General features: G+C 42.0%; 2 protein-coding genes across 8 annotated transcripts; one reads left to right on the plus strand and one right to left on the minus strand.

Moving 5' to 3' along the window:
• Positions 1 to 1,405: 1,405 nt before the first annotated feature.
• Positions 1,406 to 3,388, plus strand: POU3F2 (POU class 3 homeobox 2). The gene is given in 2 exon segments (XM_040553647.1): positions 1,406 to 1,709; positions 1,712 to 3,388. Coding segments are annotated over 2 exon segments (1,383 nt in total). The 5' UTR covers positions 1,406 to 1,508; the 3' UTR covers positions 2,894 to 3,388.
• Positions 3,389 to 25,495: 22,107 nt separating this feature from the next.
• FBXL4 (F-box and leucine rich repeat protein 4) lies at positions 25,496 to 77,695 on the minus strand. Of its 7 annotated transcripts, none has more exons than XM_040551582.1 (10): positions 77,634 to 77,695; positions 72,451 to 72,622; positions 71,050 to 71,639; positions 62,729 to 63,074; positions 55,421 to 55,665; positions 48,867 to 49,080; positions 35,529 to 35,600; positions 34,075 to 34,387; positions 26,509 to 26,519; positions 25,496 to 25,746 (listed from the first exon to the last, which is right to left on the minus strand). In XM_040551582.1, the coding sequence occupies exons 3-10, from the start codon at positions 71,556 to 71,558 to the stop codon at positions 25,741 to 25,743; spliced, it is 1,716 nt and encodes a 571-aa protein (XP_040407516.1). In that variant the 5' UTR covers positions 71,559 to 71,639; positions 72,451 to 72,622; positions 77,634 to 77,695; the 3' UTR covers positions 25,496 to 25,740. The 7 variants fall into 7 exon arrangements, with proteins under 7 accessions (XP_040407516.1, XP_040407513.1, XP_040407512.1 ...); XM_040551579.1 differs by having other exon boundaries at positions 25,496 to 26,430; XM_040551578.1 differs by having other exon boundaries at positions 25,496 to 26,519; positions 71,050 to 71,636.
• Positions 77,696 to 144,179: the final 66,484 nt, after the last annotated feature.

A 144,179-nucleotide genomic window follows, 5' to 3' on the forward strand; every position in this document is an offset into this window, starting at 1 on the left:
TAGTTAAATGTGTTTGCTATATCTACCCCGAGGAGAAGCAACTTGAAAGTGTAGCTTTTGAGTCATCTTATAAATACATCCCTGAGGCTGCGGTTCTTGCAGCTTTAAGCAGTTTTCATTAAAGCAGCCAGCTGCCTCTTTGTGTAGATTGGATTTTTTTTTTTTTTTTTTTTAAAGCAATCACTTGTGAAGCCCCGGCCTCAGTTTTGTCTCTCCGCAGGCCCTTAAAGTTGAAGTTTCATTCATGCCTTGGGTCTCGCCACCGAATCAGCCTCCTCGGAGCAGCGCTGGCGAGAGCCACACGAAAAGTGCGGGCTTGAATACTTCACAGGGAAAGGTTAAAAAGGAAGCAGAGATCAAAACAACCCCATCTCACAAAAGGTGCATTAAACGCGCCCCGGCAATGAGCACGGAGCTGCCGAGCCGGCCTTCGCAGGCAGCGCCTGGGAGCCTCGCGTTGGTTGCGCCCAGCCGTTCTCCCGGAGAGGCTCGGGCGTTTTTTTTTCTCCCCCCTTTTTTCCTCTCCTCGTCGCTTTTGCCCCCGGGGGGTCGCCGGGGACCCCCGTGAGGTGCTCGCAGCCCCGTGCTGCGGAGCGAGGCTGCCGGAGGAGGAGGAGCGGCGCGGCGGTGAAGGAGATATCAAGGAGGGCTGTCAGTTCAAAGCTTGCGGGGCCGTTTGAAAACCTTCCTCCCGTCAAAGTACAGCAGCCCGGGTGTTTGAACAGCTGCTTTGAACGGCGAGCGAGGGGCTGAGCCGAACCGCAACACCGCAGCGCCCGCCCGAGACGCCGCGCCACCGCCGGCCCGCTTTTGTGCGGGAGGAGAAAAGGGGAATAAAGCCTCGGGGGACCGCGGGTCCCGCGGGTCAGCCCCGCACGGCGGGCGGGGGGCGCACGGCTGCCTCCCTCACAACCCCGGCGCCCGGCGGGTCCCGCGGCCGAGGCTGCGGCCGGCACCGGGACGGGACCGGGACCGGGACCGGGACCGGGACCGGGACCGGGACCGGGGACGGGGACGGGGAATGGGGACCGGGACCGGGGGCTCGCTCCCCTCGCTCCGCCTCGTCAGGGGCTCCCCGCGCCGGGCCGAGCAACAGGAGCCGTTAACGGGCGGGCCCCGGGGCGGGGCGGGGCGGGGCGGGGGCGCGGAGCTCCTCACCCCTCGCCCCCCCCCCGGGCCCGGGCCCGGCCCCGCCGCCGCCCCCGTTCCCCCTCAGAGCCGGGCGTCGGGGGGCGGGCGGGGGGCGGGCGGGGGGCGGGCCCTCTCGGCGCGGCTCGCCCAATGGGCTTGCGCGGCGGCGGCGGTTGCCAGGGGCGCCCGCGTCCGTCAGGCGCCGCGCGTCCAATGGGCGGCGGCGGCGGGGCGGGGCGGCCGCGCGTGCCTTCGCAGTGGGCCCCGCCGCCGCGCGGGCCGGGGGGGCGCGGGCGCCGCGCGGCGCCCGAGGCGCAAAAGTAGCTGTCAAATGCGCGGCGCCTTTCCCCGGCGCGCTCAGTGCGGCGCGGCGAGTCATGGCGACCGCAGCCTCCAACCACTACAGCCTGCTCGCCTCCGGCTCGCCCATGGTGCACGCCGAGCCGCCCGGCGGCATGCAGCCCGGCGGCGGCTACCGCGACGCGGGCGCGCTGGTGCAGGCGGACTACGCGCTGCAGAGCAACGGGCACCCGCTGAGCCACGCTCACCAGTGGATCGCCGCGCTGTCCCACGGCGGCCCCGGCGGGCCGGCGGCGGGGGAGGCGGCGGCGGCGGCGGCGGCGGCGGCGGAGGCGGCGGCGGCGGCGGCGAGGCGCCGTGGGCGGCGGGCGCGCTGGGCCAGCCCGACATCAAGCCGGCCGTGGTGCAGCCGGGCGGGCGCGGCGACGAGCTGCCGCCGCCGCCGCAGCACCCGCCGCCGGGCCGGGCGCCGCACCTGGTGCACCACGGCGGCGGCGGCGGAGGCGGCGGCGGGCACCACGCGGCGGCCGCGGCGGCGGCGGCGGCGGCGGCGGCGGCGGCGGCGGCGTGGCGAGCGGGCGGCGCGGCGCACCTGCCGCCCGGCATGGCCGCGGCCAACGGCGGGCAGGCGGCGGGGCTGCTGTACTCGCAGCCGCCCGGCTTCACCGTCAACGGAATGCTGGGCGCCGCGCAGCCCGCCCTGCACCACCACGGCCTGCGCGACGCGCACGACGAGCCGCCCGGCCCCCCCGGGCCGCCCCCCGGGCCCCCCGGGCCGCCGCACCACGGCGCCGAGCACGGCGGGCCGCCGCCGCCGCCGCCTCACGGCCCGCACCCGGGAGCGGCCGGGCCGCCGCCGCCGCCGCCCTCCGCCGCGCCCCCCGGGGCGCCGCACCACGAGGCGCACTCGGACGAGGACACGCCGACGTCGGACGACCTGGAGCAGTTCGCCAAGCAGTTCAAGCAGCGGCGGATAAAGCTGGGATTTACCCAAGCGGACGTGGGGCTGGCGCTGGGCACCCTGTACGGCAACGTCTTCTCGCAGACCACCATCTGCCGCTTCGAGGCCCTGCAGCTGAGCTTCAAGAACATGTGCAAGCTGAAGCCTTTGTTGAACAAGTGGTTGGAGGAGGCGGACTCCTCCTCGGGCAGCCCCACCAGCATAGACAAGATCGCGGCGCAGGGCCGCAAGCGGAAAAAGCGCACCTCCATCGAGGTGAGCGTCAAGGGCGCGCTGGAGAGCCACTTCCTCAAGTGCCCCAAGCCCTCGGCCCAGGAGATCACCTCGCTGGCGGACAGCCTACAGCTGGAGAAGGAGGTGGTGAGAGTGTGGTTTTGTAACAGGAGACAGAAAGAGAAGCGCATGACGCCCCCGGGAGGGACGCTGCCGGGCGCCGAGGACGTGTACGGGGCCAGCAGGGACACGCCGCCGCACCACGGGGTGCAGACCCCCGTGCAGTGAACTCGCGGCGGGGGCGCCCGGCCCCGCCTGCTCCTCCTCCTCCTCCTCTCCTCCTCTTCCTCCTCCTCCTCTTCCTCTCCTCCTCCTCTTCATCCTCCCCCCGACTTTCGATCGTCCTCCTTATCTTATCGTTATTATTTTTTTTTAATTTTCTCCCGTCTTTCAAAAAAAAAAAAAAAAAAAAAAGAAAAGAAAAACCGCGCAAAAAAAAAAGAAAAAAAAATAACAAAACGAAACAAAACAAAAAAAAAATAAGCGAGAGAGAAAGAGAGAGAGAGAGAGAGAGAGAGAATCAAAGCAGACAAAGCACCTGCACCGGACTGTCCCTTAGACGGCAGCAGGTGCGGGGCGGTATTTTGACCTTCCCGTGCGCTGCAGCGCAGTGAGTATCGCGCCCAGGCCGGCAGGGCAGGGGCGAGCGGGGGGCTCCGCTCCGCGCCGGCCCAAAATTTGCGCCCTGCCCTGGCCCTGGGGGTGGCGAGGACGGGGGTGGGGTGCGGGGGACACGGGGGTGTGGGGGGGGGGGGGCGCTGCCACCTCGCCGGCCCCACGGAGCCCCCCCCCCCCCCCCGACACAAAAGGCAGGTGGCATCGCGGACCGTCGCTCGGGGTTGGCACATGCTGCTGTGTTTATTTTCTGTGGATCCCCCGTAGGAATGAGTATGTGAAAAGGAAGAGAAAAGCGAAGCTATCCCTTTTGATGTAGGCAGTATTTAACCGTACCGATTTGCACTGCAAGGAAATCGAAGTTTACATAAACAGATTCATTTTGTTTTCTTCCTTTCCCACCTTAGTTTTGAAAATGACTTGCATTTTCCACGGTGAGCGTTAGTCGACCAGTGACCGGTCCACGATATGTTACTGTGTTCTAGCCTTTGCTTTATGTGTATATGTGAACTTTTTGTTATAAACGAGTCTTCTTAAATATGTGTAATGCTTATTTTCTCCTTTTGCTGCAGCAGGAAGAGCGCATATATCTGTATGTATGCCTACGTACGCACGCCTGCCTGTACGTACATGCAGACACATATATGTATAATATATAATATATATAATATATATATATATATATCTGCGCACCGCCAGCTTCCTCTCTCCAGAGGCTTGGCTCTCCCAAACGCTCGCTCAGAGGCGACTTTGGAGAAGGGAGAAGGGAGGGAGTCGACAAAGTAAACTTCATTTTCAGGCAGTGTTTGCGGGGGTCGAGGCTCAGTGGAGGGGGGGGGGGGGAAGAGCTGCTCGGCCCTCCCAGCTTGTTGCGGCAGGGGCGAGCAGGGCCCATTGTGGCGGAGCTCCGGGAGGTGAAACCACACAGTTCATTTCCAGAGTTTTCCCGGAGAAAGTGGCGCTCCCTGGAGAGGGAAGGGGGGGTCCTTTAGGCCTCCCCCGGTGGCAGGGTGCCGCCAGCCCCCCAAACTTGCCGCCGCAATGGGGGTGCGGTGCTGGGGGGCCCACGCAGCGTGGCTGGGTCCCACCCGCGTGGGAACACGGCCCTGTCCCCACGGCCCCTCGCCCGTCTTTTTGCTGCGCTGCCCCTTCTCTACTTTTCTGTTCATCCCCAGCCCCCCCTCACCTCCACCACCGCCACCTCCTCCGGTCGGGTTGCGGAGTAATTTATTGGACGAAAAGACGAGTTTAACTCGGGCAGCCTTGTGTCTTTCACTGGGGAATGAAGTGAAGTGGAAAGAAATGCCATTTTCAATTCGTCTTCCCCCCACCCTTCCCACCCACCCACCCCCCTCCCCGGTAACAGTTTTAAAGTGCATTTCGTGGCATTGCCCTGATGGGAAACGGTTAACTTTCCAAAAAGAAGAAAGGAAAAAAAAAAAGGAAAAAAAAAAGAAAAGAGAGGGAGAGAGAGAGGGGGAAACCCACGGGGAAAGCAAAACAAAACAAACAAAACAAAAAGCTCTGAAGAGAAGCATAGGAGCGGGAACTCGGAGCAGCGTATGTATGTGTGCGCGTGTGCCTCTGTGTTTATGTACTTATGCACACGCACAGCCATACATATACATTAGAGGAACTTTAAACTATGATAGTTATAAATTCAGAAAGGGATCATTTAGTCAGCACGAATGGGTGCTATATAGGCAAAACATTTTTATAAGCTAAAAGTTTACTTAGGTGAGTGTTGGACAATTATGGAGCAAAAACAAGGAAGCGTTCTCTTGCAGAGAATCATATAAATATTGCATTCAGTAGCTAAGGCTTTAGACTACGTTTCTCATTGTCTTTTAAAGCGCCTGTGACATTTGGTTTTCTTTCTTTCTTTCTTTCTTTCTTTCTTTCTTTCTTTCTTTCTTTCTTTCTTTCTTTCTTTCTTTCTTTCTTTTCTTCTTGGTAAGACAGATGATGATTTCTAAGAGGCACATGCAGTAGCCTTTTTCCTAGTTTTCCAACAACTGTTACAAAGATACGGGCACCGAGCTTTTCTCTTTTCTTTTCTTTTTTTTTTTTTTTTTTTTTTTTTTTGGGTGTATTGAGCTGCTTGTTATTTAAAGTGTTGAGGACTAGCGCTTAGTGAAGTGAATCAGATCAGGGCAGATCCAGTGGTAAAGGGAGGAAATGAACTTTCAGACGCTTATTAATATGTGTGTAAGGTCAGAAAACGGAGTCTAGAGGAGGTTTGAGAAACGCCTCAAACTCCAAATAGGTTTACTAAAAAAAAAAAAAAAAAAAAAAAAAAGTTACCACGCAAACCTTACCACTATGTATATATGTTTAATATTTGTCCTTTGAAATGCAGAAATAGTTTCAATGTTTTCTTTGTCTATTTTTCTTTTTCTTTTTTTTTTTCTTTCTTTTTTTTTTTAAATGCTACCCAGGGAAATATTTTCATATCATTTTTAAGTGGCCTGCCTCAATGTATATTTATTTCTTTCAAAGCAAACAGGTTCTGGAAACTGTTTTTCTGTAGCTTTAAATGAGTAGGTGAACAAAATCTATATGGGATGTAATTTTTTTTGGTTCAGTCTCTTTAAAAAAATACTTTGTTTTGGTACATTTGGATGTGCTTGTGGGGAAAAATAAAAACGCAGAGATCCTTATATATTTATGTTAAAGTAATATTTTATTATCTACATAAAACAGAAATGCACAATACCTTCATAGTTTGTTCTAATTATTGAAATATCTTTATTTTATTTTTAAAGATAGCACAGATTTGCATAGCTCTTAAAATTTGGAGGGAGAACGCCCCAGTACTTATACACTGAGCTGAGTTCTGTGTAAAGCGCCGCCGTTCCTTTATATCTCCTGGAATTTTGGAATAAATTTTATGCCTATACCGAGAGGTTCCACGTCCCTGACTTCCCGGGCTTTGACGGAGGGCAGCGGGGGCTGTGCTCGCTGCGTGTCCCCGCGGATGACCGCAGCAGCGGGGCTCCAGGCGTTTGGTTTTTGGGGCGCGCAGGGGGGCCCTGCCCCTGGTGCTGGCACCGAGCCCCGCTCCGCAGCTTGGTCGCAGCCCCGTGCTGTGCCTGGAGGCTCGGCCCAGGAGAGAGCCCGCTCTCCTCTGCTCCTTGCCTTTTGACAATTTAAGATCGGGCTCCTAAAAAATAATAATTAAAAAAAAAAAAATTACAAAAGAGGGGAAGAAAAGAGGGGAAAGGCGGAGCTTCCCTACGGGGGAGCGCTGTCGAAAGCCGGGGAGCGGGGCCGGCGGCCCAGGCTGCGGCGGGCGGGCGGTGCTGTGGCTGTACCTAGGGAGAACTGTGCTGCCGGGCCGTGCCTTGCCGAGCCATACCGAGCCGTGCCGGGCCGTGCCGGGCCGTGCCGGGCCGTGCAGGGCCGTCTGCGAGCGGCCGGAGCCGGGCGTTGCGCCGCGGGGGTGCCGGCGTCGGGGCGGGCGCGGCGGGGTGCGGAGCGGGGTCCTGAGCGGGGAGAGTCGGGGTGCGGAGAGCCTCCGGGGCTCGCTCGGTGTGTGGAGGACGGTGTCCCGCTGCCCCCTCCCCGGCGGTTTCCGCGATAGTTTCGAGGCTTATTAGATTTAATCATCTTTCCTAACTCCTAGTCAATATCACGCTCATCCCGAACAGATTCAGCTAAATGATCTTATCAATAGTTTCGAGGAGAAGTGACAGAAAGAAGAAGTGTTTTGCGACCGCAGACGTGCTGACGGGTAAAATGTTTAAGCTGGCTATGGATTTGAAGCCCTCGGTCAATATCCCGCCGGATTGCCTGCGGAACGCGAGCAGCCTCTGCCCTCTGCAGGACACTTCGGGGGGCCCGGAGGGAGCCTTGCGCCTGTGACAGCAGGGCCCTGCTGGCTGCGAGCAGGGGCTGGCCGGGACGGGAAGAGCCTCTCCCGGTGGGGTAGCCCCTTGCCATGAGCCGGGGGCAGGCCCGAGGCCGCGGGGATGGGCGCCGGGGTGGCCGCGGGGCAGCGCCCGCAGGGATGCTCCTGCCCCGGGGAGCGGAGGGCAGCGGCTGGCTCGTGTGTGCTGCCCGGGAGGGGAGGCCGGCCGGGCTGTGTGTGTGTGTGCGGGAGATGCTTTTGTCTCCTCTCGTTGTATTTTTTTTTTCCCCTTCTTTCTAAGAGAAAGGGAAAAAAAAAAAAAAATTGGAGCGGCCGCGGGGCGCACTTTCTGCAGGTGGATGTCGGGGTGCGCGGCAGCGAGCGGGGCTCGGGCACGGCCGCTCCTCCCAGCGGTGCCTCCCTTCTTTCTGCAGCTCCGCTGCCGACAACAAAAGCACGGCGCCCTCGGCTCGCTCCCTCCGACGAGGGCCGAAGCCGGGAGGCGGCTGCGTGTCCCCAGGGCCGTGCATCGCGGCTCCGGCTCGGCAGACATTGGCTATGTACAGCCGTACATAGCCAATAACGAACCCCCCCCCCCCCCCCCCCCCCCCCCCCCCCCCCCCCCCCAAAGGCTGCTGCCTCCCCCGGTTAAACTTTGCAGAGCCCGGCGGTGAAAAAGCGGCCCCGGTCGCCCCCCGCCGCCTTTCCCTCGCCCTCGGGTTTTGCTGGAGGATGCTCAGGGGCCGGGTGTCCCCCCCCCCCCCGGCTCTCGGCCTGGGATGGGGCCTGGCTGCTCCCGCAGCCCCCAGACCCAGCCTGTCGCCGTCCCCATCCCTCCTCCGGCTCCCCGTGTGGGGCACGAAGCCCCCCGAGGTCTGCCCGAGCCACGTCGGTGGGGCTGCTGCGGCTCTTTGTTCTGGTGCTGGCTGCGCGGGGCTGCTCCTCCTGTGGGAGGGAGGAGAGGGGAGGAGAGGAGCAAGACCCCCAGGGCGAGAGGAGGTCGGGAGGGGGGCTTTTACCCGAGGCTTTTGGTCCCCATCGTGGGAAAGGGCGGCGGGAGCGAAGGGGGGAAAGTTGTCGGAAAGCTGGGCTCTGCCGTGCCCTCCCCGCCGTCGGGGGCTGCTTGTTTAGCCTGTACTTCGGGAGGGGACAGGGGGGTGACTACGGGGGTGTTGGTGCCTCTCCGGCCTTAATCCGCAAAGGGAATTGGGTTTCTGGGGAGCTGCGGGCGCTCACCCGGTGCCTTGCGGCGAGGTTTTGCCGTCGGGGCTGCGGTGCTCCTCAGAGGGCGGCTGGAAGCCTGCCCCGGCTGTAGGCGCTCGGCTGCACTTCCAAGGGCACGGACCTTTTGGGGGAAATGAGTTAGAGCCTAAAACAAGCGTGCTTCGGCGGAGCGGCTGAAATAAACCCGAGAACTTCCCCAAGGCGCCTTCCCTGCGGGGTGCGGGACAAGCACGGGGCCGCCCGGCCGTGCGCGGCTTCCCACGCTCCCAGCCTTGTCCCCAGCCCCAAAAAGGGCCCTGTCCGGGGGCAGCCCCGCTCTCCCCCCCCAGTACAGCCCCGGCCCGCAGCCGGGCCCGGGTCCCCCGCAGCGCCCCACAGCCGGGGGCCGGATCCTGCCCCCCTGCCCCGCTCTCCGCCGGCCGTCCCAGGGAGCATCTCCCAGCGGGTCGGGGCAGCGTGAACAGGGCCCCGGGCCGGACCGCTCCTCGCCCGGAGTTTCTCTTCCTCCTCCTCCTCTTCCTCCTCTTCCTCCGGGCACGAAGATGCGGGCGGAGGGGCCGCTTTTTTTCCACCACCCCCCCCCTCCCCCCCCCTTTTACCCCTGCCCGGCCGTCCGGAGCCGTCCCGGGAGCTGTAAGAGGCTCTCGTCTAAAAGTTCGGGGCTGTTTTCAGCCCGCCCGCCTCATTCATTAATTCCCTTTTCCCTCCTTGATTCATTCATGTCTGCAGTCATTCATTGCCAAGTCCATGGAGGCATCAGCTCCTTGGTCAGTAGGGGAGACGCACAAACAAGGATGGTGCTATTTATTTCCCTCTGCCTGTGGATTTCCAAGACATTCAAGCAGGCACAATCATTAAACTAATTTGTATTTGATTGTTTGGGCGGACGGGGGTGAATTTTATTGCACTAAGCATTCAAGCACGCACGCATCGCTGATTACCAGTATACATTAAATAAAGTTGTTTGTACACATTGTCTTACCACATATAGGCAGTCTTATTATTCTAATTACTCTAATTAGTGCATTGAAATGTTTTCTACTTGATTTGAGGAGACAGTGATTAGTTCTATTACTTCTTTTAACTCTTATTTCATGGAAAACTGTTGGTGCATGTTCCAATTACCTTATTTTTCTCTTTAATATCGTGCGGGCCAAAAATATGATGAAATAATAGCGTTGGCGGGCAGAAACTTTCATCTATTTTCCCCATTAAAAGAGCTTCCATTTTTTATAGTTTCCCCAGCAGATATGCACATATATTTTATTTTATTTATTTTTTTTTTCCCAGGCGATGGCAAATAATTATTTCTAGCCAAAGCAGCACGTTTCTTCTTCACATTTTCTTCTGTTAATGCTCGGACACGCTCTGCTTGGAGCATCCCCTTTTTACTTTCCTTTTTTTTATTTTTATTTTTTTTATTTTTTTTTCTCCAAAAAGGGAGTCGGAGGTGTATTTCACGCGGGCCCTCTTTCATAAAATTTAAATTAATGCCGCTATTAATTGATAAGATCAGTTCCTCAAACACGTTCCTTCGGCAGGGAATTGTAATTAAAGCCTTAATCCCGTTTGAGGCTTCTCCTTTCCCAAACCCTTTCTGGAGGGGTTTTTGTCGCCGTGCCCGGTGCCGGTCCCGGAGCGGCCGGACCCCGGCGGGGCGGGGAGGTCACCCGGTTATCGGGGCAAGCATCGGCACTATTGGGCCAATAGAGGTTTTGTGTCGGGTTTTGGTGTGTGTGTGCGCGGTTTTGCCTTTTGTGTCGATGTGCGAGGCACTTAAAACGAGACGGGTACAAAGCCGGCGGTGGGGCCGGAATCTCGCCTCCCTCTCACGTTACAGCCGGGGAGAGCGGCTGCTGCTCGGTCATACAGACACTGCTTTTGTTGTTGCTGCCTCCCCCTCCCCTTCCCGCTGTTTTGTTAAATAAATACGAAGGGGTGGGAAAAAAATACGAAAAAAAAAAAAAAAAGGGGGGGGGGAAAAAGTCCCGTAAAATTCTTAGAAGTCCAGGTCTGGAGGGAAATCTATGGAGTTACATAGGTAAATACTCGGCCTAGGCTGCTTATACTTTTAATATTTAACCTGGGATTACCCGGGATCTGAAGACGTGCTCCTAACCTTTGCCAATTGCCTATGCAGAAGAAATCCCGCAAGATGCACAAAGGGGAGAGGCGGCTGCCAATTGCCGCTGCCGAGCGGCTCCGAGCCGCTGCCGCTGCCGCTGCCGGAGCCCCCCCGGCCCTGCGCAGCCCGGCACCGGGACCGGGACCCAAAACGGGACCGGGACCGGTTTTTGGGGTCGGGACCGGGGTCGTGCTGGCGCGGCCTCGGGGCCGCCTTTGTCGGGATCCGGGGCGGGTGGGGGCTCGGCGGGGGCTCCCCCTGCCCCGCAGCTCGCCCCCCCGGACCCCGTTTTCTCCGCATTGCCCGAGGGTCCCGGCGGGGGGGTGCCGGTGTTGCGGGGCGGGGGTGAGTGCGGGGTGAAGCCTCCCGGCTCTTCCCCTTCCTGCAGAGCCCCGCCGCACATGGGGCGGGCCGGGCAGGAGCCTTGCATTGCCCCGATCGTGTGCAGCCCCCCGCAGCCCCCCGCAGCCCCCCGCAGCCCCCAGCCCCGTCCCGGTCCCGGTCCCGGTCCCGGTCCCCGCGGGGGCAGCGCCCGGAGCCGGGCGTGGAGCTCGGGCTCCCCCCAGCGGCCGCCGGGAGCCCCGGGCCGGGGTCGGGGGTCGGGGGTCGGGGGGTGTGGGCGCCCTGTGCCCCCCCCCCGCTGCCTCTCCCCCCTGCCCGGCTCGGCCCCGGTTCCCCCCCGTGAGGACCCGCCGGAGGGGTGCTGAGGGCGGGTGAGCGACATGTCGCGATAGCAGAGCATCCCGCTAGCTCGGCAAGCAAAAGGAGCCGAAACAAACCAGACCAACGCCGGCAAAGATTTAAGTTTCGGAGGACAGAGGCCGTCACGCCACAGGCAGCAAGCACTGCGGCACCGAGCAGGCGTGGGGAAACGGCCCGTTTTCCTGCTGAGCACCAGCCGAGGACCCGTCGGGAGGAGAGAAGCAAGGCCCCGTGCCCACGGCTGCACCAGAGGAGGTAAGAGGCAGCTGCAGCCCCCGACAGCTCGGCCCGATGCAGGGAGCCCAGCTCAGGGCAGGCAGAAAGCCGGAGAAGCCGCCTTTGTTCCGGGGACCCTTTGGAAACTGGAAGATAAGCGAGGCTTGGGTTGCTTGTCCATGGGTTTGGGGAACTGGATAACGCCATCCTCTTGTGCACCAGTTTCACTGAGCACCCTCGGCGCGTAACTCCCGTCCCAAACCCAGCAGCGATAAATCAGGGCAGAATCGGGGTGCTCACATGGAGCAGCCCCTCATTAAAATCCCAAATGCCTGTCCTTTAGCCGCAGGCACCCCCACACCATGGGCTGGGACACTTTGAGCTACATCCCGTGGCGAGGGGTCAGATCTCACTTCTCTCCCAGCCAAGCTTCCCGCCTGCCCCAGCCCCATAACACCTGCATGTCTCTGGGGGGTTGTCCCGGGTCAGGAACTGTCAGAAGCCAGAGTCAGAGCACCTGGAGAAAACGTGAAATAATTCTCTTTCACAGAGGTAGTTTGTCAGCTTACACTCTGGCTTAGCAAAGCAGGCATCTGCCTACATCCTACCAGCCACCTGAGCAATCACAGTGAGCTAACAAACTGCAAAATTACAGCGAGATTTAGCAAAGCACTTCTCTGCAGCTTCCGTGGTCGGAGCCCTGACCTGGGGCTGGGACTGCTGTTCCACCAAGTGCCCCTGGTTTGCAGGTGCGGTTTTGCACCAACGTGCGGGTCCCAAACACCCAGCCTGAGCATCCTGCCAGGGACTACCACATGCAGGGAGAAGTGCTTGCACTTAGGTGTCCCAAATGCTTTCTGTTGGAGATCGGAAGTGTTCAGGTGATGAAGCAGCTCAGTGGAATTGCTAGGAGGCAGCGCAGGCACCGGCTGGGACAGCAGTGAACATTGTAAAACACGAGTAACAGTCCCACCCCAGAATCCCAACCTGCCCGCCTATACAGAGGAGTATCCCTAGCAGACACGGCCTGTTTTCTCATTTCTGTTAGCAGTTTCAAGACAAAATCTAGCATTTATTGACTAAAAGGCATGGCCTTTCTGCCTTTGTGAGACATGCTGCTGGTCTGTGAGGGTGAGGCCGCAACAGGTACTGACCGCCTGGGAGACTGAAGGATGCAAGGAGGAGCTGGAGTCCCCTTACTCTCCCAAATTTAAACCCACCATCCACAGGAGACCTCTGGGAAAAATAAATAAATAAATAAATGTTTTTATGAGACAGTGTTGTTCTGAAGAGAAAAACAAATATGGCAAGGTGTGAGGTAGTACACTGGCTTTCCTGCAAAGGGCAGAGTGCACATTTTCACTTAGTCTCTTACAGCGTTGAAGGAAAGAAGTGCTTTTATCAATGACACGGCATTCAGCAATTTTAGATGGCAAATCGGGGTAACATGGGAGCGACGGGATGACATTTGCCACGGGTCAGCGTTGTGCTCACGGACAGGACGTTACTGGTGTGCGGCTCCACTCTGGAGCCATGGTCTGATGGTGCAGCTCCAAGGGCCAGTGCTCAGGCTCAGTTCCTGCTGGCTGAAAGACACTAAACGTGCCTAAGGGAAACGAAAAAGGTGGGTTGTCATCCCCACCCCCTGCAACTGACCCCTTGTTACCGGTGACAGGCAGCCCCTGGTCATTAGCTGGAGATCATTAATCCCGATCTATGGCTTCTTTCTGAAGATGTGCCATCTTGGGCAGTGGAGATGCAGATGTGAGAGCGTCTGCACCTTCTGGAGAGCAGCAGAACACCAATGGATCAATACCTTAACTTGAAAGCTGCTGTCATTCTCTGAAGAGACTGAATTATTTAAAAGTAAAAAAAAAAAAATTATCAGAGCTGCACTGTAGATCTCTAGGTTGGATCAGTACCCACTCTATTTTGCTCATTGAAATCCCATCTTTTAGCTAATTCAAAGATAAGTATTGAGTCTTGCATAACCCTCCAGCTCTCCGTGGATGTCATTAGTATGCAAGGCAGTCAGCGATCACAGAGGTGGAAAGGGAATTGCGAGTTTAGTCACTTGTCCCCGGGTCAGTTGGCAGGCACTGCACAGCCAGCAGCGCAGCCCAGGGCTTCCATCTCATGTCTCTGCACCCACCCACTGATGTTAGCCCTCACCCACTGCCTGAAAACGAGTGCCTCGTGCTCAGCACGAGGTAGTGGCTGCAGACCTTACAGAAAAGGTGTACAGAAAAGAAAAGTTGCTCCGAATCACCCTACCAGATCCACTGTATGGAAAAAAAAAATACAAATACTGAAAATAGCGTGCCATCGCCTTCAGTGAACCTCCGTCGGGGCAGGTAATTTTGCACGCAAACACCTTGCAATTCCTACACAGAGGTGATTGCAGAAATGCGATGAAAACGTCCAAACAGATATTGTATATATAGTAAGTTCTCTGAAGTTCATCTCAAAACGCTATTGTGTCAGACATTTTCAAAGTGCCCAATGAAGCAGTTTAGCACTGACTCTTTGCTGTAGTCAGAACAGCTGCTTCCAGCAAGAGATCCCCAAGAGCAGGTGTTGGAAAGTGATAGCAGACACCAGACTAAACCATTTTCAACAGCATCTTGAAGCAAGAATGAGAATTGCTCACATCAATCACACCTTCTTAGATGTAACACCACTTTCTTTTTATTCCTATTCCAGTTTTCATTAGCTCAGAGCTGCCTTTGATAATTTGTAGCGACTGTTAATAAGACTAATTTAGACAAGGTGCTCTCCATCCTTCTATGCAAGGCCTCCCGTGTTAAAATAACACCTGCCCAAGTTGTCATGTTTACTATTGGATACAAGTATCAGAAACAAAAACCTAAGTCATTTAAACTTAAATCACATCTTTCTATTGCATTCGGTGTAATTTTTGGACTATTTAATGTTTATCATCTTTTTTTTTTTTGTCTGTAGTGGACTTTGGTTGAAGCCCGTGAACAAAGCTAATTCTAAACACGATTTATCCTTCTTACTAAGGAACCACACAGACCATCAGTGGTCCCAAACAGGACTTGGAGACCTGGAAATGTTTAGGTATGCCGTTTCTTTTTCAGGTGGAGAGCACCTCCTGAGCCTGCTCAGGCACACCTAAACACGGGTGCTTCTCTTTCCTCCCAGCACTTCAACACCGTGAGGTATCCCGCACCATGTTACCTCAATATGACCGAAGAAAGGGGTCTGCAAATCCTTGCTATGGCTCCTGAGATTTTTTTTAAAGAAAAATACCCCCCCCCAGTGAAATATAATAATATGTATGAAGGAGAGGGATACATCCTTGTTGCAAAAATGCAGTTGCAATTGTTTTAGCTCCCACAGAAATCTGGCAGCTCGAAACTGCATGGCCACTGTGTCAGAGCATTTTGATTTCTACCTCTTCAAGACCACGATGGGAAACATTACATTAAAATCTGCTTATCATAACGAATGTCTGCGTTGTATGTGACAACACTTGATACTACCAGAGAATAAACATTTGCAGCATGCATGGTATCAGACCTACATTGTTTTACTTATATTCAATTAAGATTGCCAATTGCATCTTAAGGTAACAGAGACGCAGTGACACTTTTTGAACATTTTCACAGAACATTAAACATTCCTCAGTCCCTGCGGACTGATAACATGTAAAACTATGTAAGTATTGAGAACATGTAATTGCTTTCGCTTCCCCAAATAATAATGCACTTCTGCCAAACAATGATGTGATAAAGCGTACTACAGCCTCTCAGGCATTAAAACCTGGAAATCCTGAAATATTTTAAAATCTGGATTTACCTTTTTTTTTTTTTTTTTTTTAAACAGTTTGCATTAACAGAAGTGCCACACAGAAATGAAAAGCCACCTGATATGCCCACTTACGTGTGTACGAGCTATCAAAACTGCAGAAGCAGCACTAAGAAACTGGTATCTGCCAAGAACAGGACAAACAGACACCAAGTCTGAAACTGTACTTTGCCTGTATCAAAAGTCAGCTGTGCTTTGTCCACAATGCACAGAACTAGGGTCCAGCTTCGTCCTTTCTCTTCTCAGTAATCAGAAGCTACGAGCACCAGCATTCAGCTGCTGAAGACAGTTTCAGCACGTTTGAGGCGCTGCTGGCCTGAGGCAAAGTTGTGATACAAAAGCACGCAAGTGAAGCTGGACGCTCCTGCAAGTGCTGGAGATTAAAAGGAGCCTTAAGTAAAGTTTCCTTAGAGACACAAGAACACAACTCAAAGCGTAGTATTTGTTCTAGCAGTTTTTGCTGGAGAGTTGCCTTGAACAATTAAGCAGGCAAATCCAGCCGAACACTCTTAATATAAACTTTGTCTAGAAGAAAATGGTCACTGATTAGACCAACACCAATTTGGTAAGTAATTCTAGATCAGTAAACAAACTTTCTAGACAAATCATGAAAATAAATAAATAAATAAATAAATAAATAAAAAAGGAGGACAAAATCTACCCTAGCAGTTACTTCCAGTTCAGTACTCAGTTGTTCTGGACAAACTGAGTCCAGTTGAGAACCTGTCACCTTCTGCTTCCCATTTGCAAACCTACAGAAGTCTGCGAAAGCTTTGCTGAACTATTATCATCTTTTTGGAGTTCCACAGCACTTAGACACAAGTATATAACTACCTAACTACCCAACTAAAAGTATTAAAAATACTTTATGGTAATACCATTTGTGTTTGAGTAGGAAATTATTCCTGAAAGAAATTCAACTTTTTTTTTTTTTCTTGGAGGCCTCTTTTGGTACATTGTAATCTCCGTATTTTGCTTTATATCCCATCTGTCTATATCTGTCTGTTGCCTCTTGCTCTGTACCTAAATCAGAAGCTGTTTCAGGCAGCGAAACATTTACTGTTTGTTTAAAGCACCGAGATCTATATGCTTTAATAGGGCTACAATAATCTAAAAATTAAACAATAATACACTTTAAAAAAAATCTCACAACTTTGTATCTAAAAACATTCAGGAATAATATTTCAAAACGAACAAGGATCAAAATATGTTCAACCTGTTCTTCTAATGCATCATATTTTGTGATTTCACCATTTTTTCTTTTAAATGAGTGTACAAAAGGCCAATGAATGTAAACAAAATTTTATTTTTTGTCTTATTTATTATTTTATGTACACTTGGTATTTGGCAACACAGTCAAGGGGATACAAACTAAGTTTGCAAAGCAAGATAAATACTATAGGTTGGATATATATTCACATCTCTGTCACACAACATATTTCTGTCATCTTGGAATTAGCAGACACTGACGACTCAGCGAGGACATTGATTCCAACTTCTTTACACTGGCAGTAACAGAATAAAACTGCACAACACTGTTATGACATTTTAAATGATGCAGCGTATCAGAATAAAACAGGCCTAATTTACTAAATAGGATTAATCGGTATGTAAATAGTAATTCAATTTTTAAAATAAAAAGAAACCATCTTTGAACAAGTAATATAAGGCATTAGACTTCTCCATAATAAATACAGAGCTAACTTCTCTGTTTTGTATAGGTGTGCAGGTAAAACCCCTTCGCCACGTGACACCTTATATCACAAATATATGTCAAGTGGTATGTGCAAAGGTATTCAAACAAGGAGGAGCCAGGTGTCTGAGCCTGACCTGTGCCTGCATACGCACAGAGACCTTTGGGTTTTACATAGAGAAGATGCAGTGGTCAAATCTCTACAAAAATTCTACATTAATAACATACCTTCAGTTCACTATTGGTCAAGCAGAATACTGAGAGGAGAAAAAACGTCGTTTTGAAATGTAATCAAGTAAAACCAAAAAAGCCTCAGAGGAGAATACTAAGAGGAAATATAGAGATCACTCCAGGGTAAACACTGCTAGTACAAACTAACAGGAGCACAAAGCGAAAAATGAGGTGAATGTTGGGTGTGTATGACTTACAGAATGCCAGCACAGAGAACAAATTTGGTATCTAACAGTGTACATCCAGACACAGCTCTGGGCATACTCTCTATGCTTAGGACTGCAGCTCTGCAAAATAAGTGGATGTTACCTTCGTGGGTCCACAGCCCCTGAGCTCAACATCGGGAAACAGCCATGAAAAAAACATCCACGTACTGCTCCCCCCACCTCCTGCTTTTGATCTTGCGAACCAGTCTTCCACATGCCTTAAATATGTCCTCACTAGCTTTCGTAAACTAAACTTTCCAGTGTCTGCTTCTCAATAGACCTTAGCTAGGAACATTACTGATGCCGAGTAGGACGCGCATATGTTCTCATAGGCTGACAGAAGCATTAGGGCTTGAACCACCGTTATGAGGGAAAAGCAAACAACCTCGTTTTGGACGCAGTAGTGAGAGGAAGTATGTAAAATTATGGAGTTTTAAAACACAACCAAAAGTGGCTTTATGCTAATTCAAAACAAGACATTTGCACAACCAACATGCTCTCACCTTCTTCTTGTAACACTCACTGAAGTTTTTTGCCTGTTCCCTTCTGCTCATTTTAATACCCAAGTTGGGAGGCCAAAAGGCTTTAAACACTTAAATAGTAGAAAACAAAAGTCTTTTTAGTTTAAGCTGAGACATTTTGTAGGAAGGCATCATATACAGTTCAATCAACAAGCAAGGAAAGCTGTGGCCTTTGGTGGAAGCAAGAGAAGCTAGGGAGCTAACAAGAAGCATCAAGGGATAAGCAGCCTCTATCCAGAGCAAAGGGATCCTAAGAGACTAATTTCCTGACTTTGGTACCTACCCTAGATATTTAAAATTAGATGATACAAATATCCGCCAACTTTCGAAAATGTACTTAGAGGCAATTATCCCTTTTCCTTCTAATTTGTAATTAAAAAAGAAAAAAGAAGAAAAAACGTAACTTCCTTGTGGTGCTTTGGTGCTTGCACATGTAGCAGAACTATTTACAGATACTGTCCAGGACTGTTCCCTCTATTGCTGCTCTTCTACCTATTAAATAAATTAGTCCCTTTAAAAGGTAACACAGTAGCAGCTTGTTGTTTGTCAAACTCCCCTTGTGGCAGCAGAAAATGGAGAAAAATATCAAGTCAAACACCGTGCAAGTATTTTGTTGCTGGTTACTTGAGGGGCAACAAGGAGAGAGAAATCCTTTTTAAATAAATTCAGGTGCTGTGTTTGGGTATTTAAGTTTGAAGGCCTGGAAATGCCATTCCTTCTCACTCACACAAATAAACATGGGCAGTAAATGTCCCCAGGCAATTCACACACACCACTTGTGGAGATCAGGCCAGCCTCAACACACCCCAGCTGTACTATAAGCCTGTTGAGAAGACAAATGCAAAAAGCCACAAGATGCTAAAGAGTTGTGGTGGCTTTATGCTCACTAGGAAGAACTAGAATGAGACTATCAAATCAATTTCACTAAGATGGCTCAAGGGACAGCTGATAATTAGGACTTGTCTGTAAGTGAAAGTTAAATCTGGAAGTGCAAGGTCCCCTTGCAAACACACTAATTCCTGAATATTTAAATTCATTTTTGGTAACGATTCCAAAATAACTCCAAGCATAGACTAGCCATTAGTTTCCAAACCACAACCAAACAGCTATTTATTAATTTCCCTCTGTTCAATGCAGAGTAGTGTGTATCGTGCAGAAGTCTTTGGTGCAGCCATAAGGAAAGTAAGCCTAAATAGACCAATGTTCAGTAGAGGGAACCCATCTCCTGAGAGTGAGCAGAGGACCGGACTGACAGTAAAAACTGTCCTTAGCCAACAGCTCTTGACAATGGTACGATGGTAAATAATCACACAAGGGATGGTAAGTTCATCACATCATACACAGTACCTCCCTGAAACGCTCTGACAGCTCAGTGTTTCATAAACTGTCCTCTTTTTCATCTGCATTCGAATTTTCATGGTTTGACACTACAAATAGTTAATCACCATACTCAGTTTACAACAGAGTAAGCAGGAAAAAAGATGGCACTCAAGACATGGTGATCCCAATTTAGTATTTCCTAAAGTAGTATAGTTTCTAAACAGAAGCTAGCCTAAGTTTTGCCAGTACCCCAAAACAGAGACATTTATCTTAGCCCTTGGTGTAACTTTCAGACTTTAGAGTCAGAATAATACTACCATAAAAAAGTTGGGTGCTTTTTCTTTGTGCTTACCAAAAATTTGTTACATTTACACTTTTCCACTAACATAAACCAAAATATTACATCTCTTAAAAAAAGAAAAAAAAAAAAGATTTTTGCACCTACTTGTGACATTACAATTTTTAAGGTACTTGTGTGGCCAGCAGGACTAAGGAAGTGATTGTCCCCCTGTACTCAGCTCTGGTGAGGCCACGCCTTGAGTAAAGCTTTCAGTCTTGGGCCCCGTACAACAAGAAGGACATCAAGGTGCTGGAGTGTCCAAAGAAGGGCAACAAGGCTGGTGAAGGGTCTAGAGAACAAGTCCTATGAGGAGCATCTGAGGGAGCTGGGGCTGTTTGTTCTGGAGAAAAGGAGGCATTATGGATGGGGCCTTATCGCTCTCTACAACTACATGAAAAGAGGCTGTAGCAAGGTTGGGACTGGGCTCTTCTCCCAAGCGCCAAGTGATAAGACCAGAGGAAATGGTCTTAAGTTGCACCAGGGTTGCACTTAGGTTGGATATTAGGAAAAAATTCTTCACTGAAAGGGATGTGAAGTACTGGATCACAGGCTGCCCAGGGAAGTGGTTGAATCACCATCCCTGGAGGTCTTCAAAAAATGTGTAGATGTAGTGCTTAATGACATGGTTTAATGGTGGATTTAGCAGTGCTAGATTAAAGGTTGGACTAGATGACCTCAGAGGCCTTTTCCAATCTAAATGCATCTATGATTCTGTGATTTCTTCCTTTCCCTCCCTTCCACCACTTTCACCAATCAGTACCCTGACACAAACAGAACAACCAGAGTGCATGTCTCAGATTACAAAGTCACTGAGGGGCTGAGGTAGGAAGGGACCTCTGGAGGCCATCAGGTCCAACCCCTGCTCAAGCAGGGCCATCTACTTGACCAGGGCCATGTCCAGGTAGCTTAAGATCTCTGAAGAGGAAGACTCCACAACTACTCTGTGCCAGTGCTCAGTCAACTGAGTCAACAGGAGTTCCTGATGCTTAGACAGAACCTCTCGTGGGCCTGTTTGTGCCCACTGCCTCTTGTCCTGGCACTGGGCACCACTGTAAAGAGCCTAGCTCCCTTGACTTATTCCCCTCCATCAGATTTTCCTATCACCCAAGCCTTCTCTTCTCCAGAGCCTCCTTTTTGTTTTTACCTCAAAAGTACAGTCTGTATGGCCTCAGAAAGGACAAACTGCAAAAATCCTAAGCAACTAAATTTTGCATGCGTCTGCATGTGCATGTGCCTTTAAAAAAATAATGCAGGTGGGCAGTGGTAGGTGAAGAAAAGAATATTTTTTATGTAGTTCATAAAAAAGAAACAAAATTGTAAGAGACATTAGGAACTACTGCACAAGCATGTATATAAAACTGTGATATCAGTGTCTTAATGCTGAGTCTTGACCTAGAAATGTAAGTATGTGACATTTTACAGGAAACTAAATTTCTGGGAAAGGTAACTGCTTATCTAGAACAATGAATGCACCTTCTTCATGTCCATAAATAGGTCTGGCCACCTTTCCATGAATTTTCATACCAACCGTCTCAAAAGTCCCATTTGCTTCTTTTTCTCAACTTTCTTGGTATTTGGTATTTCTTTAGTATCCAAGGAAAAGTGTTTTTTTTTTTTTTTAATTTATATTATTTGCTTGTTTTTAGAAAAACGGAATAAAACATGCAAGAGAAAAACTTCATTCTTCACAAAGGATCCTTTCAAACTTAGGATGTCTTATGACAACCATCATTCTTAAATCAAATCAAGCTAGAGCTACACAACTCAAACAAAAACAACAATACTTTATCCATCAGCTAAGAAGATAAATACCACACCACTGTCTGCTATTACTGAGGCTGAATCTTCTTAAAAAGAGACATCTTGCCAAGACCCTTCTTTGAAGATCATGAGGCCCTTCACACACAAGACTCATGACTCGACCCTTCCTGATGTCAGCTATCACAACTTGTCCCATGCGTGGTAGTATTTAATTAAAAGCCCTTCTTGGACTTCATTGTCAAGTAAGAAATCTGAAATCACAGAAATTAACATCTCAGTGAAAGACAAACTTTTATTTTGGAAAAATGTTGACCATGTCTAACATAGCACATACAAATGCATTAAACCAGGAATCTTTCGCTTAGTAATATCAAAAGCTACAACTTACGGAATCATTGCAAGAGAGTAATAATGAACATGTAAATCAATACATAAAGCCACCCCCAAGTTCCATATAATAAAAATGCTACATTTTATCTAGTTTTTGTAAATTTAGTAGTCCTGCAGATGCAATATGGGAAACATATCCCATAAGATGCAATAAGTACACACAGTAAGAACCAGGACTGAACACACAATTTTTTCAAATGCACAGTGGGTAACATTGCTGATGACAGGAGAACAGTTAAAGTAGTCATAGGCTTAATTATAGCAACATGAAAGATTATCAAAATAAATGCAATACATTAATTCTGTTTTCCAGTTAATTTCATGCATTCACAGAACCATACACATAGCCAGTTAGGTACATGAAATTTTAAAATAGAGAAAGTGGATGCATTTCAATTTAATAAAAAAAGACACACTACAGGCATTGGCAAGGGACTCGGGGCAGAAGCAGATCCTGGAATTAAAAAAAATATATATATTTTTTAAGTTGTCAACATCTCTGATTTAATTCTTTCTGAATAGATTTTAGATGGTTTTGACATTTGGGGATGGATGTTGTTCCAGCCTTGTTTTTTGCTATTCCAAGGCAGGTAGTACAACCCTGGATGGAATTAATCTCCGTTTGGTATTCTAAAGAAAAGTATCTAACCTGAGCTAAAAATCACAGCTTCTGCAGTCTCCATAGGGGCTCTCCAGAAAATCATTCATTCTACTTTCCTTAAATATCTATCTTAGGAGAAGATTAATAGCTCTCTAGAGGTGCCCGGATTCCTCCCGTAAACCAAATGTCTAACTCTCAGACAGCCAGCACTCAGCGAGATGAATTCCACTCAGTGTACCATGATCGCTGGACATCTTACATCTGGAAAAGTTAGCGTGATAGCCATAAGGAAAGAAATGGGCAATAAATAGAATGGCTTTCCCGTTTTTTTTTGTTTTGTTTTTGTTTTTGTTTTTTTTTTTTGGTCTGAAATTTGGATATCTAAATACATGGATATTAAAAGGTTCTTAAAAGGTTCAAACTGCTATGTGAACTGTTCTTGTAAAGTCAAGCTCAGTAATGTACTTAATTGAGTGCATAATTTAAACAAAAGCAGCCCATCCATGTCCAGAGAGCTATGAAGTCTAGTCAGACAATTTGGGATTATGAATACAAGTACGTACACTATTGAATTAAAACCTTTGAGAGTTGGGAAGATGTTTTGACTGCTAAAGTTTTCATATTAACTTTTTAAATGACCAGAAGAATGAATGACATATCTCCCTACGTGACAGCCCATGCCAACTTCATACATATAGTACAGAAATCCCCCTTAAGTAGAAGAACAGGAGAACTTCAGAACAAGACACTTTTTTCCCCCCCAGGCATTTTAGCAATGTAATTTATTTTTTTTTAACACGTCACCAAAGCACATCTATTATCATGCTTCAGAAAGATAGATGAGATCAAAGGACAAGATAAGAAAAATAGAATATCCTTAAAAGCAGGATTTAGATAATGTAACAGAGGGATAGTCGACGGTTGGAGATGACGACCCAATTCCAGAATAATTAAATTCCTCTGACTGATTTGGCATCATTCATTTTGGATTAAGTGAAATTAGAACAAGTTTCCCTCTATATGACTGCTTCACATGGAGAGAGTCCACAGTAGTTATCGGACTTTGCATTCGCACTCTACCATACCCTGTAATATCTTTCATGTGTAGACAAACAAAAGGCACTGTGGCAAAGCAACACAGGAAATACTGGGCACCTAATGGCCAGGCTTTTCATGTTGCACAGATGGAGAGGGACTCAGTTTCTGTGTACAGTAGAACAATGTTTTAAAAACACAACTGCTACAAAACACCTTTGCTATTATGATTACTTCACAAAAGTAACTGATGCATGAAAACCTTTGAGATTTATACATAGAATGTATATATACACACACAACGTGTATATACATACATATATGTATAAATGGTATATATGCACATCTAAGTATAAAATAACTAAAAATACAGTGACCTATTCTTGCTTCATTGTGACATATAAGGAAGGTCTAAAACTATGTTATTTTCTTTTCTTAGAAATATCAGAAATGTAAAATCTGGTCTTTCCTCGCTTTGCTGGAAGACTTCTTGCCTGTATAAAGCCATAGCTAAAAGAGCTTTTAACTCACTGATTGAAGGTTAAGGTGTACAAGTATAGATGAAAGTATTCCCCAATTATTTCTCAGCTATTTGACTTTATTACATTATCAATAGCTAAGTTTTAAATGGTCCAAATAAAGAACAGACTTCAATTTATCTTTCAAGATAAAATAGAACATTTCTGACAAAACCAGCTTCAAAAAGAAGGCGCAACATAAAGAAAAAAATAGTATGAAAAAAATGTCAATTTAAACCTCCTTTATACTACCTAAAATGCAATAGAGAACAAAATCCTTTACACATACATGATTACAAAAACACTTAACTTGATTCGCTGATGCTGTAGTAGTGAGACTCTACTATTTACCTAGTTTACCAGTATGAAGGCACAACGGATATAACTTCATCCACATCCCATTCTATTTACATCGGAAAACAAGGAAGATCTCTAAGAAAAAAAGGAAATAAACACAGATGCACCCTGAGAAGTAAAATTTCTCAACAAAAACATTTGTTTTAAAATACTGTTCTTTGTAAACTCCTGTTATCTGAACCTGTGTTTTCCTACAATGCTTAATAATGCTTAATATTCAGTTACAATGAAAAATATTACTTGTAGATAAAAAACCATTAAAAGTTAAGTTCCCAGAAAAATAAATCAACCCAAACCTGATTGAAACAAATAAAGCCACAACACAGAATCATGCTAAAGCTGACATCTGTCAGTGGGGAAAAAAATATCAGAATTTAAAGATCTCTAACAATGTCCAGTTTAATAAAAAATGGAATGGCATAATATAGCTGGAAATCCCATAGTGCCATCTGTGTAGAGGAAAAAAATAAAATCAAAAAGCCAACTGTGTATGCCCATCTTCAGATCTGGAATTCCCAAAAGATTCTGTAAAATTAAAAAAAAACAGAAGAAAAAGGTCTTTTTATAAAATCAGATAGATGTTTTGTACCTGTTTCATGACATGGTTTATAAAGTATTGGCACCAGCACAAAATGTTCATAGTGTTCATTCAGGAGTCAGAGATTGTCAAATCTATAACATTTTGTAGCAGTCCTCTACTAGTGGATGGGTTTTTACTGCATAAATTGAAGTATTCTTTGCCAGGGATCTTCAGTGCAATAACGCATTTCTGCCAGACAAAATATTTTCCCTCTTCTTCCAGTAGGTAATAAGTGCCGTCGTGACAGTAATGGTGGAGCCAATATCAAATGACAGGCTGTACTTCATGGTCCATATTCATCAACAATAGCTAGAAAAGGTAAAACACTAAACTCTCTCTGTACATAGCAACATACTCTAGCCATGGTATTAAAGAAGAAAGAAAAGCTTCATCCAAGTAAGTACAAAAAGGAGGAATCTTTATAATTTGTCCATCAACACAGTTTTCCTTCTCCAGCAGCTAAACAGCATTAAAGAGAGAGTGCAACAGTACTTGGAGCTATCGCCTCTTGGAAAAAAAAACAAACAAAACAAATACCTTATATTAGTAAGTCACTAAATCATATTTGCCCTTGTTTCAAAACCACTGTATTTTCATTGCTGTTTTACTGAACAAAGATGCTTGTTCTTATACTTGATAGCAGATTTGATTCCAGCGCAAGAGACAGTTGCTAACACATTATCTCAAGTATTATTGGTGTTTTTTTTTTTTAAATGGTACTTGACATGATAAACAGATGTATCACAAACCAACAGTCTTCACCATGACAGAAATTTGAAAAGAAAATTGCTGTGGAGTTTTCTACACACCATCAGTTATGACACTAAGTACCTGGCTCAAACTTTATATCCAATACCAAGAAGCAGCTGGCAATTTTCTCTCTCGTTTCTGCTATAAGTTCAGGTGGAAGGTTCTTGCTTTTATCTGTTGTGTCGCTTAGGCTGGACTGTAAAACATCACTACATCTATTTCAGATGGAGGAAGGGAGAAAAATGTATCAGATACAGTTCATTGCCAAAAAAAAGGAAGAAGACAAAGTGTCTCTTCAATCCATTCTTACAGAAGCTTACGCAGTTTTTCAAATAAAAAAATTCTAGGCCTGATCATAAGATCTTACACTGCAGAACAAACTAAAACGCTACAGTATGTGTGTATGTATATCTGTAAACATTTATATATACATACACACACACATATACATAAAAGGAAGCACCCATCTTTTTCTTACTGCTAAATATTCAACATTTTCTTTTGTCTAGATATTAACATAGTCTACTGTCTATAACGCCCTATAAAGGGATATTTAAGATGTTTTTCATTTTCTTGTCATTAAAACCACATATATGGCAAGTATTTAAACACATGCAGTGCCACAAGTTAACAGAATAAACAATTATTAGGTACAATATCAACTCTAAGAAATGCATAATATACTTAAATGTATTTTACCCATTTGTGCAGATAATTAATACTCTCCACTATTTCATAGGGAATTTATACTCTTCTTAAAAAAGTCAGCACAAATTCACAGGAAATAACTGTCAAACGAATTCCATAGCAGCATATGTAGTGAGTCACTGGGTGAAACTCTTTTTTATGAACACGTTAGGAAAGTTGGCATTCAGTTCTAGGACAACTCTATTATCAATCTGTGAACAGAAGGACACATCGAGTAAAGAAAGATCTTTACAAGACTCCAGCAATTTTCTTAAAGATGCAGGGCTTACCATCCTTGTCCCTGTTTGAAAACAAAAAAGAACAAACAAATAGCAAAGTTAGTATCTTTTCTTAAAGCTGCTAATACTGCATCATCAAAAAAATTTAAACAAATATTATGCTATACAAGATTTTTTTTCCAATTAGATTTCAAATGAAAAACTTCTCAGGAAAAATCTTTGCAGATTTCCCCCCCCCCCCCAACTCAGCTGCTTAAGTCCACTACTTTCTCCTTCGGAGAAATGTTGCAACTTCAAGAGCAATTCCTAATTATAGAAGCTGACCAAAAGTACCCAAAGCCACAAGATCCAGGATCTAGATGCTAGGCTTTGGCCGCAAGCAAAATTGTATGCTACACTCGTGTCCTTGATTCATCATCAACTGCTCATGATTCTTCTGGTGATTCCAATGACTGGCACAGTACGCACTATTATTGGCTATTCCCATTATAAATAAGTCAGCAAGGCTTCTAGGACTCTAGATTGAGTATTATACCCAGAAGCATGCAAGAGCAATTCAAGTACTATCAGTCTTTCCTGTATATAGGATAACTGTAACAGAAAACACACTATTTCCCCCACTAAAAACATGACCATAGTGACCAACTATTAAGTTTCACATTGGGTCAAGTCAAGCATCGGATTCAGTCAGAAATAAAAAATATAGAAAAACACATCCATAAGCATGGATCCACTGCAGTTGATGGAAATCTAGTCAGCATAGTCAATGTAGCACATGATTCAGTTGACTGGGGTATGACTCAGTTGCCTGAAGTGAAATGCCTGGTGCCACCTGGGATTCCTTAAACCATGCAGGACATCCACACAGAGCTGGCAGACAAGCCACAGGACTGACAGGAGATCCACGCCTCACTGGAACAGCTGACAGCCAGGCAGGTTACTCTGGGCAAGTAAATCAAGCCTAGATGTTTACGGTGGGCTACATTGCTCATAAAGGTCATCCAACATGACTGTAGACATCTATTGGTAGATAAGTCAATTTACACACAGCTCTGTCTTGAACTGAATTTCACCTCAAAAAGCTATCTAGTCTAGTATCTTGTCTTTGGCAGGGCCAATAATGCTTAAAGCAGAACCAACAAAAATAGATGCAACAACAGATTTTTAAAGTAGCCGTTCACTGGTAGATACTCTCAACTGACAGAAACTATTGATTTAGAGATTTCTGAAGCTACCTTTCATGAATGCTACTACTACTTTTCTGAACTCATGTATATTTATGGCCCCTCTCCTAGTTCTACAGTTTAACCGTATTTGGTGTTCAAAAAGGAAGTCAGCTTTAAACCCACCGTGTATGAATTACAATAATTAAGGGACAATGAAATAAAGAAGCAGTGAGAGCATTCCCATTTCGCTTTTTCTAAGTCTTTCATAAGCTTGATGGAACTGTTTTCCTTTTCCTTCATTATCAAGCTTACTAAGTATCATAGCATCACTTTGCAAATCTTCGGTCTCAAATTCTTCAGCTTTAGATTATTCTACCCTGTATGCCTGTGCATTATCGACAAGCTCTGGTACAGCGTTATTCATCCCTTTGCCTGAACTACTCAAACAGATCAGACAGAGATCAGACAACACCTACCACAGTACAGACCCTGGGTGAACACAGTAGTGATTGAACTTCAATGTGCAAAAAGACAAAGCATCCTTAGCCTCTGTTGTCCGTCCCTGAAGCACCTACTCTAAGAGGGAAGACTGCTAAGTTTAAAAACCAAACAAACTTGGTAAAGGTTTTTGAAAGTCCAATCCTATATGGACTGGATCAGCATTCACCACAAACTCCAAGGAATTCTAGGTTTGCAAGACATAACCATGCTTATAGGGATGGAACTCTCTTTCAAAATATCGTAACATTCCTCATGGCCACTGATTCTCTTCAGTATGGCTGGTTGCAACCAGCTTACACAAAAGATAAACCCTACTGTTTTGTAGCTTCTAACCTACGCAAAAGATAGTGCCATGTTTGTAAACCTTCACTCCTCTAGTGAAGAGGCTGATTAATATGACAAATCACGCACCATAAGAAAGATCTCAACAGTCTTGTATGTGAGCTCATTTAGAACTGCTGCATAAATACCATTTAGTCCTAACAATTTATTATTGTTCAATGTATTGATTTGTTCAAAAGCTTCCTCTATTGGCATTCCAATTTAAGACAGTTTTCCAGGCGAATCCCCTGGAAAGAATGACTCTGATGGCAGCCTACTTGATCCCCCTTGCAGCAACTGGAGGCAACAACAGTTTTCCTGGAAAGGCCTTCTCCTGAGTGGCCACATCAAATCTTGATCATCTACCAGTCTCCGCAATTTTCCTGTAAACTTCTTGTAACACATGTGAAATACATTTTCAGCATTTACCTTTAGCCATTGGTTCCTTAATACCTCATTTCTGCCTTACTGTGATGTTGTTTTACTCCCTAGAATTCATTTTCCTGTTTTCCTTCTTTGAACAGGCCCCATTTCCAGAAAGATGCCTCATTTTTTAGTTATCTCCTGTACTCCTCTGCATAAACAAGGGGATGTCTAATTGTGCTTTTCACTTCTTCTATGATAGGTTCTCAGATTAGATGTTTTGGGACATCCTTTGATGTTATCTGTAAACAGGCTTTGCTATCATGCCCCCATACTTTACCTCACCTACATAGAGGTAATCAAAACATTATTATTGTAATTTTTAACTCCCTTGTCATCACACCATCTGTCACCACAATGGTCAACTGGTTGATGTAACAATCCCTATTGCCACACACAAATTCTGTGATATGCTTTAGCTACATATTGACTTGACCGTAATTTTACCATAGTACCACGGCACTATCAGAAGGATCTGCTCTAACACTCCAACTGAAACTCTGAGCATTATGCTATTCATCTTTCCACCAAGCCTTAAAATTGATACTGCAATTATCTGAACTTTGACAGCTGTCCTGTGGTTTCATTTAAGACCAAGACTTTTTAATGTATTTGTAACTGAAATAGGTCATCTTAAATTACATGCTTTACTGCACCTCTTCCTTTTTTCCTCCTCAGACTTAAAATTTTGTCTTAGGAAAGACCTTTCCCAAAGCTAAAAAGGCCAATCCGGTTGGTGTTTGTATATTCACACCACAGGATTAGCAAACGTCATCCACAGTATTACTCTGATTATACAATGTACAAGTAATGATACATACATTTCTCTAAAGCACATCCAAAAGCATTGCAGAAGTGTGAATAATATGGCACTTTTTTTGTCTTTCAAAAATTGACAACATATCATGCTAGTTACCTACGTAACACATTTTGGTTTAGTTTGGAGGCTTTTGGACCTTTGCTATTTACTAAAGTATTTCCTACATGGACTAATTGCCCATTTCTCAAAGTAAATACATAACCAGTGTATTAAAATCCACTACTGGGTTTTGTTGTTCAGTTTATTCTCAAGAAAAAAGTCTTCTGGTATCCTCTTCATTAAAGACACTGACTAATGATTTGTTTGCTAGAGCAGTTATATTTATTAGCTGTAAATTATTTAGTTTATCATATATAAGGTCCTCAAATTCTAGAGCTGTAAAGGAGACTTGTGTATAACAGCTTTAGAAGTACCACCTTTGGAAACTGTCAGAGTCCCAGTTTCTAGGGCAAAGGGTACTGCTACACAAATTATAATTAAGAAGAACATTTAAGTAAAAAAAAAAAAAGATGTGCCTCGAGTAATTTCATTAAAAAATACACTCATAATAAGCTTTCAACAGGGTACACGTGAAAAAAAGCTTCCAACTGTTACTGAAAAAGAATACATGTTTCTTGGCTAAAGTAGAGATCTTGAAAATAACTATCACTATTCCCCCAAACACTCTTACTTTTCCTTTTCTTACCTAGACCAGCCAGATTAGCCTTTTATTCTTTACTTTTTATTCAATTTATTGCAAACCCTTTGAATTCTAAACTTCAACATACTGCACATTTTCATGTTTGAATTGACTAACTATGTGTTGATGCTCTCAAGAGAAAGCTGAAGATTTCGACAGCTGGCAAGGGGGCAGTTGGGTTTTCTGTTGCTCAGGAAGGTGTGGGAGGTGTTGGTATGTAGATAGGAGTACATAAATTCTGCAGTAACAAGGGTGTCTACTTTTTATTACTCTTTTTGTGCAGGACAGACAGTTAAGACTTCTGGGGAGCAAGGTTAGTATGACTTATTCTCCATCCTTGACAGCAGCCAGTAGCCCCACAGCAACATAACTAACTGAGCAGCTAATACAGCATACAATAAAAGCTTTTGGCATTGCCAGTTCCGGTTGTCTCCTGTACTGTCATGAGATTTCCACTTCAAGATCTATAGCACTGGACAACATACTGCATCACTACAAAGCTGTCAGATGATCATAGCTGGAACATTCTACTGCTGAGTGGACATCCTCAAGCAAACAAAAAATAGGGGAATATTTCCTGTATAACCCGCTGTGTCAGTCCATGGAAAAGATACGTGCATAGAAGGAAATGCTATTTGTAAGCAGGCAGCTCAGTACGTAATGGGTAAAAAAAACCCTCAGAACTTAAAAACTGAAGAAGCACACCCTCATGTACTTAGTGACACACTTATATCATACTTGCCCTTCCAAGCTGTACTATAAATACTGCAGATATGGATCCAAACCATGATTTTTAACAGAAGTTTACTTTCTCAAGTATGCTTTACACACCATTTAAACACAGCTACCCATCAAATAACACTTCTTACAGGCCAATAATTTTATGCAGCCCTCAGAAACTGGCAAATTGCATCTTCTATGAAGTCCACTGATTCAGGAACAAGGGAATTACCAAGCAATATTGGAAGACTAAGGAAAGGACAGATGGTTAGCAAGCTGCAGGACCTGCCACCTGAAAACAGCATCCAGTGCACATACAACATTGATTTTGTAATACCACAATATAAGATATACAGTTCAACAAACTTTCCTTCAGAGCCTTAGATTTTCTTCAGTCCTGAAAATATTGTGGTTGTAAATATTGTGTAACTGAAACAAGAAGTTTTCCCTGCCAAGTTTGCAAGTTCTACCAACTGCAGAGAAATACCAACAAAGTATCGTCTGTGATGGTGACTATACTACAGGGTAAGGCATTTTGATCCTTACTTAGATAAGTCCCTGTTTTACACAGTGTTATTGGGGAAAAAAAATAAGCTCCCTCACCACATGCACTGCTAACCTAGCAGCAATAGTTCTATGCCCTTCACAATGCAGGTATAAGCCAGCCATTTCTTTACTTGGGAATGACAAAGGATATAAAAGAGTACCTCACGTTCTTTCACATCATAGAGAAGACCTGCTGTTCAAGGTTAGTCTTGCAAAGTTGAGAACTGACCTCAGGCTTCTAACAGCTTAAGACCTGTTGTCACACTTCTTTAAAAGGACAAAATCATACGAAGCATTTATATAGCTTATAGTAGAAGGCTCATCTGACATCAGCAGCCAAAAGTTAGAGCACGGAGATTTATTTTCTCAGTGCTCCTGCACTTTAAGAGGCTAGGTCTTGGGTTCAGACAGAGACTTCTGCATTTGTATTTGAACACCTGGCGATTCTACTTCCAGATGACTCAAGCAAGGTTGCGATTCTACTTGGCAACTCCTTTGAACCACAGACTGTAGTGGGTCCCATATTCAAAGACATAAAGATGGTTTCCTTACTGTTGCCAAAATAACTGGGTCACTCCACATATACTGTATCACCTTGTACTGACTTATTTATAGCAGAAGACAGTCTTTTTTCTCTACTAAGTACTGCCATAAAGGAAGAAAGTTCTGGGAATGGATATTGAGGTTTTCGGTAATATTGTAGATAATTCAACTGGATGTCCTCTGGAAAGCACCTTCTTAACACACCGTCTTATCAGGAACGGTTAACTACAAATCCACTTGACCCGGTAAATACTGTTAAACACTCAGGGAATGGAACAAAATTCCTTTTCCATGTTCACACATTTTTCTGCAAAAACATCAATGAGACATTAAACTGAATTCAAATGTGAATTCAAATGTTAAAGGAGAAGTGTGGCAACAAACCTTCAGTACTGGCAAAGAAGCAGCAGCAGAACTAGCAGACTATCTGCAGGCTTAACACAACTGAGCTATTCATTCCGCAGCCTCTGGTGTAGTGAAAAGGTCAGACCGATTTGTGGGCAGACAACACCATTGTAACAGAAATGCATGTAAGTGGGTGGTCAGGAGAACATACATGTTTATGAAAGACTGTATTCACTACGCCTTCTGGAAACTTTGTGTGTCTGACTAGGGAAAGGTACCCTTGATAATCTAGCTACAAAGCAGATTCCCTTAAATAACGAGCAAAAACACATTGCCACCTGCAAACCTACGCATTAAGCCAGAACAATATATACCAGGTGGAGTTAAGTTTTTATCTGTTCATTCTCCTTTGCCTTCTCCTTGTCTGTTGTTCGGAAGGTGAGTCTCTCATTTAGAGATAAGTAAAATTGCATTTCATGGTAAGAGTGTTTACTATCTATATTGTGGAGACAATATGAAGCCATTTGGTATTTTATTTTTTTAAATGAGAACCGGTGATAGCCTTAAACTTGCTTGAAACATTGAGTAGAGGGCTCTGTTTCTCCACAGCATCACTCTCAACCTAAACATAATACCTCCACATTACAATTATTATTAAAAATATGCAGTGTGGTTACTTTCTTCCCTTTAATATTTTACATCTTTGTTTTTCAACTAACCCTGTGAAAGTAAGTCAGTAAAAGGCTGAATAAATTTTCTTGCACCAAGTCAAAGCTACCAGTGCTGTCCTACACTATTTTAAAAGAAAACCTCACATTCCACCATAGAAAGAATAAATTCAGTATCATGAAAAAAATATAATTCTCAAAGTCCTTACTCAGGAATCCCAAGAATATTTACCTTGGATTTCCCAAAATACTTTTATAGAATCTGCAGAGAATTAGAAATTTAAGATTCACTGCATTTTTTGCACCTCATCACTTCTTTCTCACCCTAGAGAAAAGTCCATTGTAAGTTTTGTTATTAATTACTTTTTTGCTCTTCAATGAGACAAACTCACTCACTGGTAAAAAGTGACAAATACTCTTAACACTGCTCAGTATATCTGTATTATGCAAAAGCAGAAATCTGTTTATTAGTCACAGACTCCCACTATAAATATACTTTGTCACACTTCACAGGAATAAAATAAAACAACAAAAGCAGAAACAAGAAGAAATTGAATCTTCCGAGAGTCAAAAGTCAAAAGATCTCAGTTAAATATACTGGTGATCATGAAACTAAAAGTTGTTGGAAAAAGTCCACAAAATTTTCAGTATAAGCAATTAATGCTAAACAATCAAATTACACAGTTGGTATAAATCCATTGGATTTTGTGTCAGAAGCTCACTGCACTAATACTTTCATCCCTTTATTTTCATATGATAAGCTATATTTTTAAGAAAGATTTATTTTAAAATGTCTAGAAGGCAATTTTATCATATGGACTCCTTTTTAATGTAAGGCTTTTGAGACACAGTGAAATGTATACCAATATTCCTACATTTTCTTACCCAATATATCTAGCTGCCGTAAATGAGTACAGTTAGCTGCAAGCTCTTCAATGTCCGTGTCACACACGGACCTGTTGGCCGTAAGAAAGAGCTTTTGTAAGTTCGGGAGTTTACGTGCAAGGTTTGCGAAACAGCCTGTACTGCTCTGTAATGTAGGGCACCAGCCAAGATCAAGTTCTTCCAAAAGCTGGCAGCCTGAAGCCAGTTCTGCTATTCCACTTTCAGTTATGTTTTTACATCTCCACAGATCCAGACTGCGAAGCTTTTTACATTTTGCTCCCATCATGCTTGCTATAAGATCATAGTCTTCAATCTGCAAGGAAAACAAACACTTTGTCATATATACCATCCTTCCAGACATACATAGGTGTTTCAAGATTTGCTTGCTAACACACCTACAGATCTGTCTTAAGCATGTGTCATTTCTAAAGAGCTCAGAAAATTATTCATTGTACAGTGAGGTCTACTTTTACAGAAGACAAAAATAAATTTTCTATCAACCCCCAGACATACATGCTTTTAAATTCACTTGATACTAAGGAACACTGAAATGCAATTAGAAGTTCACTTCCTTTGAAAACACACACTTTTTTTCCTTTAAAAGATGATTAAAATTGTCTTTATGACCATAGGCTCTGCAACCATAAGTACACATGCATTAAAAGAAGTCTATTTCCATTCTAGGTTGATCATTTGCTGCAGCTCCTTATGAAAACAAAATGTCCCATTCTACAGGCAGAAGGAATGAAATCCACTATTGAAAAACAGTAAGACTAGGACTGTTGGAAAAATGTAGTCACACTGCCTTATTCCTCTGTCCATGAGTCGGAGTATGGAAGGGCGAACCAATTCTGCTTTGTCCTTTGCTTCTCAGCTACAAGGAAGGTCCACAAAGTTTCCCTGATGAGTTATCAGCTGTGCTTATCACAGAGACAGCAGCAAGTTAAATTCCACTGCATACAATCCTGGCATGCACATGTGATACAGCTCAGATGACTTCCCTACAGTAATTGCTATATTCTTTCTTAAAAGAAGGGTGTGCACCCAGCCAAGTCTATAACTCAAATGACTTTTGTTGAAATCATTTCTTGTGTTTGTAACTGCAGTGTCACACACCAGAGTTGACCTCTCAGAAATGATGATTTAGTCTGAATGTAAAAGATAATTATTGGTTTTGGAAAGAAAAAGTATATGTAAATGTATATAAAAAATGCCCCAAAGTTTAAAAAGAGGCTGAAGAACAATGGAAAAAAAACTACAAGCTAGACTTTAGGCCTACTAAATTGACACAATATTTAGATATACAACTAAGTCATATTCATCGTGGACCTTTCAAAAGTTTGAAATCTGACATATCAGCCCAGCATTTAACCTGTCTTTGTGAAGCATAAACTCAGGCCGAGTTTCAAAGCCAGTGTGCACACACACACACACCCACAGAGAGGTCTACTCACCATGACGCAACTGCCCAGACTGAGGTGCTGAAGCTCTGAGCAGAAGTTCAGGATACTGAGCAGGGCTGTTTGCTGCCACAGGGGAACACATCAGAAGGAAATACGGAAAGTGAAACAAAGAGAAGAGGTCAATTAGGCATTAAAGGCTGTCACTGCATTTCCTGAAATACAGCTCAAAACTCCGTTACAGACACCACAAATGCCACTTAATGAGTCCCTAGGTACTCTACCCATTGATTGGCTTAAAGTAATGGTAATCATTACAAACCTTTACACGAGTCACTTTGGATGTGGTTTTGCATTGCCCTAAAGATACCTATACACCCCTGACCTATCTGTTCATTTCCCACAGGTAAGCTGCTGAAGAAGCATGGCAAGTTCAAATAACAGGCGAGGCCAGACCAGAACCAAAGAGGGCTGGTGACATGCCAGCAGAACAGCAGAGCCTCTGACATTCGCTGATGGGCTGCAGCCTGATGGAACTGCCAATAGAGCTGCGCAGCATCAGGACGGAGCTGGTGACTTTAATGTCAAAGGAGTCTCCGTGCTGACAAGGATGCTGACAACCATTGAGCACCTGTCACTACCAGCATGCAGGCTGAAACAGATATAATGTGTACTTTACAGTCATGTTTCTGCCATTTAATGTGGCCATTCTTTTCAGAAATTATTGCACATTACTCAGCCTGAAATTATACTGGAATGCCAGATGCATCTTACAAAATGTTAAATACATGGCTATTCTGTTCCATGACAAGAGAAACTTCAGTTTTTTATTTGTGTTTCTAAGATAGAGAAAAGACTCCTCTGCATTACCTGTAGCCATATTTTGTTTTGTAGTTTGAAATATACTCCAGTGCAAAAAAAGAATACAGCCTGGGATTCAAATCACAAATAACCATGCATCATACTTGAAACATTCACCACTTGGTTAAGATTTCGTAAGCTTGAAAACTGCAACAAGTTTCACAACACATCAGTGATTAAAGTCTGTGGATACTTTCAGGATGTACAACAGTTCTTCACAGGAAAAAAAACAACAACAGTATACAAGGGACAAAATAACTGCTAATAAGCAGAATTCCTACAGGAACACTAGTCAACAATATTTGTACACATGTGTAGTATAGCTCATATTTATATTTAAGTTTGCTTGTTTTCAGAAATTTTACAGTAAAATACTTAGTTCTCTGAGTTGTTATATTCTAATGAAACTCGGCAGGAATGAGACCTTTTGTCATGGCACCATGAAGAACTATCTGATATCTTGCACTGAAAGGCTGGCAGACACAGAGCAGGGACACGGTGTGGAGTACTCCTGGAGATCATTTCAGACATCTAATTTCGGCATCTCCAGGGACCAATTAGAAACACCCAACACTTAACTTGTATGGAATCTCAGCTTCCAGCTTGGCCTTCTGAGATTTCATTTCTCAAAGGCAGCCTAAAAGTAGAGGGTATGAATAAGCTTTCCTCACAAATATCTTTGCAGAGGTCTTACAAACCATCGTCTGCCTGCTCGCTTGACTTTCATTTGTTTTTAAAGAAAAAGGTAGACCAGGGAATTAAACGTAAAAGTCATTATAAGAGAGATAACACTTTAAAGCTAGAAAATGTGTAAATATCCAATACACTTTAACTGAAGTACTTATTAAGCAAGTGCTTTATTTGGAGCATTAAACCTGAATAAATGAATAACTCCAATAGGAGGAGACGTATCCTTTACCTCTGTGAAAGCTATCAGCAGAACCGACTCAGATGCCCAAATTGAAAACAAAATCCCCACACTCCTCTCTACAAACCTTAAGTATCAGAGCTAAATAAATCAGTCTGACTGCACACTCACTTCTAGACAGGACTTCTGCAGGAATTCTGGTGACTCCACAGGAAAACTGAATACCTTGATGTATTCCACATTTTTCAGCAATGGTTTTCCAGAGTGGAATTTAAACATTGGCCTGAAAGGATAGGAAGCAGCAATACCTTTCCTTAACTGACACAAACAGCTCAGAAGTGAATAGACACGCTGAGCAGTCTGTAGGATGTAAAATCAACTCCATAATTCCCCTCCTTCAGAGAAGGGTGAAATAAATAGGAAGACTGATATTCATAGTTGTCTTGATTAGACAACTGAGCTGATGTGTTAACTTGAACAGGAATTTGGTGTGTCTCTCAGAATACTTTTTTAGCCCCTCTAGTATGAGAGGGTTCTTCCGGTACACATTGGAGTTCACATTTGCAAACGTCTTTTCACAACTTATAATACCTAAAAGCATTTTTTAAAGAGTTATTTAAAATAAACAAAGAGACCAGTATTTAAACAAGCACTAGAGATGTGGGCAATAAGAAGGAAGCTTGGTGGAATACCATGGCATACTGCCACACAGCATGCCAAGTCTAGTCGAAGAGTAAAAAACTATTTACTCCATGTTACCTATACTGGGTACATTAATTCCTCTTCTGGGATGCACACGTGCCCCCACACAAGAAATCAGACTTTCTTCAGAAGCCATGTCTATTCTTTTGTAGCTGAGGTGTTTTTTGCATATGTCAAGAAAAAAAGAAACACCTTTCTTTGAGTATGCCTAGCCAAGATGCAATCGAGAATCCAGATGGTAAAGGACATCAAAATAACAGGAGAGAATGGCAACTCCCAGAATCCACAAGCACTGCATATAAGACAACTACCACGGTAATAACCTGTGCCCGTTTCAAGCCACCTGTCCACACAATTCATCTCTCCAATTTGCCTTCAGTACAAGCTGAGTGATAACACTTGTACATACGCAAAGGAGAAGTGTAAGGCAATCATCTGACCTGGACGTTGCAAGGCAGGCCAAACCCCAGATGTCAGAGTGTTTTCTGTGAGGAGCAAAGAGGCACCTAAACTCTGGATCAGCAAGCTTCAACTGGAGAGAATCCAGTTTCACTTTCTCAGCCAAGCACTGGCAGTCAAATCAAAGAGTCCCCATGTAACACTTCATTCTCAAGCCTAGTAGCCAAGACATGGTATATTTGGGAGACTTAAGTTTTCCCTGTAGAGAAGGTAAGGCTTGACTTTGTACCTGCTCCCCCTTCTTGCACACTCAAAGTGTGGAAAGAAAAGCGTGAACATTTCAAAAAGCTAAGGGTTACTTTTTCTTTCTGGAGTAATTTTCATCCTAGCCTCAGCAGTACAAATTTCTTCCACCATACAAGCCAAAGCAGTTACTACTGAATACATGAAAAAATGGCGCAAACAGCGGGAAGAGGGGCTCAAAGCAGACGCAGTATGATGACCTATCCTATCATCCATTCCCAGGAATGGAGGTGCTTTCAGATGATGGAAGCACATACAGCTGAGACTGCACGAGTTGCTTTACGAGAGAAGACTGACATCAAGCTGCACAGAAGGATACGATACTGCTGCTAAACAGAGACTTGCAGAACAGACTACAGAAATATTTTAGGGCATGACAGTTGGTTCTAAACCCCAGAAAATGGAAGCAGACTGCCTGAAGAGTCTCTAAACTCTTTAAGAACAAACATCTGTCAGAAAGGACATCAACAGAGCTCGTAATGCCTTGGACAAGAGGAGAGAGGAGATCACCTTTTGAAATCTTAACTTATTCCATGTGAGAAAGGTGAAGTTCTGCCCAAACGTGAAGTCTTTCACTTTGTAATACAAGCTAGCCTGGAAGACATTTATGTGCTACGTATACATCAATTAGATAGCTGACAATGGATTAACTTGCATCCTGCTTGTCTTTGTAAAGACCTCAGACATCACGTGTATGTTCTGACCTGCAAGTTGGTTTGAACAAACAGCCCATCAATGGAGAAAGTGAATACTAGTGTCAGAGTAATACACTTGGCAAGACTTAATCCTGCGTGAACTTTTTCAGCATTTTTTGCATTCATGATCCTGCCAGAAGTGAAAATTATTTCTGATGTCAGTATGATAAGGAAAGCGTCCAACAGAGAGCTTGAATTTAATATCCTTCCAAGCTGAACCCTCCACCCCTTCTGTCTGTGGTAACTTGGCTCAGCTGTGAAAGACGCATGTCAAGTATCAGACCATTTACTCATTGCAATTTCATTGACAAGTAGTCCAAGGCAAAAGAAATACATAGGATTTTTAAAAATACAAGTGATGGATATCATAGAATGGCTGTACTGTAACAAAAAGTCTGAAGACAAGTATAATACATTGTGCTTCTGGAAGGTTAAAATCAGAACTACAGAAAAACAACCAAGTTTTACTTTTAAGTCAAGTCTGCACCTTTTTATAGACTCTTTTTGGAAAAGTCTTAGGCTACTTTTAAAAATATTAGTTTTTTTTTTTTTTGTGAAGGGAATAAAAAAATAGACTTTTTCACCACAGCCTGCTCAAAAGAACTGCATCTGACATAGGTTGGGAAGTCTTGCAGTCCCTCAATGCAACAATTTGAAAGCTTAAATCTTTTACAGGAATTTTATTCTCCTGCAATTTTTTTTTCAATGAAGTGAATGATGACAGAAAGAAACCCCAAGCTCTGATTGAAGACTGCATCCTCCATTCTTTAAACTAAGTTTCCCTTGCTTCCTATATTTTTACTCACTGAATTACTGATTCTCCAGCTAACTACCAGTCCAAGAAAAATTTCAAATTAGGCAAGACATATTTTTAATGTTAAAAATTCAGCTTGGGGTAGGAAAAAAGACTAATTCCACCCCTCCATAACTGCATTGTATGAAAGGACAAAGTTGTATTATTTTTTCCTTATTGTTCCCAAGTGATGATCTCATCTCCAGCACTCCCTGCCCCATGCCCCCAACCCTGATGTCTTCACTTACGTTCCAATAGTTATATAACATTAGTTGCAGGCAGATATCAGATAACATGCCTATAGTTGCAAGCTCACAACAAGAATATTGCATTTTTCCACAATACCATAGAATTAATATAACAGCATTCCTAAAGACCACAATTTCTTCTCTCATATTTCATTTACTTATCTCTCCTTTAAAAATGATCTTGAAGAGTCTTTGCAGTGAGTTGCCTTTGCATATAAATTTATGAGGTTGTTATATTTAATAACAGGTTCTATCACAGCATTTTCCCATGTTTCTAGGTAGCATTTTAACATAAATCAGTAGAATATGAGGAAAATACTGTTCAAAACATTTGCTTTTAGGGTAAAATTAGGGTCTTTAGGACTATATTAACCAGTTGTACCGGCTAACATTTAGACAACTTTATTCTGCAAACAGTCACTTTCTCATAAGGCAAACAGAAAATCATCAAAAGATTTCTTCAGGTAACTAGTCAAGAATTATGGAACCTCAAATACCCAGTACCCAAGCAACAGCTGCCACATGCTGTTTGTGTACAGTTCAAATTCACATTTCTCAACACATTTAGCTGAGAAAGTTGATACAGCAAGTAGATGTTTACTATAGGACATCAAGAAGACAGTATACAGGGGATACTAAGCAGTTATATTTTAGAAGGCTATTTATCTGAGAACACCTGACAACATTATTCTATTTAATAAGAATTAATAACCTGAGTGAAAATCCAAGACAGAAAATCCAGCCCTGCCTGAATGAGGAGGGTAAGTGTGCCAAGTGGACGAGGAAGAGGTAACTCTGCAGAGTACTCTTAAGCATTTTGTCTTCCTAATAAAAATCAGAGTCAACGTTCTGTTCCTTAAAATTTTAGGATCTGAGAAAGATGGAAAGGAGAACTGGAGACCTACAGACTAAGGTGAGGCCAATGAAATCTACCATGTCTCTCAGCCCTTCAGTTGCATCCACATTCTCAGAAGTTAATCCTTCAAAATATTCTCAGAACTGCACAAGAAGGTTCCTTTAGTCATGATCTAGGCAGGAGTCTTCCTTGCGTTCCCCAAAGGTTTAAGTTTACATATATGCACCACCCCAAACCTCAAGAAAAGCAACAAAAATGAGACATATTGCTTTATTACCAACCAAATTTACCTGTTTCATCTACAAGAATAAACACCCAACATTACCTTTTAATGTGAACATCCTGAGTGCCTCTTTCTGAACAGTTACATTTCCATCATTGTCACTGTCCTCAGATTACAAAAGTCAAACTATTCATAGGTGAAGGACAGAAAAACAGGATAAGGAAGATGGCTGTTAGAGTAAAGCATCGGACCTCAAGCAATGGCTAGAGACACGATGCATGGTGCAGCATCTGGAAGGCCTCTCTCCTCCCATGGGACCAGTGCTCTCGCGCACGGCTGGCAGGTGGCGCTTTCCTGCCATCAGGGGCTGTCCTCAGAAAGCCAAAGGCTTCAGGTTTCGGTGCTTGATGTTTTAAAATTTCAAAGTTCTGAGAATAAAAACCTCAAAGCTAAGGGAACTAAGAAAATCCTTTGTAAGCTCTGCTGGGAAGGCAGTCCTGTGGTGCACCCTGTGCAGAGCCCAAAGGCAGAGAAGGAGAGTGCTCTACCTGGGGGCAGCACAATGGCCTGGCTGGCAGCACGCATCTCCTGCATCCTGCAGCTGGGGAAATGAACAGCTCCTGCCGCTGGGATAACGACCTGACAGACAGGACCGGTAACTCTCCTCCTAAAAGGAACGTCCTGAACTATCCTCCTTCATATGGCTGCTTGCTCTCCCTACTACAAGCTGTCACATACAACTCTTGCCAAAACATTTCAGAAAATGAACATGATTACTTCTAACTGCAGCGAAAACTAATCAAGACACTTAATGAAATGTTAACTCAGTTTTGGGGCTTCCAGAAACATCTTAGTGAATAGCAACTGCTCTGTGTTCCTGCATAAAGTGGAGAGAAATAATCTTCATGGCAGCATATTACTGAGTCCACATTTCAAACTACAGCTACTACCACATGTGACTACAGTATCTTTGGAATAGCAGTTGATTTCCGTATGTGAAACTGGATTAAAGGCAATTCTAATAAGACTCCTCACAAGAAAAACAGAAACAAAGATCCCACAAGAGAGAATGAAAGGTTCAGAGAGAATGTGTGTGTTCCTAACCACGTCAGGCATTGGTTTAACCAGTTAAGAAAAGAAAAAGAATAATTAGACAGTTACACAGTGTTAGCTTTGGTTTTCAGGAAGTTTTTACACCTGCTGGCTTCCCAGAAAGCACTCATTTTCAGACGGCTACTATGATTTTGTGTTCTATGGATAAACCTGAGCATCATCTTTTTGACAGAAATAACAAATCTTGGGACAGTACACGAACATTCAAGAGCACACTAAAGACAACATACTGTTTCTCTAAATAAAACCGGATCTAGAGGCCTAATGAAACTATTCAAGTTGTTCACTTTCTGTTTCATCTATTTTCACTTTCCTATATGTTGCTTTTCAGTTACTCATGCTACAAGGTAAAAATAGCAAGGAGCCATAGCCAAATCAGAATGAAATGATGGCCAGATTTGTTTTAGGGAACTGAATGGCTTAAGCATAAGCTAACTTGTCTCATTTCATGAGAAAGCAAGTAGAAAAGGTCACCTCCTCCTTTCCAAGGTAGTTCCTCTGGCCTTTGGGAAGAACAAGATACTCATATAGTCCCAAACAGAGATAGTACACTGAAAGTCTCTAGTCATTTAGCTCACAAAAACACTTGAAACTCTTAAGCAACCTTTCCTTGGCAATCCTTTTTTTTTTTCCTCCAGAGAAAAAAGTTGAACTTTATAACTAACTCACCTTCCTGAAGCATAGAAAAGCTTGTATTAAGGTACAGTACTGCAAGAAGACTGCCTATGTAGAGTACCCTATATGTACCACGCATACCAGAGAATCTCAAAGTCTTCAGTATGTGTATCTTCATACCACAGGCAAAGTGAGAAAGCACTATTACACAAATTTTAAAAGATGGGAATCGTGAGGCATAAAGAAACTGTGCATCTTGCAATGGGCTGTAACCCCAGTCACGGATCAGGAGACCAAAGCTCATGTATTAAGTCCTCAGCTAGTGCCATCAGCACCAAGTCACCAAACCACTGTATGCTGAATGTTGGAAGGGATTTCTGGTGACCCAGATCAGATAGCCTCTCCGAACAGACTGAAAAAGTTGGCTTCTACACTTGCTGACAGTCCCTTCAAGGCCTTCTCAACTGATGTCTGCAGAAGGAGATAACCACCCAGCCCACTGCTTATCACCACAATCACTGGTGTACTAGTATCTTCTGGATAGAGACACCAACAGACAATTTCCATTTACAGATTCAAAAACATTTTCCTCTACAGTATAAGCTGGCATTAGAACTGAAAGCCTCAAGCATCCATCAGCTATCTCCTTGGAAGATACAGCATGGAGAAGAACATAAGAAGAGTGAGAACTGGAAAACATTTGTTAAAAATCAGCTTAGGGTAGCTGCCCCACCCCCCCTTTTTTTTTTTTTTTTTTTTTTTTAAGACTACACTGTACTTGAACTACCGGACTGTTTTTGAGATCATGAAGTAACTGGTCAGCGACACAACTTGCCTCCAAAACTTTGACGGTTTTTAAACAGATGTAATATGAACACCATATGAGCATCAGTTAAGAGAAGAGAGGGAGTACATGGAAATGAAATTGGAATCAATCTTGTTGCGTTCAGATAAAGTCTTTCAGAAGTCAAACCACTTGTCTCCTCGGAAATAAGCATAACATTATTTGCAAGATAGGATTCAGGATGTACAGGGGCATCTTTCTGTTCTCCACAGCTATTTGGCAGTGCCAGGGACACAGTAACACTGCAGTTACTGAATTAGGTCAGTGAAAGTAATAGTCTCTGTAGCTGATTCAATTACTGTATTTTGATTTTGCTTCATTTGGTCAAATTATGCCCTCACTTATGTCTGCAGATCTGTCTTACACCTTCATTCTTCCCTCTCACCCTTCGCTTTACAGACTCAAATAAATGAATTCAGCCCTATGAGCTTGTCATGGGATCAGCAGGTATCATTAAGGCCCTGCATCGCCTGACCATTTGTCACTGGCTCAACCTCCTTCTGAGAACCTACTTGTTAGCTAGAGGCTTTCGCTATTTTTCACCATTTGTTTGCAACTCTTAATCCTAAAGATTTGTGCCCAAGCCAATGAAGTTTTATCCATGCTGAAAAGCCTCAGACAATACCTCTATAAAGCATAGCATCACCCATAACAGGTTACTTCTGAAAAGTCTGTAGAATGAATTTATGGCAGCATTAACTCTCTCATTGCTCATGACATAAGAAAATAAGGGCTGTTACACCTACTGCTAAGATTCTTACTTATCTTAGCACTGGAGGATTTTAGATACCAAGAAGTTTCCAAACAGATACTCAAGTTCTAAATTTGCTCTCGGTCAGAGATATCAGTAATATAACTTGTAAATAAAACACGTGCTTTAAAGTGTGTACAAAACAAAAGTTTTGTCCAATATAATTTGATTTTAATTCAGTTCATTTCTTATGTCAATTATATTTATAATAAAAAATTTTAAAGTTTTCTTCACACATTATAAAGAATGCGCAATAAGATTGTATATTACATGTGTAATAGATTAAAATTTACAGTCAGCAATAAGGAGACTCACGTTTTTCTACTGTAATTGTGGTTTTGGTCTCTTTAAAATACAACTTTGGCAGCATTGTCTATATGGATGGAATACTTCAAGCATTAAATCAAGATAACATTCATACTCAAACCATGAAAACGTGCATTGCCCATTACTATATACAATAATACCATCTTTGTTCATTGTGTTTGTTAAATGTATCAATGCCAACAAGTGCTTAAATTATGCTGTGAGTACGCTCTTAATGAATAAACATTAAGGAGTCATGTATCAGCAAATACCAAAACCTCCAGCACAAAAATCTCTCAAGTATAATAGTGGTCTTGAGCTAGCAGGACTTGCATTTACAAAGGGTTGGGATTAGTTTCTCAAAACAAGTTACAAGTTATTTCAAGCAGATACAGAATTGAATTAGAAGCACTGAAAACATCAGCTGTTTTAGTAGGGAGGAGCATGGTGATGTAAGAGTTTTTTTCTTGTAAGGCCCAGAGCAAGTTACTGAAAGTCACTGAACACTCCTTGCAACAGAGAGGGTAGAGTACTTCAAGGGTGCTGGAAGCTTCACACTTCCGAAGTTTGAAACTAACTTTGAACACAGAAACTTGCACCCAGTAACTCAGGAAATAACATTGTATATGGCCTTAATCAAGAATCAGCAGGGTTAGGACCAAAGTTCATAAACTCTTCAAGATGGTACAGCTGTCTTCCAAAATATTAACACAGTACTTTTCAGGTTAGAGACAGTAAGTAGACCACAATTGCCCATTTCGCTGAAAGCATACAGTTAACATTTGGAGCTTTGATTACAGAGACAATGGGAATATGCTTTTGAAAGACAAAACCTATTCAAAGAAAACAGCTAAGACAACAAGAAACTGTCATAAGCATTGTTCAGGTGATTACATCATATTGTCAATATTGTTTTCCTCAAAATCTGTTTTTCTATTCCTGATATGTAAAAATCAATCATTAATTTTTCTGCAGAGTATCTTCTGAGAACTTATACAACAGTGTCATAATTATATAAACAGAAGAGTATGACAAATACCTTAAGTGTCAATGTTCAAAGAAATTTTTCCTTTTTCTCATTAAAAAAGGAAAAGGAAAGAGAAAGCAAGATGTAGTTTGATTAAGGAGATCCTACATCTGGACAGGAACATGGGAGTTTGTCTATATTTGAAAAAAATACCATTTCTTTTATGTTAATGTTCATGCTGTACTTTTTATAAAGCATCATGCAGGAACACAAACAGCTTCATGACTATACTGACAAGGATGGAGTATTCATTATATGTTATTTAATCACACACCTAAATTCACAACTAGAAGCACAAGTTGTACTATTTATGCAGATGTGCTCTAGCACAGTACTGCATTTTACACCGAGACTGATGACTACAGAGAACGCCCCTTTTTCACTGGCATCACAAATAACATGCAGAGAGGGGTGCTTCATTAAAAATCAATTAGAGCTTTAATTCCTATTTTTTCTTTTCTTTTTCTCTTTATTATTGCCATTTTTGGCACACAAAAATACAATCACTTCCATTAAATAATTCAACTTGTGTTGATCAGCTACAACAATAAATTCATCAGACTAATAACAACCACAAAAGGTATCCCTCTTCCCATTTCATCTCATTTCACTATGTTTCAATTTCGGTAACTGACTTTTTGCGTATCTTACTGCACAATTAAAGAAAATTATGATCCCTCATTGGACATCTCATTTCAGTCAACCTTTTACCTACCTTTTTCTCTCTCCATATTAATTCCCTCTTCACATTTTCGAACATATCACCCCAATTCTATATCAGGGAGATTAATTACAAGATTACAATCCCTTCAGATTAACAAGTATCACAAAAGCATCCTATCCAAGTTGTCTACCTATCTCTCTAAAAATTTATCTTCCTTGGTTAGCTTTTGTTTATATTTATGTAAAAAAAAAATCAAAGCACTACCCTGCGTAAGTTTCATGACAAGTGAGTTTTCTTGTCAGCTACAAGCAGATTCATGTAAATACACACATGAAAGACAAATGAATCTTCACAATTTAAAGTTTTCAAAGTCAGGAAATCTTTACCATCTACATCCAATCCAATTCCAAATTCTTCTCAGCAAAGCAATAGCTGAGAAATGAAAGTTACCAAGCATTTTCAGAATACAGTGCAGCTGCTGCACTATTACAAATGTGATTTTTTTTTAAAGTTACCTGAGTAAAATCAAGACAATTGTATAATTTTGTTTCTACTGTTGATTGAGTAATCTTTACCTTTAATACAATAATCTCAGATCATTGAAGATGATCTTTTTTCTCTGATAGAGGAAAGTACTTTTCAGACTCTCAGATCTGAAAAAGCTGTGTGAATTATCTCTATTACAGAGCTCCCACACAAAGTGATGTAAGGAGATTTATCCAAGACTTACAGAGAGACTAGAGAGCTAGAAACAGAATAGATACATCCAGAGTAGAGCAATTCAGAGTTCTATTCATAAGGCACTTAAAAGTAGGGCTCACCAATTTTTAGCTTGAATTAAACAATAATAATGTAAGATTTCAATACATGGAACAAATATTAAAGTAACAAGTTATTGAGGGACATTGGCTTCATAGTAATTGCCTACATACCCCACAGCAAAGGCCAACAATTCAAGGTAGCTGACCCTCTAACTACCTTGCATTAACCACATCACCACTACAGACAGCTGTCTAGACCTTGGATGTAAAAGTACATACAGTTTACCAAAAAAAAGAACAAAAAGCAACTAACCTTGTAACCTATGTTAACTGTTAACTACTTATAAGTGAAGCAAAATAAACTGTAACTTCATATACCCCCTAAGAGATCCTGAAAATTAGGCATGACCTATAGTTCAGCTCCAGTTCTGTTGCACTAAGTTGAATACCCCAACACAACCCACTGTAAAAACCTCACTTTTGTGTAATGAAAACATAAACAGAAGTAATAAACACAAGTTAACTCTTCCGAAAATCTTTAACCCAGAACCTGCAGAGATGTGTTTTGGGTTTTTTTTCCCCCCTCACATTGGAGCTCTGCTAAGCAGCAGCTTTTGCAGCAAAAAAAAGCACAAGTACGAGAGCTTCCATGTAGTAGTAAGGTTGTAGTACATGAGTAATGCTGCTAGTGCGAAGTAATGGAATTGCTTTGGATCCCAATCGCTGAATTTAGTAGGTTACAACATTGAATTGAGCAAACTACAACAGTGTTTACAATTAACATGTACAACATTCCATCCTAGACAGGGAACATGCTGCAAATGATTATAATGCTGATTTGGGAAGTTGAATAATTATGTAAGGAAGTAATTTTTAAACTGTACTTGGAAAGTATTGTAAAAAGTGTGTTCCATGTCACAAATATTGCTAATATACAAAGACAGTAGGAATCTAGCAAGCAGCTAGCTGTTCTAAAGCAGAGGATGTTGATAATTACTCTAAGTTACATTACAATGTAACATAAGTTACATGACAATTTCCCCAATTATATTGCCAAATACAGTCTGTGTGGAGTACACTTCAAAGAACCAGAAAAACCTTCACATTTATGATTTTACTACCTTGACAGCCAGTGAAAAGTCACTCATGCTGCATGTAAGCTAAAACAGGCTGATTTTTTGGTTTGTTAAATCCATTAGTTATTTAAAAAAACACTTAGGTCTTTGAGTCTACTTTTTTTTTTGTTTTAATTTACCTTTGAATTCACATACAAAATTCTAATTCACTTCTTCAGCAATGAAAAAGTAATAATTTTACCAGGACTAAAAAGACTTATCAAAAAGTTAAAAATACTTGTTCCTACCTCCACTTTTGTTCGGTAAAGAATGAGACGCTTTAGGCTGCCCACTTTGGCTATGTGGTTGAAAGCCTGAGGTGGTATTTTATCACATGATGAGAGATTTAATTCCTGAAGATTTGGACACATTTCAGTAATGACCTCCAAACATGTTTCATTCAGGAAATGGCCACAAGACAACTCAAGACGAACGAGTTCAGAGCCACAGACTTTTAAGAACCTGCAATAAATCACATTAAGTAAAAAATAAATGTGGTTTGTAATGAAAGTCTTTGAATACTGCCAAAACCTTAAGCACGAAAAACAGGAAATACTTTCTTCAGCAATAAGAATCCTACAGACCACAGCAATTATGCCACATCAATTACTTAACAGAAAACATGATTAGGTTAAAGTAAATTAATCGTAACCACTCTGAAGAAGTTACTCGTTAATCAAATTTGTACAAACTCAGAAGACCAAATTAATGAGCTGAGTTAGAGATCAATATTCAAAAACTGAAGGTGGTCTGACAGTCAAGGCTGTTTCATCAACGTTAACGTATGCATCCTAGACATTATACTTTTTGACCACATACATCTTAAGAAACAAAAGGCTATATAATGCTATACATGACAGAAGGACACCGATGTCATTATAGCAGCCTTAAAGAAGCAATTGTACCTTGAAAACAAGTTGCAAAAGCGTCATTTCAAGGGGAGAAAATAAAAGTTTGTTTAGGGAGGTATTTGTCAGTGACACTAAAGAATAATGAAGGACTTGATATCTCTTTGAAGATCCAAGCTTTCAAACCTTCCCTTTTCCTTATTTTTCACTACTCACTCAAATCATACTTGCTATTTGTCATCACCCTTCCTGATTCCTTTCATCTTGCACATTACCCAGCTCCTGGGCCTTACTTTCATTATGCAAATCCTCTGCAACAAGGAGGGGAAAGTAGGTTCCAGGGGGAATCCTCCAGCCCTGGAAGTTTCTGAGAGTCACCTGAGACCTCGACTGACCTGATCTAAAGCTGGGGACAGAAGCACTTCAAGTGGGAGCTTGGAGAAGACAACCTTCAGAAGTCCCTAATACCCATGAGCTTACACAAACAGAAACAAAGAGAGACTCTGAGGAAAGACAGAAGCCCCAAACCCATGGGGGTTTTCCTAACTATGTCCTTCAAATCGATTCTTCCACTATTTTTAGTGCAACTCTGCAGTCTCTCTTCAGAATCCATTTTAGCTTGTAAAAATCGGAGCTTACCGAACACCAAGCACCTGTTTGTTGCTTTCATACCAGATACAGCGAATTCACCTGTAAGCTAGACTGGTGAGCTCTTACAAGAATGTCACAGCTAAAATGACACGACAGTTCATGACAATTAACACCAGAAATCTAAACGTTAGACTGCTATTTTAGACCAGCAACAGAGTTCAACACTGTTGTGGAAAAACACAGGATGGAAATTCCCTGGAACTCAAGAGTACAGACATATGGATTCATTACTGATTGCCAATTAGCCGATTCTTCTCTTTAATGAGTGCTTTAACAACACATTCACACAGCTTCTTTCATCAAGAAATTATCAGGTTTGTTTGAATGGTGATATTTTCCATAAAACCTTGTCAATTGCCATTTATTATACCTCTAGCTTCTAATTTGCTAACAGATAAATATTTTATGAACTATTCCATTGCAATAATGGATGTTAGGTTAACTGCCATATAATTTGACAGGGCTCGGCCATTATAAATATTGGTACAGACCAACACTTCTCTCCTCCTATCACTATTAAAAGTTAACATTACCAGGTCAGAGAAACACGATATTAACCTCCTACACTTGGAAAAGAGCTCAAAGCTCACCAGCTAGAAGAGTTATCTTCGTAACATTTAATTTCATTACACTTAAAACACACAGAGCAAACAGAGCAATAGCAATGAGCTCACCACTTGTTCTTCACGGCTTTCCTGCCTTTTTGGAAAAGGTTCTTCAGGAGATATTAAATAGAAAGAAAGGCAAGGGCAATAAGGGACACGCGGCAGGGTACGTGAACAAAATGACAGGCACAAAGTGAAGCAATGAACAGAAATGGGAGGAGAAACTTGAGGAAGTCACCAACTAGAACAGGACAGAGCACATTAGTCAAAACTGCACACTTTGTTAGCGCTTCATAGGCTGCTTGGGGCAGAGGTTTTTGCTAACTTCTTTCCCTGCAGAACTCCAAAGCCATATGGCAAGGTAGAACATGGGGTTTCAGGCTTCCCAACAAAAGTGGCATTGCCTTCATACTTCTCAGACTTAACCGATATTGGACACCTGGCTGTGACTTCGCTCATTTGAAAACAGCCAACCCCAACAAAAGCACCTTCTATCCAAAGCAATACTTCTTCACATACCTCTCCCTTTACTCACTGAAGATTGACTGGATCCTATTTATAACATCTCCTCTTTTCTGCATAGTCATCCATCCCTTTAGTTTTCCTTTTCCGAACAATGCTTTATATATGAAATTTCTAAAGTGATTTCCTTTCACTCCCTTCACGTTTGTTATGAACTATGATCAGTTAAACAACCGAGTAGAATCTGAACACGTACCTTAATTTTGCTAGGCACTGGAACAGAATCATAATAAAAACATTAGGACTGGTATGACTAGAGAACAAATAGGAAAACACAGGTATAGAAGTACTACAGAAAACAACAGAAAATACAAGGGTCAGAAGAACAGCATGCATTGGTGGAAGCCAGAGTAGCAGGTCACTGAGATCCTTGAAGATATGGATGTGCAGTTTCTCAGGACATGCAGATTAGGAGACGAAGGACAGAGGCACAGGACAGGAAGATGACATTCTGGACAAACTGCTTTGGACACATCTCTGTTGTCCTGGTGTGAGTATGTATACATGAAAGAAAGACTTTTTTTGTTTTTCTTTTAAATGAAGTCACCTTCCCTTCCTCTAAACTATTCTAATCATTAAAACGTTGTTTTCAAATCCAACATGTATTAAACTTTGTCATCAGATCTTAAAACATTGCATTCAAGTAGGGAGCTTATTAAGTATCTGATCAGTTTCAGTTACAGCAACCCTAGGGTTTACTAAAACTGCCAAAATCAAAAAACAGGTTGGAGTTTTAAAATGAGAATCCCTGTCAAGTCGTACAATACTCCTATTTTCCGTGACTATTAGACGCATGTTGCAGAAACTTATCTAACCTCCCTGCTAGTTTGATTCATAGCAAACCATCAAATTAAATGCTGTCAAAGCACACCTGTAATAAACATCAACTAAAGACTTCAAATTTTAATGACAACACAATTGTTAAAGAAGTATTTCTGGATGTGCTTGAAATGTCAACATTGCATTGCAAAAGTGAAAGTTAAGTTCTATGAATTCATTTTCACAGTATAAAATGTTAGAAGCAAATAAAAATCCTACCACCTTAGGTTTTTCAAGCAAAACAGCTTAAATAAGCCACATTACAAAAGATATACAGAAACCTGCATGCAGAACTCTGTTTTTAAAGCTGCCATCACCTTTTAGGTGTTTAAATGCCTGAGCATCTATTCAGCATCTTGGTATTTACTACCTCCTATTAACTCACTCCGCTTCTCCTATACAGGTCTTGTCCTACCATGCTGATATTCCCATTGCATTGACAAATTCACCACACCTCTAATGCCATGAGGAACAGCGTTGATTATGTAATGCTTTCTGTGAAATCTTCATTTATTCCCTGTCACTTTGCATTCCTGACACTTGATACTGCTCAAATATTCATTTCATTTGTCTTTTACTTCTCTGTATACTTTTAGTTCACTCTAAATCATAAAGTTCAGTTAATTTATATTATATGTTGATCTGAAAAATTTATGATAGCCATTTTTAGCCCTAAGGAATAGATGTTATCAATAAGTAAAAATACCTTCAGCTTTGCCTCAGGATGTTCATATGCCTGAAGCATTCTATCTTCTCATGAAACACAATATTTGTTTCAGTCATTTCTTAAATTACTCTTTAAAAAGTTTCTACTTTAATATATATTTTTGCAAGAGAAAAAATGATTTTTCTTTTTACAGTTATTTGTGTGTCACTTTAAAAGATGTAAGTACAAATTACCTTTTTTAGGTGTCAGAAAAAAAAAAACAAACATTTTGGAAGATATTTTCCAAAATAAATCTCAAGCAAGAGTATCATTTAAACGAGCATCTGCTAGCAGGAATTATAAGCTAAACAGTATAGTTGTGAAAATTAATCTAACTCCACTGGTTTTCAATTCAACAGTGACCATTTTAACACTAAGTGCAGAGAAAAAAGTGCAAAAATATGTAAAACAAAATAAAAAGAGGTTCTGCAAAAGTCAAATGCCTGTTATCTATTGAAGATAAGTTACTCTGGTTTTAGCATTTTCCTGATTTTACATTGTAGCAACTTATAATGTTTGTGAAGTTATTTATAAATTTAATTTAGAAAATGACATCCACCCCCCCTTCTCAAATGGAGGAATATAGGCTGGCCTTAAAAATAACATAATGGAGCTCTTCAAAACAACTTCTACATCTCCATTTAAGTGGCTTGACAGCCATTCATGGTTGTTTATACAGCAGCTTATCACAAAATGGATAAACTTGAAGTATTGGAACAAGCAATTTAGTCTAGTTTGAACTCAACCTCAAGTTACGAAACAACTTTTTATCAAGTAAAACCAAAATAAGAGACACAGCTTGTTACTCCACAGGACACCTCGCTGCCTTACTGAAAATTTCCTTTGCAGAAAGAGAGATGAACATCAATACCAGGTTCAATACCAAGTAAGAGCCAAAAAGGATGAAGAGAAACCAGCCAACTGATTCAGAAACATTCATGCAGTAGGCAGCAAGAGAAGATTTTACACTAATAAATGTAGTCATACGTGTCCTCTACTATTACATGTAGAGACAGAAATATATAAATATTTCATTTCTGAAAAGGACAATTACAATCTGAAAGTGTGAGCAAGTTTTTTGGAAGACATAAGCAGTTAACTGATAAAACAAGCAACACAGTCTCCCCAGACAACTCTCCAAACTCAGGCCACATGAGAAATGTCTAAAAGTCCAAAAGGAAAAACCGTGGGAAGTCATGACTAACATGTCCTGGATCCTGCAATACCCACATAATGGTGATATAATTATTTTAGAACAGCTGACTTCAAGTCAGGGCTGCTATTACATTAGCAGTGACATTAAAAAAAACACACGAATTAGTTAAAAGGTATTTTAAACTAACTGGAAGACAGATATGCCAGAATTGCAAAATTTGTAGTTCTCTGAGCTTGGACATTCCTTTCTTTTAATACCACACAAAGTTGTTAGTGGCACTGCACATTTAAAAAAAAGTCATTAAAATGAAAAAGGTCACACTAAGTTTTCAAAAACACATTTAATAGCTACACATCAGAAAGCAAACACTTCATGACATCAAGTTCTCAATTAAGCTTACATATTTACTTTCTGCATGATGTATCTAATATGAAATCCAAATTTAGGAGAATTAGGAGAAACATTTGTATCCCGTTCAATTAATTGATGTTTATCTCCTTTTTCTAGCAAGAAGCACAAAAGACCATAGCATAGGGCTCTTGCATTATACTGTAAGCTCTAGAAAAAGGAAATGACAAAGTATTTCTTCAAATCATTTTACTACCCCAGGGAAGGCACCCAGGCACCAAAGTAAAGACAGCCTTTTCATTCAAAAAAGAAACAAAAGATAAGACAATGTTTTAGATATATTAAACATTTCTGTTTTTAATCAAGTTCACCTGCCATTGCTGATTAACTTAGTTAAAGCAGCAATTTTTGTATAAACGAAATGCACTGATAGATGCTGCTTAACTGATGCAAACAACCAAAAGAGCAAGAAATTATACGTTAAGGAAGCAGAGAACACAGCCATTATACAGAGAAGAATCCCTGCATATTTGCTGCTTTAATAACCTACAGCATAGTCATATTTTCAACTCAGTGTGAAGATGCACTTGCAAACCCCGTTTCCCAACGGGACTCATGTTTTAAATCATTTTTATGAAAATATTTGCATTTACATTGCACTCCAGTGATTACTTAGGACCCATACCTTGTAAGCATGCACTGTAATCTGTTTATTACTGCAGCCATTCTAATACAGTCCTACTGATGACTCAATCTGTATGTGGAACAACTGCAAAGGTTTTCTTTGTAAGATGGACTTTCTGCAGCTTAGCTCTCATGGAATCTTTCAGAATTCCAGAAGAAAGCAAAACACTGCTCCCACTAGAAGATGCCTCTCAGTCACAGGCAGTTTGAAGCATGCAAACTATATGCTGAAACAACTTCTGCTTCCATATTTAGTACCTCTTACTGTTTTAGCTGTTTGTTTGTGGGGTTTTTTTGGTTTTGTTTTTCTCTACATAACAACATTTACAACCTTTACAATAAATCAAAGACGTTTCTTGTCTTTTAATAAGGTTTCAATCATTTTTCAATCACTTAGTGACAAACCTGTGCAGCAACTCCACAAAGAGAGCTTGTCAAAATACTTCGTACATTTAGCACTGACCTGCTAAATCCAGAAACAGAAATGGCTCCCCTGTTTCCAGTCCAAGATAAATTCAGCCACTGGATGAGAGTGCAGCGAGACTGTAGGTATTCCAGAGAGGTGTCATTAATCCTCGCCCAGTAAGGTTGTAAACTGAGATGAATGTACTGCAGAGGATCACAGCAATGTTGATACAGTAGCTTACAAGTTTGTGCTAGTCTACACAGGTCTGGTACTGTAAGGTGACTCAAAATCAACTGGATGAGCTATATTAAAAACAGGAAAAAAAAGTCAGATGGTCATACAGCACTTGAAATGCTAAGGCAAAACTGCAACGGAATAAAAAAGTGTTCTAACTTCAAAGAAAATGATTTTTTATTTTTTACTTAAAAGTAACTTCTCAAATAAATCATTGATTAGCTATTAAATAGGATTGCACTGCCTTCTCAATTTGACAACATATTAAACAAGAAAGGAAAAAGCAGATCAGCATATGAAAGTCACAGGAAGCTTTCAGATTAGAAGTTTTTTTTACCCATGCTAATTTAAACAGTGATATATATGTAAACACTATGTTTACATATTTCCCTTCACAATGTCTGCACTTCCATTGATCAGAACACTGAATTGGCATCCTCTTTCTTCTCTGGATTCAGCTTTAAGATGGTAGCATATCCGCAGAGTACATGAAAATCATACCATGTCCCAGTTTCCCCACAACTTGAATCAATTTAAGATTTATTCCTCTGCTCTAAAAAAAAAATGTTTTGATTTCTACCTTAAATTTTCTCCCATCCGTGCGGGACTATGCAACTAGATAAAAATTTCAACACATTCAGATCTTCCTTTATGAAGTAATCTCTTTCTTGCTTAATATTTTGAGAGCATTTCTGTTCTATGCCAGAGTCAAATCTGAAACGCAAAACCCCTTTTTACCTTTATCAAATTAAATCATCTCAGCTTCAGAATAACCACCAGCCCTTCTCACTAGCTCCGCTATATACATTTTTAATGAGTTATCTCACACTCAGAAAAGAAGAAATATCTTGTCTCCTATCACGCTCTGGTTTTCCTTCTAGAGAAAGATTAACAAATACAGAAACACACACAAATACTCACTTTTGAAAATAACAAAATCCTGCAACAAAAAACACCCTCCCGTAGCTTAGATACCTGAGAGAAAACACATGAAAAATGAAATCTGAAAAGTAATGTTTATTTTACTGTGGCTGCCTTTAACAGCTGTAAGCACTTGCACTCAAGTTATGTAATTAGAAGTGAACAAGCACTTTCAAGCAGAGTAGGGAAAAAAAACTCTGAAATGAAATCAGTGAATCAATGTAAACAAAAAAATAACTTAAACTGAGGAGAGTCCTGTGGCCCTTTCAAAATACCATAATGTTTCATTTTAATTTAAATAATTTAATTTAAATAATTTAATAACCACTAAAAATTGTAATAAATTGCCTGACATAAAACCGAAGTGAAGCTTTTTTCCAAGCAGACTGTACTTCTACAGTACCAGTTTATGCAGCTAGCTTCCACCCTTCCCTCTTCCCCTCTACTTTTGGGAGAGAAAAAAATAAGTAAACAATTCAATTTCCTGAAAAGTGAAAAGTGTTACTTCCTACTCAGCTCCAGATTTAGTATTTGGATATCAAACGCTCCACAGATCTACACGCTCTTCAGAAATTTAACAAAATCCAATGCCAAAACATTGTGCTTGCATATACTCAAGTTTGTCTCAAGCTTGATTTCAAGACTTTCCTCTTCCCTTCTCCTCCATCTTCCTTGCCCATAAAAACACTCCTGGTTTTTTACCTCTGCCTCAGCTTGATACCGTGGATCAGAGCAGACATTTCAATGTAATAGCAATGAAATGCATATACACATCACAGTTAACAAGTTATAATCAAAATTTGCTCCCAACTGACATTTAGGTTGTTAGCATTTCAATAGGAGACGCATCAAACTAGGAGCTAATGTAGATACGATCCTAAGTTAATATTTTGATTTTTCCTTTGCTTGGACTTTTGCTTTGCCTCAGCTTAAAACACAAACACTGTTTTGGCTTTGCAGTAGGATATACCTAAACACACACACATTTTTCTAAGATCACCTATTAGCTTTAAACAATTTTTCAATATTCTGAAAGACACTTTCCAACTGTTTTGCAATCTTTCAGATATTCTGCATTCTGTAAACCAACTAAATATTTTGTATTTTCTCCCTCAGATTTGTCCAATATTTATTAGGTTTTCTAAAACAAACAGCTCAGCAATGAAGGCTGCACAGTTAGCTAAATATATGTCTACAATTAATGTGGTGTAATAAATGTCTCATACAAAGCAACACAAATTCTGTTCAACAGAAAAAAAAGTTACTTTGTGATTTCTGAGCAGTAAAGATAATGGTGAATAAAACTATAAATGCCTCACCAGTGTTCCTTTACACTAACTGATGACTATAGTGAGTATTTTATAACATAGAGGACATTGCAACCCTACCCTACCGAAGATGAAATATCTAGAATGAAAAAAAAAATGAAATACCACTATGAAAATAAAGTATTTTTTTCTTCCTTTTAATTAAACAAATATAACAGGTTCCAAATCTACAGGCTAATAACCAGTAATCACTGTTAGTCTGGACTCCGTCAGAAATTCACTATTTACATAGGTGTATCCTAGCATGAAGTACAATTTGATAACATTGTGAATATGCAACATGATGTGCTGTATTGTGCTATGCTGTGGTCACAGTGATTCTATGAACACCATAAAACTATCTGCTTTGAAAATTGATCTCATAACACTGCTTCCTGCAAACAACTGTTTTTACTCTGCATTTATGAAAAATTACTACAGCTATTGTTTCACTTTCTTATAAATCGTTCAGTCAAAACAATGATCACTGAAAAACAGAGGGAAAAAATATAGCTAATTTAACACTGATTCCCTTTGATAGATCAAAAATCAAGATAATAAAAAAGTATTTTCTCGCATTTCCAGGCGAAACAGTGCACATACCCAGTTTTAGAGATCTGATGAGATCAACAGATGTTGGTGATAATATCTAAAAACTGGAGGCTTCCAAATCACCATTTGCTGAGTTGTGGAGAATTACAATGTACAAATTCAGAGCACTATCTGCACACCAAAAGGATCCTGTGTCTTATCTGATCTGCCTTTTTTTTTTTAAATCATCACCACAATCCTTCATTGCAACACCTTAAACATTTACATATATTTTGAATTATAAATTCAAAAATACAACATATTTGAAAAACAAAACAAATCTCACCTACTGCATCGAAGTTTGCTTGTAAGCTCAGACAGGATCCCCATCACACGCTTCAATGCACAGGATAAAAATTAACCAGGGCTGCAGCTTCTAGTACTACTTACCAACCAGGAAGATTTTTTTTTTTAAATAGGAACTGTAGCAAGCAATAATCACTTCAGTTCAATAATATACTTTCTTTGGCTATAGTATGATAACATAGAATAACGTAGAACTTGACGTGGTCAGAAGACAGCCCTCTAATACTAGTCAAACCTAACATTTCTGGGCTTTCTATCAATTTCCTCCCTCAATCCTTCTGTTTGAGCCCTTCCAATATGAAAACATGTTAGTCTAAACAAACTAATTCAGAAAGACTCAAATTACTTGTAATTTATTGTTCTGCAACTAGAGCTGCCACAGCTTAGGCTCTAAATAGTTAGAACTGCTATCATGACATGCTTAGATAAAGGATGAAGGGTACATGCACAAAAAGGAAAAGAAAGAAGGCAGGAAGTAGATAATAAACATTCTGTGGCTTTTGGTATTCCTCAGCAGAGTTTAAAAAAATGTAGTCCCTAGTTCCATGATCCCATAGCTTGCACCAGCAAATGCATACACACTTAATAGCTTATGTGAATACATGAAGAGAGGACCTTGCAACTCTTTTGCAACATTCTGTTTAAGTCTCCCTTTTCTTCACCCTACCCACATAAAATGCTTTGGTGGAATGGGCTTTACAGCACAACAGCATAGGCTCTGATCTTCTCAGCAATGGAAGGCTGTGAAGGTTTTAACCCCCTTCTCGATTCCAAGAACAGCAAAGCATCATACTGACCGCCTGCACAAATTATCAAGTCTCCAGGAAGGCTAGGGCTGTAGAGCTGTCTTCTCCATGTGCCGTTGCTCAGAGCCTAGTCTGCTACGGCAACTGGCAGTACATTAGCCACTGACCGAAGGGAACCTTGTGCCACATGGTTATCAGCTGTTAAAGGAGCTTTTAAGACCTTGCGTGATTCTCAATCCAAAGAGAGGCATAAAATGTTACCAATTATCTAAAAGCCTACAAATATCTGTTCTGGAAAGACGCAAGAATTTTGTGATAAAAATGCTCCTTTTTATTGCTTCAGTTCTTCTAAGCATCACTTCAGGGATGTATGTCTTACATTTAAGACCAATTTTCCTGGAATGTAAGTGCCAAATCCATATCTAGTGGTAAAACTCACTTCCCCAGTAGACAAAAACAGCTCATAAATCTGTTAGACAGATTCAGGAAAAACCGGCTTCAAGGAATGATGAAAACATCACTTATACCTTTTTGTATCGAAAATTTACTTTAAAAATATATTTTGGACTGCAGCATGCAGGATTTCTCCTGCCTTTCCTCCAGAGGACAGGAGTTCTTGGTACCTGAGGTTCTTGGTACCTGAGTATCTTAGTGAGTCTCACACTGCCCAACAGGTATGCTGTGGCAGGTATTTCTCCAATTTCTTGAAGGCTTGGTTCAGGCCTTCAAGTCTCAAGCATGTCTGCAAAGATGACTAAAACTAAGGCCTTACTCATTCCACTTTACAAGCAATGCAAGTTGATCAAAGATAATGAGGAGAAAGACAGACATGAAGAGGCTCCTAGAAAATTCTTACTCAAATTTAAGATAATTTTGGAGAACAGATGATGAGAGCCCAAGTACTCCACAGCTACTAAGGATCTGTCAACACTGCCCATGAGCAGGGAAGGAATATTCTCTCATCCAGCTCATCACTTTCTTCTAAGGAATTCTACACCCCAGGAGCTGAGCATTATTCTCTTGTTGGCAGAAGCTAACTGGACTATAACAACGTTTTTAGAGCTCACACTGCAGCAATCAATCCTGAAGAGCAACATAGATTATGCTTTCATAGACCACAGAATTTTCAGAAAGACACTGAAGGCAAAACAAAGACTGGAAGAACTGTCGTCTACTTCAAGATTAGCATAGAAGACCCTTCGGCTTACATATTTTGTGAATTATGTTGGGTAGAATGAAGAAGCCTGAAACAGTCAGCTCAAATAAGAAACAGCCATGTATGAATACTAAGGACAGTTGCACATTCATAATCAGCATGAGCCTACGAGAAGAAAATTTTTTCATGTAACGTGTCATAATCGAAATTGGAAGGAGTTGGTGGTTTCCTTACTTCATTACAGAATTCAAACGCTTCCAGAAAAATCTGACACTTGTCATTCTTGAAGACAGCATGCAGAGTACTGCTCCCATATCAGATGAGATAAAACACTGTCATACTACAAAGCACAACATTTTTGTTGTTTCAATACCCAAGCATTCCAGTTGGATCAAGAAAGCAGAAGACTGGGACTGCTGCTGTCACAAAACCAGTCCAGAAATACTCCTTTGTAGTTTTCTGATAAGTATTCTAGCCATTCAGGTTCTTTAAATCAAAGCAGAATAAAAAAAATGTGCTTGGCATTGATAGACCATATAAATGCATTCATGAAACCAAACATGTTAAAAAATTGATTAAAAAAGGTAGCTGGTACACAAAAAGGAAAGCAGAAAAGCACAATAGGGCACATGGAGGCAGGAGTTCAAAGGAGTAACAGGACTACACATTATAATTACATACACTATAATCTTGTTCTGCATAATTATACAGATTATCAAAAGTGAGATTAATCTCGGATAGGCCTCTGATAGGCAACTATATTACAAAGCAGTTTATCCAGTCTTTTCAAACAAGACTGCCCAGATTTGAATCAACTTTTCCCTACAATTAACGTTGTTTGAATGACAAAGATTTCAAACACATTTACGCATTTTAAGATGTTCTAGACTCAACTACGCCCTTGCATATGCAGAAAACTACTTTCTTTACTCCAATACAAGCAGCAACAGTGAAATATATTTACTATATGGATTCTGTGGAGGAAGAAAACACTAGTGCTAAGTCACGATGAAGATGGTATCCTCATCTGTTATTCCACTGTGGCAACAACAAATAAGCCCTCAAGAACTGAAAGAAGCTTTTAAAAGAAGATAAATACACAGGAGAAAGATAGAGAGAATCGTCATATTCTTTTCCTCTTTCCTCTTTACAAGCAGAACAAAAGTCCTGCAGGTTACTAGAGCACACAGGCACCCAACATGGCCTTCATGTGCTGAACTAGGGAGCTTAGAAATAAAAGACATAATGAAAACAAAATACTGTTGTGTTAGATCACGTATTTCTGAAAATGCCCTGCAATTGTGACAGTATCTCTCACCACCCTCCTTCGCTTTCACAAGTGAAACTGATTCAAGCTGAAAGCACCGTGAGCATTTGATATGTTACCTCAGAAAACAAAAACTGGCTTCTTTTGCCAGACTGCAGCAGCCTAAAGGGTAGGAACAGGTCCTGAGGTCTGACCAGCAAGTAAAGACTCCTCTCCACTACATGCAAACGCAGTTTATTTCTGAAGAGGTGAAGGTGATCATCTCTCCCTTCCTGCTCTATGATACCAGTCTCCGTGAACGTCTACGCTCCAGTAAGAGTTTCCAGGTCAGCAGACAATATTCAGCAATCATATTTCCAGCAGTTCCAGGTTTTTGTAGGAGACCAGGAAAAGAAACTTTAAACCAATAAAAGATTTGGAAGCAAAAATAAATTTATACATTCTTTTTCCATTTTTTCCTGTATCATCATTGTCAAATATAAGGACTAAAAATTACTTGTGTCTGTACTACTGGAAAACTAGTAAAAGATTCTAAATTCAAGAGCTAGAAGTTTAAGGCTAGAATAAGTGGCGAAAAAAAGTACATCGGTGGAGGGATTCCTGAGAAGCGTTGTAACAATGCAAATACCAGCAAACTGACTTGTTAATATCCACCCACTGAAGTAGACAGACTATCATAACTCAGGCATAACTATACTGTAACTGCAAGAGACTCACAAAAGAATGCAAGGAACTGTAACCGAAAAAAACAACGTTCATGGTCAGTACTCTGCATACGGCACTTTGGCACTCAATTATTAAAAAAACTGTATTGGAGTATAGACATGCTTTTCTCACCTCATAAGGCAGCTTGTCAAAATACCCATTAGTCGGCCATTCCCTGAGGGTAACAATGCTGAACTGTTTGTTAAGAGTGTCCATTCCACAGCCATACTTCTCTTCATCCTCATCTTCATCAATATCATTCATATCAATCATTGAAGTCTTCAGTGAAAGCACAGGTTTCTCTTTCACGCCGTGTAGTACTACTGCATCTAATTCAGTGTAATAGTCCAGAAGAGAACTGTTCACTTCCACTCGAATTAAGTTTGTGGGGAAGTTTATTTGTTTGATACAAGGTGTGAATTGCCGAGCCTGGGGACCACTCACTTTTGTAGGTGCCTCGGACCAAAGGATTTCCCATCTGTGGAAAAAAAAAATTGGGCACAAGTACAGGATTAAGATAAGTGTAACTAAACCAATTTCTGAACACAGAAGAGTGCTTTTGTCAGAAGTATTCAGAAAGCAAGAAACATGGTTGAAAGGCAAGTGAAAATTGTTACATTTTTCCCTAGCCTTGGTAAATATCCAAAGAATGAATTTACCAGGTCACACTACTTCATAACCGTAGCATATTTTCTCTGTATTGCTAATTAACAAAACAAATGGTACATTCGTTGCCATGCACTTGTGTTAGACTACTGTTATACACACATTCCAACATTTCACAGGTAAGGTTATTGCAACAAATGGACTGAAGATGTCTTGACAATGATCGTATGTTAGTATGCAAGGAACAGTCTTGTCAAGCAACTCAAATACAGTCAGCCAACCTCAAGGTTTTCACAAAAACACAAAAGGGGAAAAAAAACCACACAGCTCTCATTCATTCACATCAAAGTAGTCCAAATTGCAGCATTGACAAATCCTTTAAAAAAAAAATCACCTGTCCTTTATCTAACCAGGTAAGCAAAATACCATTTTTAGAAGCATTTCATTGTCGAATTATCTCATTAGTACAATGTTACGGTTAAATATCAGAGAAAATAGGATCTTCAGGTCATCTTTAAAAGGGCCTTTTGAAAAGAATATTAAAATTTCGAAACTGATAAACTAAAATATTTTTATGTTCTTTGTTCCAGTGACAGAAGAAGGTTCAGTGCATGCACAGAGCTTCCAAACATACATCCTCACTTGTACACACAGACCTCAAATCTGTTCCAGTAAATGACAGCAAACCCTGCTGCCAACTGAGTAATCTGGAGAATCAAGTCTTATATTCATTAGGTCTTGAGTGCTCCCAAGCTTGTCAAAAGGCCTGAAAACAGAAACATGCTCTTTATACGTGCATCGGTCCTCATCCAGTGAGTGGATTTTACAGGTCCTTCAGTCACTGGTACCCATCTTTTCCTCCCCTCTTCCTCATCCTCAAGTTTAGCTGATTAGTAAAGAAGGAAGCCTCCAGCAGCCACTGGCCCTTTGACGTTACACTTAAAGCAATCTCTGAACCCTCCCTGTGCAAAACCCAGACACTTCCCCATCTCTTCCACCTTTTCATATCAGCCTGGTCCCAGCTTCAAAGATGTGTCTCAGACTGTCTTATCCCACAGGTCTCAGAGACACTGAGTCTGCTTGCTAGTACCTCAGCACCTCTGCTCCCCGTAACAGGTGCCACTACTCTGAGCTTGCAAGTGCTATTCAACACTGACATGTACTGCATAACACACAGGAAAAACCAAACATGCTTTGCTTTCCAGATCCGAATGCCTAAACTCTGGCCATCATAACAGAAAGTAGAACATATAAAAGGACTTCCATTAAATGTAACACAGTATAAATAAGCCTTAGAAGCTTGATATTTGCTCACATTTCAAGGATAGGAAAATTATTCCATATTGGCTGAAACTTCCATTTCACAATGGACGTTTTCAGGTATGCACAGACAAATTTTCCTATCCTACATCATGCCACTCTCCATGAATACCTTACAGAAGAATAGGAGGCCTGAAGAAGTCTTCTGTCAAAGGAAAAAAAATACAATGAACTAAAACCAAACATGCAGGATTGGAGAACATATGGAACGTCAGCAAGTACCAACACACTAGAGTGGACACCTCTGCCATAAGGTTAAGAGTTTTTTCTTTTTTTTTTTCCTGAAACTTATACTACGAATGAAAATTTCATTAGTTTAGGAGATGAATGTCAACTCATGGAAAAATACAACAGATGTAGTCCCACCGTCACACCCTCTTCCATAGGTCGATGCCCTAAGCAAATACCTAATGTTGGCATTGCACATGACCTTTCTTGAACACACCCAGATCACCACCTGACATTTTTCTTAGACACTTTCATATACCCACTCAAACTATCCTGAGGGAAACTCAGGACTGTATTTTCATTAATTAACACACACTGTACCATCAACTTTTAACTGAACATGTCTTAGTTACTGACTCCTTTGGTGCCCTGGAGAAAGGATTAACTAGCAGTAGCACTGGAAAAAAAAATGCATCTGCAGGCCTACATTCATCAAATTGCAAAGCAACAACCTCCTTCAGCAAGTACTGCCTTCAGCTCCCAGCCTTTGTAATAAACTAGAGAACAGTAAATGAAAGACACAGCAGCACTTTTTACAGTCTTGTGAAACTCCACATTACAAACCAAGTGCTGGTGAACAACAAGGCCAGTGACTATTTTCCACTGTCCTCATCATACTGCTTTCTTTTTCATCAGCAGCCTACAAACAATTCTCTGAAGGAGTCAGCCACTGGTTTAACAGGAAAACCTCAAGTCCACAAGGTTGCTTCTGACGTTATTCTCTCCCTTGGTGGCACCACACAAAAAAACAGGCCATAGTAATTGCTCTGGGTCAGGGTTGGTATATTCTTCCCTAGTGTAAGCAATCTCTTAATACATCCACTGCTGCAACTGGAAGTGGTCTCTTCCTCTAGAATCTATGCATCAATGTACCTTGACACTTGAACAGGCTATATGCAATCTAAATGGGAGAAAAGCCTCTATACTTGGAAATGGATGAAAAAAGTATTTCCAAGAGGCTTCAGTAAGAACTGCATTTCTGCTGTTCGGAGTGTTTTTCATTAAAACCATCCGCTTCAAAACCCTTTGGAAGAAAGGCATTTTGACAGTCAAGTTCTGGTCTGAGGATGTGTATCTTATTATCTTCACTAATAAGGCTGCCTGCATTTGTTCCAAACTTAAGATCCTCCAGAATCTATTTAACCCAAGACAAAAAGAAATTGAATCCCAACAAATACTGCTTTTTTATTTTTTGTTGCTGTTTGAAAGCTTTTATGCAGAAAGGCAATAGCTATGATTATGTCTGAGTAGACCTAGTTACTTCAAGAAAATATATAAGAAAGATCCTTTGGAAAAGTGGCTCCTAGGACAGGTAAATCAGATTCTTCTCTTGTGAGACAAGATTAAACTGTCTGCAATTTACTGAGAAGACTTCTTGCATTATAAAATTGAGATTGGGGTAGAAAGTAAAGGAAGCAGTACATGATCCTGAAGCACAAAAAATAAGTGCCCTTTCCCAAGAAATTCACAATTCAGTTGGCTACTGACCATCACTTACCTGTGACAGTCATCTGGACAAGAGAAAGATCTCTTTTCCCTGAAGATGTCAAAACAAGTTATAAGTAAGGATGCAAATGGCTAGAACTTAAGTTGTGTGTTAGACATAGGTGAGATACAGCCCTGAAGGTCCCCCACCACACTCTAATGTGTTGATAGTATTAGCAGTGTTTTGTGTGCATTCCTCCAAGATTCACAGGGAACAAAAGGTAGAGCAGGAAGAAGCATCTGAATGCCACTGTCTACAAGCAAGAGACCCATAAGACCACACTACATTTCCAGTTTTACTCCCTTTATTAGAATGGGAGACTTTTATTTATTTGTTTAATCAAAGACGTCTGCCAGCAAAGAAATCTGCAACATTTCCATCTGGATTTGGCTTCCAGAGACAGAGCCTATTGCCTAAATACAATGAAATTCCTAAAGGAAGGAGAAGCCCTTTACTTCATCTCTCTTCCTTAGCCTTCTCTTCTGGTTGCAGTGGCTTTACAGGCTTCAAAACCTTCAGAAAGAGGCCTCACATGCAGCTAACACAGCTAAGCCTGAAAATACTGAGCCAGGCTGTTCGTCTACAAAATCGAACTTGGAATTTTGTTCAAAAGAGCATCTAGCAATATTCTAAACAACATGAAAAAAATAAGTTAAAAATACGTAAATGGCAAGACTACAGAAGGCAGAATGGTGCCAGTGGTAGTTCTGGAACTGCTCCCAGCCAGTAAAATAATTATCATCTCACCTTTGAGAAACAACCTATTTAGAATCTGTAGAAAACAAGCTGGGGGAGGGGAGGTGGTTCAAAACAAGCAAACAACAACAACAACACACAAAATATCCCAATCTACTAAAGAAGCAATCATTGCGTAACAGTAAAGACATACCGTGAAACATCACCCCAAGTACTGCCACACATCCCAGATGAGTTAGGAAACTGTTTTTGGAGCTTTTATAAAAACACATGAATGTGGTGTCACTATAAGGTACACAAGATAAGAGAAACTGTCAAACTAAGTTAAAAAAAGACCGTGACAGAAGAACAGGGACCATTTTTTCTTTTATATTCCAAATTTAAAAATCAAAATTATTTTTGTAAAAGGAAAAAGTTGAAAAACTTTAGAAAAAAATTACTTCCGACTTGAAAGCTCCCATTTAAACGCACACAAGCTCTTACTGTCTGACAGCAGCTAACAAAGTGTTAGGAGCATCAGAGTGTTTCAAAAGGGTTGATACTGAAGAAGCCGTTAGGGAATTGTCACGAATAAACCTTCTGGGTAGATGAGGAAGAAAAAGAAAAAAAAGAAAACACTGTCCTCATCACAGAAGCTAGTTAAATCCTATCCATCAGTCTAATACACTATGAGAAACAAAACACGAGGTCTCCTCCTTGGTTGGGCCCAGCTCACGCCACTATCAGCTGCAGTGCCCCCAGTACAGCTGCATGGAGCTGCCTCTTCTGCAAGCTGAACAGGGACCCACCTTTGTTACCAAGCCCAGACCAAACATTTGCACGTACTGCAGTACAAAACCTACACGCTCACATCAGCACAATCATTGTAGTGTCATATAACAAAAAAAGAGGGATTTCTTCACTACAATATTCCCTTAATCTCACTTCAGGAATTTTTGCTTGGATTTTCTGCACTCAGCTAATTCGTTTAAGAAGTTTGCACATGGATACTAACATATGGTTGTATATAGTTCAAGAAATTACCAAAACTAAAAATACTTCTCACCAGCAAAAGTATGAGTAGCACTAATGAAAAGCACAAAAATGTCTCTGTGTGTAAAGACGCATGCTTCTCTGATATTTATGATTTTTAAAAGTTGTTTTATGCAGAGGTGAGTGATATAATGTTTTCTGTTTTTAAAGCAGCACAAGATGACAGAGAATACTCAATTCACTGGAAACTGTGGTTAAACTGTAATGAAAAAAACTCAAATTATCTGAGGAGTTTAAGCATTAGTTAGGCAGAATTACATTCCAACCTGAAAAATAATTTAATGCTTTCTCCCACTCAATGAAGAGTTGATCCCACTTGTAAAAAGACTTAAAAAATAAAAAAGCTGTGATTGACAGAAATATCCAATTCACCACCACCAGAGGAACCCCACTGAAAACCCTTTTCTGAACACACGCATAAGTCATTTTTGGCACAACTGAAGTACAGAACAAGCAACAGAGCAACCTGCAGGCCAATTATGTGGGCTACAGGCATTTTCCTACAAGGATATATAAAATACCTCTTAAGCAAGAACTGTGGTACACCAAGCCATCACAGAGCCTCTTGCGGGTTAGGAGCTTTTGCACACAGCAAAGTCTTGCATGTGCTGATATTCTAAATACTGCGCAAAAAAAACACATTATCCAGCTGACATAGTATAATCCACTAAGCAGAACATTTAAAGAAGTCTCAGACTTCTTCCTCTCACAACAGGTTTGACTCCAGAATTTGGCCTCCTTTTTATTTCAAAGTACAAGCTGGTGAAAAGGCCCTTTTCTAATAACCTGCCCTTTCTTCGGTGGTGTTCAGAAAGAAACAGACCAAGAGCCAGCAAATAAAAACCTGTAAGTGCTGGTCTGTTTTAGGTAATCAGGTGATTTAAAAGCATTACAACAGTCAGAAAGAGGAACACAAGGCTCTAAAAGCCCTCTGAGTAACTGAGGCATAGCCTCCTAAGGAAAGGAAATGGTGTGGTAGTTCAAGTTCAACGTGCCTGTCAAGCACTGAATCACCTGAGATTATCAACAGCATTCCTACTTCCAGGAAGTTATTCTTAGTTGACATCTCAGACTTTTTTTGAAGGGAAAACAGGGGAAATTAAGCAGAAGAGAGGACAGATTCTTGTAACTCTTCATATTCCCCCCTATAGGTGAGCAAAAGGAAGGAGAAAAAATACTGCATACATCATGTGGAGAAGGGGTTACCTCACGCTATGGATAAGACACATTTGCATCTTTCAGAAGTAGGAGACAAAGGAAAGGTGCATCTGCAAACAGCCAACTCCTACTGAGGAAAAAGTACAAATCCCTCTAGCACTTCTCTAGCAGCAAGACCAGAAGTTACTGAAAATGTAGAACGGATAACTGGTTCCAAGGCTCGCTGAGACTGCTAGCCTTCTAAACAAAAATAACACTAACCTAGGTAAGCAGAACAGAAAATACTTCTGTCTACAAAGAAAAGCAGGGTCCTACAGAGATTCCATCCATTCTTATGAAAAAGGGGAAGTCTGGGCTCTCAGTCTAACCACACTGCAAGAGGATAAAGAACATCCCAAAGTTTTTAATGAGTATTTTTTCTTTTAGCTCTCTGAACATTTTTCTTTATTTCTAGTGTACCTTACTAAACAGCTCCTTCGTTTAACATTTCTTAAGCTTTTTTTTTCTTTTTAAAATTTATTGGTCTTTACTCAAAATTGGGAAAAGTTTTGTGTTTTATGAACCAACAACTAGATAGGCATTTTTTAAGACAGCATTTGCTTATTTTTCAGAATTATATCCTTGCATCGCACTGCAGCATACTATCTTATGTTATGAAGTTACAGAAATAATCTCTACATAAATCTGCACTACATTATTAAACAAGTAAAATTAAAGTTCACAGAACAACTGACCAAAAGTCATTTCACATTAGGTTCTAAGTTCAGAAGTCTTAAAAGCTACCTTCACCCACACAATCCTATAAATAACTTCTGTATTAGCGCCAAACACATTCCTACTTCTTAACATAGGCCTATCATTATTAGCTTGACCTATCGCTGCTCCTCGAATTCAGACGTTTACTTTAGAGCTACGCAACAGTATCTATTCATTAGAGAGCTGTAAAACAAACTTACTAAACAGTAGATGACACAACCACACAAAACAGATTCATTGAGAATTCTTAATACATACGAAACACCTGATTTTCTAATGTTTACAAGAAAACATCAATTTTCTAGTATGCCTTAGGCATACTTTGATTGCATATACCAATAGCTTTTCCTAGTGTTTTTTTCCCCAACTCTGTGCTTTCATGTGTTCTCTTTCTGTTTCTGTTTCCACACCTCCTCATGACAAGCTTCCTACCTCGCTTACAGCATTTTTCTTCATCCTTTTACTATTCTCCAGGTCCCCCTCTTCCTGATCCCTCGTCCCCTAACCAGAATGTGATCAGGAGTTCTTACTATCAGAAAAAACAACAGGACCAAGTGGGCTGCTTTTCGCCTGTGGAGCAAATAAGAAAATCAAGTGCTACTCACACTCTTTGATTCAACCAAAAATAAAGATCAGACAAATGGCATCACCTTTTGTCTGACCATTCTATACTTCTGGTTTTGGCCTCATTTCCAAATGGATAAGTATAGTGCCCAATTCTAATATATATATACACACACAACCTAGAGCACGCAGAGAGAAGTTCATGGCTACTTGAGGCAGGACGATAGTGCAGCCACAAATCCTCAGTCTTCTGGACAATTTTCCTTTCTTATTGGAGAAAGAACTCAGAACTGCCATTTCACAAATGATATTGGATATACATAATTACTGCTCATAAGAATTCCAACACAAAAAAAGCTCTCCTTACTCAAATTAAATCTGATATAAGGATCTGCATTAATTCATGCTACAAGAAGAAAAAATCCACATCTCTTCAAAACATGTCACCACAGTCTTAAATTCACACAGAAATAAAGAAAAAGTTAGTGGGTCAAAAGAAAATAGAAAAATACTAAGAAGCAAAGTTTGCTAAACAGCATTATTTGTAGTATTTAACATTTTAGAGAACAGAGGAGTGCTCTAAAGTACAGAGAAAAGGAAAATTTACCTTACTTCAGCTGGGGGGTTTTGTGAGTAAGGATTTGCAGAGCAAGCCAATATCCGAACTACAGCTCCAGGATGGTATGTTTCCAGAATGTGCACTGCGGTGGGATAAACTTGCTCCTCAAAAGCGAGTTCCACATAGTCCTGGCTGCAGAAGGAGGTGGGCGTCCTCTTGAAGGGCAGTCGAGCACTAGGACAGTGATCCCACCAGGTCCCGTAAGTTCGAAATACGGCCGTCTGAGTAAAGTCACCGGAGCTAGGGTACACGTTTGGTATACCTGCTAAATTCCACATGGTATATGACATGCTGTTTTCACTACCATAATGGGAGCTGAAATCCAATACTTCTTTGGCATACTGAACTATTTCAACATTGATAGGTAAGGCCCGGGTGTTCGATTCAATAGCCCTCCGGCTGTTCATCTCTCCTCTCGTAGCTGTCCTAGCTCGGCGCCGAAGGCACATATAGTAAAACATGCTCAGGACTGTTAACATGGGAAACACTGGTGACATCTAGATACGACTTACGAAGCTGCAAAAGGTCAGGAGTCCTTTATAAGGTGCATTAACTGCTTGTGGTGTTTTGCAAAACTGCTGACGAAACAGAATGAATAAATAGAGTGAGCAGATGAAATATATCTTAAAACACAAACTTTACTCTTTTGAATATCCTCTTAAACAATGTACTGCTACTAAAACATAAATAAACTATCACATTTTATGACAATTATTTATTTGCAGGCTACTAAGCATGGCTTCCCATTTATTGGATTTAAAAGAGAATGCTATGAACAAACATTAACCGAAACTAACCCTCAAGTAACAGTAAGACTAATAGTTAAAATAAGTATTGTTTTCCGGGACTTATTGAAAACAAAAAACATCTTGTACTGACTCATGAAAATAAGTATAAAATGACATCTGGTCCTTGCAGTAAATGACTGTTGCAGAGTTTGTGATTAACTACAGTTAATTGTAATGATGATAATCTGCAGTATAGTTTTAAAACAATTAGAAGAAAAGTAAGTTCTAAAGAAAGTACTCAGATACGTGGACAGGCTGCAGCAATACACAGCTCAAAAAAACCTACGTTACTTCACTGCTTGTATTCTGCAGCAAGACTGCTCCCAGTAACCAAATTATTTCATTTAAAGCTAGCTCAAGTATTATCTAGACTATAAGGTTGTCTGGAGAGTAAATACACTCTTCAAAGACAGCTTATGTAGGAAGTTGGACAGCTACTCCAGTGAACTGTTTCCTCTAATTTGTTCCCATACTTTGTGAATGGCTTTTAGAGTGAAACAAAAGAGCTTTGGGCATTAATCTAAACCAAAAAAAAATATCCCACAGTCTTTCCCATACCAGTGCACTAGCCTGAATGGTTTCACAAAAATATTGTCATTACCCTTTGAAGTTGTCCATGACAGCATTAACCAATGATTGAAGGGTCACCAGCCTCCTGAAGGATGCTCACAATTCATTAACAGTATCATCTTCCTTTAAGCCACACAACAAAGTAAGTCTTCAGAAGAGTCCTGGCATCAGAAGCAGAAGTCCCCATAGAAAGCATTTTAATTCTGGTAAGAGAAAATATTTTAATTTATGTAACAATTCAGTTATACACAAGATGTACTAGATCTGCACAGCCATCCACCCTGAAAAAAATCAGCACAAAATGTACTAATAATTAAAGACATCAACCTGTTTTACATGGCCTAGACTGAATCACAAGTAAAAGACAAACAAGCAGGTTTAACTACTAGAAAAAGGCAAACTATATATGAGCCTCTTTAGTAAAGTTTTCTATTTACAATGGTAAAGAAATATTTATAGCTGAACATTTTTTTCAGGACACAGAAGTGCTGTATCATATTCCCTGCTAATAGAGATCCTCTTACATACGCTTGTCCCATATTTAGCAGCCACTCCATACCTGCGTGATGCAAACAGTCAGATTTACCCACACACAGCAGAACCGGGACCGCGTTCTCTGATTTCTGCTGGCGGTACACAACGCACCCGGGCAGTAACACAGCGCTCCAGAATCATCCCCTCCAGTACGCCGACTGTTTCTCTGCTGGCCTCCTGAATAGCTTGTTTGCCAGCTCTACTAGGAAAAACAGAGAGCAGCGCCTGTAACCTGTTACAGGCCAGAACAGGGATGACGAAGCATATCTCAGAATAGAATAAACACGTCTCCAACAGCCCTTACTGGAGCTGCCGGTTAGTTTACACTAACCAGCATACACTTACATACCACAGCGCGTATCCTGTGGTAACCACTGAGCCATCAGCAATGACTCTCTAATAGCAGAAGATGCACCAAACAACAATTAACACGATGCCTCTCCTTGCCTGGGAGACAAACCACCTTATTTACCATTCAAAATGGGTACACATCGGGCCGTACCTTGCAGATCTTTTGAAAGCACAAGTTTAAACTATGGTAAATAAATAAGCAAGATGGAGAGGAATCAAAGTGGCATTTGTATGCCTCAATATAAGTCCACTGTGCATATTTCTTGGGTAACTTGCTTGTTTCCCATACTCACAAAACGCACGTACAAACCGCTCTCGCCGTTTGAACGCTGTCAACACGGCGCATGCAGTAACAGATAAGGCAGGCTGCACTATGCCATCCTCTTACTCATGACAGCGAGAAAGTTTCCTAATGAAGTGTTCACTTCTCACTTTCTTGCCTCCTCTATTATTAGCTTTTTGTTTAGTTCCTGTCCTTCATTCAGTTTCACATGTTGACATAGCTGTCAGCAACATGAATTGCTCCTGACATTCAGTGCAGGAGGAAATGTGTAAGATGGTATTCGGGATTCATTTTAAGCTCTGCTGGAATGCCAAAACCAAATAATGTCACATTTCCCCCAAACACCCTGTTGAACCATCTTTTAGAAAAGGCACTGGGAAAATAGCAGCAAATTCCCCAACCTCTTCTTCTAAAAGAAGAATTAAAACAATAACAAAAATAATAGGTCCCCTGCCCATGGCAGAGAGGTTGGAATTAGATGATCTTCAAGGTCCCTTCCAACTCAAATAATTCTATAATAATAATAAAAAAGATACTTTTTCAGCACAGAGCTGCCATAATATGTTAAGTGAAGATTACAAATACCTTCCTCTTCTGCTTTTCCCCCCTCTTAAATAAGATCTCTTTGTAAAGTGTGCCAGCAGACGTTAAACTTCAGCAAGTTTCCTGCCGTCAGGCCCTGACATCACACATAGCCCAGTGCAGCCACAAGCCCAAAACTCAAAGCTGCACCGATTCAGACGGTTTGGAGCCCACTCCACACAACTCAGGGCTTTATAGAGCTCAGCTTCCAGAGCCACTCGGCTGGGCTACATCATGAGCGGGCGTGAATCGCCGACCTCACATACCACATGTGCCCTACGTAAATTCACACCTGCACTGAAGACTCGGAACTTGCTCCGAGCCCTGCCCAGTGCTCTCAGAGCGCAGCTTACTAGGAGCAGCACCAAGTGAGCCACACTCTTGTCACCCCAACTCAGAGCAGGGTGCTGGCTCGAGGCAACTGAGGAGCCAGACGCCAGGTCTTACACAATGAGTAAATGCCAACCACGTGCCAAGTTCTCCATGATCAGGAGCAACACTTCGGTTGGGTCATTCCTCCCCACCAACCTGAATGACTTCCATCAAGTTCTTACCAGATTTACAACCTTGAGACAGACACGGCTTTGTCAATCTTGGCTGTCATCAGCCAACGGGCTCAAGTTGAGAAGTGGGAACAAACAGGGAAGAGCATGCAGCTGTTATAAAAACATGTCAGTCTGAACAATACAAGTGAAGGAAAATTACTTTTAAAGAGTTAAAAGTTAACATAGAATTTAGTAGCTTATAAAAGCAGGAAAGAAGGATGAATAAGCGTTAGGACTGCAATACAAATAGAAACCCTTTTTTCTGGCATTTTAAAAGAAGCATTAACACTTGTGTGGAGTTAAAAGACCAATGAAAAACCACTGAAGAGTTTGAAAGATAAGCTGGTGAAAGAATTACACTAAATATAGATCAGTAGGGCTAGATTATGTAGAGATTTGTTCATGAACTACCACAGGTCAATGTGACTTCCACTTAAAGGGATCCAACTTTGCAAATGTAAAGATGCAGACTCAGGCCTATGCAAAGCATCAAGATAAACACCTCTGGAGCAATGCAAAGCTTACATGGAAAATTTTTTCTTTCTTTCTTCAAACTCATTGATTATTTTTTAAGAAACCCATTTGGGCCTATGCAGCTATACCTTCCAATCTCTAGCACTCCTGCTGCATATTATTCTTTTGTACGGGCATAATTATGCCAAACTGAAGCTTAATAAAGGTTTCTTTTAAATGTATCACATTAATAAAGGTTTCTTTTAAACGTACCTTATTATCCTCCTCCAAAGCAGCAGCACACTACTTTTTTTTTTTTTCTTTCATAGCATATACTTTTTCAAGATACCATTACACAGGCGGGCATGGTGCTACTGCACCATGGACCACCAGCAGCCACCGCAGAGACCACAGCAGCCGGATGAGCAGCTCGGCACCCTGAACCAGCTCAGCATGGCTTGGCTCACTGCCGCTTTGGGTGAAGCCAGCACTGGCTCAGAGCTACTTTCTTTCAAAACACATCACAATCCACATGTTTTATTGGCACTTACAACCTCTCCTATCCAGATCGTTACTTAATTGACATCCATTTCAATGACGTGAGGAAATTCCCTTCTTCTACATGATGAACTCTTCCTCCCTTCTTGCTACACATGCAGAAAGCCTTCTGAGACTGTAATTCACTATTTCCTTTCTTCAAACACTCCTTGATAAAGGAACATGTCTTATGGCTTCTCTACATATTTCATTGGAACAGGCAGTAACTAAACAAAAGTATTCAAGAGCCCTAGATCTCTTTGGACTACTTTGCAACTTTTTACAGGGTGTTTACGTACACAAATCCATTGTCCAGCTTCCAAGTAACCCATCCTGTTCATCATTATTGTACCTATTTAGTTTGGTTATTTTTGCAAATTCAACTTCCCAGCATTCAGTTTTCTCCCATAAGTGCAGGAACAGGGCACATGAGCAATACGTATTTACTCACCAATCAGAATGCTACAAAAACGTGGGAAATACACAGAAAAATAGTGGGGGTTGGAGGGGCTGCTGAGTGAAGGATGAGTGTAAGAGACAAAACAAGTAACATATTATACATAGGAATAAAAAAACGAAGATGGCATATTTCATCCTTGAGCCATCCCTGACAATACACATGTTAGAGAAGAGCTCGTACTGTTTCAAGAGAAGCAAATGCTGTATCTAAAAGTCACACATGCAACAGGTTTGAGTTTTAAAGCCAGAGAGATAGCAATTCCTCTTTACACCAGCTCTGCAAATGCCATGCTTGGGAGTACCACGTAGAGTTTCCTTTCATGTGACTATAAAAGAAAGAGCAACATTGATAAGTTGCAAAAAAAAAACAAAACTTATAGATTATATTATCTCTGAAGAAAGATTAATGCAATTAATAAATGTGTCTCAGGCAAAAGATTGTCAATGGGAAATTGGTTGATTATCCTTACATGTTAACGTACAGAAGGAATACTGGAACCTTACATTAGAGGCCAAAACAGTATTTTTACCACATTAGCATCTCTCGCTGTTAATTTTGTAGATTATGCCAATGTCTACACTCAGCTTGTTGAAGCGAGAAGCTAATACCAGTTAAAAATGAATAAGCTCTTATGACGCTTAGGCCCCACTTGCTGTGCTTCTTCATGGGACATGTTCTGGCTGTGAGACAGAGCCATTTCACACAGGGGAAACTTCTAAACCTGCACCTTGGGATGCCATGGGACGTTAAGCAATTCAAACTATTTAAATCCTTGTTTGTTTTGTTGTCATGAGCACCAAAACATCCCAAGCCCATGCTTTTCAAATTACTTCAGTGACCGCCTCTCCCTTCCAGCGAGGACCAGACCTCACACGGTGGCTTTGCATCCAGGTACCAGGGAGACAAACGTCACCTGGGCACCAGTTGGGTGGTCGGGGTGACCACCGCCTCCTGGAGCTCATCCAAGGCGCCGTGCCCCACTGCCTGCAAACCACCAGGTAAAGCTTTATCAACACAGCTCCTACACACGGCGCAAAGTCACGGCGCTGTGCCGCTTCGTTTACGAACGCCCGCCCTTCCAGCCACGCCGCAGCCCTCCTCTTCTTGCAAGAAATAAGAAATAAAAACAACGCCGGACCAGCCCCGTGGCCTCCCTTAGGTGTAACCGGGCACAAGCCCGGCACCCCCGGCGCCCCGCCCGGGCAGCGCCCCCCCGACAGGCGCTCAGGGAGCACCCCAGGGAGCAGCCCAGGGCGCCCCCCTCCTGCTCCTGCCCCTTCCCCCTCCAGCCGCCACCCGGAGCCCCGCGGGCACGCAGCAGGAGCCGAGCCCGCCCCCCGCCTGCCCCTCCCGGCCGCAGACGCGAGGCGCCAGCCCGGGGAACCACTGAGCCCCGGCCCCAACAGCAGCCGGCCCCAACAGCAGCCGGCCCCAACAGCAGCCGCCCCCGCCCCGCACCGGCCCCGTACCGCTCCGCAGGGCGAAGCCGCCGCCGCCGCCGCCGGAAGCCCCGCACGGCCGCGGAGGGCGGGGCCGCCGGGAGGGGCGGGGCCGTCGGCCGCGCGTGCCCGCGCCGTAATGGCCGTTAACGGGCGGGGCGCTGAGGGGGGCGGTGGGATCCTCCTGCTTCTTATTCCTCCGTCAAGGGTTTGTCGTAGGCGGCCTGCGAGCACGGTCCGGGCCCGGCCGGGCGCTTCCCGGGGTGCTCTGCGTGCCGTCAGGGCTCGCCCCGGTGTTAATTGACGTTAATGAGCGCGTGCGGGTTGCGGCGCCTCTCGGGTGCCCGACTGGCGTGTTGCGAAATGAGCGTCATGGTTGGGTTCCGTGCTCGCTCATTTGATACGCACGCCCAGGCGTTTGTGCTTTCTGACTCAAATGCTGTTTCCTTCTCAGGTCCTGTGGTGATTACCCAAACCGCTGTCAGTCCCTCTAGGCTCCTCAGTCCCCAGCGCCACTCCACTTTACATGGTACCGGGGAAAACGCGTGGCAAGCAGTGGTAAGGGTGTGCCTCGCCACAAGGAACCTCCTTGGCACCCCTCATTTAATCTTTTACAAACAGTGACTAACAGAAACCTGCAAAACCTTGGAAGCACATTTTCTTAATTTACTGCCAGTCCTTAAGCAGTACTACTTTAAGCTACAGAAACATTAACAGTATGACGTCAAACTTACACAAGTATCACCTAAAGTCATGTCAGTGTGTGCACTGCCCTGATACGTTTCACGGCAGAAAATATTGTTGCTGACTTTGACCAGGTGTTCAGAAAACTCTAAAAATACAAAAAAAAAAAAAAAGGATTTAAAATGTTTGCTGTCTAAGGTACTTTATATATAATGCTTTAACACAAATTCTATAACCTTACAAAAATTTCCACATCTAGAAATCTAGGATAGAAGGCTTCCCTACTGCTAACTGGCAAACAGGCCTCCGCACAACCCTGCTTTCCACAGACAGACCTGCCAGGGTGACTCGTGTATAGGCCTCTCATATACCCGTCTGTACGTGTGTGCACATGCAAATACATAAATACATATGTTGTATGCATAAGATGCCACTGTACTGTATACGGTCGTTTTAAAATAACATCATAACCCCAACTTTTAGGGCATTTCTTCTGTGGAAGAGAAGGGCATGCTGTTCAGGTTCGAGGGCACAGTTTATCTGATCCATTTGAGACTTCTACTTTGGCACAAAATGTATCACCAAGGAACAGGAGCCTAAAAGTCTCAATTCCTGGCTATAATGAAAAAGCAGACAACTAGTTCAACTATCTGGTCAAAAGTCTATGTTTGGCCAAATCGTTCATATCCAGTGATTATTTTAAGGCTGCAGTGATACTGAGTTCTCTGTTAGTGCAGAAGATAGAAGAATATGAAATTTTTTTTCTCAGTCCACTCATCCACTCATCCACTCATCTAAGATCCAGCTCACATCCTCACAGCTGAAAGATTCATCTTGTTCATCCTAGGCAGATACATCTTATTTAAATTTAGCTTTCTGAAAGTTACATGTTTGATCTGGTCTGCTAGGCACATTCTGTGATCCGTGGGGAGACAGCGATACCTCCAAGTGTTTGAGCCTATTCCGTTCACTCCTACAATAGATGCCTAGGAGATAAGGAAGATACCACCACCTTTGGGAGCTGCAAGCAGTTAGGGCAGACCATCCCAGGCTTTCAGACAGCAAATAGGACATGCTGTTTGTGAACACACATTTACGAGGCAAGACTGATTACAGAACCAACTTCACTGATATTCACAAAGGTTGCCGAAGGGCAGGTAATGTTTTGAAACTAAATGGAGGCTGGTGTTTATTAGAGGGAACAAACAATATTGGGTGACAGGGTCCCTTTTGTCTATGTTGCTGTCTCAAATTCTAGCGATCACCCAAGACAAGTGACTAGGTCTTGGATCACAGTCAGATACTTCAACTAAATTGTCACCGTGAGCCACCATTGTGATGACTGCTAAATATCCAGGGTAAAAATCTCCATAGTACAGGAGGTGGAGATCCCATGAGGTCAGCAGTGTGCAGCAGTTGAAGCTGCAAGGTTCTTTTATGTTCTACACCCACAGAAGGTGTCCAGATCCACTTTTCTAGGTAAGGTGGTCTTTGCAAATGCACATCTAACATCGGGATTTGTAGTGAGAATGAAGAATCTGCTTATTAAACAATGAAGCTTACCTGATTGTGGGCTAAAGAGTCACAATACGGGTCTTCCTGAAAACGGAGTAACACAGGTAACCCTGAAGTTTGCCAAAAAGGAGGCCCGTGTTGCAATTTCTAACATACTAGTTGAGAAAACATTTATAAATAAATCGTGCAAAAAAAAAACCTGACTTATAAATCATCAGTTTCTGCTTTCAGCCGGAAACTGATCTGAATTTTGTTATCCCTTTGCAAAGCTTTGTATTTTAAGTGTTAAACTGAACCCTGAAAATAATGAAATCATTTTAATCAGTGGGTTATTTTTAATAGAACAGACTTAGCCAAGCGTTAACTGCTAAGCTGCACTGAGCACTTATGCACAGCACTGTTACCATTGGTGTGAGTTGTTCTCTCTGGCTTCCTCTGCATCCCAGGATATTAACCCACCATGGGAAACAACTCGCTGTCTCTTGGACCAGCATTACTGCTTTTTGATTTGTGAAATTACATATATTCTTTGAAATGGAAGAGAAAGTATTCTAAGTCAATGAGACTCTTCACTCAGTACATTTAAATATGTTTGTAGGTGTTGTCATGAACCAGGCCTAACAAGGCCTTGCTTTCAGTGTCAGCTTAAACTGAAGAGAGAAAGTATTCCCTTCAATTCCTCTGGTGTTTGATTGTTGGTTTGTTTTTTTTTTTCAGATGAAATTTTTTATTCCCCGTGTTTTGCTTTTTCCCATGTCACAATATTTTGCATAGCATCCTCTGCTATGCTCTCTGACAACAGCAAATTGTATAGTTAATCATATTTGCTGCATTTTATCTTCCTTTTTTTTTCCTGTATTTTTATTAAATGATAAAGAGAAGAAAATGCCACAGTACGAGTGTGTGCTTAATTGTTATACACAATAAACTGCTTCAGTATTTCATCTAACTGTCTCTCTGCTGCTTTGGCACTGGTTCTCGGTAGATCACAGACTGTAGGCTATGTACTCACTGGGGCAAGGGCAATGTCTTGTTATGTCTTCTGTGAAGTATGTGAATGCGTATTATCAAATTATTTAATAAAAACAGTTTTAGCTTTTGAATAGCTAAAGACTGCAGTTCTTATGGAAGCACTCTGCGTGGTATGTAATTAAACTTTAAGGAAAAAGCAGAAAGAATGAGAAGGAAATAATTTATCAAAACACAGTATTACTTGGATTTATCATGGTTAAAAATCTTTCCTTTTTATCTTTTTGCAGAAATATACTCATGAGCAGTAATCCTAAAGCTTGGAAATGATGTGTTAACTAAAATCTTCATGAGGTTTTTAATGAGGATTAGGGAATCTGAGATAATAAAAGCTACTGTGTACAAGGAGGTTGTTGTGTGAGAATCTTCAGACAAGTTTTAAATCAGTATCCTTTGTCAGCAGCAGTAGGATCCAGTAAGGATAACATGCTAATTTTTAACCAGCAATAGGCTTCATATAGGGATCTAAAGAGACAGAGATAGATACAATCTTATTAAGCTTTTGTGTTGACATTGCACAGCTTGTTACCGCATTCAACTGAAATTTAAGAGTGGGAATGTAAAACCTGTATAACATTTTAGTAAGATATACAGTAACACTGAAACCTGCATGACAATTGAAAGAATAAGTAGGAAATTCCCTTAGCCCTTGGGCTACCGCCGTTTTTCTGTTCCAGCAGACAAGTAAATGCTCTAGGTGTCTATGCCATAAAAACTTTCCCAGAGGCAATTCTGGCAAAGCACCTACATTCTTCAAACCGGACCGTTGCTTTAACCTTCTGAATGTCACATTTCTAAAGCAAAGTGCTTCTGCTGCACCGCCGGCTGCTTCTAGTCTCGAGGCTTTCCTTACAGCCTGCCAGGAGTGCAGGAGAGTATCACAGGAATGTATGCTCAAGGAACAGGGACAATTGATTCTCTCTTCATTACAACTGGAGAGCTGCAAGGTACATATGAACAAGGTCTTGCTGTAATTTCATGATGAAAGGAATGTTCTTATAATTAGTGGGACTCTGTATTTTATCGAGCTTATGATATTGATCGGTAGTGATTGTTAATCAGCTCAAGTCTCCTTTGTCACTCCAGTACTTTTTCTTTGTAAATACATCAGCCATTTCATATTTTCTTGCATAATGGCTGCGTGAGCCTGACTGGCATCAAGGAGCAGATGACTGGTAGTTTTGAAATAGAAGTATGTAATGGCCACTCTGTGCATGTTTTTAGAACAAAAGCCAAGGGAATATATATACAGCTGCAGTGCAGTACTTCAGTGCTTGCAGATCTGAGCCATATTGATTTCAGTAGAGATATGTCATTTAGCCTCACAAAAAGACATTGTTAGCCTCTCATCAAGCATCACATAACTATTTTAAACCCTTTATAATATGTTCATGTGACCAGACATTTTTATAGGTCAGTTGTGTTCCATGGCTACAAAGCTGTCTGTGGCTCATCCAACTGCTGCCACATTTCACAATGGCGTGATCAGTCAAAGCAGAGCTCAGCAGAGCTGAAGACTTACAGAAGCTAAACAGTAAGCTGATTCCACCCAAGGGTTAGAAACCTGGAAAACTATGAAAAGTACTGTGAAGTTCATATCACTGCTCCAGTCAGATCAATGGGAGCATTGTTACCAATGTCAATGAATGGAGAATTGTTGATGCTTTGCAACCGATGTCTTAGGCTTCCAACATGAAGGATCAGATGTGCTAAAGTTTTCTTTCAGAAATAATGTGTGCATCCACTACATGCAGAAAAGCTGCTTTCAGCCATATAAATACGCTAACAGTAAAGCTATGTCCTTATCTAGGACCTTTCTCCACTGCTAAAGAAGTCACACAAGTATAAAACCAAAAGTAATATATGAAAAGACTGTATAAGAAAATTTACCCTCAAAAAATTAGGGAGGCTTTATTGCTGGCTCAGTTTTATTAAAAATAACAAATAAAAAATAGAGGGAAAATACACAAAACACGTTGCAAAGCTTATTTTGTGATGGAACTATTCAGAATATGTATTAGAATTCAGCAGCTTATTTTATTGCCTTGTTCTAAGGCAGAATGATTCCTGAAATTCAGCAAAGGAAAGTCTGGGAGCTCTAGTCTAAACACAGTTTACAAGTCCTGAGAAGTTATGGGAAATCTACCACAACTTGGGCAGTTAATGACCTAATGACCTCATGGTTAATCTAATGAGTCCTCTTCAGCAAGCAAGGGCACAAAAAAAGGAACATATCTTCTCAAAGAGATAAGGTCTATTCATCAGCAGAAGTTCAGTCCTCCCAGAATGGAGGACAAATGGCTTCAGGTCATCCGGCCCAGTTTGTCACTGAAGTATTTTTCCAGAATATAGAGCAAACTAGAAGAATGAATTGAGAAAGGGGACCCGCATTGCTAGGGTGGGTGCGTATAACTGGTGAGAAGTCTCTAGTTTTGTTCTTTCTGCTTTTTTTTCCAGCAGATAACATGTAAGAAAAGAGGCTGACACTTCCCTAAATATATAAGCTTGTAGCAGCCAGTTTCAGGAAAAATTTAATGAGCTTCCGCTTCTAATGAGAAGCTTGTAGCCACCTCCTCTTCCCTTCAATGGCAACAGCTACAAGTCACACTGTGCATGCATGCTTGTAATATGCCTATGCACACACACGCACACAGTTGCAGGAAATACTTTCAATTTGTTTAATTTGTGAATGCCCCACAAGTTACCACCATGGTGCAAATACAAAATAATACAGCTAGTTGTCTGACCCAAACACTCTATTTAGGAATGAATTTACTATAGCAATAGAAACAACTGGACTCTCATTTGTGCGCTAAGCATGGATACCACTTCGGTATTCAAACAGGCAGAACACAGAAGGCAAGAATCTGAATTTTTTCTTTCTTATCTACTAATTACATAGGAATTTTCTGCCTTAATGAACTGAGGTCTCTATTGCCATCTTACAGCTAGTCGTAAACAAAGTAACTGATGGTTGAAAGTAGTTCTCCAGCCCTTGTGTCTTAGTTTATTTAGCTAGCTGCCTTCTGTTATGTATGTTTAGAGCTTTTTAAATCATCACATTTTCTTGCAGGAATTTGGCTGGTTTCCATAGCTGATGAAGTAGGTTTGTCGTCTAGGTAATATTTATAGAGAGAGGGTGAATAAGCAGCAAATCAAGCAACATAATGTCCTATTTGTATATAGGGAAATCGTATAGGACAGAACATCTACATACAAGTTCTTTGTGCAGCATTGCTAGGGAGAAATTCAGGGAAGTGGAAGGAAATGCTAGCTGATCCCAAACAAGAAAAAATAGGCATCATTTTAAATTAATTCCTTTTCCGGCCCCACACATCATTGTCACTTTGGAAAGAGGGCTCATAGCATAATGGGTGGCAGCAGTTCCAAGCTATAACATTATCAGTACTGTGAAACTTTAAACACACCGATGTGTTCAGAGTTAAGTATGACAGAGTCGCACACTGCTAAGCCAGCATGGTCTGTGATTTTATCAGCTGTGGATTGATTCCTGGTATGTTAATGAAGACCTACGTATAGTTTTCTTGATTAATTTAAGGCTTAGAACTTGTTACTTTAGTACTAAACAAGATTTAGGCTTTTGAGCTGTTGCATCTGATACGTCAATTATTCATCCTGGGAATTAATGTACAATTAGCATGAATTCCTGCTCACATGGAAATAGATGGTTATGTTAATTTGGATGCAGTTGCAGAAAGAGTTCTGAATAATGAAAAGACCGGCATTAATGTCTTTGTATTGGATACAGATCAGACTGAGTAAGAAACCATTTTTTTTCATGTAAAACTGTCTTCACAGTTTGTTTTATTTGTTCCTTTCTCCCTTCAGGTTCAGGCTATTCAGCACATCTGCCAATGATTTCCCATAATTAGGACAGTTAAATATTTTTTGACTACAAATATATATAAATGTTTGGCCTACTTCCGTACTGATTTATACACTTCTGACTGAGGGTAAGTCCTTTGAAGCGACTGGAACTACCCCATTATGAAGGCACTTCAGGAAGATCGTAGGTAGGTCAGTTCTTCCTGGAGCTTTTTCCTCCAACATGTCATGCCTGAGATTTGCCAGTGAGTTACTGGTACTGTAATTAATTAGTTCATCCAAAAACAAGGTAACAAGGTGCCGTTGCTAAGAGCACTGGAATGTCTTTTCATGGCAGAGCTGTTTCATTCTTAGCTTTTAAATGCAGCAAATTCACCAGAAGTGCAGGCTTCAGTTCAGCTGGTTTTTTGTCAATTGATTTCTCTGCTTCCTGGCACCAAATGCTTTCCTTGCTGTTTGGAGGACATAGCTAGGGATCATCAGTCCAAGCCTGAAGCTGCAGTGACATCTGCAGTTCCTGTATGAGTTAGGGAGGCTTGCGATGCACAGAAAGCTGCTTATGTCTGTGCAGCCGTCTCACCTCCACGCAAGGGACACCGAGTTACTTAGAATTAACTGCTGAAACGAAACAGTGTTTTGCTGCCTGCTGATAGCTTCCAGTATGCATTCATGAAAGACATTCAGCATTGCTAGTGAGATTTTTCCCTCTCGTCATATAATCCTTTGGACTGTTGTCCTGTCCCTGGCTTTCTGACGATCACTTATTCTGAGCACATACTTAGTCCTGAAGGTGGCATTGTTATTGACTGAACGTACTAACTGCTTGAGAAAATGTTGATTACTTCACATTCCTGAAAATTAATCCTGAAACCTTCCTGAACTATATTAGTCAACTCCTCTAACTTTTCCTGCACTGGAGAAGGTGGAGGCCAGCAATGTCACCGAAGAGCAGGTGCTCCTCCCTGCCTCATTAGCACCTTGCCTTTCTTCTGCGGTAGCAAAATCACAGAACCAAGAGCACTATTTATAGCTTTTACAGGGCTGCAGTGCCCCGTCCCATCTCTGCAGCTAACCATTCGTCTGCCTCTTGCACCGTGGTAAATCAGCCCCTGGTGACAGCACCCTCAAGACGTGCAGAGGCAACGGCTTTGGAATGAGGCAGCAGGTCTGAAGGAGGTTGGTGGCCACCAGAATGGTGGGCCGATGGGAGCACTTAAACATGCCATCTTCTGGGAGACAGAGGAAGGAATTAGGAACGTGAGGGTGATAAAAGGGGAATGTGGGGGCAACAGAGGGAGGAGAAGCCAGAACTCCCATAAATAAAGAGCTGGCTGGATCCCAGGCCAGAAGGGTAATCTCAAAATGCCTATAAAGAGGATGCTGGTAACAAATGACTTTTTATAGGTGTATTCAGACTACATTAGGAACAGAATGCAAGGGGGCAATTAGATGCAATAAAAGAAGCTAAGCTAGAAAAAAATGGGGATATTTTCTTCCCTGTATTTGCAATAATTATCTTCTGACAGTCACCTTTGGGTGAAGTAACAAAATCAAATACTAGTGTTGGATTATTTTGTGATCATCAAGGATGTTTGTAGTCCTCTGTCCTAATGTATATATCACCAGATGTCCTTGTGGTTCTGGGATATCTGTAGAGATTTTTCCTTCCATATACAAGGCAGAACAGCACAGCTGGCTTAGGATATTACTCTGAAGTGCTAGGCCGGCCTGCCTCCACATACTGAATACTGGAATTAGGAATCATTAATTCAGGTTGGAATGGAAAATCCTGTATTTCTAATGACAATAACAATAGTTATGATGACGAGAAGTGCTTTTTTTATTACATTAACAGGTAGGGACCTGTAAGTGCTGCTAGCAGAGGTGTGCAGTGCAAGTAAGTGCTGTGGTGATCCATTCTCAGCACGTAGGAAATGTCTCTGTACAGTCCTAGCATGTTGTAGTGGCCATGCACACGTGTGGCGATCAGATGCTCTAGGTAGTAACACCTGTGTCTGCTGCAGCCAGCTAAGTGACCTTAAGTATCTATCACATATATGTATGCAGATGTTCTCCCATCACAAAGGAGGATTAATAGTGCTACTTCACAGAGCTAATGAGAAAATGGATCAGTTAATGTTTGATTCACAAGAGCCATAAAGCATTATATAGACATTGTTTGTTTTTAATTTGTTGCTCTATCATGCTAGCTAATAAGCAGTATTATTCATATTCATACTATTATTAAAATCACATTATATTTCTGAGATAACCCAAAGCATCTTTCTGGTATGTTTTTTCTTGCTTCTTTTCCACTTAGTATTTCTCTGCCAGCCTACCTGATGTGCTGAATCTCGGTTCTGCAGTATGCTTATGTTAGAAGATATAGGATCCAGGTAGGATCTGGTTTTGTTTGTTTGTTTGTCTGTTTCCTCCAGAAACTCATGATCAAAGAGGTTTATTCTCCTCTTACAGTATCTCTATTTTTCCCTCGGCTCCAGGATTTCATTGTTGAGAACATTCACTGTTCTGGATGAAAAAATCTTAAAGGACCTGACTCAAAGTTTGTCCTCCCACTGCTATAAAGCTGAAAGAGATCATTCCCAAATAATAAAACTCTATATTCAGATTTCAATAGAGCATGCATGCTTTTTCCATCTGGTCCTTGTACCAACTAACAGAGGTGAAAAGACATCATCAGCAAATGATGTGAAACACATCATTTAGTCACATGTAATTTCTTTTCTGTTTAATACCAGAGGACATAAGATTTTGTAAATATTTCTATGGGGTCTTAGAGCCATCTATATAATAATAGAATCATATTCAGTAATGGCAGATCACCAACACAAAAGCCTGTGCATGTTAAAATGAAATGTAGCAACAAATGTGCACTACTAATGCAAATAAACATTCTGTTTTGTGTACTTATTTGCTTCTTCTTGTTGTTTTTACTTTTGTCAGTAAGATTTCTGTTCATCAAAGCTCACATATTCCTCAAACAAGGCGGGCTATAGCCCATCCTGGTACAAGCATAAATGTCCTGGCAATTTAGTTTGAGGATGAGATAGATCCTGTTTAGAGCTCTTCAAACTGCTGTTGTATTTCCTTTAGGGAAAGAAAAAAAAAACAACTCTTTTATTTCCTTCTGTTTTATGCCACTTAGCCTTCCCAATGTGAGCTACTTTCTTATGATAGCAGTTCTTTTGAAGCCTCCATTAAAAGCATCTTTCTACAGTACTGTGTGAGTCTTTCCAGTCCACTCAGTTAGGGAGTTTCTTTTTACTTGTAACTTCCCATCTGGATGCAGAGCCTTCTGAAAAATCAGTTCTCACTCTTTCAAGGGTTAAATTTCTACTAACAAATATGGACTATTTGATATGAAAACCATTATTGTTTGATATGTCAAATAAAACATTTGTCAATCAAAAGTCTTTAAGCACTGGGCTATGTGACATTTACTCTTTTATAAACCGACAAAGTCCCTGGCGGCATGCCTTTCTTCCTCTCATTTAAATAGTGGTAGGAGAACAAATCACACTTCAGGGCAAGTTGATAACTGCCAGTCACGATTTCTGCCTTGTTTACTATAATGAGGAGGGTAATAAATGCATCTGACCATTTCAGCTGGCATTTGCATAGATGAATGATTTGTCCAGTCAGTCGCTCTCCAGTGATTTGGGCCTTTTTGTCAGCACAAAGAGCATTCAGTCTCCCTGGAATTTACAGCAGCCAAGCTCTTATTAGCAAACATCCTTTACCATGAATGATTCAAATAATTACCACTGAAATAATAAACTGTTTCACAAAAACATTTTATTTGATGGCTCCAAACATCAACTTTTCTGAATTGTTGACATTCAAATAAGCCAGAGAGCTTTATTGTTAGGCAACAATGATCCCCTTGTAAAAGGGTGGGCATTGTTTTACCTCCAGTAGACCTTTAAACTTGGCCAGATATCAAATGTGTCCCTCAAACAGCTAGCCAACGTGCTGGGTAATTGGAGGGCACGTACCAGATGGAGCTATAGTAAAACTGTATGTTCAGACTCCCAACTAATTTTCACTACATTTACTTACGATATTGCAAGCATAAAACTCCAGACTAATTAGCAGCAAGATATCTATTTGCATCTACAGGAGTTGTATAATTATTAAATGCTTCTGCTTACCCTGAACTCTCAGTTCTGAGTTCTCTTCTGTAATGATATTCTATGTGTATAATTAAGTGTTATTTGATATAGTTTTGGAGTTCAATCAAATGAGCAAGCAACAATTATATCCTATTATGATCTCCTCTAGTGCCTGGCAGTAGGAATGATGTCACTGTGTTTCCAAACCCATAGCACGAGGCAAAAGGTATTTCCTGCCATCACTCTCCTTTAGTCTTTCTACCATGCCTAATTAGAAAAGTTTTATTATTTAATTTAGAGCAGGGCTATTTACTCTGAGTGTTCATAGGCTGCAGGAATGTATTCAGTTTTCATTGCAGCATTGTTTGTATGGGTATGTGTATGAAATTATTATCTTAATATCAACCAAACAGGATTCAATTGCACATTTTATGCTGCTTTTAACTGCAAGGAGACAAAACACAACCACAGAAGGGGGAAATATTTCACTTATCCTAGCACATTCTTCACTGCATGATTTCACTTTCATATTGAGGTAGGATAGGTAACAATAATCTCAAACAGCCTAATACCTAAACAATCTAATACCTAAAACCTTGACGTTTGGAAATAGAATAACTGAGCCCTGATTTTCATTTATAGACCCTTTATACCCCTCTGGCAAGATGAATTCCTTATGCCACCAATGCGAGGTAGAGAGCTCTTAAAATACATGAAAGTCAAGCCAGTAAAATTAAATACATTAAAACACGTGACTGTTGTTTACAAGCTATAAAGTATACTCCTTAAAATATAAAGCCTGATAATTGTTCTGAGCCAGGAAGGCAAATATTTAGAACTCAGCTTTTCATACCTAGGTATTTGCAATAGGAGGCACAAATTCTACCTCGTTTTTTTTCAACCAGAGATAATTGCCCATTACAACACCCAAATTTGGGGCTATATATCCTATCCTATTTAAGTGCCAAGCTTTGTGAACTGAGTCCAAGTGAACAAAGTTCCTTAGATAAATTGCACACTTTTTTTCAGCTTTCCAAGTTTGTCTGCTGGCATTTCTTCCTCACCCAGCTAACACTTTTCAAGTCTGGCCCAGTCCAGTGTTATTTTTATTTCCCCCTGCTGTTTCTTTAATGTGTAGTCAGTACCTAGATGAAATAGACTATTTCTCATTTTTATTTTTGCCTTCTCAAGGAAGGAAATTAAGAAATCCATTGTAATTCATTTTTGGCAGATACATTTTGAAAATTTCTAATCCGATTTGGTGTTGACAGAGCTAAGGAACAAACAGAATTATTTGGATCCATGTACAGATGACCAGGTGCAAAGAATGTTTTCTACATGGTAGTCCCACATTCTGGCAGACTGAAAGAAGCTAGTTATCTTGCAATGAAGAGCAGTAAAAGCTCAGTTAAAAGAAACACTGCTTTCCAGAACAGACCATTTTATGTGTCAGCAGGAGGAGAACCTGCACACTAACACTAAATTCAGAGTTTGCTCTCTGTAGTCTTCTGCATTAAGTAGATCATACTGTTCCCATGTAGCCAGCGTGCCACAGATGAATGTGCTGTTTCTGCCACTGGCAAGATAGACTTTAGAGCTGACTTCCTTAATGAATTATCGAATCTCGAACTGTATACACCTTAGACATCACCTCAGTTTTGACAAAGATTAAAAATGGCTAGTTTCAATGAGAACAAAACAAATCAGTATATAAACCAGGATTTGGAATGGTATTTGGCTCCAGATACAGACGCATGTTTTTAGATGTCTCCATAGCAGGCAGGTAAGCTCTTGTCTCAGTGAATAGACACCCTGTCAATGCTGTTGGTAGACCATGGAGAATGAACTCAGGTCTCCACTGACTGTAGAGAGTAGATCTCCACAGATTACAAAGGAACCTTACGTACATTGATGACCTGTAGAAATCTACTAAGACTCAGTTTTGTTATCTAAATATAGACGCTTGGTGTTGAGATGTTCTGTGGTATATAAGACGTTATCACATGCGACAGATGTGTCCTGGCACCTATGAGCAACTTACATTCCTCTGGTTCAGCAGCTGGAGGCTTAGTGCAAGCAAGATGCCACCAAGCGCCCATGTCACTTAGCTTTGTGAGCTGAGTGCCAAACCTAAATGAAGGTATTTTGTTATGGATCTAGATCCTTCCTCAGGTGTCCAAACCCAGAAATGTTGAAAATCCCGGCTCCACCAAAACCTGGGCACCCTGGGCAGAGCTCATTTTAGATGTAGGCAGAGTAGGTGTCTGCCTAATGCAGCATGCTGCTGCTGGCTGGAACAGAGCGTGATAAGGACCATGCACATATAGCTCAGCCTCTTGGGCATCTAGCACTTTCCTTGCATCTCCCCACTCATCCTTTTCTCCTGCTGGGACAAGGAGCAGAAAAACAGTAGCATTTTTACTGTGCTGATCAGGATGACATTGCTGACACTCCCTCTCCTAGCTGTAGTGGCTGTGAAGATGAGGACCCCAACCAAAGAGACAGGATCCCTGGAGGACCCATCATTCAGGAAAGAGGAAACCCCTTGTGTTTTGGAGAGAGGAATTTGCAGAGCGCCACTGCAGTCTTTCATCCTGCTCCTTTCCTAGCAGCAAACGCAGCCAACAGTTTCAGATCGCATTTTGTGTGTGGCCAGTTCCTAATCACCAGGATGAAACCTTCAAAAGATTTTTCTTTTCCTGTATCTGATTTCCAGAGGCAGAGAGATAAAACTTCTCATTCATATAGCAATTTTGCTTTCTTTTGTTCTGACGGGGTAGGTGCAAAAAGGCCGGTATTTGTGAAACTACCTCTACCTTGCAACAGAATGTGAGTTGTGGTCCCAGAACAAGAGCTATTTACAGAAAGACATTTTATTTTATTCATCCATCTCATTTTGTTGTGCTTAGTCAAACTATATTATTTAGTTCATCAAACCATTATATTTCCTTGTGATTGTAAAATACAGCAGTAATCCATTGGTAAAATATTTTAAAAATTCCTTAGGTATGTTTTTCTTTATAATTGGGAGACTTCAAGCATTATTTATGATTGCTCTGCAACAGATAAACATGGAAACACTATGTAAACCTACTGAAATGAGTAAATCGGGCCAGTAAAAGTGCCATCTGCAAGTACCAGTATGGTGGATTATAAGAAGTTGCTTTAGATCACCTTCTGCTCCTTACTCTTAATAGTGACAAGAAAAGCCCTATTAACACTCATAGAACAGAAAACTGCAACTTTTTTTTTTCCTTAGCCAATGCTCTGGCAAGGTTTTTACCAGTAGATTTAAAATTCTAAACTCAAATGTGTTTTGTTTTCAGTTATAGTATGTATAACAAAACAGTTAATTAAAAATAGACTTGCAAAGTACCCCAAAACCACCATGCTGGAACTGTTGTTTTCAGAGTTTAATTCAGACTCTTTCAAATCATATTGCAGCGAAGCAGCAATGATATGCAGCCTGTAATTTTATCACAAGCAGATTTCAAATCAGGCTCTGTCCCATGTGGAAGGGGTTATTCAGAAGCTGTGAAGTGTTGTAGAACAAACTACCCCGAAATTCTTTTGTATGACTTCTTGAAGGGAAGAAATATCAATATATGTTAAGCAATTTTCTATCCTCTTAATTCGGTGGGGCAGTTCTTCCTGAAGATCATACAATATAATTACATCTGGTTATTATGGCAAAAGTAAACACTTCATGAAGATTACCACATAGGTTAATAGCCCTGATTTCTGGCCAACACCCCAGTTAATTTTCAGTGATATCCAGAGTAAGTTGGGGATTTATTCTGACATACGTAGTTTATACTGCAGCAAACACTTGAAGGACTTAAGGTATAAGCTGTTGCAGAGAATGTGAAGAATTTTAAGGTAATGCAATTCGATTTATGCTTAAAGTAATCCATTGTATTACATCTTGTTACATGATGATTGGACTTGATGATCTTATAGGTCTCTTCCAACCTAAATGATTCTGTAATTCTATGACCTTACTTTGTGTCTAGCTATTTCTAATGAATGTTCAAATTAGTTTAGCCTCTTCCTGACCACTCTGGTTTTACTCTAGCAATATATTTAGTAAGTCAGAGTTATGAGTACATGAGGTGACTCTCAGTTTTGTGAGGCCACTGTCTCCATGACCTCTTTGGAAAAGCTTCAGCTGAAGAACAGAGGGGAAAAAAAAAAAATGATTTCACAAATGATGTGTTCACAACCAGAGGCAAATGCTGAGTTTGCCATCTTTACATAAGTAAACATCAGGATTTTAAGACCTGGGAAACAATATGATTTTAAAAACTTGCTTTCTCTTCTACCCTGAGTAAGTCACAAATGACCATTTTTGAAGTCTTTCTTCAAACCACATAAGACTGAAGTCTATGTTCTTTCTGTATGCTGATTTACTGTTTAAGATCTTAAAAAAAAAAAAAAAAGGCAAAAAAAGCTCAACAAGCCCTGAAAAATAAATAAATCCCAGTTATTGAATTCCCTTGTAAGTCATGTCCTCTGAAGAGATCTGTCTGACTCCTCCAGAAGTGAGTCATTTGGCTTGAAACCTTTTTGTCGGTGAGCCAGATACTGGTTTCTGCCTTCTCTTCTTTTATATTCCTCTCACAGAGTAAAAAAGCCTGTAACGATCTCTGGCAATTCCCCAGGTACAGAGGGTCGATCAGCCCCGTGCCACAGGGCAGGTGCCCTCAGGGGCCCCACCAAGCATGCTGTATCTCCCTGCCTCCTCACAGCCCGCACCTGGGATGGATGCTAAGCCAGGTCAAGAGCTGGCAAGCACCCTCCGGTGCTGCAGTCTCAATATTTCCTATGTTTACACTGCTCTTATCCCTATTCCGTACAGCCTCGGTTACACCAATGTAGCCAAGGGAGGGAGATGGTGGATCATGGGTGGGAGAAAAGGTATTTGGTGTGCAAAGTGTGCACAGTGGTTTAGACCAGAAATGGTGTGCGAGGTTGTCAAAGCAGAACAGCAGGGAGTGGAGGAGCCCTGGTGAGCCACAGATCATCCAGAATTAAGAAGGTGACAAAATCAAAATACTGTTTATTTTCTTTCCAGTCCAGCACTTGACAGTTTCTGATCAACTTCCACAGCTTTTAACCTGACTCTGGAGTCAGAACTGCACTGGAAATCAAGAGATATTACGCCTGATCCTTAACAGTGCAAAAACAAGCTTTCTCTTGAAGCCTTTTCTTCTCCTCCCTGTGAGCACCTACACTGCAACATCCATAAGCCTGGCCTCATTGTGAAGGAGACAGCAAGGAGTTAAACTGTAGATGAAACTGCACAGAAAGGATACAACTCCTACATATCCCAAACTTTCAGATGCCGGGCATATTTTCCTGAATGAAAGGCCTTTTGGTTACTTCTCACTGGAGGGAAAAATGCTTTTCAGGAGAATCAAAATCAACAAAGAGATTACAGATAGCAAATGTAACACAGGACATATTATAAGGGACAAGTACATTAAACATGGATGGCTAATTAAGGAAATTATTGAGAATGCCTTGAAACAGGATTCCTATACACATTACCAACGAGTCCTCCACTGCATCCTTCAAAAGCAACACATTCAGGAGGGGTACAGGAAAATCTTGTTATTTCCTACTAAAACTGAACTATCAAAAACTGGCTACATTTTTGTTATTTAGTAAGCTTAGAGCAGTGCTTAGAGTTTCTAGCTGGGATCATGGCAATGTTAATCTAGATGCTTAAAAGCTATTGTTAAAGACAGCTCCTGACTCAGATCTCAGAAAGGACAGCAGAAGGAGCTATTCCTTCCATTTTGCAGACATTAAGAGGACACACCTGTGCCAGGGACTGGACCAAGTAGCACAGGTCAGCTCAGGGTCTGCAGTGGCTAGGGCCAGCGCTCTCCAGTTCATCCACACTACACCAGTCTCAGTCCTGGGTCTCTTCTAGGCCAAGTGGTGCCTTTGTAGACTTTAGATGTAGTTATGAATCCCTCCTTCAGTCTGATCTGCTGGTATAATAGGAAACGTGTGCTGCGACTTCCCAGAGCAGTGTTTTTATCAAACTTGTGGCTGCACATTGCATGTTGTGGGAGGTGAGAAGTGGATGAGTTAGTGCTGGGAAGCTGTGCAGGGCAGAGGAAGCCAACCTAATGCTGTCTCCTTCATGCTGCCTTTCAGGGAATGAGCTCAACATGGAAGGTACCCATGCCTTGTCTTTGAATGAGCTGTCTGCTGGGATCCAAACCCAAGCCAGGAGTGGAAAAGCAACTACGAGGGTGATAACTGGGGTCTAGAGTGGAAGCTTCTTCTTTGGTCTTCATTCCTTTAGTAGTATAGATGTGCATGAGTTGCTGGGGTAAGGCAGAAACTCCAGCTGCATAACCTGAACCTCAGCACTCTTACTCAACCACTGGATAATCTCTTCCTCACTGTGAAAAACACACATTATATATATATATATGACTGTTTCAATTTCTTGTTTAGTGATTATTGCTCACAGAGTAGTAAACTTTTCACCCCTTGCTGCTCTCACCACTTTCAACTGCCCATTTCTGTCTTCCAGAGTTTCAGCAGAAAATCCATGCATGGAACATCGAGTCCCATTTGCCATATGCCAGGTGTGATTTAACCACAAAAAAAAGGAACACGCTAGCCTTTCCCAGACAAAAGAGGCAGGAACAAGGGGCCTTGTGAGGATATTCCAAGTAGATGACTGATTATTCATCATAAATTCTGAGAAATGCAAACGTGCTCCTGAGGAGTATATGCTGTAGAAAAGAGCAAAATGCTATTATCAGAATCTAATGCACCCTGAGTATCAGCTAACATTTCTACTTACAGAATAACTTTGGGAATGGAAACTGGTGTGGGTTTATATCTGATTCTAGCTTTTTTGATTCTAAAGAATATAAGGGCAATCTAGCCCAATACCCTGTTTTCAGCAGCGTCCAAGGGCAGATGTCTACAGAAAAGTAAGAGAATAGGGAAAGCACATAGTGATATTTCCCCCAAACACTCTCCTAGCAACCACAAATTTGCATCTCAGGGTCTATCTGAACCAGAGGTGGTGTTTTGTTTTTAACAGCCCTTGGAGGATTTCTCCTCCATGGGTGACTCCAAAGTAGAAGCGAGGCACAGTCACAGACACCACGTGTACCTGTCTGAATGCTGGATGGAAGCAATAGTGTGAAAATGTCAAGAAAAAAAGCTAAGCTATTTTTTTCTTTTCTATATATAATGCACTTTTTTTCATGCTGACAGTATCACAGTGCGTACTCACCTGAAATGTTAAGTGTATGTTTTGTTGATCTCCATAGTCTGGACACCCCAGAGAAGTCAGACTCTACTGGTCTGAATTGCCAGAGCCTTCATGAGGTCAACGAGCTTCCCCACTTACACCACCAGAAGATTTGGCTCACCACAGCTTCCCCTGCTTGAGAGTCTCTTGATAAACAAGGCTGTAAAGAAATATTGCATGTATTCTTGGATTGCAGATATAAATGATGGAGGTTTCTGAAGAGAACTTGATCAAAAAAAAGTGTCAAAGGAAAAGAACTACATGCTCAGTGTTGCATTTAAAGAAGTTAAACAGTATCTTGGATAGCCTTGCATGATGTTAGACAGTACAATTTCATTCTGTTTAAAAGTTTGCTATCCAGCTTTATCAGGCTACATGAAATTTCAGTATGGTATTTTAAAATCTATCCAAACCAGCAAAAGCACAGATATGTACAGCACCATGAATATAAATAAAAGCCATTTAAAATATATCTAAATGAGCCATCCAGGAACAGTCTGATCATGGGGGAGAAAAACAGATAGTCTGAATTTGTCTATATCCGTGTCCCTCTGTGCAAATATCTGTCTGTGCATACTCATAAATATTTCATCTGTATCTAGTTTGAATTTGGATTCAGCTCCTAACCTAGATAGGCAGGGTTCACAAATTGCCTGTTCAGTGATCTTGCTTTGTTTTGTAAGTATGTACGGATGTGACTCTCAAAACCAATATAGGAGCAAAAAAATCTCAAAGAAAAAGAAAAACAAAAACAAAAACTGAATGACAATAATTTCAGTTGTGAATAGTCAAACACCCAAGCTTCTTGCTGTAAGGTACATTACGAAAGGTAGTCAATTCACTGCTCAATTTTATATTAGAAGGACTGAAGTGAGGGCCTGGTTTCTAAATAGCTATTTCTATTGACCTTTGCAGAAGAGCATTCAGGGCACTTGGTTATAAAGCTGCCAAGCACCTCCCATAGGATATTTGTTCTGTGCTTGGGAAGACTTTTCCTAAGTCAGGAGTAGTGTTCATAAGGTATTTTTACCCCCAGATAGGTGTGCTACTTTAAATACCTACAAATTAAGAACACCACAGATGTTTTTATATTTGCTTCTCTAAAACAAGTTTTCATCAGTGTGAAATAAGAGAGAAAGAACTCTGATCACATATCCTTAGCTCATCTTTTCTGTAAGTTTTCTCTTTAAAATATTACCTGGTGCAACATGCATGTTCAAGGACCAGGATCCAGGAAATGTAATGCTTTTGCATATGAAAATATTTCTATGGTGAAAACTGCTGTTTTTCCATGTCTTGTCGATTGACTGTTTTAGGCTAAGAAGAGAGAGAGATTTGAAATTCTTTCTAGAAAGTAGCTTCTCAGATAGGTATTAGATTCTGAAGGTAAGAATTTGGCGATGGCTGTCTCCTCCAACTTAATTACAGCACACTGATGCAATGTGAAAGCAAAACCTTGCGTCCCTGCAGAGCTGGCCCGCCTCTGACCAAGGCAGTGCCTGTGAGCTGCCATGCTGCTGCCCGGGCTGGTTGCCTCCACAAGAGAAAAAGGGACCAAGCGGGGATGAGAACGTGGTTTTCCAGCCCACCAGTGACTTATGCCATTGCTTCAAAAGAAATTGGAGCTTCAAGGCTCAACGTGGGTTGATAATGTTGCAATGATAACAGGCAATTGCTTCTCCTTCTCCCTCTATCCTTGACTGTGAAGTTAGAATGAGACTGTCTGAACATCAGCGTAACACAAACAATAATCATGCTTACATGCTTTCTTATTTTCCCAATAATATGATCCACTTGAGAAGTTGGAGCCACTCAGGCTGTGGATTTTGCTTAGTTTCTTAGGAAAGGGAATGCGACGTACAAAGGCTACCTGGAAGAAGGAATATAGATTCCTTCTTGTTGACTTAAAGGGAAATCCTGATAATTTTGATCCTCATTAAACAGCTTTTCTTGAAGACTTCAGCAGATGTTTTATTTAAGTATTGCCTGGAAACATAACAGTAAGGAAAAATATCAATATCTGAAAAAACACTTAATTTTGTCCTCTTAGAGCTTCACTCAGAAAAGCATTTCAAAAAAATTAAGCAGGTGTCTTTTTTTATAGACCAATTTTTTTAATGAACTTTTTTTTTCCTCTTACACTTCAGGAGTCAAAAACAGACTGTGTGAAATGTACCTCCTGTTACACAGCATTACCAAACCCTGAGTAGATGGAAAGGCAGCACGCATGGGTAGCCTCAGCAAAGAGAAAGCCAGGCAAATGCACCTACAACACAAATTTCACATTTGGGTCCCGAATCGGCAAAGTCCCTAAAACATGAGCATAATATTAAGGATATGAATGGTCCCACTGAAGCCAGTGGAATTATGTTCTCTCCAGTTATGCGCCTTATTCCGAGGCACATGTGCACAAACAAAGCTATATAAACTCCCATCAATCTTCCAAATAGCTCCAGCTGACAGATGCTGAATGTGGCCAAGCACGCCCAGTGCCGTTGTGGCTTCTGCCGGCATCATTGCCCCCGTCACCCCCGCACGAGGCCAGGGGAGCACTGGCAGCTGCTCTGAGGGGCCAAAGGAGACAATAATGAACAGGATGCAAGCGGGCAGAGGGGCCATGCGGAGCTGTAAGGAGCAAGGGAGGGAGATGTGTTGGCTGCAATAAATCCCCTCACTGGAGCCATAAAACTTGGATTTTCCCTTTAATAGGGCTCTCGGTTCCTCTGTAATGTGATCTGAAAAAAAATATATATATAGCATTAGAGATGAAGGAAAAACAGCTTCTTGAAGATCTAAGCTGATTAAAATTAATTTGACTAGACTGTTTCTTCATCAAGACAAAGCTCTCTTAAACCCACGAGAGAATGTTGACTCCAGTATTCTGCTACTTTTCAACATCTATGCTCTCTGCCTGAGCTCACATGTGTACACTAGGAGAGGAGGACTGGAACAAAGATCTATCATGTTAATCTGTGAGGAGATCCTTGCTGTAGGGTTGTAATTCACCACAGCATGGAGCATTTATGCAGGTACCTCTAGCATCCCCGTCCCCTTAGGGAAGAGTTAGATAGGGCTGCCAGGGCCTCTGCACTCTGACTAAATTTACTCTTAAGATAGTATATATATCTCTTGAACGTATGGAGTAAAGAAACTCTAGCTTTGCCATGTTAGCCTTGTTTTCAAGGAAATTAGGTCTATATTGTTATGCTCTGTCTTTATGTGTGCATCCACATCCTCTCCCCACCCTGCAGCATCGTCTTAAATTCTTAAACCTTTGGTCAATTTCAACCAAATTTGACAGAGGGGTTATAGGCCCAAAGGTACAAGTTCTTACAAGTTCTGTGAAAACAGGCAGCTGCCCAGAGAGGAGAAACCCAGTTAGTATCCACCTGAAATAAAGGCAGGCATGTGTGTTCACCCCTTCCTCGCCATGGGAGAATCCACGTAGCAGAGGGGAGGTTCAGGGTGCCCAGCTGCAGCCGAGGATCACTTGGAGCAAGCCCCTTGGCAGATGGTGGAGAGTCCAGCCCGGAGACACCAACCTGTCCATGGGAAGCCAGGATGCCTTGCGACACCCGTCACAGAGCGTTGTGCTTCCAAAAAGGAGAGCAAAGCACCAGTCAGGAGGTAATGATACTTGTTAATTGTTTATTTTTATGCTCAGACAGTAGAGTTTTAGCACTCGTTACAGCTGTAATTTTCTAATGTAGGTCCTGGGATCCAGTGCTGGTTGCAACGAGCCTGACGGTGTTATTCCGCCTGCCCACCGCACATCCGGGGGGAAGATAAAAGCAAGCACATTCTGCAAATCAGGCTGGTTCAGTTCCAGTGCTGAATGTGGACCTGCCTGAGCACAAGTGGAGCTGTCAGCTTGTACAGGCTTCACTGTCAAGGGCTGTGTCATCTGTCAGTGTCGGTTCCAGCTCAGTGTACCACATAGAGGCGATGCACTGGTGCCTCCCAATTGATAACACGCTGCCAGAAGCATGTTACTTTCTCATCTGTCTTCTTGTAGCTGTCAAAACTGGAATCCATTAATTAGTTTGTTCTTGTGAATTTTAGTTGTTCTGAAGACATGTAAATTTCCAAGACAAAAAAACAAGAACAACAACAACAACAAACAACAGAAAAAAAAAAAAAAACACCATGAAAGTGCCAATAGGGGTTCACAAATCCTAAGTGGCAGTTATTATGAGCAGTAAGTGCTGGCTACAAGAGCTCAGTCTAAGTGAGTATAATGATGTGGCTAGTTTCACCACATTGCTTTTAATGAGACTGAGCTGCTTACAGGAGGCGAGATGCAGTGACAGCTAAGGAAAGGGGAGAAAACACAGCACCAACTAGTGAAGTCAGCTGGGTCAAGAGGGCTGTGCTTCTTGTTGTTTGGCTGTGTTTTTTTGTTGTTTATTTGTTTGTTTGTTTCTATTTTACACATTACTTACCAAGAGTGGAAGAAAAGTTCAGCTGAGCTTTATTTCCCTGTATTTTGCATCACATGAAAGAAATATTATGATTTCAAAAGGAGTTTTTGCCAGCTTTGTGGGTTTAAGGTGAGATTCCTCTCACTCTAGCACTTGAGTGGACTGTGCTATCTTTAAGCAGAACAGTGGTTCCATTGAAATTTCAAATATTAAATAGGTATATTTATTTATATCATATCACATCCACTCCCTCACTTTCTGAGGGTGCCAGCTAGAAGACTTAGGGTAAAAGTTTCAGAAGCATCCCAAGTGATCCTTCAAAAGCGAGTAAGAGATTTAAGAGGCTGCACTGAATTGAGAATCAGTGGGACCTTGGTACAAATAAGCTAGTGCAGAAATCCCTGAAATGGCAGATCCTGAGCACTGTCTTGAAAACAATATCAGGAATCAGGTATCAGATGTGATTTTTAGCTCCTCTACAGCCCTGCAGCCAGAATGAGGAACAGGCAGCCTGGCGTGGATCATGGAATCATAGATTCATAGAATAATAGAGTCACAGAATGGTTCAGGTTGGAAGGGACGTTACAAACCATCCAGTTCCAAGCCCCCTGCCATGGGCAAGGACACCTCGCACCAGGCCAGGTTGCTCACAGCCCCATCCAGCCTGGCCTTGAACACCTCCAGGGATGGGGCATCCACAGCTTCTCTGGGCAACTTCTCCGTGCCAGTGCCTCACCACCCTCTGAGTGAAGAATTTCTTCCAAATATCTAATCTAAATCTCCCCTCTTTTAGTTTAAAATTGTTACCCCTTGTCCTATCACCACACCCCCTGACAAAGAGTCCCTCCCAGCTTTCCTGTAGCCCCCTTTAGGTACTGGAAGGCTACTATAAGGTCTCCCCAGAGCCTTCTCTTCTCTAGGCTGAACAATCCCAACTCCCTAAGCCTATGCCCACCGCACAGGTGCTCCAGTCTTCTGATCATCCTTGTGATTTTCCTCTGGACTCAATCCAACAGGTCCATGTCCTTATATCGGGAGTCCCAGAGCTGAACACAGTGTTCTAGGAGGGGGCAGCCACATCAGAACTGGTTCAGCTGTCAGGATCCTCAGCACCATCACCAGCCTGTGCTCTTGTGCACTCTCTAAGCTCAGCCTTGGCCCAAGTTCCTCAATCACTTTCAAAAATGGGAATTAAGCTCATGCATCACTCACTATTTCTGAAGTTCCCATCCTAAGGAATCCGATACACAATTTTAACTAACTTTAACATGGCTGCCTCACTTCCTACAGAACCTTATACAATGGTATATATTCCCCTGTAGGAAGCCATGTACTAAAAGCTTCGGTACAGTAATATTCCATCTACTGGAAGGGCAATTTCCTAATGCCCTGGCTATACATGATTTGTTTCCACATTTTCTTTAAAGAAATGTTAGAATATTTCCCTAGAATTCATTCTTGTAATAGCTGCTTCTCTCTGGAAAATCAAGATATCTCCTCCTTTTTGTCCCGAGTTATGCCAACCAAGGACATATAAATATATTACTCCAATGTAAAAGGTGGAACTATATATTAACAGATAAGACAAACCTGCTTCCAGGAAATCAGATCCTTTCTTTGCTTTTGCACTGGTTACAGAAAAGGAAATGAAGCCAAAATTTGCAATTCAACAAGGTGACTTCAGTGTCAATAATGTACCTTTCATCAACGCTTTATGGCCATTGTGCTTGGACATCTTCATTTGCATGCATTTACCTCATGTGGCAATGCACATTTTTGTAGGTACGCTTACTTTTTTTTTTTTTTTTAATGTCCATTGAAAATTTGGCCCAGAATCAGCTCTTTAGTCATTTAAGTTCATTCACTCACATGGGTAATCCATGGAAGAACAAGCATTTTAAATGTTCCTCAGAAAAATAAATAGCTGCTTTATGTGTGTTTTGGGTATTTTAGGCACTCACATAAAGGAAAATAAATACATTTTATGATCACTGGTTATATGCTTGTAATAACCCATTTCTGAAGTCCTGAAATCTCAAAGCCCAGCATCAGTATTTCCACGCTATGTGCTTTACACAGTTTGAGCCCTCTCAGCTCAAACCATCTGCTTTCTGGTGTTTCAAAGCCACCCAAATCCTGCCAGAACAACAGTTTACACACACAGTCAGACCTGGGGCTCAAAGAAGGGTGCTAAAATACAAATATTCACACAAAAGAGCACATGGAGGGAAAGATCAGCCAGCTGTAGCCTCTCGTTGGTCCAGACGTTGGGTTGTGCAGTCAGGCTGTCACTGCTGGTCTTCTCATCACCAGTAGCCCAGGAAGACAAGGGAAGTGCCCACCTGCCTGTTCCCAGCATCTCAGCCCTTTCAGGCTATTCGTAGGCTTGGCATGAGACCCTTAGAGGCAGCAAACACCAGGCAGCAGCCTCCTGGATGCTTCATCTAAATTTTTCTGCACTGCAGTGAAGATGTGAAGCCTCCACATTGTATATGCTTGTAAAAATATGCAACACGATATCCCTGATATCCTTGATACCCCATGATATCCTTGTCTTTAAATTGGAAAGACATGGATTTGATGGATGGACCACTCATTGAGTAAGGAATTGGCTCTCAAAGAGTTGTGGTCAATGGCTCAAAGTCCAAATGGAGATGAAAGTCCAATGGAGTAACGAGTGGTGTTCCTCAGGGGTTGGTATTGGGACTGGTGCTGTTCAACATCTTTGTTGGTGACATGGACAGTGGGATCAAGTGCATTCTTAGCAAGTTTGCTGATGACACCAAGCTGCGCGGTGCAGTTGACACACTGGAGGGAAGGGATGCCATCTGGAGGGACCTGGACAGGCTTGAGAAATAGGCTTGTGTGAACCTCGTGAGGTTCAACAAGGCCAAGTGCAAGGTCCTGCACCTGGGCCGGGGCAATCCCAAGCACAAATGCAGGCTGGGTGGAAAATGGATTGCGAGCAGCCCTGAGGAGAAGAACCTGGGGGTGTTGTTTAATGAGAAGCTCATCATGAGCTGGCAATGTGCGCTTGCAGCCAAGAAAGCCAGCTGTATCCTGGGTTACACCAAAAGCAGCGTGGTCAGCAGGATGAGGGAGGTGATTTTCCCCCTCTGCTCTGCTCTTGTGAGACCCCACCTGGAGCACTGCGTTCAGCTCTGGGGCCCCCAGCACAAAAAAGACATGGATGTATTAGAGCAAGTCCAGAGGAGGGACATGAGGATGATCAGAAGACTGGAGCACCTCTCCTATGAAGACAGACTGAGGAAGCTGTGGTTGTTCAGCCTGGAGAAGAGAAGGCCCTGGGGAGACCTTATCGTGGCCTTCCAGTGCCTAAAGGGGGCCTACAGGAAAGGTGGGGAGGGACTCTTTGTCAGGGATTGTAGTGACAGAACAAGAGGTAACAGTTTTAAACTAGAAGAGGGAAGATTTAGATTAGAGGTTAGGAAGAAATTCTTCACTCAGAGGGTGGTGAGACCCTGGCACAGGTTGCCCAGAGAAGCTGTGGATGCCCCATCCCTGGAGGTGTTCAAGGCCAGGCTGGATGGGGCTTTGGGCAACCTGGTCTGGTGGGAGGTGTCCCTGCCCATGGCAGGGGGGTTGGAATTAGATGGTCTTTAAGACCCTTTACAACCCAACCCGCTCTATGATTCTATGATCATCTACTGTGTATACTTGACTTACTTTGGCAATCTTATCTCTCAATTAGTATCAAACAGAGCCATTTGAATACATTTGTTGGTGGTGATGCACTTGAAATCAGAAGTGATTCATGGACAGGCTTTTCCTGATGTTAATAGAACAACAGGACTTTCTGGAGAGGGAATGGGCACAGGTGCTCATGAGGAGTGGTTGGCTGACCCCTGGTGAGCAGCAGCATCTAGCTGGGCACTCTAATGGGAGCCCCTGGTGCCAGCAAGGACCGAGCCAAGAGGTCGTCTTCACATCCCTCAAGCACAAGCTGGGCATGAGAGCAAGCTGTCCTACCATGCCCCTGCAAGGAGAATCACATTTGGAGTGACTTTGGCTCTCATCTAGACATCAATCTAAATAAGGTCTCTTGGATTTTGTGGGCTGGACAGTCATTATTTACAACATAAGCATCCTTTCATCCCATTAGTGGCCACTCACATCTCCACCTATATTAGTCTGTGAGGAGGGAGGAGGACCGAGTAGCACACCCCCAGCATGGAGAGCAAACTGGGTTTGGTTTTCTGTCCCAAGGTGCCTGGTTTTAGCTCAGGATACTTAGGCAATGCAACCTTACTGACCACGCTGACCTAGCGCTAGGCTACAGACTGCCACAGCCAAAACAGGGACACGAAAGCTGTGTCCCCATGGACATCCTAGAGCTCCCAACAGGTCTTGTGAACATCCTGGAGTCTTCTTTGTCCAGAGCAAGTGTCAAACTTTACCTCCCTGTGCAATGGCAGATTGTAGAGAAAAACATGCTGGAAAAGTCCTCCTCAGTTGGATTTGTCCCCAGGCCAGTCCACACTGTGGAAATGGTAGCACATACAGCAAGATTAGAGATGATCCCTTCATGGTCAAGTAGTGTTGCATAGGCCAATAACATAACAATGTGTTTTATTGTAGAAGGAGGAAACTAAATAGCTCTAAAACAGCCCACCTTGCTCCCCCCAAGTATACAGGTGAATATGCTCCCAGTTCTTAGTTTATAATAAAGTCCTTCAGAAGATTTGCCTATGAATACATAAAGAAAGCTTCTGCTTTCTTCAGTGGATGGAATTCATACTTTTATTCACACTTTTTTCTTAATGACCTTCTGCCATAGGAACAATTTTCTTAGTCCACTCCAGGTGATTTTGCATGATTTGCAAATCTAATTTTTATCTCCATGTCTCATATTTGAAATCTTTTGCCACCATATTAATTTAACATTTTTATCTTTTACCCACCAAGACAGCTCATTGTGACCTTTAAATTCACTTACAAAGGATAACCCATTGGTTAATCTGGACCAATTGGCCTCGGCTACACACTTGGTGACAAACCATTATTTCTACCCCAGTTCTTTAATTGGCCAGAATGCTTTTTTATCAGATATATTAGCTGTCAGAAGTGCCTGCTAGCCTTTGCATACTTCCTGGATACTGTCCAGGTCATTAAAGCAACTTCTTCTGTTCAAGTCTGGAATATTTATCCTGCGCCAAAATCCTAACTTTTTCCCTGCTTTTAATTAATTAAAGCCTGAAGAATGCTGGGTGGGTCACTCTACAGGTGAGTCTTTTCAAATGGAAAAACTGATATGAAATCTTTCATGCTTCTTTTTCCTTTTACTCATTCAGCAGTTTTGCTTCACAAATCACAATTTTATACTCTTTAACTAGACTATTTACTGTTTCATGGGCAGGGAGGAAGAACAGTAGCTGAAGGGGCTGTAACTCCAGCATACGATGGAGAGAGCAGCCAGACGTCTCTCTCCATAGTCATTTCCCCCCTCTCTACAGGATGCAGCCTCACCAGGACTGCACCCTCTGAGGATCAGGGCCAGCTTTAGAGAAAAATAACCTCCCACGACTGTGGCTAGAGTTCCCATGAACTTCTGCAGATCTGTCGGCAGAGAACGTCCAGGCAGTTAAATCCCACCTCTCTTGCTGTGGCGTAACAACTGGTACACATCTTCAGGAAGCTTACACACCACCTGTACTACTGCATGCATGACCCACATCCCTTTCTGTATTTAATATGTGACAGAAATGCTGGTAACATCAACAGTCCTTCATCCCTTGCACTTGCAGAGTAGTAACATCAAGATTTTGACTGCCTTGGTGCATAAATATTCTATTCACCAGTCAAGACCTGGCTAAATATGTTTTTACAATGAAAAATGTATTTATTATTTTACATCACTGTGTTTATTGCCATTCATACCCTGTATTCTCCATCAGTGACGCAGAACATAATCAAAAGGGATTTCTTGAAAGGGTACGTGGTAAGAGTGTTAATTTCTTTACATCTATGTAGTAAAGTATTGTTCATTAAAGACATGTTTGTGTAATATCTCTTGATATCTCCTTTATGCCACTCTTCCGCATAAAATTCCAAAGTCATCCTACAGTAAAAATAGATTGACAGTCTCTGAAATGTATCTTCAATTTACTACAGCTTTATCGGTATTATGTGAATTTGAAAACAGGCTTATCTCAATGAAAATATACAACGTTACAAATATTTTTTGCAGCTTTATGTTTTCCAGCTTTAATATTGAGTCTATGAAGTGTAAGACTAATGTGTAAAGGTATGCCAAATTATGTTATTTGAATGGCAAACAATGCAAAATTAAAGTAACACTTCTGTACTTGCTAATTTTTTGGGGGGCACGGGGTGTCCCCCACCTTCTGCTTATGAAGCAGAACCAACGTATTTTTAAAGTAACTCTTTGTTGGATTCCTGTTCCCTGCATGTTCCTTTTCATATATGACCTATTTGCTATCTAGGGGATTTGAAGGATCTTTGAATAGTTTAAGAACATTTCTGGGAAAGCAATGTTCTTGCTTTATTGAGATCAGGGATCAAACTTCATTATTGTCTGGATTTTACCCACACACAAAAAAAATCTGTTTTTCATACATCCAAACACTACCCTGTATCTCTTCACAATCTGAGCTAATTGAAATGCAAACCAAAAACTCTTAGGAGAAGTCATAGGAGCGGCATGACCTGAATGAGGCAGCAGGGCTCTGCTGAACGTGCTCCCTGTCGAAGCCTCTACTATCACCTCTCAGCAAGCCCTTAAATCTTCAGTATACGGTATGTTTAAAAGCTGTGTAAATATGGCTTTCACACCTCCATTTATCTTTGTCATGATGCTGCCAAACGGCGCTGGGAGCCGCGGCAGGGCTGAGCAGGCAGCACGCACACGAGCACATCTGCCAGCAGCCTGATTGAAACGTTCACAAGGTGAGCATCAGCCTCCCCGATGAAAAGCCACTCCTTCAGCTCAAAAATTCAGTTTCAACCAAATTGCCATAGGCTGCTCAAACTTTTAAGCCTGCTGTATTTTCACAGACTGAGATCTCATGTTTGCAAGAGGTCAGAAGTCGCATAGATCCCATTTGGGACGGGGCCCTTTACTTGCGTTTGTTCCCAGAGAACAATTTTGCAGCAGCTCCAAAGAAACCATAGCCTAACCATGTGTTGTTGTTTTTTTCTTTCCCATATGTTATGGCAATTATAAGTCTCTCAAAATTGCCTTTCATTTTGGCAGCTCCTTGTCTAAAGCTGGTGCAGACATTTTTTCCTGAAGATGTGGATTATGACGTCTGTTATATTTTCTTCTTTTGTTGATAGATAGACAAACTACTTGTTACACAGTCATTGAATATGAATATTGCAAAGGTGGGGAAATCAGACCTTAAAAAATAGGTTGTGCAACAGCTGAGTTGGTATGAAAAACTTTAATTTGAACTCCTTGTAATTACCTGCATTAGACATTACTTACATAGCTGTTATTTTTTGCCACAAGAATGAGGCCTACAACCAGCAAGAAGATTTTGCAATAAACCAAGTGTCCAACTACCTGTGGACAACAACCTCCAGTCTCTGGAGGCCTCTTCTGCCATAGGGGTAGGAGGTAATGATGAGTCAGTGGATCTCCAGAAGAAAGGAGATGGTTTCCAGGCTGTGGTAGTCTTTTCAGTCCTCTCTGGTGTCAATAGTGTTTCAAAAAATAAGACTGTGTTTGGAGCATTGAGATATTCCCATGGGGAGCACCTTGCAAGCCATAAGAAAATCAGAAAATCTGCTTTTGGACCAGAATTTGGACAACATATAAAAAACACAACAATATAGAAAATAAAGCATACCAAACAAGGAAAATAAATCTGCACATAGTTGATGAAATAGTTGTTCTTCTCACAATTTGGTAGGTACACCGAGTGGGCAAGGGAAAATCAAGTTTGTCTGGGTATTATCTAAGATTTAAATTTGTAACTTAATGTTCCCTCATATATTCTCTTTGGAAGTAAAATATGTACAACATGAACACACTAGCTCAATGGCACCTAAGATCCAAATAGGGAATGAATAAAAAAGATAATGAAGAAGTCACGAAAAGAAATTCCCAATGTACTGTCAACATACTTAATCATTCAGTTTAAGAAAACTAACTCTTATATCAGAGGCCACGTATTAATTGCAGCTTTAACAGACTGATACGTAAGAATATTCAGAATAGCTGAAAAAAAAATAAAAATAAAAATTTCATAGGGAAGTCATGCATCCTGCCAAGTACGAAGGCACTACTCCAAAGCATCTCTATGAGAGAGCTCCTCAAACAGATGAATTTTTTAACATAGGAAAACATCCATTCTATTAACCTCCTCTCAGAATTAGCCGAGCCATTTTTAACTGGATTCCTTCAACTCACCCATCCTGAAATAAGCTGCCAAATGAAAATTTCAGCTTGTACCCTCTGTCAGCTGAACCCCCTGGGGATCAGCCTTCCCCAGGAGCAGCCGGCAGTGCTCCTGCAGCCAGGGGTGCTCCACTCGGGGGCTGGCCTTGGCAGCAGCAGCCCACACACCCCAGGTCAGTGCCAGGGGGAACACTCAAAATGACAATTTTAGCCCCAAATATGGAATTCAAGTTTTGGCTCAGAACTCATTATTCATTATTTCCACTACAAAAGCTGATCAGAAATTGAATTGAGAAGACTCTCATAGGCAATTATAAACTATCTTCTAAATTATCTGCTTGCAAAGGAGGGGAATAAATCTCCTTCAGTGAAAGAGAGATAAAACCAGGGTTAATTTTATGCCAGCTGGGTCCACGATCGTTTACTCTTCCTCTTGTCAGCTGAGCTGCCATGCTATTTGTAATGCCCATACCTCAGGACATGGATGTGAGGTACGGGTGCTCCAGCACCGTGGTGGATACAGAACTGGCTCTGGTGAAACCAGCACCGGAGGCAGGAGTGACGGTGGTGTCCACCAGTCCACAGTCTCCTCTTGGTTTGTTTGGCTGCTTTTTGAACCTGTTCAGCCTACAAACTCTTTTGGACATCGGACTGCAGCCGATCATCTGCCACTTGGATCTGGGAGCAGTCAGTGGGATTTTACTGAGACCTGACATAAGTATCACATAAATCAGGTGCAAAACATTGGCTTTGCCAAGAAAACAGCTTTAAAAGCTAGCATGAGGTTTGGGGGGATGCAACTTGGGGACAATCTTTGTCCATTCCTCTGTTTGTCATTTCTGATCTTTATTAATATTCATTCCAACCCAGCCCAGGGGGAAATTACTATGCGTTTGCTCTAAATCGGTCAAAACTCCTGAACCAGCCATATGGTGCGAATCCCTGTTTGTCTGGTAGCACGGAGTACATCTTTCGCAGCCCTGATGCACACACAAAACTGTCTGCTTTCACTGATTCATAGCAGTGTTGTAAATATAACTGAACTTGTGAACGAAACAAGGTGTTAATTGATGGTGTACATATTCGCCCTCATAAACGTCTGCTCCTAAACTACATTCCCCGGTTTCTAAGGAAACCCTTATTCCTCAAAACTGCAGGGATCCTTACTCACAATGCAGTTTAAATTCTTAATCATCTAAAGCACTTTTCGCTGCGAGGGGAAAGGTGTAGATACAGCCCATCTGCATGTTCAACAGTTGCCTTGAACTCGGAGGACGGAAAGATTTTTGTCAGCGCTGACTGTAGGAAACCATCAATTCACACATTACGTGCAATGTGATACTGCAGTTTCAACTCCAGCTCCTGACTTCCTTAATTAAGGCTGTGCTAGACGTGCCAGGAGAATGGGTCTGTGTGTCTGATCACGTGCAGGGAGTCAGAAACGTTTGCCTGTGGCTGCCTCAGTCGACATGCCGGTTTGTTTTATAATGCTACCCATGAAGGAGAAGCCATCGCCAACAACCCTTGTGCCTTGTCTTCAGCTTTGCTCCCCCACCACATCCCATGAGCCAGGCTACAGCAGAGCTACAAACCATGGCCAAGGGGCCAAGGCTGGTGCATCAATGGATGGTAGGTCTTCATAGGATCGCTGAATGCTTGGGGTTGGAAGGCACCTCATCGAAAAGGCCCAACCTGGACAAATTTTGTAGGATATCTCAGCTGATGAGCATGCGAGCCATGTGCCTGCTGCCTTGTGCTCCTGCAGCATGGTTACCTGCCCCTCCCTGCACTCTTCGCATCCTTCCAGCTGCTTGCACGTGTGCTGATCCCTTCCCGTAGCAGGGGTTTTCTTTCATTACTGAAAAGGCAGACTTGTAGGGCCAAATTCTGGCCTTGTCAATGCCCTTAAATCCCCACAATGTGAGCAGAGCCCGCCGGCCCTCGCAGCACTCTGCGGTTCCATGGCCTGATCCCCTGGGCCCCGTGTTTCCGAGCCTCAGACTCCAGCTGGCATTGCTTCATCATTCACATCCATTGCTACTCCTGCCCAGTGCACTTTTAGATTAAAAAGGCAATAGGTGGCACGCTATTTTTTCTGGGATTATGTTTTTTCCCCCTGGGGGAAAAGAGAATTGCCCAGACTGTATCATAAAATCTGAGTCGCTGCCGAGAGGGCTGCAATGCCTTGTGGATAAAACTGCCCAATTGCAGGTGGCCAACTTGTTGTTGCTGCTATCGAGTAACTCTCCATCAGCCCTGTCTTTCAGCCTCCCCACTCAACAACTGCCTTGGTAGAAATTACTGAACACATTTTCACTGCCATAAAAATTGGCCAGAGCTATATTTCCAGATTCCAAGAAAGCTTTTGACAGCCAACCATGATACTTTATGTAATAAGTTGTCAGCATACTGTGTATCACCTAACGCTGTCACTTGGCTTAGGTCAAAGCTGTCAAATTGCCAATAAAATATTGTTACTAGGAGCACTAAATCTTCTTTTCAGACTAGTTCTGTTGGGGTCCATCAGACGTAGTCCTTGGTCTGTTATTGTTTATGCTGTGTATAAATGACCTACCACGTGAATATGCATGAAAAACAGAACTTACATATACGTTCACAACATTGCCAACAGATGCTGCAGTCAGATTTAAGAAAGATCTGTAAACTGGTAGCAGAGGACTGCTTATAGTCTGCTCATGCTTTTAAAAGCACGCATAAAAAATGTTTCAGATCAAAGTCCGAACTTTGAGCCCCTCCGTTATACTGTCAGGTTACGTTTATGTTGTACATTAAATTCACATCTGCATTATAGGTTTGACCCTGATGTTCAGGCTGTAGAAGCCCCAGGTGCACCATCAGACACTGGTGTGGCCCCAGGGTGGGGGCCACGAGATGAGAGGTGAGAGAGATGCCTGAGTGCAGGATGTGGGAGCTGCCCTTACCTGGGCTCAAGCAACCAACAGAGCCTGTCTCTGGGGACTTCTCCTCCTTCCCTTCCTTCTTTCTCGGCTGTGGTGTAACTCTTGCTCAGATCACCCTAGATCTGGGAATGGAGGGGAGGAGAAGGGAGACTCTATCAAGAGGAAGAGATCTCAGTGGAGGGGGTGAGACCACAAACCCTGAGCTGTGGTGCTGTGCTCACAGTGCAAATCTGGCTTTGGCATACAGAAACAACATTGTCCCCATTGTATAAAAAGACTTAAAGGAAAAAAGCAATGCATCGTATTCTCTTTTTGAAAATTTCCCTAACCAGCCTTTTAAAAACAGAGCCTTCCTGCAGCACTCCACACAAACAAGTAGCCTCAGAAGCACTGAGGTGTTTTAAGGACGCACACACGTCCATCATAGCCAGTACACCCTGCAAAGAGTGCAAAACAGCACGACACTGCCGTGTCATCAGCCTGACAGTTGGTGCAGGGAGGTTACTACTGGCACCCATGTGATTTCTGCTTGACCCCTGAAACTCTGACTGTCCGCTTCTCATCTCATGTACACTGGCACTGAAGTTTTACATTGATCAAACTTATTTACTCTTAATTCAAGTAATTCTCCTCTAAACTGGAGCGAGCTGAGTCAGGCTGTTGGATAAAGTCCAGCAGTGAGAAGTTTTTACATATGATAATGACGTGTCCTACAGGAACAGGAGACAGCAAGACAGACAGTAATTCAGGCTGGGAGTTTCCAAAGTGACCAATGAGTTGAAGCTCCTTAGGTTCTGGATGCCTGACATAAGGCTCCAAAAAGGCTCTCAGTTTTCATAAAGCTGAGCATTAGCACTATCTGAAAATAATATTCAAGACACCAAAGTTCAGACTGATCTGAAAAAAAAAAAAAAAAAAAAAAAAAAATAAAAAAAAAGATCATTTACCTTTTTGCCCTTTAAAATAAAGCAACTATTAGGACCATTTACAGGGCTGTATGTTTAGGCTTTTATTGCTTTGTTTGATGACGATTGAGCTAGCAGGAAAGGCTCTACCAACTCTGCACTATTGATTATGTGGTCAATAACTGGATACAATTATTATGCCAAAATACACTTTTGTATTAACACTGATGTAAATGCGTTTCAAAATATGAAAAAGCAGTGGATGCGCTGTGACTCAGAGCAGAGAATCAAAGTCACAGCATGGGACGGCAATAAAGAAAAGAACACAGTAATGAGGAGAAAAGCCTAAGAGAGAAAAAGAGGCAGCACTTGACAGACTCCTTGCAAGCTGGAAAACAAGCAGTTCTGAGAGCCGCATCATTAGTGAAGCCTAGTTTACTATGAAACTGTGTCCTATATTCCCATTCCCCTCCTCCTCTGCCTGCTTGTGACAACCCCAGATCCTCACCGTGTTCCCTACAGCCTCAGTACCCTCCCACGGCATCACCTGGCCCCTTCGTCCCCTCACTGTCCACCCTGGTGCTGTCACCTCCCCGCCATCCAGGAGTGGCCATGTCCCCAGCATGGCCAGTGAGCAGCCCCAGCTGGGCCAGCTGGTGACCAAACACCACATGCAATGACTGCTGCTGGGCAATCTTCATTGGATTAAAAAATATATATTAGGAATGGGATGGGTGAAAGCTCAGGTGGTCCAGGTTTAAGTCTTTTTTTTTTCTGGGGAAATTAGAGATTTGAATAAGAACTCCTGTCCTGTACCTTCTTTTCCAAAAAAAGAGCTGCAACAAACAGCTCTGACGAAAGGTCTGAGCTACAGCATCTTTCAAATGCTTGTTTTCCCTTTAAAGAAATTTTCAGGTTAGCCCATTCTGGCACAAATAGGTTGTTTTTGCCTGTGCATAAATCAACTTCAACAACTAAAACCCAGCCTCAGTTTCCTTCAGGCGCCGATAATGCAGTAGAAGAAGTAATGCTGCCCTCTGTGAAAACTTCAGTGCTGTGCATCTCTCTGCTCAAGCCCTCGGTAGCAGCAGGACTCCTTACTTCAGCTGTGACTTATGGAGCCCTGCAGGTTCTGAGGACAGCGGTGGCAGACACCTCACAATAACCCACCAGCACAGTTCAGAGCAACCCGGGATTTGGGCTGAACTGTTTCACGCTGGAATGAAAAGCCTCGTTTAGGGACCAGAATTAAATTTCAGCTGCCTTCCTTACCCTTTTGCTCAACCTTTGAACCTTTGATTTTACAACATTAATAATCTAAGAGAATTCCTATGGAATCTTTTTTATTCCTTTAAAACGGCAGAAATAGACCCATTCTGCCACATGAGCACCAGGACATCTCAGGGTGTTCAGGAGGTAAAACCCTCAATCAAAATTTCTGCTTCTGTAAAATTTCCTGAGTTATGGGGTTCAGACTTTGACACAAGCGGTGACAAGCTTCTTTCTGGCAGCATAGTGGAAAGCTTTCCACACAACTCCAATGATCACTGAGAAAGGCATACTATGATTTACACACTTCTACACCAGACATTCCCGCAGGACCACTAGGCTGTGATCACATCCCGTTACTATTAAACACAGTGAGCATGCAAAAAAGGACATTTTTTTTAAAAGCCTTATCCTTTTTTTTCAAATCACAGCTCATTTCCACCAGCTCACAGGTAGCACATTTTGCTCTCCTGCACATTCCCTTTCTCAAAAATGTCCAGTTACTAGGATTTACAAGTTTGGTCTCATTTTAAAAAGTGGAGTTTTTCTTTTCTTAATCCTAAAAAAATGCCTAAGCCAACTCATTTTCCAAATAAATAGATAAAATAATTGCTTATCAACTTGTAAAAACACTGAAAAAAATGAGGAGGTAAAGGGTAATGAAATTAGAAGCAGCTGAAAGGGTGGACATGGCCATACAGCTTTAACTATTGACATCACATGGAGTTTTACTTATGAACATCTCCAAGACATACATGTATCACACATTTGGGGTAATGGCAGCCATATGGTGGAAGGTGGAAATGTGATGAAAGTTCTGGAACAATGACAATGTGACTGGACCATGGATGTGTAGTTGACCACCTCACTGACTTCCTGACCATCCATCCACCTCTGCTGGAGCTCTTGAGGTGCTCCAAATCCCTAAACAGATTAAGGAGCACACACTATTTTCTTCCAAACCAAACTACTAGAGCATTTCTTTTCTCCTTCTCTCTTTTGTACTTCCTGCTCAAGGATCAGGACAGATGCTTTATAACACTGGGAACTCTGGAAACCTCTCCATTGCAAAGATGCAGAGGTTTCCAGAGTTGCATGGGAGGCTAGAAGCCTAGAAGGAATGTGAGAGAATGGACTTTCAGTGCAGCAGAATTTCATGTACTGAAAATCTGTTGTAGGCCATTTTAAGCGGCTTTTATGGTTTCTTCTGAATTGTGCAGCCATACTATTTCCTTCTTGGCTAAAATATGGTTTAAGCTTATGGATCCAAGTTGCAATTTAATAGTTCCTTCAACATCAGAAGTATTTATCTGACTTCTATCTCCCAATGTCATAAAAGTTCAAATATAGCTGCAGCAATATTTTAAGGCAGAAAACTGAGTTAAAATTTTGAGGCCAACAGGTCAAATATTCTATCATTAAGAGAGAGAGAGAAAGTTGAGCATCTATTCCTCAAAAGATATTCAGAAGACCACCAGATCTCATGAAGGAGCTTGCTCTTCAGAATATGTGTGTTTTAAAAATGCAAAAGAAGAATATTAATCAAAGTAAACTCAATTCATTTCCTTCCTCCCCTCCCCACGTTTAAAGAAAATAAAATATGGAAATAGGAATTGAAGAGTGTGTCTGTGAGACACTGGAAGATGCTACCCAAGGGTGTTCGCCATAGAGAGGAAGATAGCTGTATTAAAATGAATAATTTTGTGGGGAAAGGATAGAGAGTTGTTGCTGTAAGAAAAAAATCTTTTTGATTGACATGAGAAATTGCTGCCACATGAAACAGTTCATCTTCTTTGAAGGGCCCTTTTGTCAGCGAGGTCAGGTCAAAGAGGTTTGAAAGGTCCTCATCAAAGGAAGTTGCCTTCCTAGGCCCGGTGCATTCCCTCGCTGGAGTAGTCCTCGCTTCAGGAACCGCACGGAGGTGTGGGGAGCAGGGGGATGGCGGCTGCATAGCTAAGCAACCGCGGCCGGCTGAGCCGTGAATCAACACTGGCACCTGCTGTGGGCAGGATAAAGGAAAAAAAAAAAAAAAGAAAAAAAAAAAGAAAATCCTTTCCACCCTTTTCCTGTCCCAGTGCTGTTCCTTGTCCCTCGGACACCTTGGCTCACCTGGGAGTGGGAAGTCTGGGTTTCCCCTTGGCAAAGGAGCACTGTCCCCAGGAAAGCATGGCACCTCCTTGTGATGGGAAGAAGCCCAAAACACATTGTGACCCCCTCACCCTGCTGTCACAGGCAGACTTTGTAGGTGTCCCCATCACCCCACGTGGTGATGGAGATACTGGGACGGCCACACCAAGCACCTGGGCATGGCTTTGTGCCCTGCTAGCAGGCGTGCTTCCAGCTGGCCGTGCACAGCTTTGTGCTGGGCTCGGATAAGCCCAGCGAGCGCCGGGGCCAGGGCAGGAGCTCACAGTTTGGATCACAACTGGCCTTCGTGGCAGTAGCAGCCTCCTCCCTTCTGCCATCACAGGGATACCCTGCATGCCGCAGGAGCATCCTGCTCCCTGCCTGCTCCATTTCCAGAGCTGCCCACTCTGGTGGGACCTGGCATTTCCCCTGAGAAACAGGGAACTGGAATTAACATCTTATTGAGATGAAAGAAGCAGCTCACACCTCTCTCTCGGCTATGTGCGAAGCCCCGCACCGGTAAAGGTCAGTTCATCTTTTGCAGGGTTATTTTCTAGGAAGGCTAGAAAATTTGGGGGCTTCTGTTTGTTCTGTGAAAGAGAGCTGACCTTCTGATATAATCGTGTGACTCAAGGCTCTGCTTCCTCAGGCATAAATTTCTGACACTTAGTGTCTTAAAGCCTCCCTCGGCTGATTGCAGACGGGTTTAACCATCCCTCACTCAGCCACTTCTCGAGCTATGTGAAAAATCACTGCTGCTGATTAGGGCAGGGCTTTCCTTCCTGATTGCATTGCCCTGTTTACTGTCATTGAATTTTTGAATCAGGAGGACGTTTTGTTTGTTTCTCAGATTTTAATTATTGTATGACTTTCCCCTTCTTTATTAAACTGCTTTTCCAGAGGTAATTGCGGAATTTATATATTCATGGAAACCCAGCATACATGTACGATAATAGCACAATTTGGTATTTATGAAGCGCCACTTTTCTATAAAGGTAGGATTTCAGTTAATTATCACCAGGCTGTTTATTAACACTTGGAAATGGAAAGATAATGAATGGGCACATCGCTTATTCATTAAAATTCTGCTGATGAGTTGCCCCATTCATAAATTAGCCTTGCATTTAGCTTCAGCAGAGTCCTGTGAATGCTGGCAGGGTGTGAAGGTCAGCTACACTTTAACCCACGGCTTTCTGCAAACAGCAAGCGCGTCACCTCACGCTGCTGCAATCACACTAACTCTTGTCAGCTGAACAGAGCAAGGGATGCAGCTGCAGCGAGTGCTGATATTCAGCAGGTAACTCTTCCCCTCTGAAGCAGTGCATCTGTCTCTATCAGAAGGTGAGGATCGATGCACCGGGCTGCAACGGTGCTCCTGTGGCTGTTCCCGTGTGCCTGCTGAAATCAACACCCTTCCCTCCCGTGGCCAAAGCACAAGCACCTCTCAGGAAAGGTGCTGCCTTGCTGCTGTACCTCCTTCTGTGAGAGGAGAGGGGTAGAAGGGTCCTGGGCTGGGGGGGACGGGCTGGTCAGAGGGCACCTTTTCACAGGCATTTGCGGTTTCGTGCAGTCTTGAGAAGATGCTAAATGGGAATGAGATCTAACAGAGACTTTTTCCTGAATTGTTACAGTTATTAAAATTATGAAGAACTTTCTCACACAATAATGCTAGCCACAAGATCCACTCAAAAATGCCTATTTCCTCCTGCCCATCACCAGCTTCCTGCAGCTCAGGCTGGGCGAGGGGCACCACGGAAGGAAAGATGGGGTGGTCTGAACATGAAGCCAAGGGCAAGACAGATTTTCTGAAAAATGGATCTACAGTGACCTTGGAGGGGACCAATATCCCCCAAGTGTCTGTGCTGCATGAATAAAAGTCGTTCAGAGATCACTCTAGACTACTGATCTCAGTTTGCTAAGACTACACATTGGCATGTTTTTTCCAGTGGCATGTCTGAAAACAGGAATGCAAGAATCAAATTTAATTTTTTTTAGCTGTCTTTAAAATTGCATAAAGTTTTGCTTCAAGTGTCACTGTTGGAGCTGTACTATTATGCTAACAATCAAGGCTACCTGCTGAATGCAATGGGCTAAAGGCTCCATTTGGGGATTTTGCCTACTGTGAGCAGTTTTTAGCTTCTTTTAAAATAAAATACTGTTCTCAAGTGCCCACCTTGCAAAGTCCCTTTCATATATTTTAAATAAAATATGTTTAGAGAGATTATCTCTGCGTCCATGTAAGTTGCTTATAAAGTTAAAGAAAACTATTTCTGCATTTTTTTCCCTTCAATTTAAAACTAAAATGCAAACCCCACCACACTTTTACCTGGTTTAAAATGTGCTACATTCTTCTAAGTATCTTCATGAGATAATTAACTATGTTTTAAGATATGTGGCAGATAAAATGGCTGGCAAGGACAAATTAAGGTTAGCATTCAACTCTTTCTTTTGAAGTACAACTTCTTTTCTTGCAAAAGTACAGCATCAATTCCTGCAAAGCACTTTTTTTGTTATTGATTTGAGAGATATAATATATAAAGCTGCTGCTTGTACCACTCTACAATAATTAAAAGTACTTCATCATGCAGCTTTGAGATTTATTTTAAATGCACAAAATATGTTCCTTATTGTGATTCACAGGAATTTACTGGTCTAATTTCTTTAGAGACCAGCAGGAATATATACTGACTCTGGTTTATTTATAAACCCGCTATTTAAATTACCAAGTTATTTACATTGTTATTGTCTCCATCATTTAGTCACTATTTGCAAAGATTTCACATTGCTCTTAATTTGGCACTCCTGAGTGCTAATAGTACTTATGGAGGAGGGTTATTTAGAACAGATCCACGCATGCCATGCTCCTATGAGCGCTCCCTGCACTGGCACAGATAGCCTTGTTCTCCCAGACACCTCCCTTGCAAGGAGAGAACTTGCAGGACTGGGCCCTGCTGTTAATGACCATCACCATACAGGCAAGAAATAAGGCACGATGGTGAGGATTTGGATTAAAGAATCTCTAGGGTGTATATTTATAACGTTGCATGGTTGTGAGTCGGTCTGTTGAGGAGAGGGAGAAGAGGGAGCACCAGCAGAGGGACATGGTGGCCCAGAAGACCTCTGAGAGCCCGACTCTTCCAGGGTTGTGTGGGAGAGGGAACGGGCACTCAACTGGCCCCGTTTTGCCCTAGTCCACCAGCAATGAGTGGAAAATCACGAGACTCTGAAACTGCTGCAAGAGTAGCAGAGGAAAACAGTTATTAAAGGAATATTTCATTCCCGAGGCTAAGGACATTACCTATTCCTTATTTTCCTTTCTAACAGCACTTTTTTTTCCAAGCCTTGAGCACGCAGTACACTACTGACTGTCACAGCGCTGCCTCTTCCTTTCTTCTTTTCTTTTCTGCCTTGAAACCCATGTGTGGAGAGCTGAGAACAACAGCAGCTCCTTGCCACGTGGCCTCCCCACCGCAGCCAGGCCTCCCTCGGAGGGCCTCCCAGAGTGCCTCCAGCCAAGCACAGCACGATGGAGAGATGTGGGGACAGGGGATGGGGACGTGCCCCCTGCAGCCAGCCAGCCCAGTGCAGCAGCAGACCCGGCTGACACGGCGCTGAGAGCCTGATAAAAGGGGCTGCAGCTCGAGTGTTTGCACGGGCCTCCGCTTTCAGCTGGGTGCTGGGCGATTGATTGTGCGCTGGGGTCGTGCTTCAGCTCAGGCTGACCTCTGCACCGAGCGAGTCGGAGATGCATACATCTACACAGCTCGCTCTTCTTCTCCAACAACAGAAAATGAACAGATTCAAAGCACCCAAGGGAAAAAAAATAATCAGAGGGGTTTGCTGACACTGAGATTTGCTTTCTTCTAGATGCTTCCAGGTGAGGCCAGCAGTCCGGCTGCAGGACAAGCATGGAGGATGCTCTGCCAGCCACATGCCAGCAGCCCATGGGCTGAGGGCACGGGCAAGGTTATCCACATGTCACCTTAAAAACAGGGCTCGTGTGATGGCCAACCAAGAGTGCATGGCCAGTATGGGGCCTGCCACCACGTCTTGTGCCGCAATGGGGGTGAAAAATGCAATAACAAAACCCAAAAAGATTGCAGCCCTCACTCCAAGGAGATGATTGCTTCTTTCTGGAGAAGCAGATCACCAAAATGGATGCTGCCTTACATTTCTGTGTGGCCCACTCAACATAAGGAGTGAATCCCTTCTGTTAAACAGTGCGGGCAGATTCGGATGACGTTTTGGAATAAGTGGAATGTTTTTTCAGCGGGCTTTGGATCATAGCACTAGAATTTTATATCTATAATAGTTTTAAGGGAACTGAAAAATTTTTAGAGGTATGGGTATATTCCCAAGCCAAAATATGCTGATCCAGAAATTTTACTCTACACTCTACTTTCTCTCAAGACATCAAAAATGCCATGAATTATGTATCCAACCTTGAAATGTTGTTAAAAATATAGTAGAAATTCACATATTGTGCATATTTAAGCTTTTTCAATGCTCATACTTCACTAGTTTTGAGCCAGATTTCTTCTCCTCCATGACATTTGTCCACACTGAGAACCAAGTCCAAAATGTGCTTAAAGGCAATTGAAAGTTGTTTGGAAATCTCTGATTTACAGCACTGACTTACTGTTTAAGCTGCCAAAAAATCTGAACAGTTTAAAAACACCGGGCACCTCATTTACAGTTTTTCTCAGGAGTCATTCCTTTTATTTCTTGGGAGCTTTAATGTTCTTACAGGTTTTATTTAATTTTCACATAATGTATTTCAAGATCATTTTCACGGAGTGCCCTTAATAGATACTGTTTTAATTCCCAGCATACAGATCTACATAGTTATTTATTGTTAATGTTTCCTCTTGGACTGAAACCAAGAAACTGAAGAACTTGGCTCCAGAACATGGCAGACACATAGAGGGAATGCTCTGACAAGTGAATTTGGGATTTAATTGGCTTGTACCACTAGATGCTGGGTTTTAAATGTATTGACAGCAAAGGACTGAAAGAGAAGGCTTCAGCGGTACAAGCATTAATATGCTGATAAAACTGAGTGAAGTGGGTAAGAACCTTTTCTTTTTCCCATTGTTATCAAGCATCTGGCCTCCCCAAAAACAACAGAGAATCAGTTCTTCAGAAAATCTTCATATGATGTAAAGGAACTACATCAAGTATTTTCAAGTCAAGACAGGTATGTCATTTTAAATCATCTCTGCATGCTCACCACCACCTTTGCAGAGGAAAAACAGCTAGTACAGTAAGTATTAGGACTGCTCTGGCAGTGAAACAGAATCTGCAATCCATAACAATTTATCTTTGCTTTAACCCACACAGCCAGTAGATACAGACATTCATTCACAGGTGGGACAGAGGACAATCTCTCCCCATTTCCTGAACCCCAGCATTCTTGGAAATATTAAAACAAAACAAAACAAAACAAACAAACAAGCTCTGACATTTTAGGGGAACTTCCAGAAAATCTGTGTTTGAAATGCCAGTAGCAGTCAAAGATCCCTTCCACCTTCCTTTTAAAGGAAGAAGAAGAAATGAAAATATATATATATATATTCTGATTTTTAAAACTATAAAAAAAAAGAGACCTTGTGCTATGTGTCATACTGCAAAAGAGTTCATTGACACAGGTGTTGAAATCCTAACCTTTCCTGCCCCAAACCATTTTACTCAAATGGGAGGATGGAGGAAGTGGGAGAAGGGCTGGAGACTGGGGGAACAGGCTACCTTATGTAATCAATTTATGCACTGTAGACAAAATTAAAATATACACTTTTCTGACATTAAGTGCTAATTCTTCAGGTCTTAATTGAGGCAGGGGTGGATTTGCTTGATTAAAGACAGTAAAGCCCAAATCAGTGGAGACTTCTGCTTAAAAGGAGCATACATGTTATGGTCTGGAAAGGAACCTGAGGACTGGGAAATTAAATGTACTGCTTATTTCTTGGAGGAGATAAGCTTATTCCTACTTGGATGTATTTAATTATAATCAAACACATTTTCTTGGAAACTCTAAGTTTCAGTAACCTTTCACAGTGAAACAATATCTACCTGAAGAGTTCAAAGGCATTGAATTTGTGTTATTGTGCAGCAGAAGGAAACGCCACAAAGCTCTCCCACATTCAGCAGATGAGTTAGTTGCTCTCCCCATTCTAAATAAAATTGATGTGCAACATTTCTTAGAAGAATGTTTCATGTCACTGCGATTAGTATGGGTATACACAGCAGATTTTCTTTATCAGAGATGAGGCAGCTCAGAAAGCAGCTTTTATTTCTGCTACAGGGAATGCTTACCAGCCTGCTATAAAAGAACACATGAATTCACTTACATATGTTGCTAGCAGCATCCTGACTGCCTCACAGAGCTGTTCATTATTGTTTTATTGTTTTCTTAGCCCTTCTTCTGGATGGCCATACCAATGATGAAGCCTGTAGCTATTGTGAAATATCGCAGCTGCACAAGGAGTTCGGCTGTGATTACACACGAGGTTAGAACTTACTAGAGCTGGAGACCTCCGGTTTGGTGGTGAGCCAGGTGAGTGAGGAGGGCACCAGCATGTGGTGCTTTTTTGTCATGATGGCATTGCCCAGTACAGCAGACGGATCAGTCCTTGAGCAGAGACGCTTTCAATAAATCCTGGTGCTGGCCTGGGAGTCAGTGAGGTACACAGAACTCCTGTTATGCTGAGACTTTAGGATTATATGAGAGGGGATCATAGTACATTTTTTCATCTGTCTGAAATTTCATATCCATCACTCTACATGTCAATGCAATTAATGAAAATCTGTTTCTGAAAAGACTTACCATTGGCTTTCATGAATATGTAATATTTGCAGAAATCTGGGTCCATAAAATCACTTTCTGGGTCACTACTTACCTGCCCAATGCATCACACTTAAGATCCTGATGCTGCCTGGGGACAAACTTCTTTGTGCACAGTAAATGCGCAAGCACACGGGGTGGTGCAAGGCTCCCAGCCCCTCTCACACCAACAACCCCACATCCCCAGTGGTCAGGGGAAGTGTGCTCCACTGGTGCCTTGCTGAGGCAGTGGGAACCGCTGAGGCAGTGAGCAGCAGCACTGGTCCAGGCTTCAGGCTTTGTAACAAAGACACCTTCCCATGAAACAGAAGTAAATTTATTTCAAGCAGAGTCCTAAATAGCCTTTAGATAATAAAGTCATGTCATGCCAGGGACAGATTTGAACTGTTAACCTACCTAGAAAAAGGCTTTATATCATGTATTTTTTCCCTTAGCAAGTAAGTCACCTACAGCCCAAATGCTGGTCCTTGGATTTAAAAATATTTCACTGCATATTCATAATCTGCTTTTTGTATATTTATGCTTCTAATATTTGTAAATTCTTATTATGCATCCCTCTCCCACTCTTAATCATCACCTACCAAAGATAACTAGTTATCTTTCGCCTTGTAAATGAATTCACTCCATGCCCCTAATTATTTTTGTAGGTCTCGTTTCTCCTGTAAGACAGAATCTTATGATTAAGGAAGTGCCTTAAATGAATTCATTTTTTTTCCTGAATTATATCTGTACCAAAATCCTTCTGAGAGGGTCCAAGACTTTCTTTTTGTTTAATAAGGTGCTGCTCTTTCAAATTCTTGAAAAGGATTTTTTTCTTTTCAAATTCTGTAGAAATTTTTTCTCAATTTCATAGCTAATTAGCCTTTCGCCATTGCTGATAGTTCTGTTTAGTTACTTCTTGTTTTGCTTTTTTTTTCTGCTCTTCAAAATATTTGTATTTTTCATTACCAACAATTCTTTTTCCAAGTTAAATATGTTATAATATTTCCCTGATTAGGGAAATACTCACTTGTGCAGTTTGCAGATTTTTGTTGGGATTCTTTAGGCATCTGTGTCAGATGGAGAAAACCCTCCATCTGGAAGGTGGAATTTGTTCACCTCCTCTTTTGCATCTTGATGAGTTAAAATTTGCACAGGTGACAAAAAGCCCCTTGTACCTGGCTCACCTTCAGGCCCCTCTGATGGCTGGTTTGGGGAAGGGTTGGATGACATAAACAATCCCCAGGTCTCTGGTAACGGAGCACTCTCCCTGGAAACATGATGTTTGACTCACTGTATGTACAACAAATACAACTCACCAGAAATATGACATTCTTGTGTCAGAACAGACTTTGTAACTTAGGACTTTTCAGAAAGCTGGTTGTTGCTTTCTACCCTTTCTGGTAGTCTTTAGGTGAATACATATACTAGAATATAAGAAACAACTGGCTGTAGAGACCTATTAATAACCAGAACTCAAAAGTACTTAATCTATCTCCAACAAGGCATTTCTGGTCATGCTGCATATCACTAAAGAGTACTCTGACTATTAGGTAAGGTAAAAAAGAAAAATCCCTTGTTTTTTTATGGAAGTGAGAAAGCAGTGTGCTGCAGTTAGTTCTGCTAACCTACAAAGCCAATGCACAAAGGCATGGGATGTAATACCTGTGGGGAACTGACACAACTTTTTGGACATGTTTAACGTCCTCTGAAGGTTTGCACTGTGACAATCCTTGGGCTAGGACAGTTGCAGACCTTCATGTGCATGTGTTCTCCTGCACAGCCCATGCACTTGGGTGCTGAACAAGCAATCTGTGACACTTTTGAAGGAAAGCTGGGCTGCCACTCATCACACAACCAGGCTGGGTTTTTGCTGTCCCACATGGGCAAAATATTGCCTTTCCAAAACCAAGGGTCTCACTTCACTACTCATTGCTGTACATCCCAGTCTTCTTCGAAGAAGCAATATGACATGTTTTGCAATTACTTTATAGACCCACTAGCTACAGTCCCATTTCCATGCATTGCACCCCATTTGTCACTTAAATGGAAGGCCCTAAGGAGACCACAGGCCTGAGGAACAACTGGCATTCAAAAACAAATGTGCGATCAGATAAAGACCAAAGGAAAAGGGATGAAGGAAATACAAAAATAGACTGCAGTAGGGAAAAGATAGAAAGATAAAAGCTCAGGACAAGTGAGAACCATAGGCAAGGTACTTGATTTCATGTTTGAAATTATAGTGAGTTTTAAAGCTATTCGTTTGTGGTTTATATGGATAATTACTGCCAACTGCATGACAAATATTTACAGGAATTTTGATGCTCTACTGTTACAGTAATATGAAAAAGCATTGATCCAAACCTGTTATCCTGCTTCAATACTTTTGATCCAAACCTTCTACATCAAATCAGCCAGGAAATTTGAATTGTGATAGGGTCAATTATATCCGTCAGCTCTTGCTTTGGCTTCTGCAGGGGACTTCATTCAAGAATCATTGCCTACACGAAAGGCAAGACCAGTCCTGTGGTACCTTTTTGATTATTTATTTGTTGAAAATCATCCTTATTCCACTGGGTCTATTGCACCCCCGCATTCAAGTCTGTAATACTTTTTTCTTGTAAGCATGTAAGGAAAGATTATGACTCAGTCAAAATATTTACCTTTCCAAACCTTTTTATGGTTGATTTCCTCCTCAGTAGAGCATTTTCTGGAAAAGGCAAACAGAACCCCATCAACATTTTTAAATAAGTAAAAGCCAAAACATATTAAGCTTTTGGATAAATCATGGTAACACTATCTATTCTTTGGTGCCAAGGTAACAGCAGAAAATACTGACATCTGAAATGCAAATGTCATGTTCTCTAATGCTTACCAAGGAGCATGTTCTTTCATACGCTTAAAATGCTATTCAAGGAATTTAAGCCACCTGAATATATGCCATGTAGGTTCTTCCAAGAGCAAATTGTTACCCTTGTGTATGTATGTCTGAAGTTAGTCAACAAGTTAACTAAAAGCCAGACTTTTTATTTAAAGTTGTTCATTGCTATTGTCCAGAAAGGAAAGTAACAGGTAAACCACTAAAGCCCATGCAATCACCTCCAAATCAAAGAAGAAAATAGAAGAAAATAAACCTTTATGCAATAAGCTAAAAGAGAGGCATGCATTAAAAGGTGTTCATCAAGAAATAAAAAAAAAAAAAAAAAAAAAGACTCCATATTGGGATGGTTCCCACTTGGCTGCATGCACATTTTGCAGCACAGGCTAGTAAGCAGGTCTTATGGAGCCTGCAATCAGAGATGATGGCAAAATAGTGTAGGCAAGGCAAGGAGGAATTACCAAGGAGTCCATATGTTATAGATGTTATAGACAAAAGAGGATTTAATTAGCCAGAGTTTTAACGGGATGGAGAAGAGAAGAAGAAATGGGTAATGAAGGAGGTATTAAACCATATTAGTAACAAAACCTTGATCCTCAGGGTGAGAAAATATAAGAAGGGAGAGATTAGGCAGAGTGTTCAACAGAAAGAAATGAGGAAGAAAACAAGGCAATGATGATTATTGAATTTACTCAAAATACTTGCAAACATGCAATTGCAACCAATCCTGCATTTGCCATGGTTAGATGAGCTGACATACAAATTTCATCCTTGATAGCTACCTGTGACACACCAGAACTAAAGCAAGCATTTTCCGGAGAGCCTGATATTCCCCACACTCAATTTATGTGGATTAGATGAAATTTCCTGTTTCTTTTCAGCAATTTTGGCAGACTGCTGTACATTACCAAGGGTTGCCATTATCTTCCTCTGAACACTGCCAAAATGGTTTGTAATTTCATCCCAGTATTACCAAAGAAACCTGTAATCTCTAGCTACATTATTTTAAATAATACAGCTCAGCAATCACATCAACAATCAGAATCCTCACAAATGAGGAAGATTTTACCTGGAAGAAAACAAGAATATTTATTTGTGATCACTTGCTTTTGGCATAAAATAGCCCATACACCTTAAGAGTGTAAACAATGAGTGTAATCACAACTCTCTTCTTGTCTACAATGGAAATGCATTAGATAAATATATATATATATATTTAAATGGTAATTCTTTTTGGTAGTACTGGTGTGACTGGAAGTGCATTCAGCATAGGCATCATGCTGCAAACTATCATTACACACTCTGCACTGGACTAATGTCAAAATTCCTCCTGATAGATGTGCAGTTAGGTAGATATTTACTAGATTTAATCTAGTTTACTAGCAAAGGTTGGGAATGCAACCAATTTTATCAACATTTCAAAATAACATTATTGACTGACACTAGTTTCAGCAGAAAACCACACAACCCAGTTATTTTTATGTTTCCGTAAATGTATACTTTTAAACAAAGATTTGTGGTTTTCATTGCAAAATAGCATAGTTATTTGCATTGGAGCGGGGGGGGGGGGGGGGTGGAGAGTGGGGAGTTGGGGTGTTCTAAATAGGCAAAGAATAAAATGACAAACAATGTAGGAATTAGATAATGGTCTGTCAGTTTTAGATACTCAAGTTGAGGAATTCTATAGTGGCCTTATCAGATGAGAACATTTTAACATCAACTGAAAAACAATACTGTGAAACAATAAATAAGACTGAACTCTTATTTCATAATGTGACATAACGAGCTCTGTGAACTAATGAATCCTAAATCAATTTGGGGCCAGTCATGTTTTCACTGACGCAGAGAATTCCTGCCTTTGGATGTGTGTGTGTGTGTGCCTACCTCATTATAAAGCGTGCTCATTATTTCTGCTGGCCACTGTAATGATGGAACCACTTCAGCATTTCAATACAGTCACCAAGAACACTCATTCAGGAAGGTGGAGGGAGGTTTTTTATAGACTCTCGTATTCCTCTTACTAGAATCTTACCCATACAAATACGTATTTCACTTGCCTTTCACCTACCTAACGCTAGAGTGATGGTTAAGTTTCCACAGGTGACTGCAGGGGTGAGGAATATTTTTTCCTTTCCTTAGTGTACAGTTCGGTTTCTGGCAGGCTTTTTCCACTTCACTGAGAATTGTGCTGGACTGGTCATAGCTGGAGATGAAACATTGCTCCATATTGCACCCATGGTCCTAATGCTTTGTTGCACCATGACAGACTGGCAGGGACTCTAGAAGAGTAAGCCCACTTGCCCATGGCATATAAGAGCAATCCACATCTTAGAGCTGATGAAGAACTTGCACATAGCTTCCTCACTGCTGCAGGGACTCCTGGTACTGGCTGTGCCTTTCGCTGTGGTTGCTCTCTTCTTGTGGCACTGTGCAGCTTTCTTGACTCTGGTGTTAAATTGTCTGAAAGGGCTTAGTGACTGGCAGCTCTTGGGGAACATGAATTGGGTGCTTGATTCACCCATCTTCTCAGACGTAAATCCGTTGTGTGGCTGCTTTGTGGTGGGCACGAGCTTGTTAACCTACATGGCCTTCTCCAGTCCATGTCTGCAAACATGGGAACACAAGAGAGTTGTTTGCAAACTCAAGACAGTATTGTTGAAAGAATCCCAAGTCTAGGAGTTTGCAAAATCTCAGGCGTTTTCTTCATAAGGTGCTTTGGGATCTGCAGGGATGGAAAACCTTACACAACGATGAGGTATTGTTTAGCAAACTTTCCTCACCAGTCTTCTCTGGGTATGAGAAAAGGTAATGCAGGTCAGTTAATGAGTTGCAAGGAATGCAGTGGTACTTATAACGAGATATACACACTCAGGCTGGATTCCTGTGATTGCTCCCCTCTACCCAAGGCGTTTTATAAAATATGGTAATTAACGCAGTGCCTTTAGACAGTCTAAATTTATAGCGATTTATATGTTCGGGGGTGCTGGTAAAAGGCCAATGCTGGCATTTCTTTAACTAATAATTATTGTGTTTTATTGTTGTGGTTCTCTAACACATTAACGAGCAAGGACCTGGCTTTATTAGAATTCAATTGCCCCCCCCGTTCCATGCATATTTATTATGTGAGAGAATAGGATTCTCTTCCTCTAGCCTTCACTAATTTAAAAGAAGATATCCTCAATGAAATGTATTCAAATATTTTGACATTTTGCTTCACCTCACTTACAGAGCAGAAATTGTTTCTGACAGTTATTATACAGTGCGGGAATCCTGCTGTTTCACTCTGCTGAAGCGCAGGTTGAAAAGACACAGCGATTGCATTTTGTTCAAAGAGCGATTCTCTGGCCCAGAAATAGCAACTCTGTCAGCTGCGATTCACTGGAAGTTTAGATAATATCCATTCTGTACCTCTCCACCAAGAACATGGATTTTTTTCTTCTTCTTCTTAAAACAGAAGGAAATGAATCAAAGTGTGGGAAATTTAGTGCCTCCAACTACGGGATATGAAGTGGAGGAGAGTTTTGATCTCAAAATGTAAGTGGAGACTGAGAGAAATGGGAGTGAGGGAAGTTAACTGCAAATTTTTTCCCTCTTTCAGACCCTTTCAGTCCTATCTTTTACTGTATTCTAAACAGACCAATTTGTAAGACAAATTTACAGAGGTAAAAAGAAATATAAATACCTCAGCATTTCCAAAGACTTAAAATGACTGAAAAAATTGTAGGCAACACCTGCCGGACCTTTCTTTAATGTCATGCTTTCAGGCATGCTACATGTATGGCGACATCTGTTTTGATATAATAATATCTATATATGGAGCACAACCACAGATTTCTCAGCAAATGCCCCCAAAGTTTCTTCCAACATGAAAACTTCAGAGATTTTTTTCCTGCTTTTTGATTCTTTTTCAGTGCTGTCTCAATTATATATAGGTTCAAAATTAAACTTTGTCTTTAAACCTATATAACCAACTCTAAGTGAAGTTAGGGAAGGCTATGAAAGCATATTTAACACTTTAGCCCAAATGCCATTGCTTTTAGATCAAATTTTAAGTTTTGCAATGGTTGTTTATTCAATGGCAAATAGAGGAGCACCTGGAAAATCTAATGCAAGAGGAGGAGGGAAGAATGCAAGGAAAAAGCTGCAAAAGGATGGTGTGCTACTTCATTTGCTGTTCATATTATGCAGATCCTATATCAGAGTCAAGGTTTCTCTTTTCAGAATAAGAAAGAAGAAGCAGAATGTGCAGTGAAAAGAAATCACAACAGCAGTATTTAATACAGTTCCTTAAGACTTCAGAAACTGAATTTCTGTCAAAACCAAAGAATATCACAGAAGGGGGTAGCAGGCAATCATAAAGGGTCTATTCTCGTAAAAGGGGACTGTTCAGCTGTAATCTCTATTAACTCTCCTGTCATATCATGGGAGAATCTACCTATTAAATTGATGAGAAAATAATGAATACAGTATCTGGGAAAAACACGTTGTTCAAAGTGATTCCTAACTTTTCCATGAAAAATAAATAAATAAACCTGACACAGACAGATGTTATTAACTGCAGTGAAATAATGAGAATGGCTTGTGTGGAAGGACAGGGGGAAGTGTGGCTGTAACACACCAAACCCAGCCCTGGGTCCATTTCTTCTAGCTGATTCTCATTCAAGCTGTACCTCACTTCCATGTGAGCTATTCGAATTCAAGCACAGAAGGATGGCAGCGTGCGGTCCTTCTCATTCTGGAGATGCAAGTCTGGATTGTCAAAGGCAATAACCAGCACAGCGCACCAGCTCTGATTGGATCCTGGTCTATTAAGGCAAGTGAGTGAAAGCTTTAAATCAGGTTTTGTTTTGTGCCACTTCACTGGGAAGTGGAGTAAATAGGATGTGCGTGAAGAGCTCCCCAGAAGGCTCTGAGAAGAGCACGCTGGTACAACTGTTTTCTGTTTGCCACTCAGGCAAGAGGCACTCTGTTACAAGATTTCATGGTGATGGGGTGACTATAGCAGGAGCCCTGCCAAAGCAATTGTCTGCTAATGAATGACGCCGTGGTTTCAAGTGCCGGCGTGGCTGGATGTCAGGAGCATCTGTACTCCAGCTGCCGGCGTTGCATCCAGCCTCCCTGCTGGCACAGAAGGCATGGTGCCCCCATCAGCTACCTCCACAGCCCATGTTAGAGCCCATCAGCTACCTCTCCAGCCCAAAAAAAGGGGGCTTGCCCATAGTCCTGCTGAACCCCAGCTCCTGGCCCCCTCCAGCCATCATGTAGCAATCTCCTTGAGCACTTCCTCCCTCAGAAACATTCCTCTCACGCTCAGCAAATAACAGTGTGCCAGAGCTTGAAATAAACTGGTTGATCTTAATTGAACACACTGCTCCTGGGAGCTTTGCTTCCAAGTCATTTTCCTAGAGAACCGTACCTTGTGCGTGGCAAAGTCTCTGAGGAAATGGCTGCTGGCAGAACAGGATGTCTTCTGGAAATATGGTTTGCCTAATTTCAGACTCCAAGAAAACTTGTCTTGCCTCTGATCACCCTATTTATGTGAAATGTCAGGTGGTATTTGTGTAACTATATGTTCCAGCTTGTGCACTGGATGATACAATTTAAATGGGTGACTAAATCCTCACACCTGTTCTGCTTTTAAATAAAATAGATTCATGGGAAGTTCCTGTTTATTAATGGGATGAATTGTGGACCCTACCCAAGGGAAGAGAGATTTTAGAAGTAAACATTAAATGCACTCATGTTCTTCTCTCAGACTGCATTTTCAGCAACGAAAGAACAGAAATCACTACGCCTGCTTCCCACACGTGCTAACATCATCATAACTTTTCAGGTTCTCATGTGACATGCAACCAGATGTGCCAGGACTGTCATTATAACAAAGGCTGATTATCCTCCCTGACATCATTTTCCCACCTATATTCATCCCAATATGTTTATTTTCCACCAAACACAAACTAATACAGGTGTTTTTTTTTTAATATAAATGACAGGCTCTTTTGTCGAAGGCTGTCCATGAACTCTGATGAGACTTGGGACTTGGCATTGCAGGAGGCACAGGTGCAGTAGGTGCTTTGAAAAGACGCTTTGAACATTGATATCCAGAGTAAAATCCTGAGCCACAAAGTCAGTGAAGAAGTATTTCACTCCTTGATTCGCTCAGACAAGATTTCAAGACTCTAAATTGCCATTTGATATTAAGATTAACTAAAAGGTATTTCAAAGAGTATAGTTATTGAAAAGTATAATTGTCAGATCAGTTTTGAGGACTAATATATATACGAGTCTATTAGCTGGCAGTCTTGCTTCTTGAATTTAGGATTTGCTTGATCTTTACCAACAAAAGTTTGTTGCAATATGAAGAGAACCGCATGTGGTTGGAAATTTAGATCACAGTCCTATACGAGTGCTGGGGCTTGGCTTGCAGTCCTTCCCAAGATCTCTGCAGGCATCTGCAACACACAGAAATGCTGTCCTGTTCCCACCTCACATCCTCTTCATTTTATTAGGGGGTGTTCTGTGGGAAATTCTTATAGAAAGTAGATGTTTTAACTAAATTCCAAACACTACCTTAATTTTTGTTACCAAGTAGCAAATGAAGAAAACAATGACGAGAAGAAACTATTATTTAAGCTTTTTTTTTTTTCAATCCAGTATTTTTGATACAAAAAGTGAACACAGGTAAAAATTGAAATATACAGAAAATCTCTCCAGAAGACTCTGGTTGGGTTTGTTGAATGATCACTGACAGTAAATAGACTCTGTACATTTAAAATGTAGGGCACAGATATTCTTGTAAATACTGTGCTTAATTTTAAAAACATAAACGTGTTGAAAAATGGTATTTAAGCAGCATTCAAAGGACACTTTTTATGGGAATTTGGACAACACTCATTTGACAGAAATCTACCAAATATGAAAAAAAAAAAAAAAAAAAGGAGAAATGAATGGACCTTGAAAGAGAGGAGAAAAATTGTGACACTGTTTCATTTCCCAAAGCCACCTTAGCTGCTTTGGAAACCCAAAAACCTCTCAGACCTCCCCGCATGATCCTATTACCCCAGGGACAGGTCTGATGCAGGAGAAATAAGGAGGACTCTGAGATCTGGCCTGTCACCGCTGGGTTGATGCTGTGTGGAAGGTGAGGATGCACTTGGGGTGCTTCCAGCTCTCCCTCAGGCACTGCCTCTTGCTCTCTGGGTTTCGGCTGGTCCCTTTGGGCTCCCCGTACTGCCCGTGGAGAGCATGAAGCTCCAGGGAGCACGCACATTACCAGTGTGCCCATCTCAGGAGAGATCAATCCTACCATGAAAGGCTTGGCATGACATAAGGGTCATTGGCTGTGAGAGCTTCAAGAAAAGCACAGTACCTATGAACAGTGTCAATCATCAAGCTAACAAGTAATTAACCAACCCTGTGCACTCCCTGGACTCAGCCCCATTATTGGTTATGGCACCATCTTGTTTTTCACAGTTCCTTCTCCTTTGTGCACTCCAGACATTTTCTTCCTGTCGTCCCACTGAGCTTGGGACTGACACAAGCAGTAAGCTCAATGGCTTGCAGGTAGGGTTGAATGAGGGGTGGCCACACATCTAGATCTCTTTAGGTCAAGAAAATAGGCAGCTAAGATTTGTTTGATACCAGCACAATGGTGGTATTATAACAAAGACTGATTGTTCAGAACAAAAGATCAGTTCTTATAAATGCAAGCTATTAGGCTCCAGAACAAAAGTGGATGGAAGCAGAAGAATAAAAAACAGGGGCATGTTAAGAAATAGACTTTTCCAAGCCCAAATAAGCAGAACCAGCAGACAGCTTCTCCAGCTGATGCTCTCTGTGGTCCCTAGCATTAACTGCAGCAGAGGCAGTGTGCATTGTGGCACTAGCACGTAATGGCCACCAGGACCTCTCTGCTCACCTGAGACATTGCTGCCAAGAGAAAATGTGTGCAGTGACTGAGCTGAGGTCCCTGTGTCTGGTCACTTGACTCAGCATGGCAATATCATATATAAAAGCTTAGGAGAGTGGAAACAGAGTAACATAGGTGGCAATCATAAGTCATAATATTTGTACATTCTCTTCTGCTGATTTTAAAAAGATCTTCATTCCTAATACCCATTCAGGCTGCAGGAAGGTTTCTAGCCAGTTTCTCCCAACCATCTGTTTCCACAGCTGACCTTCAATGGCAGGAGCACCAGTGGGTTATGCAATTCCTCCTTAAACCTCAAGTTTTGCTGCAGATATTACAGAACTGATTTCTACATAAATTACATTACTGACGGTCTCACAGTTCCAAGCTCGTGATTGTTCAAGTACAACCTTTTCCATTCATATTAATTGGCACTGGGTTTATTTAAACCTGTTATGATAGGTCTCAGAGATGACTTCTATTTTGTAAACCATTGGGTAGTAAAAGCAAGTCAATGTATCAGAGAATTCCACTACCTAATTACAAAATCTGCATATTTTCTCCTATAAGCAGAGCAAAATTCAATCCGGTTCAGTTCTACTCTCTCCTACTTACTTTGTAAGTTAGAACTATGGCTTTTTCTCATTTTAATTGCTCAGAGGGGAATTAAATCCTTCCCAATATCTTCACCAGCTGTTTCCCTAAGAGATCTATCTGGGTATTTATATGGTCCCAATCATCACAGCCTTTCTGCTAATCCCAAAGACTATATTCATAGATTTCTGCTTGCAAAATCCCTACAGGACAGGGTAACACCGTTATCTCCACTGTACAAACAACGCACAGACACACAGAGAGATGAAGGGTTCCCAGCTGGCAAAGAAGGGCCAGAACCCCCTGGGATTTAGGCACTGAAAGCATGGCACCCCGGTGGTCTTCCCAACCACAAAACTCTGCAATGTGGGTGCTCAGCTCATGTGAAAAGCAGACTGGAGAAACCCTGTAGCAAAACTGCAGGGACCTCGCTGGAGGCACCTGGGGGCTAAGGAAGGTGTCCTTGGCCCAGTGGGACAGGCCTCCTCAATTGCTGAGCAAAGACGAGCAGCATTGCAAAGGGTGGGTCATTTTTCCTTGCCTGGAAGAACAGGTGGGATGGATCTTTCTGTGAGACACACAGCAAGCAGAGATGCCTCATGGAGACCAGAAGTCATTGCGTAGATGGACTGCATCAGGGGGGTGAACTTCATCTGGGGTTAATACACCCATTCACAGATTGGGCCCTGTGATTATCTGGGGTCACACATGAAATCTGGAAATCTGGCAAGGCATCAGACTCAGATCTCCTAATCGATGCCCAGTTTCCTAATGGCTGAACAGTCTGTGTTTCCAATTTCAGGCTCCGGATTAATATAATGTCGGAGCATCAGTTGCAGCTCTTCTTAATGGAATAGCACTTAGGGCAAAATTGATGTCTTTTTAAGAGCAAGTCAGTCCAGAAAGAACATGTTTCTGCCAGATCTTGGGCATGTTCTTGGAAAGCAGTGCATGCACTGGGCATCATAACCGGAGAACAGCCAAAGTCATTGTCACAAATGCTGGCTCAATTATTTCTTCTCAGAAGTACTCCAGACCAGAGTTTTGCCTATGTAAGGGGACAAGGACTTCGACCAAAAATAACAAAAAAAGAAAACCAACTTCCCTTTATATCTCACTTTCAAAAGACATTTTCCCCAGAGTAATAAAACAGGCCTCACCATTTTCCCAAATACACTGTTCTCCCTTTAGATGATGGGGAAGTACCAGCACACGAGGTGAGCTTTCCACCTGAGTTGTGGAGGGGAATTTGTGGAGGCTGGGGAGGGACTCCAGACATCTACAGAATGGTAACTACCTGAATAAAAGCACGTTGATAGAAAGATAAGTCAGCAGTAAGATTGTAAATGGAAATGTAATGCACACAAAGCAGCTCTTGGATTTCTTCAGTGAAAGGTTCAAATATTTTTTGGTTGTGCCTACATTAGCCAGCAGTGCAGGCCAGGGTGAAAACCTGCAGGCACTAGAGAGAATTCTCGTTTGGAAAATCTGATGTTGATCCCAAAGACATTTCTTTAGCGTAGACTGTTCCAAGTGTGGCCCCATGGGATGAATGCCCATTTGTGGCTGGGACGCGCTCTTGGAGCACATCCTCCAGGTTAGTTTCATTTAAAAGTTCATGGGAGCAGAGGCTTCTCCACAATGCAGCGAAAGCACAGCATGGAGGGAAAGTTTGTTTCAAAGGCATACACCCGATCCAAACTGCAGTGCTAAAGCACAAACACTGTTAATGACCATTTAATGCCTGGCAGTACTCTGTTGTTGCTATTTGTTCTCAATTTGCCTAAAGGCAGAAACTGTTTGCAGACTAGAGGAGTCTCATGGTTCATAACTCTACACTAGTTGTTTTGTCTTAAGAGTTTGGGACAATGCTCTCCTACTGATTAGTGAGCTCAGAAGTCCTTCAGTGCTATATTTCTCAGGTATTTAAAACATCGTCTATTCAATCTTGTAGAACATTAATTCTGTATGGCACATGTCCCTGTACCTGTTTTACCTTTGATCTTGAGGAACCATTCAAAACAGAGATTGGTATTTAAATGCAATGCCCTTATTAGTTCACTCTTGATCATCTTCCAAATGGAACATGTCACAGTCTTTCAGACCTAATGTTGGGATGCCAGTGGTGTGGATATGGACTGATGTATACTATGATCTGAAGATGTGAGAAAATACCATGACCTTGATTTGAACACAGGCACCTTAGGTGACAGACCAATGCTAAAGGGCAGCCAGATCTCACATTGTCATTTCAAAGTGTGCATTCCATGTAACTTTTTAGAAAACAAGATGAAATATAATTCTTTAGCTTCAAAGGGTTCTTTCTGAAAGTTGTAATATTTCAACAAAAGATGACAACGTGCCACCACAGAATAACTTGTGAATGCAAATACTGCTCACCTCATTGTTCCTGGCTTTCTTCAGAAGCCATACATCTTACTTTTCTAAAAAATGTAGGCTGGAGAACTAACAGAATTTAAAAGAACTTCCTTTCAATGTGAAGAGTTGTAAGAGTGTTAGTTCTCCAAGTCTTTAAGGAAATCCAATTATAAATCTCTTTATGTTCATGCACCTTACCAAAAGAGGAACTTTTTTCTCCGTTGGTGTCATTTTCTCAGCGGGGAACTCCACTGTGACATTGTCTCAGTGCCTTTTTCATTAGAAGGCAACTGCCATCAAATCCCAGGAGACCAGGGTGGGGCCCAGCCGTGCTGCCCTTGCCAGCATCACTTTAAAAGAGGGGTTTAATGTTCAGAAGCATTCTCCAAGGCCAGTGGCTTGACATTTTTAAACGTGTATTATACTGATAAATACTAAGTCTAAAGGTAATTGTTCATATACTGGACTGTGAACCTCTGAGTAAAAATCTTCAACTTCCCCTCTATTTACAGCAGTATATAATCACAGTCAATTATTATTATTCTGTCCTAAACAGTCTAAAACAGGGCATGTTTGACAGGCTTTTAATCAAATAATATAGTCACACCAATAATTCGTGATATAATACTTACAGTTTTACAAGGAATCTTGGGATATCTTAAGTTGCAAAAGATCACAACGCTAATAGAAGGAGTATTATTCCTGTTGTATGTTAATTAGTTTTATAAGAAGGACTCTTAAGATTGACAAGTAATCAGAACACTTTCTATTTAATAATGTCCTATCTGCTTTGCCAATTGCATTTGCTGCAATATTTCTGATAAGAGCAATCCCCTACTGAGAGGTGCAAGTGATGTGATCTTAAATACCACTTTTCTTTATTAATAAGGGTTTAGCCATTTAAGTCTCCAGAAAAAATGGTAGAAGCACACGAAGTCCTAGATACCCTTCATGCCACTGAAATGGCATCCTGGGGCTCCAGCAATGCCAGTTGGCTCCCACCGGGGCAGCACCAGTGCAAAGGCTCCCCCTAACATTAGGGGAAACTGAGCCGGGGGAACACACAGACAGATGTCATAGATGGCAGGGGACCTGAATCGTTGATTTGGCATGAGAAGGATGAACCTATACTAGCATTTTTAATTCAGATTCAGAGCGCAGTTTCCTCCCCTCTGCCCTCACTCACAGAGCTCTGGCCCACAACACCACTGCGCATGGCTAGTGGGGGTCTGCTTAGCAGGAGGTGCTCTGGATGAACACATTTCATCTTAGAGCCAAGGAAAAGAGTCATCGAAAGGTTTGGGTTGGAATGGACCTTACAGATCATCCAGTTCCACCCCACTGCCATGGGCAGGGACACCTCCCACCAGACCAGGTTGCCCAAAGCCACATCCAGCCTGGCCTTGAACATCTCTAGGATGGGGCATCCACAGTTTCTCTGGGCAACCTGTGCCAGTGCCTCACCACCCTCTAAGTAAATAATTTCTTCCTTATATCTAATCTAAACCTACCCTTTTTTAGTTTAAAGCCATTCCCTGTTTCCTATCACTGCACTCCCTGACACAGAGTCCCTCCCCAGCTTTCCTGTAGGCCCCCCTTAGGCACTGGAAGGCCTCAATGAGTTCTTCCCCGAGCCTTCTCTTCTCCATGCTGAACAATCCCAACTCCCTCAGCCTGCCTTCACAGGAGAGGTGCTCCAGCCCCTTGATCATCTTCGTGGCCCTCCTGCTCTAACAGGTGCATGTCCACGTCTTTCTTGTGCTGGGATTCTCCAGTGTATTAGACTTTCATCCACAGGATCAGACAAAAAAAAAAAAAAAAAAAGCTCCAAATGTGTGTAGGGTGAGTGAAAGGTTTTGGAATCAACTGTGTCACTTCTTGTATTTTGCTCCCATATATCTGTGTTGGCTGCTGATACAAACACAGCCAAAGAGGATGAACTGGGATGAAGTCTGTGACCATTGACACAGTCATCAGCTCCACAAGCATCATGTTCTCTATAAACCTCAGAAATGTGCAAAATGTTTCCTCTATGGCTGTTTCATAAAAAGCATCTCGACAACCTAGAGCAGTTCCATCAGATGACTTTTGTGCTTTTCATAGGTTCACTGAGTCAATATTCTGCTTCCACGCATTTAGAAAACAAATGCCCATCATGCCACCACTGTACACTTTAGCCACAGATAGTGTGCTGTTATTATTAGAGATTTCCTTTTAAAAAATTAAAGACAATTTCTAAGGGTTCTCTAAAGTCTATAGTCAATAATACTAAAGTTTAAGGCTTTTTATGTCAATATACCAGTGAGACACTGCATGTGGCTGAAGAAGAAGAAGGAAGAACGTCGCACTCAAGTGATGGGAAGAAAGTGGAAGTGTCTAAAGTTCTCTTCTGGAGGAGCTGGAGGCATAGGTGGCTTCCATCCCCTCCAACTGCCAGCAGCATCAGGGTGGCTGGGAGCAGTGGGAAGCCTTGTGGGCAGCCTCCGGAGCTGGGCTCCCTGGGACCAACTAGCAAACACACACTCCATAATGATGTTTTGCATGTTACATTTCCAGAGCGCCAGGCAAACAACAGCTAATTATAATCCATACGAAAGGATTATACTTTTGGCAGCTTGTGGTAAAGCCTGTTAGGTAATTGCTTGGGGGGGTTAGAAATCTAATACTTTGTTGCTAAATCGTCTTATAAAAATCTTTGTGCTTGGACAGTGGAGGTTCGTAGGAAGGACCGAGCCCCGTTTGCCACTTTGCTGCGGATACAGTCTCAGCACAATTGCCTACAGAGTCAGTCAGCTATCACTGGCCCCTTGCTGGAAAGAGCCCCCATGGCCTCCATAGCTGGTAGGAAACAGGAACCCTCCTCTGTGCAGCTCTGCAGACATGCACAGCCCATAGCTCTTCTCTACAAACATCCTAGTAAGTGCGTAGGGCTGGGAACTGACCACGAGCACTGATGGCAGCTTTGGATCTATCCCTTAGTTTGTAGGCCTGCATAGTAAAGCACTATTCTTGAAAACAAAGTAAATGCTGCAAAGTTGAGGAAAAGAGGCACAGAGGACTCAGCTAAAGACCAGGTACTGCTTTTTAAATCTCTTAATTATATACACAGTAATTAGGATGGGAAGAGTGAGTACAGAGAAACCATCTTTGAACTCACACAACAAACTACTCTCAAGGAGTGAGCAAAGGGAAGCACTCAGCAGTGATACCATGACATTTCTGATAGCCCCCATCAAAAGCACAGCAGCCCTAACGCGTGATGGCAGTGACTGCCTTCTCCAAGGGCAATTCCTTTGGGCCCTGCATTAAGAAGCATCTGCAGCTGCCTGCAGCTCCACAGCCCTGCCACACACGGATGCAGGGGGACCACGGCTGGGGCATGGGTCCTGAGCAGGAGGGTGGGTAGGATAGGAAAGGGGGGAACAAGGAACTGCAGGAGCAGCAAACCTGATACCATAGGAAACAGCAGTCCCTGTGTGGCACTGGGTCAACGGGTACTGCAAAAACAGGCAAATCAGGCTAGAGAAAGCAATATAAATGCCCACTTTACTGCAGGAGCCAACTGAAGTGTAGCCAACAAGTTTAATGGATGTTTTCACTTCTGAAGATGAAATGCTTTATTGAAAGCAGTTTTGTGGCAGATACATTTTTGCAATCGATATCTAGCACTGGCAGAAACTGCTTGTACTGAAAATACTGAAAAGCTTTCTGTGCCACCTACTTTACTCAACGAAATAAGACATATCCCCTGCTTTCAAAGTATTTTATCTGTCCAGTCCTAACCGTTCTGGGCTTCTGTTTCAGCGGGACCCGCTGGCCTGGCACCACAGGCATGCAAAACGAGACCCTGGGGAAGGTGAGCGATGCTCGCGAGTCGCAGCGCCTGGCAGAGGCGTGCTGTGCTCAGGGAGGAGGGCAGGTGGCTCTCAGACAGAGCAGGGACCCCACCTGCCGAGGAAAGGCAGCAAGAGCCTCGCCAGGCCAGCGGGCACCAGCTGAGCACAGACACCTCTGTGCTTTCACGGACCTCGCAGATTTCTCTTCCAAGTGCCATCATAGCCAAGGCAAAGCTTTTCTTGTACAGAACACAGGAGCTCATCTTCTGCCACAGACCGAAGGACCCTTGGGCTCTCTATATCATCCCTCAGCAGTGACCCGGACTGAAGCCTAGCAAAAGATTAACAAAAGAACTGGTATGATGCCCTGCCCCGACAATTTTCTATTCCACTCACCTCATTTTCCACGTGTCCTACACCTGTCTATTCCAGCTATTACCATGTCCACGTGGAGGAAGGGGTTGTACAGAAAACTGTTTCAGGAGAACAGCTAAGCAAGCTCCTGCAATATAACCTCTCTGCCTTGGTCATCCTAGTGGCCAGCACTGTCTCTGAGGAGTCATCATCACTGTATTGCACTAAATTCAGAACGTTAAAAAAAAAAAGGATTGGCATAGAGAAAATCTTGTTCAGCCAGCCAGCCTTCCTGCCCATACCCTTGCACATTTTGAATAATGTCCAAATGTTAGAGATTGATTTCGATTTTTAAAATTACTGTGAGTGGCTTTGGCTTACCATGAAGATGTCTTGTGGAGGAGAGGTCCCATGAATGTGACCTGAGCTTAGAATGACTTCACTGGTTTGGTTCCTCTTATCTTGCATCTGCATAATGAGTACAAAACCTTAAAAGCTGAATATTTCATCTTGCAAATGAGCAGTGCACATGCTTCTGCTTTGTTTAAAGTTTGGTACAGTTTTAAATGGTATGCTTTTCCCTGTGAATGCTGTGGCCAAATTTGGCTCGCTGGTGCAAGTCTGGAGTAACCCCACAACCTAGGAGCAGAGTCCTGCCTGCAGCATTTTCAGTGAGTAGCAGTTTTGCTGTGCTATTTTATGTGGTGTATTTGCAGAGTAATCTTAACAGGTCAATGCTAGGGTTAACTAGTTAAAGGGAAATACATCAACACCTCGTCATGCACTTGCTTTCTCGGGAATATGGTTATCTATCAATTAAATGGCAGAGGAAACACCAAACCCAAAAGGTCTTGGTGCTTCTATTTAAAACTACTCAGGTTCTACATCTCTTTCCAAGTGTGTCTCACTCATGCAGTAGCACTAATAATGAGAAAATTGTGACTGCTACCAAGTACCACTCAAATCTCATTTAACAGGAAAAAAATCCAGCGGAATAGCAGGTTGGCTATGGTTTGTGAGCACCCACAGGATGCAAGGAGAAGTCCAAGTATATTTTCGCATAACCCATTGACTGGCTGCCCTTGCTCACCCACTGCTTCCCGGCAAAGGGTAGTCAATCAGCTCTTAAATGCTGGAAACACTCAGAACAGCCTGTGCATTTTTGTCCTTTCCTTTGCAAGCCAGGAGCAAAGGGGTGAGTGCCCAGACTGCCCTCCGAGCGCTGTGCCAGCCTGGGGGCGATGCCTCTGCCAGCTCCAATGCTGCTCCTGAAATATCCCCAGGTCCTACTGCCCCCAGCCAGGGACACCATTCACCTGTTCCTTTCCACCCCCTGTGTCATCACTGAACCTACCTCGTCCCACCCATGGCTCGCTGCTAGCCATCACCCAGGTCAGGCTATGGGAATGACCCTGGTCCCAAAATGAGGTCAGTGTCATCAGCCTCTGCTCACCGTGCTAGCTAAGGTAGACACCTAACCAAGGCTGGAAGCCCTTGAAGCTACAAACAATCATATGACTGCAGCTGTGCAGAGATTGGTCCCAGTTACAAGTCATATTGCATTCTCCTGTCAGCACTGCTAGCACGAGGTGGCCAGCCCAGCTGCCCAGGGGATGGTTTCTCCCCACACTCTTATTGGCGAAGCCCTCACTGACTCCATGTGAGAGCTGCTCAGACTCAAGGTCTCCGGTGCATATGTTTTATGCTCTCTTACAAGGAGGCAGGGCTGTTTTTTATGGTCCCATGCCATTTTCCATATGTTTAAAGACAATTTCCATTTGGCAGCCAAGGTAACCTTAATTGTGGTTGTTGGCATTCACTGCATGAGTTCATCAGCTATGAGGACGTCAGGTTAACAGAAGCACTGCAGTGGATTAAAGTTTTCCCTGATACATTAACTTGTAAAATTGCATAACAAAACACGGTGTTTAGCAATGTCAGGACATGATTCTGCCTCATCTACCATTTGTGAGCACACTCTTTTTTTTGTTTGTTTGTTTGTTTACATTTTCATTAAAAAGTGGTTTAATTGCCCAACCGCCAAGTATTCCTATTATAGGAATAATATAGGAATAATATAAAAGAAATATATAGGAATAATTTTATTTGCATTTTATTATTTTAGAAGATGGAGGCTTCTCTATGGCTGATCCCTTAAACAGCAATACCTGGATCTTTTTCCATGAATTGATGCTCTTTTCCCTTTGATGCTCAGCTTTTCTCTAAGAAAAGCACCCCTTTGAAGTATACGTGCCACTGGGACGTCCACTGCTAGTAAGCTCAGCAGTCAGACATGAGCATTGGCTATGGGAGGCTCCATGCATAGTTCTGGTCTTCAGCAAGCCATCTTTAAGTGCCCAGTCCTATGCATGAGATATCTCACTGCAGCAGTATAGTGGCAGGAGCTGAGCCCCTTTCCCTTTTCCAAAATAAACATCTGAGCCCCATAACTTGGTGTCTACATCCAAGGGTAGGAGCACATCGGGAAGTAAGAGCATGGTGTGAACCACAGTGCTACACTGCTACTGGTATCACCCCCCTGCTGCTTGCCCAGAACACATTATGGGTGCCCTTTTGGGCCAGGCCAGCTTATGACTGCTTAATCTAAACATTAAACAGTCATTATTGCAGGAAGATTGTTTCTCATAGAAAAGGACAACTGTAGCAGTCTGATTATCCTGGCAGAACTGGGAAATTCTCCCATGTAGATAAAAACCCAACAAGAAAATGAAAATATAAACTACCCCTAAGCAGAAAATAAAGGTGACCATCTATTTTCATTGCCAAAGTTATGATAAATGTTATGAGACACTGGCTTTTGGAAGTTAATATCAGGCAACTGTAAGGGTCATCTTTCCTCTTTGTTTTTCAAAAAGTTATTGTCCTAAAATGGCATTTCTTGCTTTTGGCTTTCTTCCGAATTTCTTCCTCTCATGTGGTCTTGTTCATATTATTAGTTACTTCTCTTTGCCTATTCATTTTGCATTAGTACTATCAGCAGCAGTTCTGCACAGTGAATGATAAAGATCTCAGTGCAATGCACAGTGCTTTCACCCATGTGTAACATCAACAGTAAAAAAAAAAAAAAAAAGCATTTTGGAAAAGGATGGAGAAGGATGCTGGTTATGGAAAAATACACTGCACCTCTGCAAACTCCTTTATATTTATAGACGACTTAAAGAAAAGCTGTGGTTGAGTCAGTGAGTGAGGAAAAGAAAAAAAATAATGTAAAGGATTTAAGAAGAAATTGTCTGGATGCTTTTTCTTTCTTGTTACAATTAAAAC

Source organism: Cygnus olor, chromosome 3 (genome assembly GCF_009769625.2).
Source record: "Cygnus olor isolate bCygOlo1 chromosome 3, bCygOlo1.pri.v2, whole genome shotgun sequence".
Classification (NCBI taxonomy): domain Eukaryota; kingdom Metazoa; phylum Chordata; class Aves; order Anseriformes; family Anatidae; genus Cygnus; species Cygnus olor.

What these genes read in the sequence shown, in the direction of transcription:
- FBXL4 (XM_040551578.1), bottom strand. Translation starts at nt 71,558, where the DNA reads ATGTCACCAGTGTTTCCCATGTTAACAGTCCTGAGCATGTTTTACTAT. An exon ending in TTTACCGAACAAAAGTGGAG is followed by an intron (nt 35,601 to 48,866) that starts GTAGGAACAAGT and finishes CCCCTGTGGCAG; the next exon opens with CAAACAGCCCTGCTCAGTAT. An exon ending in GTCTGGGCAGTTGCGTCATG is followed by an intron (nt 34,388 to 35,528) that starts GTGAGTAGACCT and finishes TTTTCCTTGCAG; the next exon opens with ATTGAAGACTATGATCTTAT.